The sequence below is a fragment of the Xenopus laevis genome, chromosome 1L (genome assembly GCF_017654675.1).
Source record: "Xenopus laevis strain J_2021 chromosome 1L, Xenopus_laevis_v10.1, whole genome shotgun sequence".
Classification (NCBI taxonomy): Eukaryota; Metazoa; Chordata; class Amphibia; order Anura; family Pipidae; genus Xenopus; species Xenopus laevis.
This window is the reverse complement of record NC_054371.1, coordinates 88766985-88911163: the sequence shown is the minus strand read 5'-3', so window position 1 is coordinate 88911163 and position 144179 is coordinate 88766985. Positions and strand designations below refer to the sequence as shown.

The window sequence follows — 144179 nt, the reverse complement described above, 5'->3', positions numbered from 1 at the left end:
AACTTATTGCAAGTTGTGCAGGAGGGCAAACAGGACAAGCTGTTTGGGTCATTTCAGTGCTATGAACAGTTCATGTAAGAATAAGCCTCTAAAGTGGCTTATAAATGAAAAGTGACTATCTCTAGTGGTCAGTGGTGGTCCAAATGGAATAGACCCAAGGGCCTCATACCTTCAGTGGTACAAAAAAAAAATGCCAACATGAAAAATACTATTTCTGAATTATATAGGACAAAATAAATTTTTAGACCAAAACTATACAGAAAAGATTCTAAATAAAACACAAAAATGTTAAGAAAATAAGAAATAAAAGTTAAAATATTTTCTTGGTATAAGCGTGTTCCTGGCAGGCCACTCTGCATGTCCATGGCAAAAAGTATGGCTATGTTTCAGAATCCACATATTACTCCCAGGGTAAAACTGGTTATTTCTATGTCCTCTCTTCCTTCTTTCCGCTGAATGGATGGAAACCATATTGAGCCTAATGGTTGCTTGCGGACAATTCCACAGATTTCGTTTCACCACTGTTGCCAACTGAAGTCATCATTATTTCCAAAGACTAAAAAGAATCCTAAAATAGTAGAAAAGATTACCATGTTTCCTGTAAGGACTAGAGCGCACGCTCCCCATTCTATCTGTGAACAGAAATAAAACAGTAAAACTCTCATATGAGCAGCATTAAATTAACTTGATTCTATTCATACTTTGTCTTAAGACTGGCATTAAAAGACAAATGTTGTTAGAAATATTGGTCATTACTTACTAGCCTAGTTCTGAATCAAAGATGCAGTAGTAAAAGGGGAACTAACCCTCACCCCTCCACTAAGGCCCATGCATAGGCCACCTGTACCCTTCACAACTACATCAGTGTGAATCCCAAAAAGGGCCCTTATTTCCCCCTACCTGCTAACAAAATTCAGAGCTTCACATGGGTTTTTGGTTGTCGTGTTTGGATACAACATGCACTGACAGAGATGCCGTGGAAGCCATTAGGTATGGGAGAGTCACTCTGATGTGGTTTGTTAGGGGGCAGGGAGCTATAGGCCTAGTGGTTAAAACAAAGTAAGTGGTCTTAGTTCCCCAGAATGTCAGCTAGCTTGGCTTGCTTAGTTAGTTACTGATGTTTGTAAAGTGAACTGCAAGTAGCAAATAACTACCACAAACCTACAGTCTATGCTCAAAAGGTAGATGGTAGGGTATATTCTAGTTATTTTTGATGCAGCAATCTGAAAAGCTGCCTTCGTAATAAAGATGAGACAAAAAGGCTACAAAACGGATAAAAATGATAGGTTTTGCAACTTAACGATTGATAAGGCTAGGTCAGAGGAACGAGAGACATACAAAATTTAAATTTTTAAAACAACTAAAAAAAAAACAACTTACCACTTGTACTCTGGCAAAGACAATGGGAAGTCCAAATGCAGAGACAACAATTCCAGTAGTGAGGAATATAGCAAGCTCCTTGCAAGCATTGCTTGCTGCGTCTGTATCATCCACCACTCTTCTTGCTATGCAGTATGGGATTGGCGCAAGAATATAGAAGAACAAGACAAAAAGTGGCCAGTACTTGCTAAACAGGAGAGAGAAAAAAATGAATACAGCGAATCTTACATATGATTTTATGAGGCACATTTATTAAAGGTCAAACTGAAAATTCGAATTCTCAATTTTTTTATGGTCAAAACTGTCAAAATCGACTAGGGAGTTATCCAAATTCGTTTCAAGCGTTTTTTTAAAAAAAATATAATTTGATTTTCGAGATTTATCATACTCTGGCCCTTCAAGAATTTAAATTTGATTATTCGACACCTAAAACCTGCCGAATTGCTGTATAAATCAATGGGAGAGGTCCAGGGATCAATTTGGAGACTTTTACTGCCTTCCTCACAGAGTTTGTTTCGGGGAAAAAACTCTAATCGAATTTGATTAGAATTTTTGGGTCATTTCAATTGTCCAAGTTGGAAAAATTAGATTTTAATAATAAATTTTGATTGTTCGAGTTTAGGGGAGTTTTAAAAACTCACATGAATTCGAAATTCGACCTTTGATAAATGTGCCTCTGAGTTTCCCTAATTTTACACTTTATTTTGTGCTTCCCACCAATATATAATGCATAATACATTTCCCTTATTTTACATTTTCTCGGATTCTACACCATTTTTTCTGGTCCCCTGAAAAACATAAAACGTAGATTCTACTGTATCTATCCTGAGCTGGTACAGCAATACCAGTGCACTCAAGATGCATTTTTTTGTAAAGAAATAATAGAAGAGGTTAGAAAGGTTTATGAAATGTAACCATCTGGTCCAATAATTCCTACATATTCTGGTACATCTTACAGTAATTACGCAACTTGTATCTTTTTAATAAATGCTATGAGTACTTCATTTAACCTAGGAAAGCCTGATACCCTATTCTGCTCTACCAACAAAAGAAATCTTTTTCCTAAATTGTTTAAGAGAAAAAAGTGCTTCATTGAAAAACAACATATATCATGTTTACTTTAAATTACAAATCACAACAAGCAATGACAATGTAAGTGAAAGTAGAATTTAAAAACATCTAAAACTAATAATTATCCTAAAGTGTAAAGCAAAATCATATTCTGTGTGTGTGTTATTCACAACATCAAGGGGCCCATTTACTTAGTTCGAGTGAAGGAATAGAGGAAAAAAAGTTTGCATTTCGAATGGTCGAATATGGCTACTTCGACCATCGAATGGGCTACTTCGACCTTCAACTAGGAATAGCGCAAAATCCTTCGACTTCGATATTCGAAGTTGAAGGATTTTACTTCGAAGGGCGAATATCGAGGGTTAATTAACCCTCGATATTCGACCCTAGGTAAATGTGCCCCCAAGTGTTTACTTAGGCTTCCCAAACTAGCCTTTTCACAAAGATAATTTTCTATGTTCATTATTTTAAACAACTAATATTTGCAGAGTACCATTGAAGATGCACATCTGTTTTATGCCCTTTAGTGCAGATGCACCTACCCAGATGCATATACTAGATAGATGATAGATAGGTAGATTAGTGCACAAGTGATCTATAGTGAATGAATGAATACAACACTTCAAATTAGACTTGAATATTATTATTTGAGAGTCTTACTTGTATTGTGGCAAGGCACACCCCAGCATTAGGAACATCAGTCCTATGGCTCCACCGAACGACAGGCTCACCAGAGCTAAGTTAAAAAAACAGTGATAGTTATTACAAAATGTTACATTAAATTGAAGTTCTGAGCAATGTGATTTCATTTTTCAAAACCGCTAAATCTTCCCATAATAAATCAACAGTTTACAATCACTGCCGTACATATATTATGTAAAATTATGTCTTTGAATTATGTCTTTGAAATATAACACAAGACCCCTGCTGGGCTTCTGTAGTCACTGCCACGAGATACCATTAGTTTTTATACTACTAAAAGACGCAATACTCCAAAGGGCTTTTTTGTTTTGTGTTTTCTAACTGAAGAAGGACATAGATACAATTAATTTAAAAACATTTACTGAGGGTGAGGAAAAGAATTCAGTGGGTTACAAACTGTGTAATTCAAAAGATATGTGTTTTTAAAGAGCAACACTCGGGTGTAAAAAGAAGATGCAGCAGCTGGAATGGTTTTCCTGTGCAAATTATTTGGTACAAACACTAATTAAAATAAAATCTATAATGAAGGACAAAGAAAATTAATGTAGTGCAATCACTTTATATACTTCATAAACTGCCCATGTGCTCAACTGTGTGCTGCACATTTTTCTTTTAAAACAAAACTAATATTACAAGGCAACAAATAAACATGATTTGTGCAAATTCTGTTATAAAGTCAATCTATATAAATCCTCTATTATTTGCAAAAGTTTCTTATTCCTATATTAATTTTTAAGAACACAATGTGCTGGAAAGGAAAGTTAATTAGCATAAAAACACCCCTTTAGAAATTGAAACGTGATTTATACAGCATTTAGTTCCAGTGCTTTTTTGGTGTGTTTTAACTATATCATTTATGGCCTGTATGCAGGGCCGCCATCAGGGTGGGACAGGGGGGAAGAGTTGTAGGGGGCCCTGAGGGTAAGGGGGGCCCGGCCACACCACACTTACTTGATTAGCCAGGCCCCCCCTGCTGTCTGAGAGCTGCCGACTTCGGGAAGGCAGGGCAGGAGCACAGGGGGAGTTATCTTCTGTCCATTACTTTCCCCTTATTGGTCACAGAGTTTAATTCCCAGTTGAGCTGCTCAGGGATTGGATAGCTGAGGTTTGAACTTCTCCTCCAGCTCATCCAATCACCATGCAGCTTTACCGGCACTTGAAATTCTGTGACCAATAAGGGAAGAAAATGCTGTCACTGGAAGAAGATGCAGCCACCTGTGCTCCCCTCCTCCCTTCTGTAGTTGGCAGCTCACTTACAGCAGGTGGGCCACACTAATGAAGTAAGTGTAACATGGCAGGGCCCCTAAAGTTAACCCTTTGTGGTCTCTGTTGTATGGTGGGGCCCTGGGCACCAATTTTTTTTTTTTTAACTTCTGGGGGTTTTTTTTTTACATGGACGTTTAAGGGGGGCCCTGGCCATCAATTTTCTTATAACGTGGGGGTGGGCTGGCCACCAATTTTTTCCGCATGTGGGGTCCTAGCCACCAATATTTTTTAATGGGGGGCCCTGACCACAAATGTTTTTATGGGGGGGGGCTTGACCACCAATATTTTTTTATTAACATGTGGGAACCCTAGCCACCGTTTTTTTTTAATGTGGTGGGGGGTGGACCTGTGGGGTGGGGAGGGCAGACCTGTAGGTGGGGCTTGTGGTGGGCACATGCCCAGGGGGCCCAAGAAATTTTGTCATATAGGGGCCCTGAGATTTCTGATGGCGGCCCTGCCTGTATGTAATGGACCTACACTGAATTACTGTAAATCATGCTAAATTTCCTGTGTTTAGAACCAACCTTCCAGTCCCATTTAGATGATATAGACTGTAATGTGGGCTATGCTGATTTATAAAAAAAGACGAGTGCAACTTATCAAGCCAACATATTGTTAGTGCAAAGGCATATTTTTGGGGGTGACAATTCCCTGCAGAGGGCACTCAACACAATTCTCAGTTTAGTAAAAAGTGTGCAAATATTTATAATCCTCTTCTGTTTCAATTGTGATTACTATTAGGGTGGCTATACTGTACAATTCAGCTATTCACAATTGTGACTTTGATTGTAAATAACTTTGGCTTCAAAAAAATGTACTTTGCACCATTATGCATTGGTAAAATAGCACCAAATCACTCCGTTTATAAGGAAAATATGTTGTTAAATGTCAGTGTCCACTGACCGTTCTTCCTCAAAAGGAATAACACTAGACATGCATCGGCCATTTAAAAAGCTGCCATTTAAGCAGCTTCCAAATGGGGCAAATTCACTAAGACGCGAAGCGCGGAACGCTAGCGTTACTTTCGCTAGCGTTTGGCATTTTCGTTACTGCGCAAATTCACTAACGAACGCTGGCGTAGTTTCGCTAGTGTTACTTCGCACCCTTACGCCTGGCGAAGTTTTGCTAGCGACGTAACTACGCAAATTCACTAACGCGCGCAGTGTACTGAACGCTACTTTTTACGCTAGACTTCCTTCGCCACCTCAGACCAGGCGAAGCGCAATAGAGTAGATAGGGATTGCTTCAAAAAAAAGTCCAAATAAGTCCCAAAAAACGCTGGCGTGTTTTCTACATTATGGGTGATAGGCTGAAAAAGATCGAAAAAAATTTGGGGGCTCCCCTCCTTCCCCCTACATTTCCTGACTCATGGCAACTTACCTAGTCAGTGGACACATGTGTAGGGCAAAATAAATTTTTTATTTTATGTTTTGAAGGTTTTCTAGGCATTTGTAGTGCTGATACGTATTCCTCCATTGAAATTTGAATTTGGCGCCGTATGCAAATTAACCATCGCTAGCGAAACTTCGCTTCACTTGGCGAATTAACGCTAGTGCAACTTCGCAAACTTACGCTACCCCTGTGCGCAACTTCGGATTTTAGTGAATTTGCGGAGCGCTGGCGAAACTACGCCTGGCGAAGTGCGGCGAAGTTGCGCCTGGCGCAACTAGGAATCTTAGTGAATTTGCCCCAATGGATCTAATGTATTCCCAATGCCTATGTTGCTTTGTAATGTTCATAGTTGATTCTCCTACTAGCATGCCAATGTTTTCACACCTAACCAACCAACAAATTAATGATTATAAATCATACTGCAAAAGTTGTCAAAGAAAACTGAACAAACTACAAAAATTCTTCATCTGTGATTTCGGAGACATACATGGGATCATGGTCTAAGGAATGTGAAAAATGTACTTCCCCTCAGCAGTTTGTCACCTGATGGTCTGATGACTTGAAATAATCTAAAAAAAGTCAGCTATTACCACAGGGCATCTAACATTAAGATGGCTTAATATTGCATAGTGGCGATATATGTAAGACAACTGGAAGGGCATATTTTGCAATTTTCTCATTTATTGTTACTATGTGGGGAACAAAATACCAGACATTTAAAAAGCTTTAAAGGGATTCTGTCCTGATTTTTACGGTGTCGTTTTTATTTCTTAATTACACTGTTTGCAAATAATTCATTCTACCATATAAAATCTCATTCCTGAACCAATACGTGTATTTTTTTTTTATTTGTAATATTGGTGTGTAGGCAGCCATCTCAGGTAATTTTGCCTGGTCACGTGCTTTCAAAAAGAGCCAGTGCTGCACTATGGATCTGCCAGGCTATTTTTTCTGTGTAACTTAACGTGTCACAGTGGGACCTGGATTTTTACTATTGAGTGCTGTTCTTAAATCTACCAGGGATCTGTTATCTTGTGTTAGGGAGCAGCTATCTGCTTACCTTCACATTGTTCTGTTGTTAGGCTGCTGGTGTGGGGGGGTGATACTCAAATTTGCAGTACAGCAGTAAATAATGACTGAAGTTTATCAGAGCAAAAGTCACGTGACTGAAAACTGAAATTATGTCTAGTCAGATTTTAAATATAAAAAATCAACTTGCTCTTTTGAAAAATGGATTTCAGTGCAGAAGTCTGCTGGAGCAGCACAATAAACTGATGCAGTTTGAAATAAACACGTTTTCCCATGACAGCATCCCTTAAACAATTTTTTGGCACACCTTTACTCTTTAGTAAAGGTGTGCCAAAAAATTGTTAAAGGGATGCTGTCATGGGAAAACGTGTTTATTATATAACATACATAACATACAAAAAATATCTCTGCGTTCCTGTGTCTCAGATGAAAGCTTGACCACTTCATTTAAAGGAAAACTATACCCCCCAAACAATGTAGGTCTCTATAAAAATATATTGCATAAAACAGCTCATATGTAAAACCCAGCTTCATGTAAATAAACCATTTTCATAATAATATACTTTTCTAGTAGTATGTGCCATTGGGTAATCATAAATAGAAAATTGCCATTTTAAAAAATAAGGGCCGCCCCCTGGGATCGTAGGATTCACTGTACTCTCAAACATACCAACAAACCATACATGTTAGGTCACATGAGCCAATTAACAGACAGAGTTGTGTCTTTTGCTTCCACACTTCTTCCTGTTACAGTTAGAGTTGTAGTATTTCTGGTCAGGTGATCTCTGAGACAGCACAGAGACCATCACGAAATGGTGGCTCAAGGCAAGAGATGTAAAAGGGCAATATTTACTTAAATATATATTCCATTTTGGTAAGATTCTTTAATATGCCACTTAATATGATATGAACTCTGTGTTGCTTAAGTGTTCATTTTGGGGGTATAGTTTTCCTTTAACAAGACTCTAAATGCAGCTGAGAGACACTTTACCAAATGGCTAGTGGGTATTTCTGTCGAGTGCCTCAAACCAGAAGTGAAAATGTGATGTGTCATAATACCTAGTGTGAGTTTAAGATCATCTCTGCAGTATTACTAAATGCCTATTGTAGTCATTCTTGTGACAGGGCCACTGCACAATGCCTCCTTACCCAGTGTCTCCCTAAAAGGATTTCCTCCAAAACCCTTTATTTTTTTGATTTTGCAAAATGTAATTCTAAACTAGAGTCCAATGTACAATAAATCATGTCAGCAGTTTGTTATGCAATATCTATTTAAATCAGCATTTGCTCATCACTTTCCTTTATCTGTTTCTGACACTTGGTACAATGGAACAGTCTCTGTCGGCTTTGCTACATTGTTTCAGTAGTGTAGAGCTAAGTAACAACTAATGTTTTCAATAGCAGTGACAGATTGGCACTGTTCAACATGAGTTCTGGTTTTCTGCCAGTTATTTTATACAAACGCTGCCTACAAAATATTTAACTACAGAAACCATCCAAATAACCCACCAACATGCATTCTTTTTCCAACTACCGAGTTCACTAATTACCAACATCTCGTTGTAGTGATGAAATTGCTGAAGGACTGTGCTACGTGTATATGCAATTAACACTGCTTTGATGTTCGCAACGCATCCATTTAATCTGCGGCTATTACCTTTTATGCCTGCCATGGAGCTGAGCACACAGTTATTGCAGCAGAAAACAATCAGGCAAATAATCTTCAATCGGGAACGATACAATTGCTGGTCCTGTTCAGAACGCACTCATATAAACCAGGGAAGAACCTTTCAGTTTAATCAACGGAGCGATTTTCATACAACACACTCTCTTCCCATCTATCTTTCCTAACCCCAACAACAGATGTTACCGCCACTTCCGCCGGACGTTCTTTTACTATTCATTGCTTCTAGGCTTCCCCACCCACCATTTGTTTCGACAAACTTTATTGACATGCCTTTAGAACATTGATATTGTGTTGCTGTTGGGTAAGCCCTGGTTTTCGAGGATGGCTGGGGATGAGGGACCAGTGAATTGATTGATGATGGCAGAAAAAACAGTGAATGGGAGGGGAGACGTTCTACGAGTGGGGCATGACGGATGAAGGAGGGGCGGGGGTCTAAGATCAAAACACATGATCAACGAAAAGGAAGAGGGTTCTAATTGCATAACGGTAGCGGCTAGCTAGTTCCTATCCTAGAAAAGCACCTGACTTCACGGTCATGTGATCCTACCATGTGACCGCTCCACTGCAGTTTACCTATTCGTGAGCTGCAAATTCAAACATGGGAAAGTGGTAATGGTTTCTAGTGGTGGGCTGCAGACTCTTGACAGGACCTGCAACTAAATTCCCAGGGTTGCCAACTTGTATTGTAGGTGTAATACAGGTTGCAACCTCTACTTTAGGTTTTGGGGCAGTTCATTGTGTCGCTGGATGTTTGTAGGGATTGAAGGGATCACTGGGCCTCTGAATTTCTGTGGGGTGAGGGGGGATCACAGTGAATTAATGTCAGGTAGACTGTATTCAATATTTAGACACCCAAGTGCAGCTACAATATTGTTGTTGGAGCTGGGTTTTTATTGTTACCATTACTCTGGCACAATTACGGTGCAACAATGGCAAGATAAAAATGAAAGACAAGACATACTGACACAGCTATAATAATATTATATTCATTAACCATAAACAGCTTTGCTTTTCTGCCATGTACTGAAAGTCTCCCCTAATGGAGAATAATGTAATGGACAGCTTGGGAACAATGAATTATATAGAAACTGTTGCCTTGTGTTTCATGAGCTGATGGAAAATGTGGAGCGCCCAGTCAAGTAATAGAACATGGGATAACGACCATGAGAGGGACATCTATAAGGAGAGGATCATTGCCCCTTAACCTTTTTAAAGGGCCAGTAACACCTTCTATATATTTAAAGGGCCAGTAACACCTTATATAACTTCTATATAAGTCAGGCTTACTCTCCCCTTTGGTTTTTTTTTTTTTTTTTTTTTTAATCTTGAGCTTCAATCAGACTTCCAAAGTGCTTCAAAACAGAATGTGAAACGTTAACGGCCGCTTGAATTCCTCTGTGTGCTGAACCAGAAGTCAGCTTCACATGGATGACCTAAAGCACCTAAGCTTTTTTTTTTTTTTGTTTAAGCATCTGCAGTTCAAATGTCTGTTTCTTTTCCTTCAGACAGCTTTGGGGGTAATATTGTGAGCATATATATTAAAGGAACAGTTCAGTGTCAAATTAAAACACTGTGCAAAATAAAAAAATGTTTTCAATATAGTTAGCCAAAAATGTAATGTATAAAGGCTGGAGTGATTGGATGTCGAACGGAATAGAACAGAACCCAACTTCCTGCTTTTCAGCTCTCCAACTCTGAGTTCAGGTGGCCAAACACGGCCAGATTAAAGCTGCTGATATGGGTCCTTTGGACCGATTCGGCATCTTATCTGCCAGTGTGTGGGGACTCCCAATGGGTCCCCCCAATCGATATCAGGTCAAAAATCGGGCAGATACAGATCGAGCAAGTTTGATTTTTTTCTTTCATCCAGGATCGTATCGGCTAGTTGATGCGGTCCTGTGACCCGTTGGCGCCCATTCACAGATTGTATTCTGATTGTTTGGCTCTGGGTCCGAATGTTCGGATTAACCAGATATTGCCCAGCCGTTAATGGGCATATCGGGTTAAGAGTCGCTCGTTTGGCGATCTCTAGTAGTGTATGGCCACCTTTAGTCCGCGACTCTCTCTGGACATGAGTAACTTAGTGCCACAGTGAGTGCTTCAGAACAGACCCCTGCAGCTTTCACTGTAAGCAGAAAAACCTCTGTACCTATGTGTACCATATGTAAGGGCACAGCCTGCCGCTAGACATGTAAAGTCAAAAGTGGTAATAACTAAGCTGGTATGCAAGAATATGATGTTTTTTCAGATACTGGAGCATACAACTACCAGCATCCTCCCTGCTAGTGCAGGAATATGTGGAAGTGCCACAACAGGATCAAACTTTTTGTTTTATATGTGACATTTGGCATTAAAGTTACACTTCCTATGCTAAATGCAGAACCCCCTGTACCCCCTCAGTGGGGGCCCCTGATACTGTCCCTGTGATAACTAGTAGCTGAGCTGTAGTTTAGTTACAGACAGAGTTCTAAGCAGGGCCATCATTAAATCGGGACAGGGGGGTCCAGTCAGGGGTCCCAGGAGATCTGATGGGGACCCTGGTTCTAAAGCTGCTATTTATAGTTTATTAGTGCTGTTTCAGATTGTGCAAATTTGATATGTATGCGATTGGCTGTCAGTTACTGGGATATCATGCCTTATCTCGGTGACATCACTCCCAGCTCAGCTCTGATTGGCTGAAAGCTTCAAGGAAGGTGATGTAACGGCTCAGGTACAGATGACCGTTATTTCATTTCTGGATTCAGAGGTAAGTGCAGCAGATCCATACACGGGGAACAGGGGGCCAAATTTAGATGATACAAAGGGCAATTTCAGGTGTTTTGTCACCCATCATTTATAGTAGCTTGGGTAGTGGGACGGTCGCTCCAAAAATTGCCCACTGCCTACCAATCTAATTGCTTGGGTTGCTGCTTGTCATGAAACTGTTCCAAATGGCATCTGTGTGACAAGCAGGAATGGGGGGGGGGGGGGTAATTATTGTATAAGATACATTGTGCTCTCTGGTTATTACTTTCTAAACATGTGAAATTTTTGCAATTGTACACGGGAACTGCAGCCTGTTGAGAGGCACTGAACATATATTCAAATGAACTCAGTATTAATTGGATACAGATACCTAAATATTACACTTATACAGGGTATCACCTGAAAATGGGTTTCTGATGGCAGCCCTGACCCCCAATCAACTAACACATGTGGGTGTCAAAGTGCCTAAAATCTCGCAATATGCCATCTCTAATAGGAGTGAGACCATAAAAACTTATAGTTCTAAGGCAATGGGTGTTTGGTTTACTTGTTGTTGCATTTGAAGCATTAGACAATTTTTTCTGCATCTGCTGTAAATCCCAACGGTCATTTTCCAACTGTCACACTCATCCTAGCAACAGTCAGTGGCCTCAGCACTAGAGTGGGTGACAGTTCAGAGAGGCTTATTTAGAAAGACAAGTAGCACAAATCAGAAGAATAAATGTCTACCCTTAGGATTCCTGGCATTATGAGTGATGGGGCACTGATCATAACACAGCTGGTTATGGGAAGCAGGCACAGTAGGTACATGCAGGGGGAAAGGGAAACCAATAGGAATATGGAGATGACCCCTGTATTAATAAAACCAAGGATTCATAGGGCATGATGAGATCTGTAGTGCTATTACAAGCCCACCCTGATCATGACATTATAAGCAATACAAATGCTACCTACCTCTTATGGTCAACCCTTATAGTGCATCATGGGAGATGATGAAGGCCCTTTCCACATGCCAGTGATAAAAGCCTACATCCTTATTGCCCAACATTTTTGTTACCTAAATAGTAAACGCAACAGCAGTCAGGCTCCCTCACTTCCATTTACAGCCTTATAGTGAGTGCATTTTGGGATCTGTAGTTGATGCATTGGCATACTATTTTTAATCACAGTTAGAAGGATAAAGAGCTGACTGCCATTTAGGGCATCTGGGGCTCTAGAAGTGTCAGGGTCCACAGCCCCCATTATACTCCTGCTCACAATCTCTTATTATTTCTCCCCAAAAAGTGAAATATTTCGAGCGATTTGCAAGAGACCGATTTGAGAGAGAAAGCGATTGTGAGAGAGACAGCAAAGAGAAGAAAGAAGACAAAGAAGAAAGAAGACCTTGAGTGACCCCCTGCCAGAGATTAATAACATCTTCTAATTTGGGATCCTCTGGACAAAGGTACTGGTCCTGTATTTCCCCCTCTATAATATGCGCTTGCAGCAGTAAGGTTATCTTATCCCTTGGCTGTAGGAGTTGCCATGCTGCTCATTATAGATGTAGCTATAGCTGTTCTTCTTCAGTCTCATCTTTGTGAGTTGGGGGATTTATCTTTAGTCTGTCCCTGGAGTCCCCCTTGGTTGGTCCCAACCCACTATTGTCCCTGAAATTCAATGTACAGTCCACACCCCAGCAATGTACTTTATCCCACTAGTATAAACTGGACTGTATGCTTTTCTATTCCAGGGCACCCGTAACATGGGACTCCAGGGTGGGGCAAATTATGTATTATGTAATTTAAGGCAGGTGGGCAGCCAATCGGAGCATTTGAATAGTTCCAGTTCAACAGGTTCAGTAGAAGCACAAAAAAGGGGCATAATATCATGGCAGATAAATCATATTAGTAAACCTGCTTGTTCCTATGTGCTGTCCCTATACATATGGCATCTCTCCACATTAACTCTAACCTTCCCAAATCTCTATTTTATATTGCAGGGGTGTCGGAGATGGGCTTGTGTTCAAGCAAGGACCGCCTTTACATAAAAGGCTATCGGCAGGTAAGGCTGCTCTCTTAAGTGGCTGTTGACAAAGGTACCCAAGGGGTTAAAGGGAATACTAACCCAATTATTAACATTGTGTATTTTTCATGTAAATGTCATTACATAGAAATATAACAGGGTTTAGTTTAGTGTTTGCCCTGAGCGTTACATTTCCCCTATTTAGAGTTAGAACTTACTAGTGAGAGTTGCCATGTTATTTGCTCTGTCTGTAGAGATCATAGTTACATAGTTAAATCTGGTTGAAAAAAGACAAACTCCATCAAGTTCAACCCCTCCAAATGAAAACCCAGCATCCATACACACACCCCTCCATACTTTCACATAAATTATATATACCCCTATCTATACTAACTATAGAGTTTAATATCACAATAGCCTTTCATATTATGTCTGTCCAAGACATCATCCAAGCCACTCTTAATGGCATTAACTGAATCAGCCATCAGATCACCCAGCAGTGCATTCCACAACCTCACTGTCCTGACTGTGAAGAACCACCTACGTTGCTTCAAATGAAAGTTCTTTTCTTCTAATATAAAGTGGTGGCCTCTGGTACGGTGATCCACTTTATGGGTAAAAAGGTCCCCTGCTATTTGTCTATTATGTCCTCTAATGTACTTGTAAAGTGTAATCATGTCCCCTCGCAAGTGCCTTTTTTCCAGAGAAAACAACCCCAACCTTGACAGTCTCATAATTTAATTTCTTCCGTCCCTCTAACAGATTTAGTTGCACATCTCTGCACTCTCTCCAGCTCATTTATATCCCTCTTAAGGACTGGAGTCCAAAACTGCACTGCATACTCCAGATGAGGCCTCACCAGGGACCTATAAAGAGGCTTAATTATGTTTTCATCCCTTGAGTAAATGCCCTTTTTTTATGCAAGACAGAACTTTATTTGCTTTAGTAGACACAGAATGTCACTGCCCAGAATTAGACAACTTGTTATCTACAAAAAACCCTAGATCCTTCTCATTTATAGAAACTCCCAACACACTGCCATTTAGTCTATAACTTGCATTTATATTATTTTGCATAACCTTGCAATTATTAACATTGAACCTCATTTTCCAGTTTGCTGCCCAGTTTCACAACTTAGACAAATCACTCTGCAAAGTGGCAGCATCCTGCATGGAACCTATAGTTCTGCAGAATTTAGTATCATCAAAAATAAAACAGTAAAGCAAGGGACCTACTACAGAGCCCTGTTGTACTCCACTAACAACACTGGTCCAATTAGAAAATGTTCCATTTACCACCACTCTTTCTAGTCTATCTTTTAGCAAGTTTTCTATCCAGGTACAAATACTATGTTCCAGGCCAACATTCCTTTATTTAACCAGTAACCTTTTGTGTGGTACTGTATCAAATGCTTTAGCAAAGCCTAACTAAATCATATCCACTGCCAACCCAGAATCGAGGTCCCTGCTTACCTTCTCATAAAAAGAAATTAAGTTAGTCTGGCAAGATCTATTATGCATAAAACCATGCTGGCACACACTCATAGTATTATGATTTGCTATAAAGGCCATCCTTTATATGATGTCAGTGGTAGCTTTCCTACCACTGACATCAGACTAAATGGCCTATAGTTTTGAGGCTGAGAACGGAATCCTTTTTTGAATAGAGGCATCACATTAGCAATTCGCCAGTCTCTCAGCACTATGCCAGACCTCAATGAAACCTGAAAAATTAAGTAAAGAGGTTTGGCAATCACAGAGCTAAGCTCGCTAAGTACCCTGGGATGAATACCATCTGGGCCCGGACCTTTGTTAATCTTAACATGTTTTAGTCTCTTTTGAATTTCCTCATGTGTGAACCATGCATCATTAGTTGTATTACTAAAATTGGGACTATTAAGAAGGAAACCTTCATTAACTGGTTCCTCATTTGTATAGACAGACGGAAAATATGAGTTCAGAATCTGTGCATTTATTTTGTTTTCATCAACCAGCTGACCACCCTCTGATACTAAAGGTCCCACTCCTTCGTGCTTCATTTTTTTACTATTAACATATTTAAAAAATAATTTTGGATTATTTTTAAAAATATTTTCCGTATCAATTTTAGTTTGCCTTAGCTTTTTTGCATGATTTATTGGCCTCCTTGTACCTTATAAATGATTTGGCTGTCCCAGCTAACTTGAAAGCCTTAAAAGCATGTATTTTCTTACCCACCTCAACACCAACACTACTATTGAACCAAAAAGCTTTTGCTTTGCAATGATGATCAATGTAACAGCTCCCCTAGTGGTTATAAATATGTATTGTTTTGCTTATTGTGCCTATGGGAAGAAATTGTCACTTTCATCATTACTGGGGATTAAACACAAACTGCTGGAAACCTTAATGTCTTCTTGTTTCTTACATTTCTCTAGAGCTCACAGTGGATCTACAGGAAGGAGGAGAGGATCTGTAAGATCACTGATTTGGAGAGCATGAGGAAGGACATCATTGGCGAAATAAAATGGACAAGCTATGATTATTGTATAGCTAGAGACAGTCTGGAATTAACGAGGTGGTGGAAAATCAGATTTATGGCTGAGGTCCTGCAGGACAAGATGAAGGCCAAAGCCCAACTGAAATCCCTCTACAAACAACTAGAGGAGATAAACTGGGCAATTTTCAGGAAGTACATGGATACATATCCAGGTACAGTATCTAATGAATGTATTTGTTCAATTATTACTATTTTGTAATAGGGCTGATGTATTGAAAGCCATTGCAATGCTGTGATTTTGTTAAAACAACCACAAAAAGAACATATAAATCCTGCGCAGCTGAAACCTATTGAGATGCCATAGAAACTAATAGGAAGTGTATCTTCATCATTTTGGCAAGGAATTGGGATTGGGATCAAATGGCTTGAAAATGCAGAGAGACCTGCGATTTCCAACTTGTCCCATAATCACAGAGGGAAATGGTACATTCGCATTTAGTAATGTTAATTTGCTTAACTGCCATATTTCTGATTAAAATCCCCCAAAATGTTATAGAATTTCTACAGAGATATTACTTGCTAAGGTAAAACCCTTGGGTACAAGTTTAACGTTATTTTGTTTGGTTTTGCAGAGAGACCACCCGCCACCAGCACCATCGCAGTTTACACGGTACCACGTATCGATCTACCTCTGTGTAGATGATCTTCATAACACAGAGGTGAGTGAGCCATTCTCATTTCCACCAGCAGTGCCTCCACTCCAATACACCATGATTCCACCAATGGTGCTCCCCCCCATACACCTAAAATATGGTTCCATAGACAGGAGCACCCTTAGGCCACTTGGTAGACCCTGCATTCCTTTTCAATCCATCCCTCAAACTGCAGAAGCCGGGTCTGCAGGCTGCCTGGGATCCAATGGAATGACGAGGCATGCAGGGTTCACTTTGTAGCTTAATGGTGCTCATGTAAATGCAGCCATATTCCCTTCTATTTTAGTTCCCTCCACCGCAATTCCAACCACAGTGTCCCTTATTTCCCCAATTATTTGTACCGTAATTCCACCAGCGGTTTACACGGTACCACATATCTATGCACCTCTGTGTAGGTGATCTTCAGGACACAGAGGTGAGTAAGCCATTCTCAATTCCACCAGCGGTGCCTCCACTGCAATACACCATGATTCCACCAGTGGTGCTCCCCCCTTACACCTAAAATATGGTTTCATAGACAAGAGCACCCTTAAACCACTCAGTAGACCCTGCATTCCTTTCCATTCCATCCCTCAGACTGCAGAAGCTGGGTCTACAGGCTGCCTGGGGTCCAATAGAATTTAATGTAGTGTTCACCTTGTAGTTTAAAGGCGCTCATGTGTATGCTGCCATATTCCCTTCTGTTTCCCTCACCCTGCTTCCCTTGATTTAATTTGGTGCATTGATTCTGGGAGCAAATCCGATCGCCATTAAGGGGTCAGGAAGGAATTTTTCCCTCTAGTAAACAGATTATCCCAAGCTTGCCAGAGTTTTTTTGCCTTCCTCTGGATCAAATAGCACAGTTTATCTAATTATTATCAATAAAACTGTGACTTACACAGATTTAACATCAAGTTGCTTTATGTGTGTCTTTATTCTGGGTATTGGTCACATTTGGGAGGGGTAACATATAGATGGGGTGGGTGGGGTGAGAATGGAACAAATAAGAAACACTAAAAAGTTAAAGAAGAATGAAAGTGAAATCTACTCATGTTCTTGTTTTATAAGAAACCCAATCAGTGGAAACCAAGTGAGCTTCAAAGCAGGAAGTAGTTTTCTGTTCTGTTAAACATGCAGTCACTCCAGTCTTTATACATTACATTTTTGGCTAACTAACCATATTAGAAGCATGTTTTTTTGCACAGCCTATCTATTTACCCAGTTTTTATTTTTATACTGAACAATTCCTTTCAGCTCAGCATAGCAGAGGAATTCAAGCGTCACCTTTCTGCTATGGAGCACTTTGGAAGTCAGATTCAAGCTCAAGATTAAAAAAAAAAAAAAAAAATTAGAGCAAACTTGACCTAGTACTATAACTATTTGAGGATAAATTAAGTGTTAAAAAATGTTGGTGTTACTGTTCCTTTAAATATAAGTTCTGTCATCCCAGTGTCTTTACTATAGAGACTTGACAGGGCTGGTAAACACTTGTAGGATGCAGCTACATTTATATGCAAAATGTATTTCAATAAGTGGGGAGAAGTTATTGTAGAAAGGGTTACTACACAGGACAGGATATGGTTAAAACTTAGCTGCACAAGGGAGATGAAGGCAAATTATAGACTAAGAAAACTGAAGGGAAAGGATAAAGTGAATGTATGTGTGCACTTTGTGGAGAATGTGAGATAACATGATATCTTTTCCCTCCTATAAGTGTAATGAAACACCAAAGGTTTTATTGAGCAAAATGTTTGTCAATTCATTCTTATGGGAACAGCTTGCAAGTGCTAGCTAATGCAATAATGTATTTACAGGCACAAGCAATTTCTATAGAAATGAATTGGGTGGGGGTGGCAATTTGGAGTGGTTTGGTGTATGTTCACAGCACTGAAAACACTCAAGCAGCAAAATGCTGGGTCCATAAAGAGGGCACACATCAATGACTGTTCCATTAAAAGAGGCCAGTATGTGTATAGGATATATTTCATTCTTAAGGCTAATCAAAAGGCTGAAGAATTTTTTGCAATTTCCCATTGACTTATATTGGAAGCTTGTGGTCTAGGGCACTACCAGATGTGTTCTTCGCACTGCTGCTACTTACCTAAGAGAGCTGCAAAAATTGGAAAGTGGCTCATCTTTTAGGCCAAACTGCTTGGCAACTTCCTGCATTAGAAACTGATTGGTGGTTAAATTCTTCCCATTCCAACTGAGTTTGAGGGCATGGGAGCTGTAGTATGAAGAGATGTTACAGAGGGTTTACTCAGAGTCATGAGCAATTAGTCCATGAAAACTATTCTCATGAAAGAAGGATACTACCTCCAGGTGATGGTCCTCCAAGCTCTGAAATACCTGGAATGCAGAAACGGAGTTTCAGTAAACATATTCAATACATGTAGAAAGTAGTCCCTGACCCTCTCCCCACTCAAGACATAAGCCTACATGCACATGATTGACACGTTTTCCAGAAAGCACCAGCGGCCCTGTACAAGTGGAGAATGTGGAGCTCGGGTGGCACCAAGGAACCAAGGAAAAGGCTGGTCAAGATAAGACATATGGAGCTTCACAAGAAAACATGGGCCTTTACTGCATTAGGGCTGCTGTGTATCTGAACTGGTAACATCACCCCTAGCACGAGAAACATTATTTCTATTCCAACACTTTTTTATCCATGATACATCATTTAAAACCTGCTTACCAGGTGCAAGATTTAAAATGTATCAATACTGAGATTAACTGGCCACTGCACAGATTACACTTCAAATTCAGATTGTAAAATCCTGCATAGTTCACACCTCTAATCCCCCCTGCACTGTTTACACTTGTAACCCCTTTATTGTTCACACCCCTAAAGCCCTTTACTGTTCACATCTCAGACTGAAAGTGCCCACACTGTTCACACCTAATGCAAACTGCTGGAGGGGCACCAGCATTGTGTCACTGTATGTAGCACAGTATGAACTGCCAGGGCTGAATTTATAATGCAGGTGCCCCTGGGTCTACTGCCGCTCATCACCCCCATCCCCTCCCCTTCCTTTGTGTACATGCAGAAATTTTCAGCATCGGGTCTGGAGTACTGGTGATTGGTGCACATGGCATTTTAAAAACTATTGTATCTCCTGCAAATTCCCAGTGGTTCCAAACCAATGCAGGTGTGGTTGGACGGCATGCCGTCCCTCTAAAATTCTGCCGCCCTAGCCCCAGGCCTTTCTGGCCTTTCCACAAATCCGGGCCTGTGAACTGCTCATATTAGAGTCGTCCTGATAGGTTTCCCTGTCTCCAGCTGTAGTCTGCCTTCCCTATGTTCCCTGTATGTGCCATACTCTGTCTGCCCTATGCCTCCTATGTGTGCAATTCTCTCCGTCCCTATGCTCCCTGTGTGTGCCATACACTGCCTGACCTATGCTCCCTGTATGTGCCATACTCTGCCTGCCCTATGCTCCTTGTGTGTGCCATTCTCTGCCTTCTGTATGCTCCCTGTGTGTGCCATACTCTGCCTGCTGTATGCCTTCTGTGTGTGCCATACTCTGCCTACCCTATGCGTGTCGGAGCTGGGTGTCATACTCTTCTTGTAATGTACCACCATAAAACCCAACTACAACTGCCACATATATGGAGAAATGTTTTGTGCAACAAAGTATGCCCTTGTATTTCAAAGTCTTGTAAGTCTAGTGATTGTGAATCCCACTTGGGGTTGTTCACCTTTAAGTTAACTTTTAGTATATTATAGAATGGCTTATTCTAAGCAACTTTTCAACTGGCCTTTATTTTTCATAGTTTTTGAATTATTTGCCTTCTTCTTTTGACCCTTTACAGCTTTCAAATTTGGTCACTGACCCCATGTAAGAACAATTGCTCTGCAAGACTGCACATTTATAGTTATTGCCGCTTTTTATTACTCATCTTTCTATTCAGGTCTCTCCTATGCATATTCCAGTCTCCTCTCTCCGGGACCTAGGGTTCTCCTGAAAATTGATCTTTCCGTAATTTGGATCTTCATACCCAATAGGCTGGTTTTGCTTCAAATAAGGATTCATTATATCTTTGTTTGGATCAAGTACAAGGTACTTTTTATTATTACAGAGAAAAAGGAAATTATATTTAAAAATTTAGATTATTTGGATAAAATGGAGCCTTTGGGAGAAAGTCATTCCGAAATTTGGAACTTTCAGAATAATGGGTTCCCGGATAACGGATCCAATACCTGTACAAGTTTCTGCTATATGTTGTTTGCCATCACCCAGTATATTTACATCCAATTAGTAGTTAGCCAATCACAGCCCTGCAATCACACAAGCAAAGACTGGCCTTAGTCCCCTGCCAGGTCAGCCCAGCTGCTGATCCCCCAGTATCTGTCTATATTGCACTTGAGTACTTGTAATGTACTCGTAAAGAAGAATTATATCCGCTCGCAAGTGTCTTTCCCCCCCAATATAAAACCGACCACCATAACAGTCTGCCCTCATAATTTACATCTTCCACCAGTTTAGTTACACATCTTTGCATTTTCTCCAATTATTTATATCCTTCTTAAAGAGGTGGTTCATCTTTAACTTAACTTTTGGTGTGTTATAGAATGGCTAATTCTAAGCAACTTCTCAATGAGTTTTTATTGTTTTTTTTTTTAACTTATTTGCCTTCTCACAGCTTTCAAATATGGGTCACTGACCGCATCTGCAATCAAATGCTCTGTAAGGCTACACATGTATTGTTATTGCTACTTTTTATTACGGGTATGGGATCCGTTATATGGAAACCTATCATCTAGAAAGCTCCAAATTACGGAAAGGTCATCTCCCATAGACTCCATTTTATACAAATAATCCAAATTTTTTAAATGATTTCCTTTTTCACTGTAATAATAAAACAGTTCCTTGTACTTGACCCCAACTAAGATATAATTAATCCTTATTGGAAACAAGACAGCCTATTGGGTTTATTTAATGTTTACACGATTTAGCCTTAAGGTTTGAAGATCTAAATTATGGAAAGATCAGTTATCCAGAAAACCCCGGCTGCCAGCATTCTGGATAACAGTTCCCATACCTATAGTTTCCTACTGTTAGCATTATTATGGTATATTGATTTACTCATTTTCTTACATTTTATTTTTGTTTAGATTACAACCATTTCCCCTTGCTAGCCCATTAGTTGGCATCAGAGATCAGAGAAAATCTCGAAATAAGCCAGCACAGAAAGTGGCTTCAAGCAAACCTTACGATATATTTAAAATTTCCATTATGCAGAGTGAAATGTATTCAGGTGTGGGATCCATTATCGGGAAACCCGTTATCCAGAAAGCTCTGATTTACAGCATGGGCATCTCCCATAGACTCCATTTTATTTAAATAATGCAAATTTTAAAAAAATAATTTGCTTTTCTTCTGTAGTAATAAAACAGTACCTTGTGCTTGATCCAAACTAAGATATAATTAATCCTTATTGGAAGCAAAACCAGCCTATTGGCTTTATTTAATGTTTACATGATTTTCTAGTAGACTTAAAGTGGACCTGTCACCCAGACACAAAAATCTGTATAATAAAAGTCCTTTTCAAATTAAACATGAAATCCAATTTCTATTTTTTATTAAAGCATTCATGGCCGTTGTAAGCTCATTTAAAAAACTCAGCTGTCAATCAAATATTGTCTGCCCCTCCTCTATGCCATGGGCATAGAGGCGGGACCGGCAATTACTTTCACTTTCCATTCAGCACTTCCTAGATGAAACTGCTCTCCCCACATTCCCCCGTTCTCTTTAACATTTAATTGTGTAGCCAGTGCATAGAAATGGACATCGGGTCCCCCATTCTGGTGCACAAACAAGATTTTGAGATGATGCAAGGCTTGTCTTAATAACAATGTCCACAAACTGGCTGCTGCCTGCTTGCTATCATTTTGAATTCCCAGACTGAAGGAAACAAGATTCAAATAATTTATACAGTGTAATTAAAGTTCATTTTGCTTGACTAATGTGAAAAAATAGGATTTTGAATAATTTTTTTGGGTGACGGGTCCCCTTTAAGATATGCAGATCCAAATTACGGAAAGATGTATTATCCAGTAAACCCCAGGTCCCGAGCATTTTGCATAACAGTTCCCATATCTGTTCTGGTTAATAGGTCCCAAGCATTCTGGATAACAGGTCCCATACCCGTACTGGATCACAGGTGGATAACAGGTCCCATACCTGTACTGGATAACAGGTCCCATACCTGTACATCATTTGCATCTTAATACCTACTAGAAAACCATGTAAACTTTAAATAAACCCAATAGGCTGGTATTGCTTCCAATAATGATTAATTATATCTTATTTGGATCAAGTACAAGGTACTGTTTTATTATTACAGAGAAAAGGGAATCCATTAAAAAAATCTGGATTATTTGTATAAAATGGAGTCTATGGGAAACGGCCTTTCCGTAATTCGAATCTTTCTGGATAATGGGTTTCCGGATAACGGATCCCATAACTGTACCATAATTATAGTAACTTACAATTCAATGGAGCACGTACATCTTACTTTTATCTGTAACTTGATATTGTATTTGCAGAAGCCCCCCCCCAAATGCAATTTGAAAACTCACGAATACCCAAGTATAAGCCAAAAGACCAGGCCTAAACCTACACAAACTAGAGACTGCGTTACTGTACAACACCAGACATATGTAGCAAATACATTCTGTTTCACTGTACAGGGATGTCTTTGCTTCATTCGTATTAAAGCATAAGCTTATGGGAACATCAGACATTTCTACTGCAGTTTTCATGGGGTTCCAGGTCATCTTGTGCAACAGCAAATTATAAACACTTTAAATCAGGATGTACAGATATGGGATACCTTATCCAGAAACCCATTATCCAGAAAGCTATGAATTACAGAAAGGCCGTCTCCCACAGACTCCATTTTATCCAAATCACCCAAAAACTATTTCCTTTTTCTCTGTAATAATAAAACAGTACAGGTATGGGATCCATTATCCGGAAACCCATTATCCAGAAAGCTCCAAATAACAGAGAGGCCATCTACCATAGACTCCATTTTATCCAAATAATCCACATTTTTAAAAGGGAGTTACTTTTTTTCTGTAATAATAAAACAGTAGCTTGTACTTGATCTCAACTAAGATACAATTAAGCCTTATTTGAAGCAAAGCCAGTCTATTGAGTTTATTTAATGTTTACATTATTTTCTTCCAGACCTAAGGTATGAAGATCCAAATTAAGAAAAGATCCATTATCCAGAAAATCAGGTCTTGACCATTCTGGATAACCGGTCCCATACCTGTACCTTGCACTAGATCCAAACTAAGATATAATTAATCCTTACTGGAAGCAACACCAGCCTACTGGGTTTATTTAATGTTTACCTGATTTTCTAGTAGACTTAAGGTACAAAAACCCAAATTAGGGAAAGATCCCTTATCCGGAATACCCCAGGTCCCGACCATTCTGAATAACAGGTCCCATATCTGTACCTTGCACTTGATCCAAACTGAGATATAATTAATCCTTATTGAAAGCAAAACCAGCCTACTCGGTTTATTTAATGTTTACGTGATTTTCTAGCAGACTTAAGGTACAAAGACCCAAATTAGGGAAAGATCCCTTATCCGGAAAACCCCAGGTCCTGAGCATTCTGGATAACAGGTCCCATACATATACTTTCCCTTTAGAACACCAACACAATGAATTGTGAAACACTAAATATTGTATGTAGGGGGAACCACTTTCTCTGCCGGTATTGTTTTTTTTTAAAAAAATATGCATAGGGTCAGCAGGAATACAGAGGGTTGTACCGGGTATTCTACTCGGGAGGCCATATTCATGGTTACAAGGGACAGCTGCTAGTGCCAGTCTGATAAGAGACTCATCAGAAAACTCATATGAAACAGAATATCTATGTTTTACCTTTAGCGCAAAGCAGCACTCAGGTGCAGGATTTTTGGTCATCTCTCACGCCTGAAACTGGCCCATAAAACATGTATTATTGCCTAAATCTATAAGCTGGTCACAATAATGTGTTTTAAGGGGCACATTTATCAAGGGTTGAATTTCGAAGTGTAAAATACTTCGAAATTCGTCCATCGAATTAAAATACTTTAAATATGAATATTGAAGTCGAAGTATTTTTCACCCAATTTGGACATCAAACGTTTTTTTTAAAGAGACAGTACTTCGATTATCGAATGGTCGAGTATTAGAACGATTTTTACTTTGAAACGAAGTCGAAGTAAATTCGAAGTCGTAGTATCCTATTCAATGGTCGAAGTATCCAAAAAATTACTTTGAATTTCGAATTTTTTTACTTAGAAAATTCCCTCGAATTCACTTTGACCCATGATAAATCTGCCCCTAATAGTTTTTTATATGACCCATGTAGGATAAGTCGAGCTGCAGGGTGCTGGCCTGGTTAGAAAAAGCACTCAGCAGTGATTATGAAATGAATAAAGGGGAATAAAATATAATATAAAATATGTGGAGCAGAGCACATTTCATTTCATTTGGGGGCTTATTGAAAAAATAAGTGTTAGCAAATAGATCCGCTACGCAAGCCAAGCACATACATAACAATGCCAAGTGCAGATTGGTCACTAAGAGGTTAAATTTAAAAAAAGTTATTAACCCTTCCCCAATCAACTCTTACGGAACTACAACTCAAAACTGAAGAGGGTTGCAGCAAGGCTGGCAGGCCCCAACTTTGAGTCTCTGCAGAGCATGAGGACAGCAACAATAGAATAAGAGGTTGCCGGATCAATTACAAGCAGACCTTACTAGCACCCAGTATGCCCTGCCGTGGTTATAAACGGTGCACAGAATTGATCTGGCAGCCCATTTCCGGCCCCAGCATTTAAAGGTGTTGTTCACCTTTAAATTAATTCTTAGTATGATGAAGAGAGATATCCTGAGACAATTTGCATTTGGTTTTTATTTTTTATGATTTATGGGTTGTTGTTTTTTAGTTATTTTGATTTTTCAATTTTGATTGAACAAAAAGATAGAGGCAAATAAATCAAAAACTATATAAAAGAATAAATGAAAGCCACATGAAAAGTTGCTTAGAATTAGCCATTCTATAATATACTAAAAGTTAATTTAAAGGTGAACCACCCCTTGGAAGACACCACTGTGCAGAAGTTGCTTGCTCCTTACAGATGATCATGTGAGATTTATCAGTACAACAGGGCCGGAACTAGGGGTAGGCAGAAGAGGCAGCTGCCTAGGGTGCAACGATTGGGGGCCCTGGGCAGCTACCTCTTCTGTCTACCCCTAGTCCAGAACTGTCACTAGACCTGCGCCTGAGAATTCTGCTTCGGTGTATATTTGTATGAAAGGTGTTACTGCGCATGCACACGTGAGCACTGATGCCGTGCATCCGCACACGAGCGCAGATACCGTTCATGCGCAAGTAAGCCCTGCTGCGGAGAGACAGAGATGGGAGGAAAGCTAGCAGGCTGGGCTGCCTAGGGCGCCCGGCCGGACAGGCCCGCCTCTGCAATACAATATGACAGCCAGGGCCTGGCATCAGTCAGTTTCATGACAGGGGGCAGAGCTAGGGATTTGTCCCATTCCCCTACAGACCTATTTCTTTCCCATGAGACCCTACATGTTACCCCGCACGGCCTCCCTCTATAATGAAGGGCTAATGAATCGTACTCTGGTAACATCCGTGGCTCATGGTTACCAGTAAAGGGACCTATGGGGAGGCTGGTGGTGGGTACTAGAGAGTGAGGGTCCTGTGTGAGGGTGGGTTTGGGGCCCTGTGTGAGGGCAGGTTTGGCGTCCTGTGTGAGTGGTGAGGCCACAAAGGCCCGGGCCTAGGGCAGCAGAATATTAGGGGCGGCATGGTGCCCAGCCGTTTACCGGGGAGCACAGCTCCCCAGTGCTCCAGGGGACTGGCATGTGCACTCGCACCGGAGGGGGGGTATGTTTTCGCTAGGACTGCATGGCCAGGCACCAGGACCGCCCGCCCACTAAATCCAGTGCTAGGGAACCCCTGGGCCCTGTGCTGTTGTCTGGCTACGGTCCTGGTTAGCTTCAACAAGTCCACGGGCACCACAGCCCCTGGGCAACACTTCTCCAGGAACTCCTGGAAGTCCTGCACCCCCATGATGCTGCTGTGCGGAACGGGGCTGAGGTGGTGGAGAGATGCACTGAGACAGCTTGGAGGGGGCCAAGAGGAAACCACTCCTCAAAGTATCCCGGGCTGTCAGATGCAGATAATGTACGGAAGAGGTGAGGTCCTGCTAAGGACTCGGGGATTCTTCCTCACAGTAGTCTGACCACGGGTGAGGGTCCCTGCACGTCATAGGCCACCATCTTAATCGCCTTCTTCTTCGGTAGTGGCTAGTTCCTATCCTCGGAAAGGACCTGACGTCATGGTCATGTGGTCCTACCATGTGACCGCTCCACTGCTGATTACCTATTAGTGAGCGGCAAGTTCAAACATGGGAAAGCGGTAATGGGGATCATTGTACCTCTGAATTTCTGTAGGGTGAGGGGGATCAGTTTGCTTCTGAATTTCTGTGGGGTGAGGGATGGGATCACTGTGGCTATGAATTTCTGTGGGGTGAAGGGGGAGTCACTGTGCCTCTAAATTTCTGTGGGGTGGGGGGTGGATCACTGTGCCTATGAATTTCTGTACATCGTGGGTGTTCAGTAACCAAGCCTTGGCAGAATAACTGCGCAAAGCAAAATTTTACCACTTTGACACCTTTCGGCACATGACACCAGGGGCGATCCTGATCCCTCTGGCCGCCTGAGGCAGCAGCAGTTACTGCTGCCCCCCCTTCCCCTGAAATTTGCTCTTAAAGTACCACGAGCAGCATTTTTGCCGCCCCTGGTAACTAGTGGGGCGCTGCCGCCTGAGGCGACAGCCTCAACTCGCCTCATTGGCACCCCTGCATGACACACGCTTTGGCAGGAAGGTTTTACAAGCCGCAGTGATCTCTTCCACACCCTATGTTGGGGACAGCTTTGGTATTCCCCACTGTTTCCTGTGTCACTGAAACAGACAATGGAGAAAAGGAGATTTTGTGGACTCACTGTCAAATCTCTTTCTCTTCAGTTGCTTGGGGGACAAAGGACTTCCCTCCCTGGTTGAAGGCCCACGGTTTTCATTAGACATGGTTTGGCATTAGCCAACAGGTTTGTTCATTAATTTTTACTTGGGTCACGTTTTTCGACTTTCTTTGGTACAAACTGATTAGGGCTCCGCCCACTGGAGGGGTATAGCCAGTGGAGGAGGAGCTACTTATTCTTTTGGTTGTGTCCTGCCTCCTAGTGATACAAGCTATACCCCACTGTTTCCTGTGTCCCCCAAGTGACTGAAGAAAAAGAGATTTAATGGTGAGTCCACAAAATCTCCTTATTTGGTATTTGCGCGTTCAGGAGACACAGAACTTTACAAATCTGCTGTGTTCTCATACATAAAATAAATTATGTTTCTGATATATGTGATTGTACTATGTGAAACATGATTTTTCATTTTATTAGACACTTAGAAGCCTATATCTTTTTACAGAAGTGGAATTAAACCAAAATTCTAGCATATTTTGAAAGCTCAGGTTGTCCTGAAAAACAATGTATTGTTTCCCTAGGTAAACTAAAAGACCCCCACAGGAAAGACCCTTAAAGTGAAAGAGTACAAATTGTCTAAAAACTGCTTGGCAGTAGATGTTTGCATTTAGGACAAATCGGCTGGCAGGGTTAAAAACTACAAGTCTGTTGGGACAAAAAGAATATAAAAACTATAATAAATGTTATAAAACAGCAATCCAGAAGGCATTGCGGCTGAGGCTAAGACTGACCCCAATTTTTTTTTTAAAATATATTAATAGTAAAAAGATGCAGGTTATTTGAAGGCTTGTTAAGGGATCATGTTCAAAATGTCCTAGTGAATGGCATTATTAGCAGCAATCAGCATGGCTTTATGAAGGAAAGGTCATGTAAGATAAATTTTATTGCTTTCTATGATGAGGTAAGTAAGATGCGGGACAGTGGGGGGACTATTTGTATTTTGCCAAAGCATTTTATACCGTGCCCCACAAACTACTGCTTTCTAAACTAAGGTCTGTTGGGCTTAATGAAGTCGTTTCCACATGGATAGGAAACTGGCTACAGGATAGGGTACAGAGGGTGGTTGTTAATGGTACATTCTCTACTTGGAGTAAAGTTCTCAGGGCTCGGTATTGGGTCCACTTTTATTTAACTTGTTCATTAATGACTTGGGGGAGGATATTGTAAGTAATGTATCAATGTTTGCACAAAACCATCCAGCCCAATTAATTCCATCCAGGATGTCATGCACCCGGGATGTAAAAATATCCACTTAAGAAAGAATTCTCCCCTCTATACGTACCTCTAATCAGATGGGTTTTCTCCAGAACAGGCACCCTGTACAAGCGATCAGGAAAGCTATAGCCATAATCTATCAATGTAACCTGGAAAAAAGAAGACAAGGTTTATTAATCAACTTAGATGCAGATAAAGCATTTGATAGGATCTCGCACACACATATACGACGACTTCTGAAATTCCAACACTTTGGGATACACATGCTTAATCTTTTCAAAGCCTTATATGACTCACCTCAAACCTTCCTGACAGTTAATGGGTATAACTCAGAAAAATGTAGAATTCAACAAGGAACCAGGCAGGGTTGCCCCCTCTCCCCTCTATTATTTAACATAGCGTTAGACCCTTTAATACAACATCTCCTTCTTAATAAAACCTTTCAAGGAATCCCTCTGGGACACTTAAAACAAGAAATAGCAGCTTTTGCAGATGATATCTTATTATTTATTCAACATCCCCAAACAGAATTGCCCGCAATTTTAGATACCATCCAACTCTTTAGTACATTTGAAGGTATCCTAATAAATCTCACTAAATCAGAAGCACTGGATATTGGTGTTGAAGGAACAAATAACATGAATGACTTTCCATTTATGTTAGCAAGATCACATATAACATATTTGGGTATTAAACTACCAAAAACACATACAGAATTATACTCTCTGAACATTCGCCATACTATAGATAATACACAACAAGAACTCAAAAAACGGGAGACGTTGAACATTTCTAGGTAGAATTCATTTAATAAAAATTATTGTTTTCCCCAAAATACTATATAAACTGCAGATGTTACCGTACAGCATAAAACCCTCAGATTATAAAAGATTACTCAAAACACTTTGCACCTTTATATGGAAACATAAAAGACCTAGGATAAGCCTGTTTAAGTTGCAACAAACTAAAGAGATGGGTGGGGGTAAATGTTTCCCAAACATACGTGAATACAATGAGGCATCACTCTTACGTTTCATAGGTGATTGGATCTACAATAGAAATGTATATACCTCAACAGAACTTGATCAAGTACTGACAGGAGGCCTGTCATATCTCGAGATATGCATGAAAATCCCCTATTTATAGACACATAAAAAACTTGGAATACAGTAAGGCACAGATTTAAACTCACATAAGGAAATCCATCTATCTCACATGGATGTGTAACCCAACATTTCCAATGGGGGAAAAATAATAGAATATTACTGAACTGGCAAAATCAAAACTTGAGATTGATCAAAGATGTTGCTACTGACAAATTCACCATAATTACCAAAAGAAACTTAGCTCAGAAATTCCCATTTCTATCTGAGGACTACCTACTCTCTATTCAAATTCTACATTTTTGTAATAAAGTCTTACCCTGGTGGTCTAGTGGGGGGACAGCAGGGACGCCTGCCGCCCCCTCGGCGGGGGCGCCCGCCATGTCGCGCTGTTCCTCTTCTGGCTCTTCCTTAGTGCGCGCGCGCATGCGCACTTCCGTATTTAAAGGCGCATGCGCGCTGGCGTAATGACGTCTGCGCGCAATGGCGCCAAATTCAAAAGTAGTAAAGGGGCATTCCCACTGTTTGTCATTGCCCGTGATAGGATTTGTTCCTGGTGCTATTAGCTGTTGCTATTCTGTTTGAATTTGATCCTGATTATCTGTTTTGACCCTTGCCTGCCTGTTTGACTATTCTGATCTCTGGAACCTGACCCTTGCCTGAAACCGACCTTGACCCTGCTTAACCCTCCTGTTTGACGTTCTGGTTTGACCTCTGCCTGTTATTTGACTCCGATTCTGCCTCAGCCCATCTGATTGATTACCCGGTTTGACCCTTGCCTGCCTGACGAGCTATCTGCCTGCCTCGATCCAGCCTGTCTGACCACGAATCTGTCTTACGTTATTGTACCACGACCTTCGGCCTAACTGACTTTAACAACAGTCGTGCCCCTTTGCTTGCCAGAACTCCTCGCCTTGCTCCTCTCGAAAAGTCCAGGTAGCATCTGAGTACGCTGAGGGCTCCTCCCGAAGCCAAAGGCCGTCACACTACTGGTGAAGCCGAGCCGAGACCAGGGAGCTTGGCATTAGTTCTGGTTTAGGGTGCCGACCGTGACACTATCACGGGCCATGGAAGACCAAGGTTGCGATGATTCTGCTGTTGCTGCTCCGCCCACTCCACCTGCTACCACTGAAGCGCTTCTCTCTGCCTTGTTACTGCGCTTGGAGGATCAGGAGCGAAAGCAGAACTATCTCCTGCAGGGTTTTCATAACTTAACCCGCCAGCTGGAAAATCCGCAAACTCCACAGCAGCTGCCTGTACCAGCTCCTCCTGTGGGTTCATCTGCCATGTGGGGTAATACCTTTAAGCCCCAAGAACCCAAAATTGCATTCCCTGAGAAATTCTCTGGGGACAGGTCTACATTTTTTGTCTTTAAAGAGGCGTGTATGTTTCCCACATTCTTTTCCTTCTGGTGAGGAAAAGATTTGTAATGACCCTGCTTCAGGGTGATCCCCAAATTTGGGCCCTCAGATTGCCCACCTCTGATCCTGCCCGTTACTCCCTAGATTCTTTCTTTCACACCATGGCAATCCTTTATGATGACCCGGATCGAGCATCATCTGCCGACTCCGCGATTCGTAAATTGTGCCAAGGGAGACGGGATGCGGAGGTGTACTGCACCGATTTCCGCTGGTGGGCAGTCGAAACTGGGTGGAATGATACGGCCCTGCGCAGCCAGTTCCGTATCGGGTTATCAGATTCTATTAAAGACAGCCTTGTTAATTACCCCTTGTCGTCCAGTTTGGATGATCTCATGTCACTAGCCATTCAGATTGATAGAAGACAAAGGGAAAGAAGGGGTGAAAGGGGTAATTGTAATTTTTCTGGGGTTACTAATGTGAAACCTAACTTAGTGACCAATGTTAAGTCTTCTGATTTTTCTGTGTCTTCACCTCAGGAGGAGCCTATGCAATTAGGCCTATCTCGTCTTTCCCCTGAGGAAAAGACACGCAGGCGTACCCTTGGGCTATGTATGTACTGTGGGAATAAGGGTCATTTTCTTAAACAATGTATTAAGAGGCCGGGAAACGCCCAAGCCTAAATGGAGAAGGGGAGCTCCATTTGGGTGCAGGCGTTTCCTCTCCCCAATCTGCCTCTAAGGTATTATTACCTGTTAAACTGACCTGGCCTACGGGCTATATTAATTTGTCTGCCTTTGTGGATTCTGGGGCTGAGGGTAACTTTTTGGATGCTGCTTTTGCAGCCAAACATGGCATTCTGCTAATTCCTTTAAGTACCCCTATGAAAATATTAGCAGTGGACAAAAGGCCTCTGGGGTCAGGTATTATTTCTAAGAAAACTGTGTTTTTATCCTTGTGTGTCAACAATCTTCATTGCGAGGAGATAGCCCTTTTTCTCTTTGAAGGCGCATCCTCTCCTCTTATTTTGGGATTACCTTGGCTCCAAGCCCATAATCCGTTTATTGATTGGGTTTCTGGGGAGATTACTCAGTGGGGTTCTAAATGTAAGGGGGTCTGTATTTCTCCGGTGGTGTGCGACTACCTCTTTAGAGGGTCTTCCTGTTATTTATGCAGAATACTCTGATGTTTTTTCCCAAAAAGCCGCAGAAACCTTACCTCCACACAGACAGTATGACTGTCCCATTGACCTCATCCCAGGTTCTACTCCCCCTCGAGGTAGAACATACCCTCTTTCCTTGCTGGAGGCCCAGGCAATGAAAGAGTATATAAAGGAAAACTTAGAAAGGGGTTTATCAGGCCTTCTAGTTCCCCTGCGGGGGCAGGGTTTTTCTTTGTTGGGAAAAAAGATGGTGGTTTGCGCCCCTGTATTGATTACAGGGGTCTCAATAAGATCACCATTAAAAACAGCTATCCTCTCCCTTTAATCTCTGAATTATTTGACCAGGTTAAAGGTGCTAAGGTTTATACCAAACTTGATCTTAGGGGGGCCTATAACCTGATACGGATCAGGGAGGGTGATGAGTGGAAAACTGCATTCAACACCAGGGATGGCCACTATGAGTACCTCGTAATGCCATTTGGTCTCTGTAACGCCCCTGCAGTGTTCCAAGAATTTGTCAGTGATATCTTTAGGGACCTGCTGGGGGTTTTTGTAGTGGTCTACCTTGATGATATCTCAATTTTTTCCTTCAACATGAATGAACACCAAAAGCATGTTTGTGAGGTCTTGAGAAGGCTAAGGGAAAATGGTCTTTATGCAAAACTAGAAAAGTGTACATTTGGGGTTTCTTCTGTCCAGTTTTTGGGGTTTAACATCTCCAACAAGGGTCTAGAAATGGATCCAGGCAAGGTGAGAGCTGTCCTGGATTGGACCCAACCCCTTTTGTTACGTGCAATCCAGAGATTTCTAGGTTAAGCTAATTATTACCGTCAATTTATTAAGAATTTTTCCGTTATTGTGGCTCCCATCACTGATTTAACTAAGAAAGGCGCTGACCCCAGCATTTGGTCTCCTGAAGCTGTGCAAGCTTTTGAATTCCTTAAGAAGGAATTCAGTTCTGCCCCTATCCTTAGACACCCCGACTCTGCGCTCCCATTCATTGTGGAGGTAGATGCCTCTGAGGTAGGAGCTGGGGCAGTCCTTTCTCAGAGGCACCCGACAACCAACAAAATGCATCCTTGTGCCTTTTTCTCTAGGAAATTTTCTCCTGCAGAGATAAATTATGATATTGGTAACAGGGAGTTGTTGGCTGTCAAATGGGCCTTTGAAGAATGGCGAAATCTTCTAGAGGGTGCTAAACATTTGGTGACGGTCTACACTGACCATAAAAACCTGCTTTACATTGAGTCGGCTAAACATCTAAATCCAAGGCAAGCTAGATGGGCTCTATTTTTTACAAGATTTAATTTTACTCTAACATTCAGACCTGGATCCAAAAACACCAAGGCGGATGCACTCTCTAGGAGTTTCGAATCCATTTCTTCTGACTCTAGTGAGTGTATTCCTATCATTCCCAGAGAATTAATCTTAGCGACTCTGGAATCTGACCTCACTTCTTTATTATTCCCTTTACAAACTTCGGCTCCTAGTGATACTCCCCCCGGGAGGTGGTTTGTACCTAAGGAGTTAAGGGAACAAGTGTTGAAGGAGGTTCACGATTCTAAGATGGCAGGGCATTCGGGCATTGCTAAGACTGTATCTCTGCTATCCCGCTACGTTTGGTGGCCTTCTGTCAAACAGGATGCTAAGGCCTTTGTTAATTCTTGTCCGATATGCCTAAGGTCTAAATCATCTCATCAGCTGTCCCAGGGTCTGTTAAATCCCTTACCCATCCCAGAGAAACCTTGGTCCCATATTTCCATGGATTTTATTGTTGAGTTGCCCCCTTCTCAGGGTAAGACTGTGATTTGGGTGGTGGTCGATAGGTTCAGTAAAATGGCTCATTTTATTCCTCTTCCACATCTCCCTTCTGCTAAGACCCTGGCTGACTTATTCATTTCTCATGTTTTTAAGTTTCACGGTTTTCCTGAAAATATTGTTTCTGACAGGGGGGTTCAGTTTGTTTCAAAATTTTGGCGTGCTTTCTGTTCTCTGGTTGGAACTGAATTGTCTTTTTCCTCTGCCAATCACCCCCAAACGAATGGTCAAACCGAAAGGGTAAACCAGTCCCTGGAACAATATCTTAGGTGCTATGTGTCTGATAATCAGTCTACTTGGTCTGAATTGTTACCATGGGCAGAATTTGCGTATAATAATGCTACCCACTCCTCCTAAGGAGAATCTCCTTTCTTTTTTTTTTGAAAGCATATGTTTTTATTGATTTCCAAAAAAGGGGGAGGTGAAGGGGTACAAAATAAAAAGGGGGAAAGGGAAGGGATGATCAAAAAAACAATTAAATCACATTAAACATACATATTACTGTCTGTTGCATAAATCAGCGTCATGTATCATACCGCAAATACACTACAGGTAACCATCAAGAGCATTTAAGTGTGTAAAAGACACAACTACTGTATCTCTCCTTTTCAGGGATCCTGTTCTGGGTGCGAGTCTAACCAGGGGGACCATATTTTCTCAAATTTAGAAGGACATCCTCTCACTTCATATGTCAATTTGATGTTTACCAGTGACTTTCCTACTAGCGAGAGCCATTGCTGTACTGTGGGAGATTGGGGGGCCATCCATTTCAATACTAGAGCCTTTTTAGCATAGAATAGTGCAGTTTTGATAAGTATTCTGGACCTGATTAGGGGGAGAAGGTCTTCCACAACCCCTAGTAGGCAAATTTCAGGTGTACAGGTTCCAGGAAAGTCCAAGTACCCATGTAAGTGATTCATTACATCAGCCCAGTACTTAGAGATTTGTGGGCACTCCCATATGAGGTGGGCGAATGAGGCGTCAGGTAATTTACATTTGGCGTGCTTCGTTGGCTCTCCCAAACTTCTGAAGCTTAACAGGAGTAAGACAAAGCTGGTGTATGAGTATAAATTGAATAAGACGATCTTTGACAGATATTAAAAACCCATATAGGTCGTCTGTGACCTCATCCCATGTGTCCGAGTCTAGGGAGGGAATCATGTTCTGCCATTTCTGCTGAGCTTTGAGGAAAGGGGCCGATAAGCAAGCGATTAATGATTGGTAGAGCCTAGAAATCAGTTTACCAGCTTTGGGGTCCCATAATATCTCTTCAAATTTCGGGCCATTGTATACAATCTGGAGTATAAGGAATTGAGCTCTGAAGGCCTCCCTAAGCTGCAGGTATCGAAACCAGTGTATTGCTGGCTGAGCAGTTAATTGTTTAAGTTGGTCCATAGTAGGGAACGTAAAGTCTACCAGTAGGTCGCCTAGGGTCCTAATGTGATGTCGGGGCCAGTAAGAGAAGTCCTGTAAACCTCGCAGATGTGGCAGATTCTAATTTCCCCATAGTGGTAAGTGTGGAGATCGTAGGGGGGTAGATGTTTTAAAAAGTTTACACGCCATTGTCCATACCGTACAGGGGGTAGAGATGGTTGTAGGGAGCGAGTCATAATCACCTATCCTCCTATAGGGGGCACTGCGAAGTGCCTCGAGTGAGCCCACTAGGGCTCCCAGTACTGAGCTGCTAGGGTTGTCTTCAGTGGGATGGAACCATGCGTGAATGTGATATAGCTGCCCTGCTAAGTAGTACAGTTGCAGGTGGGGGAGACCAAGGCCACCCCTATCAGTGGGGGCTGTTAAAGATTCCCACGAGATTCTAGGCGCTTTGTTAGCCCATAAGAACGGGAGCAATACTGACATGACACTTCTGAAGAATGAAAGTGGGATATACACTGGAGAGTTCAATAGAGCATATAAGAATTTCGGTAAGTATATCATTTTGTACACATTTATCCGTCCCCACATGGTTACAGGAAGTTTGGCCCATGTGTTGAGGGATTGCTTGAACCGGTTGAGTATGGGGTCGAGGTGATTTTCGGCAAAGTCAGTAACTTTCCCAGTAATATGAATGCCCAGGTACTTGAACCGGGTCACACACCGCAACCCTTTTATGGTGTCAGAATGAGCTGGGAGAGGGTCAAGAGGTAGGAGCACTGATTTTTCCCTATTTATAGCTAGACCGGAATATCCCCGAAATTCTTCCAAAAATGTGAAGTGTTGTCTCTAACGACTCGTCACTATCTCCTAGGAACAACAACAGGTCGTCGGCATAAAGAGCCAGTTTCTCCTCTCGAAGACCTAACCGGAAGCCCTGTATGCTGGGAGATTGGCGAACTCTTAACGCTAGGGGTTCTATAGCTAGAGCAAATAGGAGAGGCGAAAGAGGACACCCTTGCCGTGTGCCTCTAGATAAGGGAAAGGGTTTCGAGTTAAGGTTGTTGACTCTGACCTGGGCCGAGGGGGTTTTATACAACATTTGAACCCATTTAATGAAGTTAGGGCCAAAGCCAAATTTGGACATCGTTGCCCACAAATATTGCCACTCCAGAGAGTCAAACGCTTTGGCTGAATCGATTGACACCACCACCCTAGACCCTTTATTGTCATGGTCAATTTGAAGGTGTGTATGTAGCCTTCTAAGGTTTATTGCAGCGGATTTTTGGGGCATAAAGCCAGATTGGTCTGGGTGTATTATCGATGTGATCACCTTAGCCAATCTCTTAGCCAGGATCTTTGCTATTACTTTCATGTCCGTATTAATGAGGGAGATAGGACGGTAAGAGTCCCACTTTTCAGGGTCTTTCCCCTCTTTTAGTATAAGTGTTATTAAGGCTGAGTAAAAGGATTGAGGTAGTGCGCCTGTCTCCATTGCATCCGCAAATGTACTACATAAATTATTGAGCAGTGTGTCACCCTGCGCTTTGTACCAAGCGGGGGGAAGCCCATCAGGACCCGGAGTCTTCCCAGAGGGGAGACCCGCTATTGCTTCCTGTACCTCCTATCGAGTGACTGGACCATCTAAGTAAGCAGCCTCTTGGGTTGATAGAGTGGGGAACTCCAGAGACGCTAGGTATTGATTTATTTGTTGGGGGGTGGCATTGTTGTGGGAGGTATATAGGTTGGAGTAGAAATCTCCAATGGCATTGGCAATATCGGAGGGATCAGTTATGATTTCGCCCCTGGGACCCTGCAACCTAGGAATTGTCGTAGGGGAACGGTGTGGATGGGACAGATATGCTAGGAGTTTGCCAGCTCTATCGGCTTGTTCAAATATTCTCTGGTTAGAATACAGAAGTCTCTTTTGAGTTAGCTTAGTTTGGACTAGTTCCAGAGATTGCTGGCTCTGCGTGAGCCCGACATAATTGACATTGGTTGGATCGGATGCATATACTGCCTCCGCTTGGGAAAATTTGGTAGCCGCCTCTTCCACCCCTCTTTTTTAGCCCTTTTTCTAGCCGAGGATATGGCATTAATCAGGGTACCTCGAGCCACTGCTTTGGAGGCATCCCAAAGAACATTTGTGGAGGCCGAACCAGTATTACTAACCCAGTAATTGGCATATTCTGACTGACTTTGTTCCAACACCTCTGGGTTTGAGAGCCAGAGCGGACTAAGGCGCCAGCATCTATGTGTTTTCCCCATGCCCTCCCGTAGGGTGAGTTCGAGAGGTGAGTGATCCGAAAAAGCTCTTTGTAAGTACTCCACCTGTTGGACAAATTGTGTGAAATCGGGGCTGCACACTGCCATATCTATCCTGGAAAGTGTTTTGTGGGTGGCTGAGTGGCAAGAGTACTGTAATGTGGTGGGGTGTTTCCATCTCCATAACTCTAGCAGTCCCATATTATTTACCCAATCATTCAGTAAAGGAGAGTGGGTAGAGGAAAGTCCCAGTCTATTGTTATGGGCATCCAGAGTAGCATTGAAATCACCTAGTAGGCATACAGGGACAGAAGGAAAACTAGCCAGGACAGTGAAGATATGTTCCATCAGAGTTAGAGAGAATGGGGGTGGTGCATACAGATTTACCAATATCATTTCTTGATAAAAAAAATTACAGTGCATAATAATGTATCTACCGTAATGGTCCGTCCGTATGGACAGTAACTCAAATGGCATATTTTTCCGTACCAATATAGACACACCTCTAGAGTAACATGAGTACGTGGCATGGTAAGCGTGAGCAACCTAACGTTTTTTGAGAGCTAGAGTTTTCTGTCCCATTAAATGTGTCTCTTGGAGAAGTAAAACTGAGGGGTTAAATCGCCTGACGTAGTCAAAGAGTGCTGCACGCTTAAATTTAGAGTTCAAGCCCCTAGTGTTCCAAGATATGATTGTAGGGGAACTCATGGTGGAGGTGTGTCTATATGAGTGACAGGAACAGGAATAGTGGAGTCGAGCCGAAGTGGAGGTTGCATAAGGAAAGTAAGCATCTTAAACGTAGTCGCAGTGCATTGCATAGTCAGGTTTAACAACAGACATGTATCATGAACAGTATAACTAGCAGTCACCAGCTGGAGAGCCGGTTTCTGCATACCCTGTCTACCCCCCAAACTCGGGTAGACCTGTACCCTAAACATAGAAAGCAAACCGTTAAACTTTTAGCAGGAGGAGTAAGGAGTTCAGCGATCTGGTGTAGTTCCTGTGCCGCCCATAAGAGGGGGCTCCCTGCTGCTGTGTGAAGGCAACCATATTTCAGTCATATGGGAGGGTAGGGCAGCCATGTTCCCAGAAGCTGCCTTAGTAAACCAACAGGCCATAGGAACCTCCGGAAAAATAAAGAAATAATAGAGGACAAAAAAACAGGAAAAGAAAAAGTAGTCACAGGATAAGCAGTTGAAGTTCCAAATGGGGTCAATTTACATAGAACTGCAGCGGCTGAGAAGTTAGGCCTGACCGCCTGGAAGTAGAGTAACTGTAGAGTGCCTACAGACTATTGGGTTGGAGAGTCGCGGCCGTCGCCAAACCATGGTCTACGGAGCATTCCCTCCAGCAGGATTATTGGGGGGGGGTGCCCCGTCCGCCTCTGCCATCCAGCCACTTATCCGCTTCAGCTGAGGTAGTAAAGAAATGCGTGGAGTCGCCTGCCACTATTCGCAACTTCGCAGGGAACAACATGGAGTATACTAGCCCTGCTGATCGGAGACGCCTCTTTACCCCCAGGAATGACGCCCATTGCCTTTGCACCGCGATGGAGTAGTCAGGGTAAAGCGATAGTGTGGCACTATGGTACTGTCTATGGATTGCACCCCAAAGCATTTTCCTTTTCTGGCTCTAATTCCCCTGTACCCTCTGCCAATTCCTCTGTTGTTAAATTTTCTGAAATTTGGTCTCGGGTGCACAATTCTTTGTCCGCATCTTCCCTAGCTCAGAAAAGGGCTGCTGACAAATCCCGTAGGGAAGCACCCCAGTACAAGGTGGGGGACTTAGTATGGTTATCTACAAAGAATATTAAACTGAGGGTTCCCTCTTCCAAACTTGGTCCCAGGTTCATTGGTCCATATCCCATCATTGCCATAATCAATCCTTCCTCTGTTCGTCTAAAATTACCTTCTAATTTCAAAATTTCTAATTCCTTTCATGTTTCCCTTTTAAAACCTGCAACTAATGTTCGTCACTTATCTGTTCCTCCCCCAGTGTTGGTTGAAGGTCAGCCTGAATATGAGATCCAAGAGTTTCTCGACTCCCGTTTTGTGCGTGGTAAGCTACAATACCTTACTAGGTGGAAGGGCTTTGGTCCTGAGGAGAACTCTTGGGTCTCAGTTGAAGACATCAAGGCTGACCGCCTCAGGAAACAATTCCACTCCAAATTTCCTGGTAAACCTGGGGGTCCAGCGGCCCCCCCCTAGAGAGGGGGGTAATGTAATAAAGTCTTACCCTGGTGGTCTAGTGGGGGGACAGCAGGGACGCCTGCCGCCCCCTCGGCGGGGACGCCCGCCACGTCGCGCTGTTCCTCTTCTGGCCCTTCCTTAGTGCGCGCGCGCATGCGCACTTCCGTATTTAAAGGCGCATGCACGCTGGTGTAGTAACGTCAGCGCGCAATGGTGCCAAATTCAAAAGTATTAAAGGGGCATTCCCACTTGTCATTGTCTGTGATAGGATTTGTTCCTGGTGCTATTAGCTGTTGCTATTCTGTTTGAATCTGATCCTGATTATCTGTTTTGACCCTTGCCTGCCTGTTTGACTATTCTGATCTCTGGAACCTGACCCTTGCCTGAAACCGACCTTGACCCTGCTTAACCCTCCTGTTTGACGTTCTGGTTTGACCTCTGCCTGTTATTTGACTCCGATTCTGCCTCAGCCCATCTGATTGATTACCCGGTTTGACCCTTGCCTGTCTGACGACTCTAGCTATCTGCCTGCCTCGATCCAGCCTGTCTGACCACGAATCTGTCTTACGTTATTGTACCAGGACCTTCGGCCTAACTGACTTTAACAACAGTCGTGCCCCTTTGCTTGCCAGAACTCCTCGCCTTGCTCCTCTCGAAAAGTCCAGGTAGCATCTGAGTACGCTGAGGGCTCCTCCCGAAGCCAAAGGCGGTCACACTACTGGTGAAGCCGAGCCGAGACCAGGGAGCTTGGCATTAGTTCTGGTTTAAGGTGCCGACCGTGACAATTTTGCTACAAAAGTTCTACAACATCTTTCTCAGATCGATAAAAATAACCCAATAAATACATTATGACCCAGAGGCATTACAGTTAAGACTACATCTCAAATCTATCGTACAATTAGGACCACATTATTAATTGAAACTCCAAATAATTTTATAAGCAAATGGACCTCAGTAATTCTGCTAAGATACTCCAATTTCACACAAAGACTATGCAAACGCTGTCTACTAGTAAATATCAGGAAATGTCTCTACAGATACTACATCAATAGTATCTGACACCACTTCGGAGAAATCATATTGGTACTACAAATACAGACAAATGCCTGAGATGCCAACAACCTAGAGCTGACCTCGTACACTGTCTATGGCTTTGCCCTGTATCCAAAAATTATGGGGAGAAGTTCCCCATAGTTCCCCACAACTGCACCCTTAACATGGGCAATTTTTGGAATACCCCCCCACACAATCAAAACTTACTCGTTCAGAGAGACTCTTAGCAGAATGATTAACTGCTGCAACTAGGAAAACTATTTTACATCACTGGCTTTCTTCATCTGCCCCCCCCCCCCCGCTCTCATTAGTCAAACAAAAACTCCATCACATTTTTCATATGGATTGGCTGGAATCTATGACAAATAAAGAACAATCCTTTAAAAATCATAGGAACGTGTCAGTATCAGGTGCTGCACCCGCAATAGTTCCCCTCAAAGCCACCGCCAGCCCCGCGAACCTGCGTTGTCCCGACCCTTTGACACTGCTAAGAGATCGGCACAATCCTTCCATAGGCTAATTACAAATGAAAACAGAACTTCCACCTATGGAAGGATCACTCCGCCCCCAGCACAGCATCACAGAAGCAAGGCAGAGGATCCATTAGTAGTGTCAGAGGGTCGTCTGCTTTGAGGGGAACTATTCCGGGTGCAGCAACTACTTGATACTGACACATTCCTATGATTTTTATAGGAACTTGTTTTTTTTTACAGTGAGAGCTGTGAAGATGTGGAATTCTCTCCCTTAATCAGCTGTACAGGCTGATAGATTAGATAGTTTTAAGAAGGGGTTGGATGGCTTTTTAGCAAGTGAGTGAATACAGCGTTATGGAAGATAGCTCATAGTACAAGTTGATCCAGGTACTAGTCCGATTGCCATTTTGGAGTCAGGAAGGAATTTTTTTCCCCTCTGAGGCAAATTGAAAGGCTTCGATCATAAGGGTTTTTCGCCTTCCTCTGGATCAACTGGCAGTTAGGCAGGTTATATATAGACTTAAAAGGTTGAACTTGATGGACGTGTGTCTTTTTTCAGCCTAATTTACCATACATATACTTACTATATATATTATACCATGCTACTGTGTCAAAGATTTGTTGTCTGATCCTGCTACATGTTTATTTTTTAATAAAATTACCTTTTTCAGTTAATTTTTTGAAGTTTAAAGGTAACTTTACCTACTTGGCTTGAAATAGATCCTGCACAATGTTACACTTGTCAAAGTCAGCCTTAGTTGATAGTACAGGTATGGGACCTGATATCCAGAATGCTTGGGACCTGGGATTTTCCGGATAATGGATCTTTCTGTAATTTGGATCTTCATACCTTAAGTCTACTAGAAAATTATGTAAAAATTAAATAGCCTGACTAATGGCTTCCACTGATCACCTTTGGCCAGATAAGGTACAGGGGAAACAGGCCATACCTACATGCAAATTCAGGGATAGCAATATAATGGTGGCCATACACGGGCAGATAAAGCTGCCGATATCGGTCGTTTGGACCGATTTGACAGCTTATCTGCCCGTGTATGGGGGCTTCCGACCGGTCTTCCCGATCGATATCCGCCACGATATCGATCGGGATGGTTTGATTTTAAAATGACAAACCCTAAAGCCCCTTGGCGCATCGTAATTCGATTGTTCGGCCATACGGCCGAACGTTCGGATTACCCCCGATATAGCCATGCCGTTAGTGGCATATCGGGGAAAGATCCGCTTGTTTGGCGATGTCGCCAAACGAGCGGATCTTTGAGTCTATGGCCACCTTAAGTGAACCAGTACCATAGCTGTCTACTCATTTAGAGTAGTGTTTATGGAAACAACATAAAAACACCAGATTATAGGCAGGATGTTATGTTACCCCCAAATGGCTGCCTCTATTGTTGGTTTTATTGGAGCAACTTAAAGAAATGTGAATCACAGTATTCATCCATTGGCAGCTCTAAACAAACCTTGACAGACTTAGAATTTCAAGGATTTTGTATGGACCAATAAACTTAGGTCATAACTAGGGATGCACCGAATCCACTATTTTGAATTCGGCCAAACCCCGGAATCCTTCGAGAAAGATTCAGCCGAATACTGAACCGAATCCAAACCCTAATTTACATATGCAGATTAGGGGTGGGAAGGGGAAAAAAATGTACGTCCTTGTTTTCTGACAAAAAGTCATGTGATTTCCCTCCCGCCCCTAATTTGCATATGCAAATTAGGGTTCGAATTCCGTTAGGCCTGGCAGAAGGATTCGGCCGAATCCTACTGAAAAAAAGCGAATCCCGAACCGAATCCTAGATTCGGTGCATCCCTAGTCATAACTGGGCAGAGGGAACCTGGAATTGGATATTTTTAGTAGACTGCTAAACCCTGGTACCTAGGAGCAGTCCTATGATATATGGCTCTGTTAGAGACGGTCCTTAGACAGGATAGGAATTACCTAGAATTACCCTAGTTTCTATCCCTTTGCTAGACCTGTCAGGTATTTGCCTAATACAAATGGTTCCTGTACTGTTAGAGAAGGTCCTTAGATAGGATTAGCTTGTTCTTAGCTGAACTGACTAGTTTCTATCCCTTTACTGGACCTGTCAGGTATTTACCCAATACAGATGGTTCCTGTACTGTTAGAAAAGGTCCTTAGACAGTATAGGAATTAGCTTGTACTTATATGAACTGTCTAGTTTCCACTGGCATAACTACCGGGGGAGCAAAGGGTGCAATTGCACCAGGGACCACTCCTCCTTGGGGCCCGCTAGAGATTGCGCTGCAGTGTGGTAGTCCCGCCAAAAATCGCGGTGGTAAGTAATCTGCACATCTAGAGGGGTGGGGGAGGGGCCCGGGTGCACATCCTGCGCCCTGGCTTGGAAGACTCTAGTTACGTTACTGCTAGTTTCTATCGCTTTACTGGACCTGTCAGGTTTTTGCCTAATACAGATGGTCCCTGTACTGTTAGAGAAGGTCCTTAGGCAGGATGGGAATTAGCTTGTTCTTATATGAACTGACTGGTTTCTATCCCTTTACTGGACCTGTCAGGTATTTGCCTAATACAGATGGTCCCTGTACTGTTATAGAAGGTCCATAGACAGGATGGGAATTAGTTTGTATGAACTAACTAGTTTCTATCCCTTTACTGGACCTCATATGAAATAGCAGTAAAACAGTCTAACACAGATGATGGATTTCACACATCTTTTATATGAATAACTAAGTACTATCTCTTAAAATGGCAGAAATATGTCCTTTAATGAGTTGCAAATAGTTTTTTTTATCTATTTAACATACCATAAGGTTAATATATTGTGAGGGCCTTTATAAGGATGAGAAATAGCTAGCTCTATTAGAACAGACTAGAGTCTATCCTTATTTGGGACCTTACTTTGAAGGTCCTTGTACTGGATGGCATTTAGCTTTGTCATTATAGACTGGTCTAATTCCTATACTTTCCTGGTACCTCACCACTAGAGGCATTAGGTCCTTTCTAGGGATAGAAACTAGCTCACTGCCATATGAATCAACTATTTCCTTTCCACTAGAGGGACGGTCCTTTCCAGGGATAGGAACTAGTCGCTACCATTGCATAACTGGGTCACTTACAATGGGAGTACCAAGATGGATTAATTGCAACATCTGGTACAGAATTAAGCAGTACAATGCTTATATGTGTTAGCCAAATCCAAATGTGGCTTCCATAAGCATTTTCCTGTTAATGTGAATTTCTACTGTGCTGTCTATAATCTTTACAAGGACAACTTATAGATATACGGCAGCACTTGGCACAGGGTTAATAATTACATACTGTGGTAGGATGGAGGAAAGGGGAAAATGAGAAATTGTCCCTAATGTGCTAACAGGCATAGCAAACATTGGCAAGTAATTTATTTTAGAGGAATTATTTTCTATAGAGAGAAAAAATATATAGTACCCCACAATAACTAATTATCAATCAAAAGGTCACTCCAAAATCGTTAATTATTTCAAACCAACTACATTTTCTAATTAGCACGATTGGTATTGGTCACTGAGAAAAAGTTGCCTGCGCTTGCAAAGTAATAAAGCAGATACATTTGAGATTGACTCAGGTTCCTGTACTGAAACACCTATAAAGTTAAGACAAATAATACTTGTGGCAGTTTGGAACAGGTTCTAAATGGCTATGGGCAGCACACATTAGTAATATTTTTTTTTCTGCATGGGATCACAATAATTCAGAGATAAGCAACTAAGGAATAAACTTGTTTCACTTGGAAAGATAATCCAGGAGGAGTATTTTGCATATACATAACTACACAGGGTCCTGTAAGGGTCTTGATTCTTGTACCGGGAAGGGACCTGTTATCCAGAATGCTCAGGACCTGGGTTTTTCCAGATAACGGATCTTTCTGTAATTTGGATCTTCATAACTTAAGTCTACTATAAAATCATGTAAACATTAAATAAGCCCAATAGGCTGGTTTTGCTTCCAACAAGGATTAATTATATCTTAGTTTGGATCAAGTACAAGGTACTGCTTTATTACGACAGAGAAATGGGAAATCAGATGAAAAAATTTGAATTATTTGGATAAAATGGAGTCTATGGGAGACGGCCTTTCCATAATTCAGAGCTTTCTGTATAACGGGTTTCCGAATAGCGGATCCCAAACCTGTACATTTTAAATCATTTGTTTGCAAAAAAATATTATTATCTCCAAGGTTTAGGTTATGGTGTGGTCACTGGGGGAGCACAACAAGCTTTGACTGTGGGGCTTAATACTTCCTAGCTGTGCAAATGGTACCCATTATAATAGTGTACTGGTATGGAACCTGTTATTCATAATGTTCGGGATCTGGGGTTTTCTGGATAAGGTATATTTCTGTTATTTGGATCTTTATACCTTAGGTCTACCAGAAAATCAAGTAAACATTAAATAAACCCAATAGGCTGTTTTTTTCCAATAACGATTAATTTTATCTCAGTTTGGATAAAGTACAAAGTACTGTTGTGTTATTACAGAGAAAAAGGAAATCATTTTTAAAAATTCATGTTATTTGGATAAAATGATGTCAACGAGAAACAGCCTTTTCGTAATTAGAAGCTTTATGGACAAGCGGTTTCATACCTGTACATGTATTTTCTCCTTTATACCGGTTTTTGAAACATGAATCATTTTTTGCTATATAGAGCCACAAATTCGTAATTTCCCTTGTGTCCATGCTTAAATGGATATGTTGAAAAGCATAGGTACTTGTAACTAAATCACATATCTATATGTGTTTCTTTATTTTAAAAATCCTTATTTTATTTCACAGTACATTTATTTTCTTTTTGAAATCTGCTGGGCATTACTATTTCACCCCAGGTTAAACACGTCACTGTTTATGCATTACAGTTGTATTTTCCAGGAATCCTCAAGCAGCATCTGGAACACATTGTGCTTTCTTGTAACAAAATGAGACATCCCATCTGTCTGGCTAAAAAGGGAAGCACGGGGTTAAGCCAGGAGAAGGTTGTGGGAGAGGGTGGAGCTATTGGGGGAAATGAGACCAGAGGAAGTGAAATATCTTAGTGTTCGTGGATCAAAGCAGGTGGGAACATAGCATTCATGCATGCACAGCACAATTAATGTTTGTTTCAATAGCCTGAATGTCTCTGTAGACAAACTTATGCAGACAGCGGATGATTCTGCATGCAGATTCTGGATGCACAGGGGAGCTTTGTCTTCTCAGCAGCATGGTAACCTGCTAGAGAAAGAGAACTTAATGATTATGGATTTACTAACATTTGGCATGTGTTGATTTCTATAAAATGCCTTTAAGTATGACTGATTGAGAGTCTTGTGATTGCTCCATTGTTAGCTAAACAGCAGGCTGCTTTCCAAGGCATCTTGCAGTCCCTTGGAATCTAAAGGAATGTGTTTTTTTCAGACAGCCAGAATATAGCATCATTGTAGCAATATCAAGCAGAAACAAATGGGCCTTCTGTGTTAGCGTAACTCATGCTTTTTTATCTATCTAAAAAAAAAAAAATATATATACTATAGTGTCAGTACAGACAGGCATCAGAAGTCATTTATTTCAAGTTATACCATGAGAAAAGGGTTGTAATGTTTCCAAAGCTGCTGTAAATGTCTGCAAGTAACGACAATTAGAAAGTCTCATATCACTGCCAATGTGTAATGGTTTTATACAGGCAGCTTGAAAGCTTATAGTTTCTTGGAAGATACAGTTCAGGTATATTTTTCCTTTTATAAGAAGCTTACATTTTGAGATTGCTGTTGATCCTTCAATTTGTTAATCTTTATAATGATAACATTCATTTATAACATACATTTTATTGTCTGAACAGAACATTGATTTTCTGTACATTTGTAGCTATATAACGATGTGGGGGTTGACATATTGCTTTTATTTGGCAGGTAGATTCCAAAGACTGCTGTTATAGAAACAAAGAATGCTTTTGCCCTTTTTCTTTAGAGAATGCCTCCACTATGTTAAAACAAGAAAAACATTTACTCCAGTTCATATCTGTACATATAGGATATGATTGTTTTGTGTAGACAATACAGTGTTCTTCAGGGTTACGTTGGATAAACAATGAAGAAAAGTTCCAGTATACAACATTTAAAAAACAAGATATTGTGGTGCTCCCTGGATGCTCAGAAAAACATCAAACAAAAGAAGTTTAGTCACACCCTTGCTACATTTTGGCTTGTAACACAGATCAAAACACTAGATCAAAACACTGGTAGCGAGGGCCACTTATTGCTGACTGCCCATAGTAAATAAATTCACATGGTAGATTATTTTGGGCAGACCCTCAGCCGTTTCCGATGTGCTGATTATCTTTCATGAGCCATGTGACGCAGGCCACACTTTTTGCTACTGGACACTAAAGAAGAAGAAGAAGATCATTTTTGAAGTTAAAATGATGTTCCTATGTAACAGAATCTAAAACAAGTCAGTAAATGAAAGAATGCAAAGTTAGCAGCTGTTTGGGTGCATCATGGGATCAATCACAGCACCACTTCAAATATTTTGAACATTACAAGTTTAAAGGGGTTGTTGAACTTTTAATTAACTTTTATTTAAGTGTAGAGAGTGCTATTCTGAGACAATTTGGGTCCAAATTACCCTAGCAACCATGCACTGATTTTAACAAGAGACTGGAATATGAATAGGAGAGGGCCTAAATAGAAAGATGAGCAATAAAAAGTAGCAATAACAAAACTTGTAGCCTTAGGGTCATGCCACACTGGGCGTTTTGGGGAGATTTGGTCGCCTGGAGACAAATCGCCTCGTTTTGGCGCTGGCGAAAATGAAAAAAACGCCGGCACTAATCACACGCGGCGATTCGTTTACCAAAGTCGCCAAAGTTTCCTTGTGTGGCAACTTCGGGCGTCTTCGGAAAACGAATCGCCACGTGTGATTTTTCGCGCGTTTTTTCATTTTAGCCGGCGCAGAGTGAGGGAAGGCGTTTGGGGAGATTGGTCGCCGCAAAAATTAGCTGATTAGTCGCCAGGCGACCAAATCTCCCCAAAACGCCCAGTGTGGCCTGATCTTTACAGTGACCCCTTCTAAAAAGTCAGAAGAAGAAGGCAAGTAATTCAAAAACTACAAAGAAAAAATGACGGCCAATTGAAAAGTTGCTTAGAATTAGCTATTCTATAACATACTAAAAATTAATCTAAAGGTTGCATTAAAGGACCAGTCACATCAAAAAATGAAAATGTTTTAAAGTAATAAAAATATAATGCAGTGTTGCCCTGTACTAGTAAAACTGCTGTTTGCTTCATAAACACTACTATTGTTTATATAAATAAGCTGCTGTGTAGCCATGGGGGCAGCTATTCAAAGGAGAAAAGGCTGAAGTTACACAGTAGCTAGCAGATAAGCTCTGTAGAACATAATGTTATCTGTTAACCACTAATTATCCTGTGCCATGTAGCCTTTTTTCAATTTCCGCCATTGCTACTCAGCAGCTAGTTTATATGAACTATAGTAGTGTTTCTGAAGCAAACAGATCCGTTTTACCAGTGCAGGGCAACACTACATTATATTCTCATTACTTTAAAACACTTTCATTTTTTGGTGCTACTGTTCCTTTAAGAATGCCATTAATAACAAGGCAATGAAACCAACCAGTGTGTTTTATATAGTGAATAAAGTAACCCCTCTTGTAAAATATTAAGATATTATAAGTTACTGAGGAGTTTCATGACCATATAAAAACACTAGGCCGAAGGCAGAGTGTTTTTATACAGGTCATGGAACTCCGAGATAACTTCTAATATCCTCATATTTTGCAACAGAGGTACTTTATTTATTATAATACATAAGTTTCAGTGAGTCATGTGACAGAAATGACATTGGGGGCACATTTACTAATGGTCAAATATCGAGGGTTAATTAACCCTCGATATTCGACCGTTGAAGTAAAATCCTTCGACTTCGAATATCGAAGTCGAAGGATTTACCGCAAATACTTCGACCGAACGATTAAAGCCTTCGAATTGAACGATTCAAAGACGATTCGAAGGATTTTAATCCAATCGCTCGAATGATTTTCCTTCGATCAGAAAATTGTTAGAAAGCCTATGGGGACCTTCCCCATAGGCTAACATTGATGTTCGGTAGGTTTTAGTTGGCAAAGTAGGGGGTCGAAGTTTTTTTTAAAGAGACAGTACTTCGACTATCGAATGGTCGAATAGTCGAACGATTTTTAGTTTGAATCATTCGATTCGAAGTCGAAGGTCGAAGTAGCCAATTCGATGGTCGAAGTAGCCAAAAAACCGTTCGAAATTCTAAGTATTTTTTCTTCTATTCCTTCACTCGACCGAAGTAAATGTGCCCCTAGAACTCACCATTTATAACTGATGATATCAGAACTCACCGTTTATAAGGATATAATTTACAAGATATTCATGGCTTTTGTGTATTATAAGGATATAATTTACAGGATATTCATGACTCTTGTATGTTATAAGACTTTTTGTAGGGTCTATTGACACTCTGTGTGTATATAGATTTACTATGCACTGCTGGCAAATGTTTACTTTCTGTTATTTGTAAGAATAGCAGGAAACCTTGGTCAAACAGTACTGCAGGGACACCTTGAAGACTTTATAATCACTATAATGAAGGGTATGTGGAGGCATCATTGCTGTGCATGTTGGGCTGAGGATTTTGGGTTAATGGTATGAACAGTAGTGTGTAGTGTAAGCTCTAGCTTGCTCCCTCGACCATGTTTTAGTTGTGAAAAAAATGTCTTCTCTGTATAAATTTGATTTACTTCAGTTTTAGATCAAATCTCAAGAATGTTAAATGTCTCAGCTTCAGCCTTATGCTTTCAATTACGTGTTATCGAATGCAAACCCTTCACATGTGATTTCTTTGTGCTGGAGAGCTGAGGACATTTTGAGTGTCCAAATTTGCTTTCTTAGAAATGAACGTGGGCTACCATACTAATTAAGTGAATGCAAGGAAAATGACATACAGGATATAGAGTCAAAGTTGGTAGTATTTCTGTTTGTTACTAACTGATAAAGAAATACAGCAGAACCCACTTTCACATAGAAATAGAAATTTAACATTAGATGACTAAAGGTAAGGTATGGAGCAAAACACAAATGTTTTTTGACCACACATACGATTTGCTTGTAAGGCACAAAGAAGTTGGCATACTTTTTTGTGGCTACTGCTGGCAGGCGCATTTTCTACATCGGTATGGGGCACAAGTGTGCATTTTGCTCTTGAATCTATCCCCCATGTGCCCATTTGTGTACAAATTAAAGGGATACTGTCATGGGAAAAACATTTTTTTTCAAAATGAATCAGTTAATAGTGCTGCTCCAGCAGAATTCTGCACTGAAATCCATTTCTTAAAAGAGCAAACAGATTTTTTTATATTCAATTTTGAAATCTGACATGGGGCTAGACATATTGTCAATTTCCCAGCTGCCCCAAGTCATGTGACTTGTGCTCTGATAAACTTCAATCACTCTTTGCTGCTGTACTGCAAGTTGGAGTGATATCACCCCCCTCCCTTTTTCCCCCCAGCAGCCAAACAAAAGATCAATGGGAAGGTAACCAGATAACAGCTCCCTAACACAAGATAACAGCTGCCTGGTAGATCTAAGAACAGCACTCAATAGTAAAAACCCATGTCTAACTGAGACACATTCAGTTACATTGAGAAGGAAAAACAGCAGCCTGCCAAAAAGCGTTTCTCTCCTAAAGTGCAGGCACAAGTCACATGACCTGGGGCAGCTGGGAAATTGACAAAATGTCTAGCCCCATGCCAGATTTCAAAATTGAATATAAAAAAATCTGTTTGCTCTTTTGAGAAATGGATTTCAGTACAGAATTCTGCTGGAGCAGCACTATTAACTGATTCATTTTAGTGGAAAGTAAACCCAAAATAGCATATTTTACTTTTTAAGACACCCAGTTCATTTGCTTTACCTGTTTAACATTGCTTTACATTGCTTCTAGTTTCGAGTCCGGTAATGGACCTGCATGCCATGATTCACATACACGAACAAGGATCACAGCAAGAAATTTTACAGGAAGATCCCAATGCAAATCAGAGGCACAGAGAACGTATCTTTAGACCAAGAGTATCCCTGTTTGGTTTAAACGAGGAAGAAGTTCGATCTAGGTACCGCTTCAGCACTGAAGTTATTCTGGAGCTTTTTGAACAAATCCAGCAAGATATAGAGCCTAACTGTGAGCGAAACCATGCTGTTCCTGGAATGGTGAAATTACTAAGTGCCCTTCATTATTTTGCCTCAGCATCATTTCAAGGTACAGTGTCTGCACTTTCTGGGATATCCCAGCCCAGTTTCAGCAGGCATCTAACTCAGGTGTTAAAGGCAATAAACAAACTTACTCCACAATATATTGTATTTCCATCAGACAAAGCTGCATTACAAACAATAAAAGATGGCTTCCAAAAAATCTCATTTTTTCCCAATGTTATGGGGATAATTGACTGCACTCACGTTGCTCTGTCCCCTCCTACAGAAGACATTTACAGAAACAGTAAAAATTTTCACTCTTTAAATGTCCAGATGGTGTGTGCAGCCGATATGCGGATTCTTAACTTGGTAGCTGGTTATCCTGGATCAACCCACGATTCCTATATTTTAAAGCATTCGAGCTTGCACTCAATTTTGACATCTGGCAATTTACCAGAAGGTTGGATACTGGGTAAGCAAAATACATTTAAAATTAAAAAATGTCATTATGTAAAACATTATATAAAATAATTGATTAACATACAGCATGGATCCTAGCTGGTGCCATACACACAAATCACTCTCAATTTGTAAATTTGTCCTGTGTGCCCAAAATTGCTGGGGCTGGGAACCACTTGTTTTCGGCAGTGATACCATTTTAAATAAATGTTATAATGGTATGGGATCCGTTATCCGGAAACCCATTATCCAGAAAGTTCCAAATTACAGAAAGGCTGTCTCCCATAGACTCCATTATAATCAAATAATCCAAATTTTTAAACATGATTTCCTTTTTTTCTGTAATAATAAAACAGTACCTTTTACTTGATCTCAGCTAAGCTATAATTAATCCATACTGGAAGCAAAACCAGCCTATTGCGGTTATTTAATGTTTACATGATTTTCTAGTAGACTTAAGGTATGAAGATCCAACTTATGGAAAGACCCGTTATCCAGAAAAGCCCTGGTCCCAAGCATTTTGGATAATAAGTCCCATACCTGTATATCCTGAGGTTACTTTGAATAATAATACATTTATGTGAGGGAAAATGTTTCCCAAAAAAGTAAATTTCAAATGAAATAATCATGTTTTCCAGGTGATGATGCATATCCGGTGACTGAATACTTACTAACACCTGTCAAGGATGCAAAAACAAAGGCAGAAAAACAATATAACGCTGCACACACGTTAGCTCACTCCATCATTGAGCGTACATTTGGATCTATTAAAAGTCGCTTCCGTTGTCTGGATCGATCAGGCGGTGTACTGCAGTATTCTCCAGAAAAGGGAGCTCAGATCATCCTGGCCTGCTGCATTTTGCATAACTTGGCAGTCAGTCGCAATTTGCATATTGACATTCTTGATGATCTTGAGGCTCCACCCCCAGTTCCACCAGTTTCTGAAGAGGAGAACACACAAGCTGGAAAAAGAACCAGAATTCGAGTTATCAACCAACATTTCTCATGTAAGTTCATATTATGCCATTTCTCAACCTGTCCTCAGGATCTAACAACAATGCACTATTTCTAGGCAGGGTTTCAGCTATTTGCCTGTGAATATACTTGTATTGTGCTTGTATTTCATCTTTGCTGATGAATTCACTTAGAGATTGTTGTGCTTGTGTGTATTCCTCACATGATCATTAAAATGCTTACTTTTTCTACCGTAGACGCCAAAGGGGTTTATTTATTAAAGTTCAAGTTGTGTTTTCCACAAAAAATCGAGTTTCAAGATGATTTTTTTGATCAAAACTCACATTTTCGGGTTAAAAAAAAGTTTTTTTTTAAAAAAAAAAAAATACCCACGACCATGGAAATAGCTTGAATCCGAAAATATACCATCTAAAACCTGTCAAGGTCATGTAGGAGTCAATGGCAGAGGTCCCTTGAACCATTTGAAGATGTTAATAGCTTTCATGATGTTCAAGTTTTTTGGAGGGTTTTGCCTGAAAATTTGAGCAGTTCAAGTTTTTTTTTCACCAAAAACATGATCAATTAGAGTTTTCCGGTTTCGCAACCCAAACTCGCTGAATCAAGTTTTTTCCATTCTAGTTTTTTTCTTAAATAAGAAACCATTTCAGGGTTATTTACAAAAATCTGAATTTATCTCATTATTTGAATTTAAAAAAAACACATTACTATGGCACACATTTACAACTCGCTGGGTGCAGGTTGCAAAGTGCACTTTGTAAGTGCTTTGTAAATGGGCAAATAAGGGCCGCAATTATGCACCCCTTAGTGCTCTAGAACTTGCAGCCAGATATTAAATGAGTACATTAGCTCTCTACAATTTTGATCTTCCTTATTTGTGGTTGTGTATTTAAGCATAAGAATATGCTCCATGGTATTGCATTTGACTATAAGTGAAGAAAAGACCAGTATATGAACCTCAATAAAACTAGATTCTAGAGGAGAGTCTATCACTAAACATTATTTTGTATATTATTTATTGGGATGAAAATATATAAATGAATAAAAGTACTGTACCTCTAAAACGTATTAAATCAAGAAAAAAACAGTTGCTATTGGCTCTATTAAAATGTGTAGGAGGGTGAAAATTTTTATAAAAAATCCTTATAACCCATGGGTGTTTTTTTCCAACAGGAGATTTCTCAGCTTGGAATGGAATACACCTGCTTCCTATGGATGTAGATGGCTACATCTCCACCTCTACATGAAAAATGACAGAATCACCTATCTGCTTTAGTGCTACATAGTAGTCCATAGTTAACAATGTATTCATTTTACATACTGCCAGCATTCCTCAAAATGAAATTATTAACAGAAAGATTTACCTATCTATATATGTGTGTCCATAAGAGGTTTTGTAGAGATCACTGGACAGTGTTTTTCTTCCCCTTGAGCTCTCGGCAGAGCATTGTGGATTGGGTGAGCTACTACAGTTCACAGGTGGTGTGATTTGATTGTGAATGAGCAGTATGTTGTACAGATTGTCAAATGTCTTCAGTTATCTAAGCAGATATAGATGTCTATATAAATATAGCTAACAAAATACAGTATGATCCTTTTGTTAATTCAAAGGCCATTCTTTAGTGTTAATTCTGTTTATTTGCTCTACTTACACACTAAACAAAACACTATTTTTTAAGTAAATTACTTGCTTCAATACTTTTATTTAGCGCCCAAATAATCTTTTTGTGAAAATACAGTACAACCATTAACTGAATATGGTTTGTGGTATTTTTTCCATGAATTGATGTGAAGTGCTGTCTATTATGTGCACTGAATTTTCCCTATTTGCATGTTTGTTAAAAAAAAAAAAATATGAAAGCTAGGCAGATGGTTGTGTTTCAGCCTCAACAACTATATATATATATTTAACCAGAACTTCCACAATGCTTGCTTCTGTTTTATTGCTTCCTGTGGAGAATGACTTAAAGCAAGCTGAATGGCAACTCCCTGAAATATGTATAAAGCAAATACTGAAATGTTTTGTGCACATAATTATATCAGTCTTTCTTGATGAAAATTTTCCATGTTTCTGACTATATTTAATGCCCAAATTAAATAATGCCCAAATTTTTACCACTGTAATGAGGGTTTGGTACATTTATCCTGTAGTATTACTATATACACAAGTCAGTGTGTATATTAGTTGCTAACTCTACTCCAGACAGAGAGGGCAATTTATTGGCCCTTGTATCAGCAAAATAATGGATAGGTATCTAGCTGGAAATTGGATGGATATCCTATCTGACAGGTTTAATGATCTCATTGGCCCATTGATTTAGTTCTTGTTTGGCAGGTCAGTATAGCCCCATTAACAATCCACCAAATTTTTCAGAGAAAAAAAATTACAAAAATCTGTAAAAGTCTTCTAACTTTCCAGCTGTTATTCAACTTCAGCTGCAATCTCTTGGAGGCTCATTTATCAAAGGTTGAATTTCGAATTCATGTGAATTTTTTTGATTTCGAATATAATTCAATTGGGAGTTTATTTAAGAGAAAATTTGAATGCTAATATTCGATCAAATGGTTCCGACCCAAAAATTCAAATCATATTAGATTCGTACTAATCAAATTTTGAATGTCAGGAAGGCTATTAACATCTCCAAATGGCTCGTCTGTCCTCTGCTATTGACTTGTAAATGAACTCGGCAGGTTTTAGGTGGCGAATAATCCATGGTCATGGTGGGATAAATCTCACATTCAAATTTACATTCTAATAGGGGGATTAAAATTTGAATGTGTGAATTTTGAAACTTGAAAATTCGAAATTTACTATTCGACCCCTGATAAATCTACCCCTTACTGTCAGAGACTTCTGAGATTTCATCAACACCAAACAGCAAAATGTAGGCTGGGTACCTCTCAAATATACTGGGTGCGTCTCGGATATATATTATAATATGTGAATTGTAATATGTACCGGTAGTTTTAGCAATATGTTTTTTTTTTCAATGGGTCTCTCTGAAACTGACCGCACAAACTACCCGAAAACTAGTTTTAGAACTTGTTTTATATTGTTTCCATGGAATTGTATGCTTCCAAATTTGTTGCAAGCTTTGTAGAACTCTGTTCTTGTCAAGTGTACTTAACCTTTATTTAGCCACAATTTAATGTGAACTAAAGTGAGGATATAGTGTTTGCATCGTAAAGGACAAGCAAAGTGAAAACCACTGGGAGGTGATAATTTGTTAGGCATTCCCCAGTGATTGTAATTGCTAAACTTGGATGGACATGGAAAGAAGTACCAGCCCAGTCCGAGGCTGGCAATCATGGTACCTAACCAGGGTGGTACCTAACAAATTGCCACCCTCTAGTGTTTTACACTTTCCTTAAGTTTTACACTTTTCTAAGTTCATTGCATCTGGAAGTATTTCTTTGTCACTTAAACATTTTCCTGAATTGTATGCTGTTGCACTGGTCCCAAAAAGGATGTTGTTTGTTACTCCACCTGGAATACTGTTTTGTGTGCTGAGCTGGTAGTAGTGGAATACAGGTGTCCCTGAGTTCATGTTAAATTCAGTGTAAATTTGTACCTAATGCATACTTGTCTTGTCATTTGTACATAAAGGTTTGTCAGCAAATCTTGTTGTCATTATTTCATTTTTACGGAATGAAAAACTTACAGCATTTTCACTGACAGATCAAACAAAATTCAGTGCTTCTAGCATATAACAAAACAATGAACATAGCTGAAGATTGCCATATGTTGGTTATGCATTCCTTAAGGGCAGAGACACACGCTGCAATTCAGGAAGATTATTTGCCCAGCGAAAAATCTCCTCTTCTTCGGGGCGACTAATCTCCCCAAACTGCCTTCCCGCCTGCTAGAATGAAAATCACTGGCGGGATTTCACTTGGAGCTCATCATTTTCCGAAGAGGCCCGAAATTGCCTCACGAGGAAACTTCGGCCAACTTCGGGAAATGAAGTGCTCCGAAGGCAGGGGAGGCAGTTCGGGGAGATTAGTCGCCCTGAAGAAGAGGAGCTTTGTCGCCGGGCGACTAATCTCCCCGAATTGCAGCGTGTGTCTCTGCCCTAATTAGGCAGCTTGGCCAGTGTTTACCCTACTGCTTGACCTTGTAGAGCTGTATGATATCTTTAAGGACTACTTGAACAGAGCATTCTGCAATCTTGTTTGCTCTAAATGGTCTGTACAAGCTGAAACTTAAAACAGGAATTCCATCAAAAATGTATTATATGCATGATTAAATAAAATAGAAGTTTTTTGTAAAGGACTAGGAAAATTGCTTGTTATCTGTCCATTTGGACCATGGCAATTAAGGTAATATTCAGTATGAAAATACCTATTGATGTACTTTATATTTCCATATTTTTCTAATAAGGTTAATGGCACGTGTCCCATCTGGTGTACATTAGCCAGAGGAGATATGCCAAATATTCGCCATGCCTGCTGTGTTTGGCATGAATGGAAACTGTGGAACTGTGGCAGCTGGTTTTTCATTCATGTCAGTGCAGGGATGGATAGGTTGGCGGGTATGGTGTATTCGGAAACTCTACATGTTCCATAAGGGATACAATTACCTATTAAGAGGGGTTTATTATACATTTACTTTATCTTATGTGGCCATAAACATCAACATGTGGGAATGTAAAGTTATCCCAAAGATATAAGGGATTATATTATATTTTCTAGAAATAAAAAAAAATCCACTTTTCAGTATACATTATTTTTTCCTTAAGATTATAAAGACAAATGATCCAGTAAATTCCACTGCCTCAGGTCTGGTCTCAAACCAATTCAAACTTAAACCCAGTACACAATGTTCAATATATCCAATTTGTCTTCATTTGCACTGGAGTAGGAGGCAATTGGAAACGACTATACGTGGCCTGTAATATGACAATTTTTTTAGGCACAATGTAATATTATTATCATTTATTTATATACAGTGAAACCTCAATTTTACAGATATTAAGCTTTCCCACATTTTACACCATGTTTTTGTGGTCCTACCAATTTATAATGCATTTCAATCAGGGCTTGTGTAAATCACATTTACACACAGTAGGGCCAATTTTATTAGTAAAACCTGCTAGGACCCCAGTGCTACAGAGCAACTTGCAACTGGCATCCTCTGAACCAAAAAAAAAATTGTTGCATTGATTTCTTGAGTATTGAGGACTGGCCTGTGGGGGGCTCACTCACACCAGGCCTTTTATCTTTAAAATTGGAAGAAAATAAATAATTGATGTATGGATTACTTTACATTCCCTTGAGATGTCATATTTAGATTTTTCTCTAGTTTCAAAGAAGGTATTGCCATCGTGGTCGATATGACCTCATCTACTGGGAAAATTAGATACCGGTATTTACCTTCATCCTTTGACTGCAGCTTCGCAATGTACGAGTACCATTTTTTTTTATTTACGAAGAAACAAATTATTATACAGGGTCATGAGTGCACAGTTTAAATTAAAGTAGTAAGCATATAAATAAGGCTGTTATTATGGAAGAACAGTTGCCTTTTGGTATAATAACCAAATAATGTTGTTTAAATATTATGAATATGGGGGAGGGGTTAAATGCTCCTAAGAGAGAATTTTCTTTTGTTTAAACTGTGATGGCTGCTTCTCAGTTATTAAGGGCAGATTTGGTACACATCTTGTACCAGGTACTAAGATTTACAATAACACAAATGGCACCAGTAATACAGAATATTTGATGTGTTTACTCAGTTTATGTGGGTCAAGTTAAGAACTGGTGAACAGATCAGCCAGTTCAGTGGAATGTCCTGTTAGATGCACTGTGCCAGTTTATCACATTGTCACTTTCTACTGATATCAGTGGGAATTGGTGCAAGATGGCTTACACTGGTATTTATCAACAAGCAATGCTACGGCTAGCTATCCCTCAAGTAGGAATGCTCCAAATCCACTATTTAGGATTTGGCCGAACCCCCGAATCCTTTGCGAAAGATTTGGTTGAATACCGAACCGAATCCTATTTTGCATATGCATGCAAAGTATCTAACAAAATATTGGTTGGCTTTAACAAGAATTGTTCTCATTCATTAAATATGAATTCTTACAGACAAAACATTAGACATGAACCAAATGTTGCCATGCTGCACCACTGCATTAAAAGAATGCTTATGAATTGTGTGTAAATAACAGTGAATGGTGACACTACTTCCCTCAGATATTTATCTACATTACATTTTCACATCTTGATTTAATTTAATACTGCTTCATTAAAAATCTTTGTTCAGCAAACACCACAGTACTCAGATGTTCCTGGGAAATGAAAGACATACCACTGTTGTCTTTTTTGCTGAAAGTGGAGTAAATTATTATGCGGGCTGAGAGGGGTTCCCAAACTTTTTCATAAGACTGTAGGTGATTAAACATAAATCATACTTAGTAATTCCCTCAATTGGTTTATTTAGTAGAGCTTCCCATATTGCTTCAAAATATTCTTCACTAAGTCAAAATGTTTGCACACTCAAAACAAAAAACAATTGGACATAAGGGTGGTTTGAAAAAAAAATTACTATTATTCAAGAAAACATTTTACATAGATAATGCCATATAATACATGGCGCAATTTATACAATGTTAAAAAGTAGCATAGAAAATCAATCACCCATTAGTCTCATGTAGCAAGCAAGAAATCAGCAAGGGAGCGGATACACCTACCAGAAAAATGAGAATGGCCCCAACGTTTCGGCACCAAGGCCTTTGTCAAGGGGATTCTCAGAATCCCCGTGCCGAAACGTTGGGGCCATTCTCATTTTTCTGGTAGGTGTATCCGCTCCCTTGCTGATTTCTTGCTTGCTACATGAGACTAATGGGTGATTGATTTTCTATGCTACTTTTTAACATTGTATAAATTGCGCCATGTATTATATGGCATTATCTATGTAAAATGTTTTCTTGAATAATAGTAAAAATTATTTTTTCAAACCACCCTTATGTCCAATTGTTTTTTGTTTTGAGTGTGCAAACATTTTGACTTAGTATTGACATTGGTTACCTTTGGTAGGGGTAACATTTGTTTTTGCACCTCTTGCTAATTTTTGAACGTTTTTGGTGTGCCCTCCATCCATTATTAACTGTATTCAAAATATTCTTCCCCACTTATTAGGAGAAGAAAAGCTACCAAAGCAGTTTATTGCTAATAGATTAGCCACAATAGTGCAAGCTAAAACACTATATTTATTCTGCAGAATGCTTTACTATACTTGAGTAAACAGCTCTAGAAGCTCTCTCTGTTTGTTTAGGATAGCAACTGCTGATTAGCTTGGTGTGAGATCAATTCCTGCTTTTGTCTCTCCCTGCTCACTCATAGCTCTGGGCTCAGATTACAGCAGGGAGGGGAGAGTGAGAAGCAAACCAAGCATGCTCAAGCCCTAGCCCTGGAGGTTTATGTTGAAAACAGGAAGTCTGATACAGAAGTCCATGTATACACAATAGAAGAAAAGCTGTGTTTCTTTTGACAGAGGACTCAGAGCAGCATTACGTTGAGGGTTTACTTGAGGGTGTATTTATATAGACCTTTCTGATAAAGCTGACTTAATTTTAGCCTTTCCTTCTCCTTTAAAATCTGCTTTAAGGTCAAGGTTTGCTGACAAAGTTTAAGTCAAATGTGTAGGGATTGGATAGGCTGGAGGGACATTTTAAATTCACCCACCTGCATCAATGCTGTCCAACTTCTTGGTGAGGGAGTGTAGTGTGTTTTAATTTTTTTGGTTTGGGAGGAAATACCAAAGAGTTGATAAAGTTGGGGAGTGCTAAACCGCTGAAAAGTATATGACTGTAAGTTTTTCTCATGACACTCTAGGGGATTTCTTATTCCGTATGGATAGGAGAACAATTTTCATGATCTGATCATAGAATCCCCTAGAAATGGGAGTTGGGAATTAAAACAGAAATGTTATGTGTGAACAAATCTTAAGCACTTTTTTGAAATAGAAACTGTTTATTTGTTAAATTTTGTTAAGGAACACATTACAACAAATATATGTTAACCAATTGTAATTAATACATAATGGCTATTCACATAAACCATAAGACAAATCCATGGGAAAAAAATCAAATGCATTTTCTTTCATTTGGCTACATCTAAAATTGTGTAATTGTTAAGTGATCATCATTCAACCATGGTGTAAAGAAACAAGTAAAAATGCGAAATTGCTATATAAATAATAGCCGAGTTAACAACTTTGTCTATCAGTGCTTGTGCTTTGGAAAGGATAAGTACATTTTTAACGGAGTGTGACTAGCTCCTCGGAGGAAGTCGGATGAATAGCCACTGTGTTGTCAAAGTCTTTCTTTGTGGCTCCCATTTTAATAGCTACTGCAAATCCTTGAAGCATCTCATCACAACCCAGTCCTTGCATATGCAATCCCACCACCTGCAAATATAATTTTCTTTGTTAAAAGTATTATAAAATTTTAAATTGCAATTAGCTGAAGACTCTGACTCAAAAGCTGAGTGTCAACAATTGCTGCCCTTACTGATATCTGATTGGGTCTTGTTCAAACATACATCAAGAATGCTATAGAATTCTGTCGGGAAAAGACTGTATCCATAGCCCAAAGTGGTCTGACTAATCTGCATGGCCAGTGGTCTGACTTATCTGCAAGGTTCCCCCATGTTCTATCTTTTGGCCCAAGGGCTGAACCACTGAATCAACGCAATCTTGCCCCAAAATATCCATTAAGATCCACTTATATGCAGGGCCGTATTTACTATAAAGGAACTTGAGTTACATTTTGTGAACAAAAAAAAAAACTCTGCCTTCACCAGATTGCGGGGTAAATCTGGCAATGGAGGTTGGGGGTACCTGAACATCATGATCAGTGCGTCTGCAGGATATAACTTCCTTCTGTGCATGCGCTCATTGAGTACTGGGGAGATGTGCTTAGTTCTATCAATGAACTGCCAATTTTACAGCATAAGTGTTTCCCTTCTCACCTTCTCCTCTTTGCCAACACAGACCAGTTTCATGACACATTTGGTTTTCCTCCTGGTTACTACATGATACATTGGTGAAAAAGAGGTTGTATAAACCTTCACATTTTCCCTTCCCTTTGCAGTCACTGCTTCTTCTGTAAAATGGAAAAGAGAAAAAAAAAGTCAGTAAAAATGGGTGCTGACTAATTATTAGAACACATACAGTGATAATGAGAGATTTTATTTACTTATAAAGGGATTTCGACACATTCATATGAAAATCCATAGGTTAATATCTGTCTGCTGTGCGAGGAGCAGCCTAGAGTTACCTGCTCTTCACAAAGTGGACAGAGAGAGCAGAGGAAGCTGCGCTGTTTTCCTTGCGAGGGGACATGATTACACTTTACAAGTACATTAGAGGACATTATAGACAAATGGCAGGGGACCTTTTTACCCATAAAGTGGATCACCGTACCAGAGGCCACCCCTTTAGACTAGAAGAAAAGAACTTTCATTTGAAGCAACGTAGAGGGTTCTTCACAGTCAGGACAGTGAGGTTGTGGAATGCACTGCCGGGTGATGTTGTGATGGCTGATTCAGTTAATGCCTTTAAGAATGGCTTGGATGATTTTTTGGACAGACATAATATTAAAGGCTATTGTGATACTAAACTCTATAGTTAATATAGGTATGGGTATATAGAATTTTAATTAAAAGTAGGGAGGGGTGTGTGTATGGATGCTGGGTTTTCATTTGGAGGGGTTGAACTTGATGGACTTTGTCTTTTTTCAACCCAATTTAACTATGTAACTATGTAACTATGTTGGGGTGGGAGCAGCATGATCCTTTCATTGGCTAATGGAAGGATTGCGCCTCCTCCAACCCAGCATGACTGACACAACTGCAGAGGATCCTTTGCTATTCAGGTTATTTCCGCTGGGCTAGGGACGGCTTTGCGGGATTTTAGGCTTCCTACATTTTTGTGACACGTTGCTATGGATTTACACAGGAACGTGTCAGTATTCTTTTCAAGATGTTATCATTACCAGAGAAATTTAGAGAATAAATCTATTGAGGAGAAAGTGCATTAAAGGTTAGCAGAAAGATTTTTTAAGATGTTCTTTGCTTAACATTCAGCCATAATAAATAGATTGACAGGGGAAGAACAGGTTCATTCATAGGAAACAACAGAACAATTCTAGCAGCAAAGCAAGGAGAAGGCTTTATATTCTTGAATGATACTACTTTGATACTGGTGATACAAGATACTGGTGTAGAATGTATGCAATACCTTCTGTGAGTCCCACAGTTCCTATGGGTGGATGACTGAACACCACAGTTGGAATGTTATTATAGTCAAGTTTGGAATCCTCCTGACCTTCAAACAATCGATGAGACAATTTTCTTCCAGCTGCAATTGCCACTAGAAAGCAACATATTGATCATAATTATAACAATGCAAAAGAGGGCACGTCATACAAAATTATTCACATTCTACACACCACAGTGGAAGAAAAGGTAAGGTGTACTATTACAGTTATTGTAGTACTACAACTTCCAGAATCATTTCACCAACTTAGCTAGCAGATGGATTAAGTGCATTTTGTTAAAATTGTATTTATTTAACAAATAATCATTTCACAACAGAAGTGAAGTACCTGGTGTTAAAAGTGCTCGGCCACACACATCACCAACAGCATAAACACCTTTTCTGCTGGTGTTTTGGAATTCATCAACCACTATGTGACCCTTTTCATCGAGCTCAAGGCCCTGGAATAAGTTGCAAATAAACAAATGCGATGAATGTTGAGTTAATAATACAGGGATGCGAATAATACAGGTATGTGATCCCTTATCTGGAAAACTGTCATCCAGAAAGTTCTCCCATACAGTCAATTTTAAGCAAATAATTCTAATTATTTTTAATGATTTCCTTTTTTCTCTGTAATAATACAACAAACAAATTTAAAAAAAAAAAAATTAGTTTTGCCCCAAAAAGCCGACCAGATAAATTTGGAGTTTAATAAATAACCCTCTAAATGTATAAATGTTTAAAGTATGGACATCCAAATTACAGAAAAATTCGAAAATGTTCACCCCAAGCATTCCGGATAATAGATCCCATACAATTATAGTAACTACATTCCACTGTACAAGATATGCCTCAGTTGTCTCCCTTCATCAAAATGTATTCATGTGTTCAAATTGGCAGCCTGCATATTCCAAGAATTTGGAAAATTAAAGAAAAGGGAAAGTCTCAATCACTGGGGGTGCCAAATATTAGAAGCCCCTCCACCTCAGTGATTGTAATTACTTACCGGATACCCCAGGTTGTTGCTCCTGTTATCAGAAAACTGCACCAGCCTGAATAACTTTTCAGTAAGGGTCACAGATTGATCCTCTTTTTTCAGTGCCCCAGAATGCTGCATGCGCAGTATAAAAAAAAAATAGATTTTTGTACTTACCGTTAAATCCTTTTCTCATATCCTACATTGGGGACACAGGCACCATGGGCTGTGGGCTTCATCCCCTGCCTACTTCCTCAGTCTCCAGTTTTCTTTTAGTATCCTCAGAAGGAGGACAGACACGGACTGGCAGAAGCAGTGGTACTCTTAAAGTACCAAAGCCACAGGTCTGAGTTTTTATTCCTGTACCGCTCCAGCCAGTTTTTTTCTTCCCCCTCCCAAGTGCCATTTAGCCTTTCCGCTCTACGGTATGCAGGCTCCTTCTGAGGACACTAAAAGAAAACTGAAGACTGAGGAAGTAGGCAGGGGACAAAGCCCAGAGCCCATGGTGCCTGTGTCCCCCAATCTAGGCAAGAGAAAGACAGCCTTTTTGTTAAAATTTGGCTTTCCACTTTACTGCATATGAATGCCCACACAAAAAGAGAAGCATGAAGAGGATTGATTAGTGTTGCTCACTGAAAAGTATCCTAGACAGGTGCAGTTTTCTGCTAACAGGAACACTGCCCCAGGGTATCAGGAAAGTGATTACAATCACTAGGGGAAGCCTAGAATTTGGCATTCCCAAGTAATTCTTGTTCTGTTTCCTACTCTTTTTAACAGAACAAAAACCAACCACCCTCACCATGACATACTTCTGTTGAAGTATGTTATATACAGTTAGGTCCATAAATATTTGGACAACTTTTTTTTCTAATTTTGGTTCTGTACATTGCCACAATGAAGTTTAAATGAAACAACTCAGATGCAGTTGAACTGCAGACTTTCAGCTTTAATTCAGTGGGTTGAATAAAAAGATTGCATAAAAATGTGAGGAACTAAAGCCTTTTTAGATCAATTGTGTTTAGATCAGTCACCTGATCTAAACACAATTGAGCATGCGTTTCACTTGTTTATGACTATACTTCGGACAGAAAGGCCCACAAACAAACTGCAACTGAAAGCCTCTGCAGTAAAGGCCTGGCAGAGCATTAAAAAGGAGGAAACCCAGAATCTGGTGATGTCCATAAGTTCAAGACTGAATTAAAGCTGAAAGTCTGCAGTTCAACTGCATCTGAGTTGTTTTAGTTAAAATTCATAGTGCTAATGTACAGAACCAAAATTAGAAAAAAAAGTTGTCTGTCTTAATATTTATGGACCTAACTTTATATATACTCACTGTCTGAATATACATTCACTGCCTGAAAACCAACCACCCTCACCATAACCTAAGGAAAACTTGTTGTTGGCTCTGCCTCCTCAATTCTGAGAATGCTATTCTTTTGCATGCAGAATACAAACTAAGAGTTTAAAGGAATTTATGGGATTGGTGTTTAAATAAAACATAAGTTGCATTTACCAGAACACAGCAAGAATATCAAAATTCGGAACAACATCAAGATATGGTCTTTCTTCTTACCAGATTTTCCAGGCCCAGATACTCAGTATTAGGGTCCCTTCCTATGGCCCACAGTAAGCAATCAACATCCTGAATTGTCCTCACTGTTGGCTTGCGCCCAGGCATGGAGCACTGGACATTGATCTCTAGACCTGTTGTAGACTTCTTGACTGATTTTACCTATATAGTTGCATATAAAAATATAAAAACTTTCAAAGCTGAACATTATAGTTTTACTTTACAAATTCAGACAGCTGAATAGTATAAGAAATTTTAAAAGCAAGGTTTCATTAGCAAATACTAACAATACCATTGAGACTCCTACTTTCTTAGCTAACTTGAAACCTGCTGATTGGCTGCTGCTAGAAGCTGCCCGGTGCAATAAGTAGATTGCTCTTTTATGTTCCAATTCTTAACTATTATTTTGGAAGAATTTAATAAAAGTGATTTGTGTAAAGCTGATGCTGACAGAATCTAATTTTTCACCTGTAACAGTCCAGTGTCACTGATGGATGCATGTACAGGAGCAAAAAAATATCCATGGTATTATTAGTTCACAGCACTTGAAATACTGACACTTTTAACATAATTCTTTCTCTATTACATAGGCTATTATTGCATAGGGTGTAAGCTAAGACAGGTGGATGCATTTGTCAAAGATGAGCACAGATCAGATTATGTGCAAAAGAGGAGCACCATACAGTACAGAAAGCACTTTTTCTTATTAAATGAATACTGTGAGATTAGGGATATTTTTATGTCAGTATTTCCTTGAAACTATTAATAAAGAAGTGCTGGTAATAATTCAATAGGGCATTAAAGTTTACCTGTGCATACTTCCAAACTTCCACCCCTGCGTTTTCTAGCTCTTCTGTGCAATTTGAGCTAATAATGGAATCAAATGTTCTTAGTACCTGCAAAATATATAGGAAAGATAACAGGATTTTTTGATACTCACCGTTAAATCTGTTTCTCTGTAGTCATAAGGGGGACACAGGGACCGATGGGGTTAAGCTCCACCCTCCAGGAGGCAGGACACTTGGTAACAATTAATTAAGGGGCGTGCCGTGCTTGGCTTAACCCCGCACACAGTGCTCAACACTCAGTTTGTTCCAAAAAAATTTTAACCATTATAACTGAACTATAACTTATGACAGAATGAAAGTCAGGGATTATCCTGGACACGACCATCAGGTCAACGGCTCGTCCTAGGGCGGGAAGCCCTGTGTCCCCCTTATGACTACAGAGAAACAGATTTAACGGTGAGTATCAAAAAATCCTGTTTTCTCTGTCGTCTTAGGGGGACACAGGGACCGATGGGGACTTAACAAAGCAGTCCCAAAAACAGCAGGGTGGGACGAGCCAAATTTAACTGATTTAGTGGAAGATAGACTGCAACACCTTGCGACCGAGGGAGGCCTCAGCCGACGAAGTTTTGTCGAGTCTGTAGAATTTAGTAAATGTATGAACAGAGGACCAGGTAGCTGCTTTGCAGATCTGATCCAATGAGGCAGCATTGCGCCATGCCGATGAGGCTCCCATTGCTCTTGTGGAATGAGCCTTGACACCTTGTGGTGGTGTTCTACCTTTTGACAGGTAGGCTTGGCAGATGGTTTGTTTGATCCATCTGGCGATGGTAGTCTTTGATGCTGGTAGACCTTTACGAGGTCCGGAAGGAATAACAAATAGAGTTTGAGATTTCCGAAAGGGCTTTGACCGTTCAAGGTACCACCGGAGTGCTCTGACTACGTCTAGATTGTGAAGACGTCGTTCCTTGTCATTATTTGGATCTGGACATAATGATGGAACTATGATTTCCTGATTAATGTGGAAGGAAGACACAACTTTGGGTAGAAACGAAGGAACTGTCCGCAAAACTGCCTTGTCCTTGTGGAACACCAGAAAGGACGGATCACAGGATAGTGCACTCAGTTCAGACACCCTTCTGGTTGACGAGATTGCCACTAGAAACACAGTCTTGTAAATGAGCCATGTGTCGGAAATAGAACTCATGGGTTCGAATGGAGGGTCAAGTAAGGCCTCGAGTACGAGATTAAGATCCCAACCCGCGACGGGCGGTTGAAATGGAGGAATTACGTGAGCCACTCCTTGCAGAAAAGTCCGTATGGTGTCCTCTGTTGCAAGTCGATGTTGAAAAAGGACAGACAACGCAGATACTTGTACTTTTAGTGAACTGAGTTTTAGACCCAACTGCAGACCACGCTGTAAATAGGACAACACTCTAGGCATGCTGAGTTCTAGAGGGGGCAGGTTGAGCTCTTCACACCAACTGTAATAGGAACGCCACACTCTGTGATAAGATTTGGAAGACGTGGGTTTACGTGCTTTTAGCATAGTTGAAATAACTTCTTCTGCTATCCCTTTTCTTCGCCAGATGGATGCTTCAATAGCCATCCCGTCAAAGCGAACAGTCCGGGATTTGGATGTGTCACTGGACCCTGGCTGAGCAGATCTGGTCTGTGTTGTAGACGGATCGGTTGTTCTATGGACATCTCTTGCAGATCGGAGAACCATGTTCTTCGAGGCCAATAGGGAGCTACCACAATTACCGTGATGGTAGATCTCCTGATCTTCTTGAGGACTCGAGGTAACATCGGAAGAGGAGGAAAGACGTATGCCAGGTCGAACGACCAAGGCTGTGTCATGGCGTCCACTCCTTCCGCTATTGTGTCTCGGGAACGAGCAAAGAACCTTTGAACCTTGCGATTGGTTCTGGATGCCATGAGGTCGATCTGTGGGTAGCCCCAGAGATTTACTAGCTCCATGAATGCCTCCGGATGAAGTTCCCATTCGCCCGGATGTACGTGATTTCGGCTGAGGAAGTCTGCTTTTATGTTCGCCACTCCTGGGATGTGAATGGCCGACAATTGTACTTGGTTGGTTTCTGCCCAACCCAGTATTGCTTGTGCTTCCTTTAGTGCAGCTTTGCTGCGTGTTCCTCCCTGCCGATTTATGTACGCCACTGTTGTGACGTTGTCGCTTTGGATGCGAACTGGTTTTTGGTGCAGGCGATGTGACCAATGGAATAAGGCTAGTCTTACTGCTCGCAATTCTAGTACGTTGATGTGAAGTTTGGACTCCTCGGGAGACCATTGACCTTGTGCAGATAGGTTGTTCCACGTGGCCCCCCAGCCCTTGAGGCTCGCATCCGTGGAAATTACACTCCAATCTGGGCTCGCCCATGATTGACCCATGGCCAGGTTGTCCATCCTCAACCACCACAGAAGAGTCTCCCTTGTCGTGTGGGAGAGGTTGATCACTCGCGACAGAGGACCTCCTTTCCAGGATGACAAAATGTTTGCTTGTAAGTCCCGTAGGTGAATTTGAGCAAAGGGAACTGCCTCGATGGTTGACACCATGAGTCCCAGTACTGTCATTGCCATGTGGACAGTTGGTCTCTGGTGAGATAGGAGTGACTGTACTTGATCTCTGATCTTGTGCTGTTTGTCTCGTGGAAGACAAACCATCTGTGTCATTGTGTTGAATTCCAGGCCCAAGAATATCATCTGGTGGCTGGGCTGTAGGTTGGACTTTGACCAGTTGATGGTCCAGCCGAATCTCTGCAATAGTCGAGTCGTCTTGCATAAGTCCTCCTTTGCCTTTTCTTCTGATCTGGCCTTCAGGAGAAGATCGTCCAAATATGGAGTCACTGAAATGCCTTGTAGTCGTAACGTTGCTGCCGTTACCGCCATAAGCTTGGTGAACACCCGTGGTGCTGACGAGAGTCCGAACGGAAGTGCCACAAATTGAAAGTGTTGATTCGCGAATGCAAATCGGAGGTATTTTTGGTGGTGGATCCAAATTGGTACATGAAGATATGCGTCCTTGATGTCTAAGGACATCATGAGCTGTTCGTGCTCCATGCCTCGTATCACTGATCGGAGTGTTTCCATCTTGAAACGAATGGACCTGATAAACTTGTTGAGCAGTTTGAGATCTAAAATTGGTCGGAAGGATCCGTCCTTCTTTGGCACTATGAACAGATTGGAGTAGAACCCTGAGAATCTCTCCGGCTGTGGTACTGGTACAATTACTCCAGTATGTTCCAGTTTGGAAATGCATTGTAAGAATGCTCGTGCTTTTTGGGGGTGTGATGGAACCCTGGACATAAGGAATTTTCGAGGGGGTAGATTTGTGAAGTCGAGATGATAACCTTCCGTGACTATCTCGTTGACCCAAGCATCTGAAGAGTGATGGATCCATACCTCCCGGAATCGTAGTAACTTGCCCCCTATTTGTTCTAGCGATTCCGGAGGGGGTGCCCCGTCAGGCTGAGGTAGACTTATCTCCTGCGGGCTTCGTGAAGGTTTTGTTGGACTTCCATGGGGTGCGAGTTTTATCGTTGGTCTTGTTACGAAAGTGGGAGCGTCGTGGTGGACTGTACTTGCGTGTGTAACGTCCGCTTTGGCCACGAAAAAACTTTCCGCGTCTGGCTGTCCCCATGGACCTGCTCTTTGCCTGAGGAAGGAAGGTGCTTTTTCCCCCTGTTGCTTGTGAAATGATTTTCTCAAGTTCTTCACCAAATAATCGTTGACCTTTAAAGGGCAGTGAGGTTAAGGATTTCTTAGAACTTAGGTCAGCTGACCAGTTTTTAAGCCATAAGGTCCTCCGTGCCGCTATGGATAGAGCTGATGTTCGGGCTGTAATTTGTGAAATATCCAGGGTAGTATCACAGAGGTAAGCGGACGCCTCCGCAATTGTTTGCGCAGAGGACAGTAGGTCAGTTCTGGGCACTCCTTCTTGAATGTCTGTGACTAAAGATTCTGCCCATGCTTGAATAGCTCTGGACACCCAGGCTGAAGCGAGACAGGGTCTCAGGGTCGATCCAGAAGACGTGTAAATAGCTCTTAGGAACCCCTCTAACCGTCTATCCGACGGATCTTTAAAGGCCGCTGCGTCAGTTACCGGCAATGTGGTAGATTTTGATAATCTGGACACGGGAGCATCCACCATTGGAGGATTGGTCCACTTATCCACAAGCTCCTTGGGAAAGGGGTAGGATTTTGAAAATTTCCGTGTAGCTTGGAATTTTCGTTCTGGATTGTTCCATTCATCTTGTATCATGTCCGTCAGCTGGTCATGCGATGGAAAAACTGTTGTGGACTTCTGTTGTCTCTTGAACAACCTAGATGTTTCAGCTTGTTTTTGTGCTTGAGAAATATTAAGTACTTCGAGCACCTTTTTAATGATGCCATCCACATCATGTTGGGAATCACGATCTCTCTCACCCTCATGATCTTCCTCTTCTTCCCCCGAGGACTCGTCTGAAGGTGGTATTTCGCCTTCTGATTGAGAGGAATTTTGTTCTGCCGACAACTCGTCGGAAGATACATGTGCTAAGGAATCGGCCTTAGAGTCATGAGAACGTTTGCGTTTGCCGCTTGGTCTGTGACTAAACTTAGCCAAGGCTTTTCCTAGGGTATTAGCAATGGCTGGTAATCCTTGTAAGGATGCTAAGGACTGAGACAGTTGAATAGCCCAGGAAGGAGCCGGTAGATCTTGCACCCGGCTGGGCCCCGGCTGTAGAGAAGGGCTTTCTGACCCAGGATTTTCTGTCTGTGTCTCTGTAGGAACAGGGTTGTTGGAAGAAGCATTTTGTGCCCCCTGCCCCATTGAACAAGATCTGCACAGTGGCTCGTTCTGACCCCCTGGAATCTTAGATTGACACTTTGTACAGGCAAAGTAAGTCACCATTGCTGTTGTGGGTACTCTCCCCCCCGCCCTAGTGAATAATCCCACTGGCCTACCTTCTGCCATTGGATATCACCTGAGTGGAAAGTAGTGTGCGAGAGCTGAGTCAAGTTCCAGCTGTTGCAACTGTATTTATGGAGCGTGGATAATTTCCAACTACTCCGCTTTTGCCACCAACTGAGCTCTAAACTAGGAGTATGCCTTGTGGAGCTGTGTTGGTCTCTCCCCTGTGCGTTCCGGCGCAGCCAGCCAGTCCTCTCTGTAGAATGAGCGGGGACAAAATGGCCGCTGGAACGCATATGCGTTCCAGCGCGAGCGCGATCCAAAATGGCGACGCGCGCCAAACGGAACAGGGCTCTGCAGGCGCCGGACTCCCCGCCCCTCCTCCTAGTGCGTGCGGATCAGTTCACTCTCCCTCTCCCTGCCGTCTGGCCTCTCGGTTCTACACAATGCGCAGTGTGCGCATTACAAGTAGGGAAGCCAGCGTGTCAGTGCCTGTACTCGGCTGCAGGGAGAGGATGATGCAATGTCTTTTCCCCACTCCGGTTCCCTCACTGAAGGTACCGGGGGGCACGGGGGCACAGAGCACGGGTGGTGAGAAGAGGAGGAGGGAGGTATGAGGGGGGGGCGGAGGGGGTTAACAGCTGGTGCCACCGTAGCAGGGAGGTTACAGGCAGGTGCCAGCGTACTTACCCAATGGTAGGTTCACAACGGCCAGACCCTCTGTCAACCGAATGGAAGCCAGGCACTGTCTGGATGGTCGGTATAGCCCTCAGGCTAGGTAATGACCCCGGTGAATATTACATGGTGGGGGCTAACCAAAGGATACAGGCAGCCCTGTTCCTGGTATCACCCCAGGTGCCAGCCTCAGCTAGCCGAAGAAATCTTTCCCCACAGGGAAAATCCAACCTCCTGGTAGCAGGACACTTGAAAAACTGAGTGTTGAGCACTGTGTGCGGGGTTAAGCCAAGCACGGCACGCCCCTTAATTAATTGTTACCAAGTGTCCTGCCTCCTGGAGGGTGGAGCTTAACCCCATCGGTCCCTGTGTCCCCCTAAGACGACAGAGAAATTGCAATAAAGATCAGTGTGAATACATTTAATATATTTGGTAATATGAAAGTGTTAAACAACATAGTTAACATAGTTTGTTTTCTGCTTAACATTAAAGACTATTTTGTGTACATTACCAACATAAAAATTCCACTTCTATTTATTTTGAGGTTGTAACACAACAAAATTTGAAACATTTCAAAGAGCTGAATACCCCATCTGTTGGTTAAGTATTAATTTTAAAGATGTAGCACTAGCTGGCCTGAGGTGTGCCAGCATCAGAAAATTGGGTGGTTTGTACCATAGGAAATAAATTACCTTGTCTTGACGGATCAGCAATGAAGCCTTGGATCCCAGAGCAGACAAAATTCCTGCAATTTCAACAGCTATGTAACCAGCACCAACAACAATGCTGCGCCTGAAACATGCAATCATATGTCAGATTACAGCTTACAACATTTTGCCTATTTTTTTATTAAAAGATATGGCTCACTGTGTTATATTAGACTGCATAAACAAAGAGTTGTAATTAACAGGTAAAAATATTTTTTAATGCAACAATAATGCGTTGTGCACTTGCCAAAACGTTCATCTAATGTTCACTATGCACCTTTGAGTGAACATTTAATATGATCAGTGAAATTTGGAGACAATTGGTCTTTGTTTTTTATGATTTGTCTTTTTTTTTCAATTATTTTTAATTTTGGTCAGCAGCTTGCCAGTTATGAATTTTAGGAGCAATCTGGTTGCTATGGTCCAATTTACTTTAGCAACCTGCAGTGTTTTCAATTAGAAACAGGAATATGCATAGCAGAGAGCTTAAACAGACAGGATAACTAAAATTGGGAAGATTAAATATAAAATTGTAGCCACACAGAGTTTTGGCTGGCAGAGTCTGTGACGCCCCCCCATTTGAAAAAAAAGAAAAGTAGGTACCGTAAATAAAAATTTAAAAAAAATATATAGAATAAAAAAAACTAAAAAGCTGCAAAAAAAGCTTTTTTGTGACAAAAGTTCACCAAATGACAATGAGTGATTTAGAAGATCATTGGGCTGTATTTATTTTATGATGTTTACATAGAGGTGTTAGAGATCAGATCTAATAAAGGTGAAGAAATGCCTCCTCAAAAATGTTAACATGCATTAAGTGGTTGTTTAAGCAATTTCAATTTTGATCTCCCCTAATTTTTGTAGGGTCAGTAGCTCAGGGGGTTTATTCCATATGCAAAAGGCTTTTCCAATAAAAATCTTTTCTGCTGTCAAGTCATTATCCTGGGCTTTGGAGAATGAAGCAGAATTCCCAAACCTAGAAGAGTGCTATAATAGTCAGTATGCCCTGTAATTGAAGTAGAGCAATACTAATAATAAGCAATGAGTTGTGAGCATTTTGTCCTTGTAAATTCACTGACAGTACATGGTACCATAGGTAATTTGTTAAAACCTGGGGTAGATGTGCAAAAGTATGCCCCCTTTTGCCTTGGGTATTGTTGTGCTCTACATCCTGGGGCGGGTACAAAAATCAAGTGCATAGTGCATAGTTTGTGGTTGCAGGATAGCCCTGCCTATGCAGATGGTAAGTGTAGGGCTCTGTTGTAGTTTGCATCAGTTGCTGCTCCCGAAACAGAGCAAAAAGACCTGCAGCAGAGTGCAAAAAAATGGCACATTGTGGATTAAGAGCTGCCAGCTACCAAGAGCAGTTAGACAAAAGAGCCCTTTCATTATCATTTACCCACACATAGACATGTTTTGATGGGAGTTTACAAGAGAACATGTACCTTGGCAAGTCTGTAAGTTCAAAAAACCCATCACTAGTGATGCCTAAACTTGCACCTGAAAAGAAAAGAAATATATGTCAGCACACATCCTTCACCAAAACACCAGAACACAGGCACCATAGCTGTTATAATTTTGCCCTAAAAATCAAATGGGATAATGCAAAAAAAAAAAAAAAAGGGTAAAGTTTGCCTAGCTCTAATAACCCATAGCAACCAATCTGACGTATGCTTTCAAGCAGGTAATCAGTAAATGAAACCTTCCTGATTTGTTGCTATGGGTTTCTAAACCTGAAACAAACCTAGCAATGTTTATTAACATAACCAATTAGAGAGAAATGCAGCAATTTTCAGTATCATAGCTTTGCTTTTCTATTTTTTTTTTATTCTCTTGTGACAGACTGGAAACAAATCCCACCAACAATATTCCAATATCTAGTGAAAAACTTTCCCAGCAGAGTAGAGACTGTTATATCAGCAACAAACATACACTTTTATGTTAATATCCTCAGCTTCCTAATAATATGTTAAATTAGCAGGTGTCCAGACACTTGCATTTTCTTACTATGCAAATAGAACACTTTATATCAACATAAAAAACTGATTTTGTGGCTAATTTACTAACATAGATGCTAAGAAGTATCTGCTTGGTTACTTGTAGCACCTGTAGGTTACCTTGTTTTGGTTAACAAGTTAGAAAATTTAAATCAAAGATCTGATTGTTTTTGGATTGATTACTATGGTAAATATACTGGTGCAATTTAGCACCTATTCTGGTACATTGCCTTTATGTAGAGGGTATCTGAGAAGCAACCTTACTAGCATATTATATTTGAGATGTATGCATGGGTTCCATGATCCATCACCAAAAAACTCATCCATACAGCATTCTTAAAAGAGAACTAAACCCTAAAAATGAATATGGCTAAAAATTAAATTTTTCCATATAATAACCTTATTGCACCAGCCTAAATTTTCAGCTTCTCAAAAGCAGCAATAATCCAGTATTTCAAACCTGTCACAGGGGGTCACCTTCTTGGGAACGATCTGCAACACTCACATGCTCAGTGGGCTCTGAGCAGCTGTCGAGAAGCTAAGTTCAGAGGTCGTAGCAAATTATCAAGCAGAAAATTAAGTTTGTATGTAATAACAGGGTTGGACTGGGGGGCCTGGGGCCCACCGGGACTGCTGTCCAGGGCCCCCCAGCCCCCACGTCCCCTTGCTGCGGCGCCAGCGCCGCGCTCCCCTTTGGCGTTGTCCCACGCCGGCGCGCATGCGCAGACGGCACCCGTGCCGAGGAGAATGCGCAGACAGCGCATCGCGCCGGCTACGTTTTATTTTTTAACTACTACGATTGGGGGTCTGGCCCAGCGGGGCCCCTTGAAGGTCGGGGCCCACCGGGTATTTTCCCGGTGTCCCGCCGGGCCAGTCCGACACTGCGTAATAAAAGCTGATTCTACAGGGCAGATAATTCAATTATGATGCTAGTTGCACTGGTTTCTGTTCTGCCATGTAGTAGTTATATGTATTAATTACTAATCAGCTTTATATTACTACATTTTTATTCTATGTGTACTGTATATTTTGAGTTGGTCCCTAAGCTCAGTAAGTAAACAGCACAGAGCATGTGCAGTGAATCAGCAGAATAGAACATGGGGAGCTACTGGGGCATATTTGGAGGCACAGATCTTTACTGCTAAAGGGCTGTGGTTGCCTTGGGCTGGTACACAAGCCCAAAACATAATGGACAACATTTCAAGCCTACATGTATGTCTACAGTTAAGCTTTTGTTCTCCTTTAAATGGATGCCAAAGTATTAACCTTAGTACATGTAGAGGTGCATCACTTAGCCCTGTATGATTAATAGTAACAAATATTATTTGCAATTATCACTTACCAGGCAATTCTGCATCTGATGGCATTGAAGGCTTCCCTCCAGTAGCTATTAAAATATGTGGGGCACTGTACTTCTGGCCATTGACTTCCACCGTTGGTTCTGGATCAGATGTGAAATTAGCATTCCCACGAATAATTTCTATCTGAGCCTGAAACACAACAGCTTCAACTGTAAGGAATGTAATCAGGAAATGGAAGGTCACAGGCACAAATGCTGTAAAACCCAGGTCTGACAGGTCAAGAAAAATATAGGAGCAGCATATTTTGAGGATTGTGAGAATGGTTAGACAACCCAAAGATCACCTCCAAAAACATCTTGCTGCAGATGGTGTATCTGTACATCGTTCTACAATTCAGCTCAATTTGCACAAAGAACATCTGTATGGCAGGGTAATGAGAAAGAAGCCCTTTCTGCACTTACGCCATAAACAGTCACTTTTTGTATGCAAAAGCTCATTTAGACAAGCCGCAGTCATTTTGTAACAAAGTGCTTTGGACTTATGAGGCAAAATATTTAGTATATATATATATATATATATATATATATATATATATATATATATATATATATATATAAATAAAGTGAAAATTTATTCTTTCAAAATGCGAGTTTTTTAAAACTCCCCTAAACTCCCATGAATTTGAAATTCGACCAATCAAATTTGTTAATAAAATCAAATTTTTTAAAGTTGGACAAATTGAAACAACCTGAAAACTCGAATCAAATTCAAATCGAATTCGGTCAAATTCGAATTTTCAAATCGACCCTTGATAAATCTGCCCCTTAGTATTCTGACCATATTTCAATATTTAACAGCTTTTTTTGTGGGTGGACCCTTTGCTTCTCTCCAGTTATGCCAAACTATATGCCTAGGTTATGATTACATTCAAATGTAAAACCAATTAATTAAACAAAAATTTAAAAACATTTTCATTATAATTTTTGCTAGGATACAGTACATGCCTTTTTTTTGTTTGGATTCCTTCTATTTTTGTTGTACGGAACACTATACATAAACACTCTATTGCAGAAAAACCCTTTTCAAAATAAACATCTACCATAGTATGAAACATTCAGCTAAGGACATTTCGAGAGCACACTCTGCAAGGAGCATCTATGTTCTCCTCTTATCTATGTGAGTTTCCTGCCATACTCCAGGAATGTACAGACAGGTTGATTGGCTCCTGATGCAATTAGCCGTAGTGTGCTTTAATAAGGACCTTAGACTGTAATAAGCTCTACTATAAAAGATACAATCGCTGCAAAGCACTATGAAAAATTGGGTTTTTATTTAAGATATAATCTAATGCTTTTTACTGCTCTTATACAGCTCACTTTCTTGTGCAGGTACTTATTGTTCACTATATTCTGCATCTGATAAAATAAAAGTCTTGCCCTCAATAGGTACTTATTTCATCTTATTTACCTTCTGAAGATTATTTTGGTAGATATCATTGAGACGACTCACATATGCATCTCGTTTTTCTTTAATAACTCTACAAAAATGAAAAGAGGGGAAAACTCATAAAAATTTACTTGCATAAAAAAAAAACAACCAAAAACCTCATCACACAGGACTGCAGTGTGGTATAAGAGCTGATAAATCAGATAACTGTGGAAAAAAAGAAATGCAACAACATCCAGACTGTCTGATCTCCTACTATAAGCAGGAATGGGAAGGTCATTAGCCAACTCTCTCATAGGGGTAGGTAGAAGAGGCACAAGCCTAGTGCTTAAATGTGCGTGTGTGTGTGGGGGGGCATTAGGCACACATCCCTTCTGTCTGCAAACACCTAGTCCAAACCCTAACTCCCAACCCCCTTGCTGATCATCACCTTGCACTCCCTTCTTAATTAGCATGCATGCTGGAAGGGCAAGGTGCAAACAAAGTTGCCTTGGGTGTTTTCTGAATTTATACCTTAAAACAATTCTATCTTAACTATATATGAATTAAACATTCATTACAGTTGTGTTTTAGTGTTGCAACAGTAATTCATTTTTAATGCATTGAAGATATCTTAAGGGCTAGAATATGAATATTGTGGGGTTTGAGGAACATTTCGCCCACTTTATCAATAGTTTGTGCCTAAATTTTCTACTTACTTCCAGGTAAACTTTACATCTGGAATCTCAAATCCATAATCTGCATGGTCATGGATATACTCTGAATGCATAGCAGCATTCCACATAATCTGATGGGGAAGATAACAAATACTTTATGATATATTAAATACAGCTTCATTACACACACATCAGATTATGTCATACATAATCATGTACTAATCAATGTTTTATGTTTAAAAAGGTGGAATTAGATCAGGAGTGTTTATGCAAGGGTAAAAATAAAAGCTCTATTTGGTTCACCAGAAGGAAATTTCACACCTTTCTTTACTTGTAGATGATTTTTATGTAGGGCTTATTGATAGGATGTCAGTTTTGTGTGAACAGTCCATGGGGCCTATATATCTCTATATATAACTGTATTGTTAACTTTACTTTATATGAAAATCATTAGGCAGCTGTCTGGTACATTCTACAAAAGCAATCCTTTTTCTAGAAGCATAAAGCATACCTTTTTTGGTACACATCCAACATTCACCTAGGGGAAAAAAAGTGGACATGATTATATTTTATGTCATAATTTCCATAGACTCCCTATTTGTTCCAAATGAAAAACAGGCAAAATCAACTGTATTTCAAATACATTGCTTGTGAGCTAATATTATTCTAAGGGAAACAGAATAAGCTGATTCAAACAACCCTATCAAAAGTACTAGAAAAAACTGATTAAACAATAGGCCAGCTTGTAATCAAAGGATTACTGAGCACTGTACATGCCAAAATGTGCTTAGATCTATTCCAGCCTTGGAGGGAAAAAAACATTGTGTGCGTTATTCTCCGATGTTCATATTCCTGGTAAAAATTTTTATTCTAAACACAGGACACTAAATGGACTTAAACTATATTGCCACGATAATATGGGCACCCCTCTGATTAGTGGAATAGGCATACCAAATGCTTACACAGATGCATATTTAAGCAGAAGAATATGTTGCTATGAAATGCTCAGTTATTTTCTGTGTTCCACCTTTAAAAAAAGCATTTATAGTAATAAATGTACCATGGTACATATTTTCTAGTATGGCCACAGTTAAACTACAATGGGCAAAAGCTCACATTCACTTTGCTGTCCAGCATCCTATACTTATACATATGGGGGGTTATTTGCTAAACCTTGAATTTATCTGGTTGGCTATTTGTGGAGATTTGAGGAGATTTATTATACCCAGGTGCTGCAAAAAAGACTGTATCCAAAAATCGCCATATCAGACCTGTCGGGGTCCTGTAAAAGTCACTGGGATAGGCACCTATCCCAATTTGAAGTTAATGTGGTCTGTGCTGGGTTTAGCCCGAAAATCCAACCTTTTTGGGGTGTTAGGCAACAACTCGAAAAAATCAAGCAATTCGAGAAAAAAGCCCGAAAAATTTGTATGATTTGGGTTTTTGCTCAATGTTTTTCCAAGAGATGATTAAATAGAGTTTTTTATTAATAAATAAGCTAAAATTGGGCATGGGAGTTTGGTTGAGCTGTTTTTATTCGCAAGTGAAATCCCACTGGTATAATCACCCTTTGAAAAGTTCTTTAGGTATCTTTAACCCCTGCTTCCTTCCAAAGCATAATCAGTGTATACACTTGAAAAAGAGCTATTAGCTCGAAACATGTCGTGTGATGGTGAATAAAGGCACCTGTGCAGCAATACATTGCGCCTAATGGTATTCTTTCCCCATACTCTTTGATTATTGAGCTATTTTTATTGATATTATGAGATAAATTCAGATTTTAGTAAATAACCCCCATTATGTTGGTCTTCCCTTCAGTGTTCCCTCTAATTCCTGGGTACAGAGTTTTCCTCTAATTTAGTATTGCTACCTGCCATGATGTTTATTATTCTTAAATGAACTGGCCTTAGCTATATGCAATCACACTTTTGACTCCCTAGGATTACTCTTGATTCTCCTTTTGCTGTGAGTTCTCTAAGTAATACCAAATGTTTCCATACCATAAGAGGGTGCAATCTGCTGAAAAAAAAGCAGTAAATCTATATGAATAGAGTGCTAAGCACAATTTGTAGTTTATCTTAAACTTAGTTTTTTTTTACTTATTTGTTTTTTGTCTACAAATGTGTAATTCATAATGCTATCTGGTTGCTATGGTAACTGGCCTTAACTAATAGAGATTAATGTGGCGTGACTGGAAGAATATATATTATAATTTAATTATAATAATTACAGTGTAAATCAACTTATACTAAAAATCAAGTTTAATGTGAACTCAAGTTTAATGTGAACTCTTTAATTGAATGGGGAAGTCATCTATAAAAGTGGATCTATGTAGAAAAATCTGTAGTGAATTTATAACCAGCATTTTTATACTTGTTAATACCTATTTACAAGTGTACCGATGAATAATAGCCACTGGCATAAAACCTGCAAAAACTAAGAAAAGCTGCAGTCAATTAAAATGTAAAGGGGGTACAGGTAAAAAAAAAAAATCTGTTTTTGTCTCTAACATTTGGATTGATTCATGAACAGTATGCACACAACACAAGGATTACATTCATAAAACTGTTAAAGGGGTGGTTCACCTTCAAGTTTTCTGAAATTGCAAACTGGAAAGCTACTAAATAGAATAAAACTCAAAAAAAAAAAAACCTCAAAAACCACAAATAATAAGAAATGAAAACCAATTACAAATTGTCCCAGAATACGTATCACACTCTACATCATACTAAAAGTTAATTTGGTGAACAAACATTTTAAACCTAAGGAGCCTTTTCAGTAAGCTACCTCATGATTTATGCTTCAGTGATTTCTAATGTATCCACCACAAGCAAACAGAAATTACACTTTCTGACCATACATACTTGAAAGCCTGCCTGTACGGAACACATTTTAGGACATCCTGCAGCGAAATACATCTCCTTCCTGCGATGTCCTATGCCTTCGGAATGGCGCATTGGTTGGTTTTACCGTCACTCATCGTCCAAATCTGCAATCACACCTCTGTCCTCTACCCTCCCTTCTCAGCCGTCAGCCATACAAACTCCGCCCTAAGCCTTCCGTCCTCAGTCTTCTGCTGTCAGCCCTCCATCCTCCTCCCTCAGTCATCTGCCTTCTGCGCTCATTCCTCTGCCTTCCGCCCTCAGTCCTCTGCCTTCCGCCCTAGCTCACCACTTTAGCAACTTATGGATAAGACTGTCGGCTGAAAAGAGAGATCTGAGGGGGGGAGTGCTCAGCAGCGAGGGAAGAGGGCTGAAGGAAGATGACTTAAAGGAAGAGGACTGAGGACAGAAGGCAGAGGATGGAGGCCTGAGGGCAGAAGGCTAAGGGCGGAGTTCGTAAGACTGACGGCTGAGAAGGGAGGGTAGAGGACAGAGGTGTGATTGCAGATTTGGACGATGAGTGACGGTTAAAGCAACTGATGAGCCATGGCGAAGGCATAGGACATCGCAGGAAGGAGATGTATTTTGCTGCAGGATGTCCTAAAATGCATTCCGTATGCCTGTCCAATAACTTAATAACATTAAGCTGGTCCTCCCTTTGTTGCTATAACAGCCTCTCCTCTTCTGGGAAGGCTTTATGCCAGATGTAACATTGTTGCTGGAATTTTTTTTCCAAATGCAGGCATGTCAAGTGTTGGCAAGTGAAGTTCCTCCACTCCCACCTAATCAAACCCATTCTGTACAGATATTGCTTTCTAAATAGGGCATTATCAGCACTGGTTTAGCCATGAGGCAAAGTGTGAGCTTTGCATATGGCAAAACATAATCAGGGGCAGCAAAATTCCAGCTATGTCAAAGCAGCTCTTTTCTGTGTCCTGACACAAACATGCCATAGCCAACTGTGCCTAATGGTCTCAGACACTGACTGCACTGCAGGAGAAAATTATTTGTGTGACATAGCCATAAGAGGAGATTGTCCAATTTTTATTCTGAATATTTGGTTATTTCATAGCAGAGCATGCAATTGCTTTGGGGTTTGTTTGTTTTTTTGCATTACTAATCTTCCTCTTGCCCCACTCTGATAACTTGAATTAAAGAGATACTGACACCAGAAATTAAAAAACTCTTTTTTTTACATCTATCATAATATTGCATTTGAAAGCAACTTATAAATTTGCCATAAAGTATTTGCACAATGCTTTTACATGTCTGATGCCCCATGTTCCGGTATGAGGGGGCTGCCATATTTGTGCAGCAGGAGTCCATTAGCATTAGAAACTTAAACTGACAGGCTGAGATGGGACAGTCAGGTTTAGAAACTTCAACTAACAATTGCTTACAAAAACAAACCTCTAAGCAAAAAACAATCAACATGACCTATAAGTAACTTTTAATGTACATCCATATTTTAAAAAGTATTTTTTTTTTGTGTCAGTATCACTTTAAGCACTGGGGTTAACCGGGGGGGTTGGCAGATCTAAATGCACCTCTGGGCATTATGGTGCTAAAACTGGAAAGGTGATTTTCCAAACTGTCGCCATAAAGTAGGAAACATAGAATTATCAGTCCCAGTGCAATCTATCTATGTTTGCAGGGCCAAGCAGGCAGCTCCCCTTTGTTTTCCTGGCAAATTGTTTTTTTAAGTTGATGGTAAATTCATACGATCGTTCCGAGAAGATCGTGGTCTCACGATCAGGATCTGATCTTTTAAAAATCTCAACATCTATGGCCAGCTTAATGTTAAGGATTGCTTTCACTGATACTAGGGGTCCTAGCCCTTACCATGATTAGTCATCCTCTACCAAATATTACCGTTAGTGTCCTGCAGGCATCAGCCAAATCCACACTTGTCTGTCAGGGATGTCCGGATACTTTAGTCAAAAAATATTTCCAGATCCTTAACCCAAACAATGTATTTCTCACACACCATAAGAACCGCACAAGCAGTTTTTTCAGAACTACAGCTTCAGCTTGCATTCCTAGATAACTATGGGTACTGGTGGGGTACAGGATATGTAGGTCAACAGCCAGTAGGATTTCATAAGTCGCTGGCTTTCTGACATTTTTCAGTTTAAATCCCTTTTCAGGTCCAGCAAGGCACCACAGCCTCCTTATCTTATGATAAGGTTTCAGACCCATAAAAATGTTGATATTATGATTCTAAGCTTAACAATGTCAGCAAACAAGTGTTAACCATTTACAGTAGAACCCTGATTTTATATGCCTGGATTTCATATATTCATGATTTTGTCACAGCCCCATTTTCTTTCCTGGATTTAACAATTTCCTGGAATTATGCCACTTTGATGTGGTTGGCTGGGAAGCATAAAATTGGGGTTCTTCTGTATCTCACCCTAACAGACCTTTAGTGTACCTTGAAGGGTGCACATAGTAATTCTCCACTACGGTCAGTCTCTGTTATAATTGGTGAGAATTAGTGATGTGCAGCTCAGGAAAAATACGTACCCAATCCTAACCTGCAAAACCTTAACCCACAAAATGTTGGAATTGTAGAACCCGCACCCGACCCATACCCATATTGTTTCACCCTGTATGCTACTTCTGTGCGTGTCTTTAGGAGCAGTGAAGGAATATACTTTGCCAGTCTGACCTGCTCCCAACCCTAAACCGCAATAGTTGGCCAAATTTCTACCCAAACCTGCCCAACCTGTGGTCAGTCCGGGGATCACCAGTGGTTTCGGGTCAACCTGCACATCGCTAGTGAAAATGACCCAAAGTATTCTGTTAGCTGTTGTGCCCATCACTAGTTTATGGAAAGCAACTTTTCTTGCTGAAAGGTTTTTGGGGGAAAAAACATTTATTGCGAAACTGCTCTCTTCTCAGCCCATGAGATATATGAGTCTCCTATAATCCAGACGATCTTCAATTCCGGATCTGTGTAAACAGAAATTAATTAGGCACTGTATTAATGAAAGAAGGCCTGACATATGACCAAAACGGTGCAATTGCCATCGACCCAGCTTTTTTATTCTCTTTTCGCTAAAACCCAGTAAGGTTGCTTGGGTCACTGCACCGATTCAAAATGAATGGGAGCTGTAGTGATGCAGCTCCTGTTCTCCAGCAAGTACAGCCCGCCCTACCTGCTCAGGCTCGTCGCTGGAAAGGGGGTAAGCCCGCTAATGCTTTTAACCCCTCGGCTGCTGCGCCACCACTGAACCACCAATGATTATCTTCCCTGAGTGGCGACGCAGGCAGCCAGCCCATTGGAGGGGGGGGGCGCACCGGACCCGACCCGCTCACACCAACCCCATGGGATCGCAGGGGGTATTAACTCCCTGCTCCCTACTGAAACTGTAAATTCATAACATACAAGTATATACAAACTAGCAAACAGTAAAAAAAACTGTTACCAAGTATACCTAAAGTCATTCAAAGTTGTGACAGTAGGGCTTTAGATGGCAAATGCAAAACGGGTTTGTCTCTGTTATACTCACACAAGTGCCCCCGAGTTTGCTGCTCTCCACCACCGCTGTTCTGGCTCCCAGTTCCGCTGCCCTGCGAGCACTTGCCAGCCCACCCGAGCCTCCCCCGACCACCAGGTAATCGTAGTAGCGCGGAAGGTGCCCATTGCCAGAAGGAGAGTCGGACGCAGGTTTGTGCATGGTGGGGCTGGTGTGGTAAGCCCTCGGAAGGGGGCAGTGCGGAGAGAAGAAAGAAGCGTTTCTACTAATTATGGTTGTCTGGGAGGAGGCCGGCAGGGAGCAGTGGCTTCTGTCGAACAGTGACTGAGTTCTGTAGGGTACAGGTACGGATCCTGGGTATGGAAAATACCTAGGTCTGGCTGTAGGCGTATGCTTGCAACATGCAGAGCGTTGAAGGACTGAGGAATAAGTGACAGCCGTCGGCCTGAGAAAGACTGTAATTCTGACTCCAGGTCCGCCCCAGGCTTGTTGGTAGAGCAGCTGAGCGTATGCAAGGAGGCCCCTGGCCCGCAGTGTCAATGCCATAACACGGAAGTCTACAGCTACAAGTATACTGGGAGGGGAGGGAGGCAGCACCTAACGCCACTGCTTAGTCACTGTGAGTTGCACAGCTCTTGGGAGGGGGTAAGTGGACAGAACTTGGTACACACTTATGTGTAATACATGCAGGGGGCAGGCAAAATGTGGGTGTAATTAAAGCCTTTGTCCTTAGTGACTTGCAAAATATTGCTCACCTACAACTCCCAGAACTCTCCTCAGATACTTGGACGAAGCTTTTGGGAACCCAGAATGAATGGCATTAGTATGTCTGCCCTGCCACATGCTGTGTAACAGATGGCTTAACTTCACAAGCTTTAGAGGTCCCTGGGGCTGTTTATAAAACATCAGTCAGTTCCACAGAGTCTGCATTAGAACTTCCCTAGAGCTAGGTGGAGACATTGCAGGCCATTGCTAAGTATTTTCAGACCGTGTAGCACTTTCTGAGGATATTTTCCTTTTCTTTGCTTTTTCAATTGCTTCTGTTGCTTTAAGTGCCCTGACTGAACGTCTAACAACAGTTACTTTCTTTTTTCCCTGTCCCTTGCTAGCTGCTGGGACTGCCGCCTCCTCTGAAGGCGTGTCTGAAACCTGAGCTATCAGTGAGGAAAGCTCTCTCAGTTCGTCCTGACCCGCCTCCTGCTGCAGCCAGTCTCTCACTTCATTTATGCAAAGTCTTTACCCTGCCATTCTGTGATGCAGCTCCTGTTCTCCAGCAAGTACAGCCCGTCCTACCTGCTCAGGCTGTTGTTGGAAAGGGGGGGTAAGCCCGTTCCTGCTCCTGCTTTTAACCCCTCGGCTGCCGCACCGCCACTGAACCACCAATGATTATCTTCCCTGAGTGGCGACGCAGGCAGCCAGCATTGGAGGGGGACGCACCGGTCCCTGGGACTGTTTATAAAACATAAGTCACTCCAGCCATAGTTAGTGAGGGCAATACTATTCTGCCAGTATACCAACATAGTGTCCCTGTTCTCATATCTTTTCACCCAAGCCTGAAGTTAATCAGAGTAAAATGTCAATTAACCAAGTGCCATTAGGGTGATAATGATCCATTTGCATGCCTGTACATTATTTCATGTTAGAAGTAAGAATGATTGCAAGTGGGGGTTATGCTCACTCCCAGTGCAATTCTTAACATACAATATATAAAAGTACACACAGGGAGGACAAGACACATAATAAATATAACTAACTGTACACTGCGCTTATGTAAGGACACAGCATAAGTGCTATGTGGTAAGAGACACAGTAAAAAGGAAGTCCCTGCCCTGTAAATCTTACAATCTAAGTGTGTTGTATGGTGATACATATGTATAGGTATACTATGATGTCTTGACTTTTTGTCCCTTAACTCTGTAATGTACTGCAGGGAACCATGGCTCTATATAATAAAATTAATAGTATGTTCTGAATAGATCTGTAGAATGCACAAAGTCACAAATAATCTCATAATCTCAGTTTACTGTTTTAGACCATGGGAAGGAAAAGTATGCCTAGAGGAACACCATGTAAGCACAGCGGGAACTTGTAGACAGTCTGCGGGTCCAAATCAAAGAAAAACCCTGGTGGTCGCTGACCGTTGAGTCAATCACGCTGTCCAGTGTTGCATGTACTAGTTATATGCAGGTAGAGAAAACCCTGATGGAGGCAGCACCTAACACCACTGCTTAGTCACTGTGAGTTGCCCAGTTCTTGGGAGGGGGTAAGTGGACAGAAGCTGGTACACACTTATGTGTAATACATGCAGGGGGGCAGGCTTGCAAAATATTGCTCACCTACAACTCCCAGAACTCTCCTCAGATACTTGGACAAAGCTTTTGGGAACCCAGAAAGAATGACATTAGTATGTCTGCCCTGCCATATGCAGTGTAACATGGTTTAACTTCACGAGCTTTAGAGGTCCTACATTGGTCCCTGGGGCTGTTTATAAAACATAAGTCACTCCAGCCATAGTTAGTGAGGGCAATATTATTCTGCCAGTATACCAACATAGTGTCCCTGTTCTCATATCTTTTCACCCAAGCCTGAAGTTAGTCAGAGTAAAATGTCAATTAACCAAGTGCGATTAGGGTGATATTGATCCATTTGCATGCCTGTTCATTATTTTATGTTAGAAGAAAGAATGATTGCAATTGGGGTTATGCTCATTTCCAGTGCAATTCATAAACATACAATATATAAAAGTACACACAGGGAGGACAAGACACATAATAAATATGATAAATGTACACTGAGCTTATGTAAGGACACATATTAAGTGCTATGTGGTAAGAGACACAGTAGAAAGGAAGTCCCTGCCCTGTAGAGCTTACAATCTAAGTGGCAACAGGATGCTTTTGCCAACACTCCATTGACATTGATTGGAGATGGCCAGTGTGAAGAAGCAGGACACAATACTAAATACTTACACAATCAATGGAGGCTGCAACAAATTGTAGATTTTCAAATTGAACCAATATCTGAATCCAATTCATCCTCAGTAGAAAAAATGCATTCAGAATTTGACAGATTTCTAAGTAATGATTTTAAAGTGAAAACCATTGCCACTGGACAGAGTTCTGTCATAAAAAAAATAATGCATAAAAAAGACAGGCATTTGAAACATGAATATGATGAATGGCATTATGCCAAAAGTGTGAAAAGGCACTTAACAAGAGCTAGCAAAAGGAAAAACTTGGTCAAGCTCTTCGATTGGCTACCAGCTATTTCTAGCCATCTATGGTGGGCATGCATCACCAGTCAAAGAAACACAGGAAAGATGGCAATCCCTGCTTCATCATTTAACAAATCAGCATCAGTGGAAGGATGCAGAAATGTATCATAGTTGTTTTCATGGTAAGTTAAATTTCAATCAACACAGACACTGCTCATGGCTGAAAAAAAGGGACTCCAGCATTCCATACTGGAATGTTGAGAGATGTTGTAATGAACCCTCAAATAACAAAGGATATGTCCAGTATGTCTCCCGTTTTGCTGCACAGGAGAAATGGATGTTTACAAGAGCTTTGTTAATAAATATCAAACAAATAGGATTCATTTCAATATTAATGCCATGGAAGCAAGAACAAAGCTGGCTGCTCTTGCTCACAATGCAAATGCACACAGGTACCCAGTACACACAAAATACATGGGAAGAGGGATCACTGTTAGAGTGAGTCAGAAGTACATGTTTTCAAAATGCAAAAAAACACATGTAGCTAGATTTGTATATACAGAGACATTTACAGAACATACTCTGCTTTTGATGGCCGATGTGCTAAAGATCTACACAGGCAGACTAGCTGGATTCCCAGATGTGTCAATCTGCCCACAAACATCAGTTCAGAACCTCTACCTGTGCAATTATGGACTGTTGCACCACCCTCCTCTTATTTTCCAGTTTTGATTTAAAATACTTTTGAGTCAATCCTCTTAAACCCACTAAAGAAGAACTAAATCACACAAAACTGTTTGCGCTGTACATATACAAAGGAAAGATCTATATTTTTGTATACCTGAAATAATGTTTTGTTTTGACTTCTAAAATGTTTATATTATTGTGGTTTCTTAAAATGTTCATTGTCTTGTACAAGATCATAAGATAGCCAATGCCCAACTTCTTGTGTTTTATGTAATCCTTGTCCTAAAAGAAACGTGCTATTGTTTTCAGTGAAAGTGTGATGTAAACAGGCAAACCACATAATCATGCTACCATATTGGCAGTATTGGTAACCAATAGAATATTTACCGTATGGATTACTTATTGATTTAGGACATTGTCATTTTCATGCTGAAGCACAAGCTAATTTATACCATGATTTATTCAGTTAACTGCCTGCAAAAGACACTCTAAATACTTAGATTAGAATCTAGGCCTCTTTTTTTATAATAATACATTTCAATATTTTTTCACAGAATAAAATTTGGCAGTTGTTACCCAGTATTCCAAAGTGAACACAGTCAAACTGTCATATATATTTCATAGGGGAAGCAAGTATTGCTTTGGTAGATTGGCTTTCTGCTTACCTGTTGTTGGACAACAGGAAAGTGCCACACTATATGGCCAAAAACATCCAGAAACCTGTCTCTTCAACATTAAGTATAAAAACTATGGCTATTAAAACAAAGTTGTTCCTCCCTTTGCTGCTATAACAGCCTCTGCACTTTTGATCTTTGGTGGTGAATAGTGATGTGTGAATCTGACCCGTTTCACTTTGGCGAAAATTCAACAAAACGCATTTAAGTGTACGGGTGACATTTTTTGAGGCATGACAACTTTTTTGAGGCGTGACAATTTTTTTCACCCATTGGAGTCTATGGGGCTAATTTTGACAGCAAAAAATGTTTTGCTTATCACTAGTGTGAGATGTGCTTTACCCACAACAGCATTTGTAAGGATGGGCAGTCAGGTCTGGTCAGTGTTTCAGTTCATCTCGCCATTGTTCTGTTAGGTTGAAGTCAGGTCAAACCACTCAAGTTCTTCCACTCCTATATTTGCAACAAAATATGTTTGTTCATATGGCATTATTGTGCTTTAAAGGGCCATCCCCAAACTGTTGGCACAATGTAGGAAGCATGTATTCATTAAAATTGTCATTGTAGCTACACCCATGTGGATTTTTAAAAGATCTAAAGATTTTAGTCCACTAATAATTAGGGGTGTCCAGGCATCTTTTTAGCCATGTAATTACTTTCCAGTTAAGCCTATAGGGATATGTAAACCTTAAAAAAATTCATATAAAATTGCTCAGGGTGCTTTTTTGAGCACTTTTGCAATATACATTACATAAAGTATTAAAGCTATTAAGCTGTTTATAAACTGGTAATATAATACATTTTGTAACTGTGCCACCTGTGAACCTGGCAGTTCTTTCAACCCCAAGAAGGATATGTTTAGAAGGAAAACTGAGAATCTTCTTATGTTGCTCTGCTTAGGAAAGATAGATGTTAGATGACCTGTCACCTTTCATATGTCTTTCCAAAGCAGAAAGACTTCAGAAAAGTTCTGTTTTCCTTATGAAAATAAAAAAAAAACTGAGCAGCAGGTGGTTACAAAAATCATTGTATTAGCAGTTTATACAGCTTAATGGCTTTGAAATATTGATGGGTGCATAAATTTGCCTGGCACGAATTTGCTGCGAATTCCAGCGTTTCGCTGCCAGCAAATAAATTCGCAAATCTCCTGCGAAAATTCGCAGGCCTCAATTTCCGATTTTCATGATTTTTTCATGAAAACGTTCCAATTGCTTGATTTTTTCGTGAAAATGTTCGAATTGCTCCATTTTTTTGGGGAAAACGTTTGAATTGCTCTATTTTAGTGAAAACGTTAGAATTGCTTGATTTTATCATGAAAACGCTCAAATTGCTTGAATTTTTGGTGAAAATGTTAGAATTGCTCGATTTTTGTGTGAAAACATTCGAATTTCACTATTTTTTTGTGCACTTTTCGATTTCACATTTTTTCGCAAATTTTTTGCTGTTTAGCGAATTTCCCGCAAAATTCGCTAAACATCGAATAATTTGTGAAAAAACTTTTTTTTCGGCTAAATGAAATGGGAGAAATTCGCCCATCACTACTTTGAAACAAAAAAATTTAAATGGCAAAAGCTTTTAGAAGAGCCCCCTTAGCAATCTTACTTTTTTAAAGTGGTCGTTCACCTTTAATTTAACTTTTAGTATGTTATAGAATTGGTAATTCTAAGCAACTTTTTTTTAATTATTTGCCTTCTTCTGACACTTTTTAGCTTTCAACTAACCCCATCTAAAAAACAAATGCACTGTAAGGCTACAAATATATTGTTATTGCTACTTTGCATTACTCATCTTTCTATTCAGGCCCTCTCCTATTCATATTCCAGTCTTTTATTCAAATCAATGCACGATTGCTAGGGTAATTTGGACCCTAGTAACCAACTTGCAAACTGCAGAGCTGCTGAAAAAAAAGCTGAATAACTCAAAAACTACAAATAATAAAAAAGAAAACCTATTGCAAACTGTCAGAATATCACTCTCTACGTCATACTAAAAGTTAATATAAAGGTAAATAACCCATTTAAAACAAATTAGGGATGCGCCGAATCCAGGATTCGGTTCAGGATTCGGCCTTTTTCAGCAGGATTCGGATTCAGCCGAATCCTTCTGTCCAGCCAAACCGAATCCCAATGCTAATTTGCATATGCAAATTAGGGTCGGAGAGGGAAATCGCTTGACTTTTTGTCACAAAACAAGGAAGTAAAAAAAGTTTTCCACTTCTCTCCCCTAATTTGCATATGGAAATTTGGATTCAGTTCAGTATTCGGCCTAATCCTTCATGAAAGATTCGGGGGTTCGGCCGAATCCAAATTAGTGGATTTGGTGCATCAATAAAACAAATACAAGGACCTGTCATATTATTTTAGATAAAAAACAAATCTGTATATTTGACATGTTCAAGAGAAATGCCATTGTTTACAATTATACGAAGATTCTTCCTTAAAACAAAAGAATGTCCAAAGTCTGCATTCTATTAGCTGCATGAGCAATAGTGGTTTATCAGTACTTAATCTGAGGAGTTGGTGAGAATTTCATCAAAACAATGCATATGCTGTGGTTAATTTTTAACCCTTTAAGTGTCAGAAGAATTTCGCATTTCATTTGTACTCAGTGCCAGACAATTTTACCCAGAAAGCTCTGAATTACAGGATTGCAATTTCCCAATTATTAAACTTGTTTAAAATTATTTCCTCTTTCTCTGTAATAATATTAAAACAGTACCTTGCACTTACTCCCAACTAAGATAAACTTATTTTATCTGCCTACTTATTGTAGGCAAAAGAATCCTGTTGGATTTAATTAATGTTTAAATTATTTTTTAGTAGACTTAGGGTCAGATTTATTAACGGTAGAGTTGTATTTAACCTGAATTCTATAGATCAGAAACTCCCAGCAGTAAATTACCGAATTTTCAAAGCACTATAGCAAAAGGAACAGTGGGTTTACAGCTAATAAACAGCTACCGGTATTGGGCGCTTATGCTATATGCACGAACGCAGCTACCGGCTTGCAGCTGTCAAAGACATGCGTCACGCACGGACTGGAGAAAGCTGAGCGGGTTGCCTAGGCGACGGTGACAGTGCTCTGCTAACTGAACCTGTATGGCACTTCCGGGTTCCCCTCTACGAGACTCAGGACGGGTTACATCTAAGTTTCCTAGGCAAATACACTAAATTCCCAGACCCACACACTGCAAATGACCAAAAGTTGAGGAGGCTTTATACACCATATGTGTGGATATATCACGGTAATGGTTTGCACAGTTTTACTTTTCACGGGTTGCTAGGCGCCCTAGCAACATGTCTTGGCGCCATTATTTGTATTTAAATACCTCTCTGTGTACTGGCACATATTTCTCCCTGAAGAAGATTCCTGTACGGACTGGAAACGTTGGTTCACCAATAAACCTCCATTGATTGGACTTTTTGCCTCAAGCCGATTTATTGTGGAGTGCCGTCATCGGTGGGACTATTTGAAACTTTACAGACTGGCACCCAATCTATTTTCCATTTTATGGTTGTGTGTTCCTATTCGTGGGAAATATATAGACTGGCACCCAATCTATTTTCCATTTTATGGTTGTGCGTTCCTATTCGTGGGATATATATATATAAATATATATATATATATATTTATATACCAGCATTCTCACAAAAATGTAGTTACTTGCCTGGGTGCAGAGCCACATTTGCTAAATATTGTCACTTTGGAAACTACTAATATATGCATAGTTCTGTGTCTTGCATTACAGAACTAGAGATCGCTATTGTAATAATAATATGGTAATTATTATATGTAATGGTACCTTGAGAAAGGATAGATTGCTGGCCAAAACTTTAGTCTCCCAGTAATAAATTGAAATACATTTTTTGTTCTTTAAGAACCGAGTGTGCAGACTTCTTTTCGAATATATATATATATATATATAAGAGAAAATTAATTAATACTTACCGAGATTTTCTTTTCCTGGCCATACCCCCTGGCAGCATAACAATTTGGGTTTTATCCCTGTACTGGTCGGACACAGAAGGGTTAACAAGCAACCTTACAAATACCCACCCCCTTCCCGCCCTCACCAGTCTTTACCTGATGTTCTGGACGGACAATGAAAAGGGTGGGCATGCTGCCAGGGGGTATGGCCAGGAAAAGAAAATCTCGGTAAGTATTAATTAATTTTCTCTTTTCCTGGCCATCCCCTGGCAGCATAACAATTTGGGTTAGTACCCTAGCAATTAAATGGGAGGGCAACTGAATGATGCTTGATAACAGAATTTAATTAGGTTACAGCTGCGGCCTGCAGTACTGAACGTCCAAACTGCGCCAAAGACGCAGATCTAATATCTAATTTGTAATGTTTAATAAATGTGTTTGGAGTAGCCCATGTTGCAGCCCTGCAAATTGACTCAGGTTGTGCTCCTGCTTCTGCTGCCCATGACGATGCAACGGCCCTTGTGGAATGTGCTTTGGTCCCCTCAGGCACCGGCTTACCCTGTTCTTTATAGGCTTTCTGTATTGCCATCACTATCCATCTCCTCAATGTTGCAGTTTTGGCTGCCTCTCCCTTCCTAGCCCCTGCTGGGACTATAAACAGCCTATCAGTCTTCCTGATGCCCTCAGTCCTTTGGAGGTACATCCGTAGACAGGCATGCACATCTAGAGCTCTCCATCTCGATTCCTCTTGTGTCCCAACCTCCGGAATGAAGGCTGGTAAAACAATCGGCTCATTCATGTGCAGAGAAGAGACTACCTTAGGCAGGAATTGTAATATTGGTCTAAGGACCACTGAATCCGCTTTGAAGATAGTATAAGGAGGCTTAGATGATAAAGCTTGTAGCTCACATGCTCTCCTGGCTGATGTCAGAGCTACTAATAGGTTCAAAAGGGCTATCCACAAGAGCATTCAGGACTAAAGGCAAGTCCCAAACTGGAGTGAGTGGTTTAAGTGGTGGAACAATCCTGATTGCTGCTTGAAAGAATCTGGAAACCAAGGGTTCCACTATCCATCTTCTTCCCAGAATCGCGGATAATGCTGACAATTGTACTCTGAGTGTACTCAGGCTCAGACCCTTCTCTAGGCCTGACTGTAGGAACTGAAGAATGTTTGGCACTGATGGGTTCCACAAATCCACAAAATTCTCACTTGCCCATGCCTGAAACACTTCCCAGATCATGTAATACCGGTGAGACGTATTTGCCTTCCTTGACCTCAACAATGTGTTAATCACAGCCTCAGAACAGCCTTGTTGTCTTAACCTTCCCCTCTCAGCTTCCAAGCCATCAGGTTCAACCTGGCAGGGTTCGGATACCACAGAGACCCCTGAGACAGAAGATCCTCCCTGTCTGGTAGGCGAAAAGGATTGTCTGCCGCCATCCTCCTCAACAATGGATACCACGGGCGACGTGGCCAGTCTGGAAGTACCACCACTGCTTCCATCCTGGTGAAAAAGATCTTCTGTAGAACTCTGAATATCAATGGAAAGGGGGAAAGACATATGCACATAGACCTGTCCAATCCTGGACTAGCACATCCACCGCTGTCTACTGGGGACAAGGGAACCTGGAGAAGAAGTTCCTCACTTTCCGGTTCAAGGCTGTAGCCATCAGGTCTAACTTCGGGCATCCCCACCTGGTTATGATCATAGTGAATACTTCTGGGTGAAGACTCCACTCTCCACCGTCGATCCGCCTCCTGCTGAAGAGATCTGCCTGTACATTCATTACTCCCGGTATATGAAGAGCAGTGATGTGTAGTAAATGATTTTGAGCAAACTCCATGATCGGAAGTAATTCTGTCATCATACTGAGGCTCCCTGTGCCTCCCTGTCTCTTTATATATGTGACTGCTGCCACATTGTCCGAGCGGACTCTGACAGAGTGACCGTGTAGCTCTTTCCTGAAAGCCTGAAGTGCACATGCCACTGCCCTCAGCTCGAGGATATTTGATGGAAGATAGGACAGCTCCCTGGCCCAAGTCCCTTGGACTGACAGATCTGCTATGTGGGCTCCCCATCCTTGACCTGACGCATCGGTGAACAGCTCTACATATTCCGGCTCCTGCAGAGGCATTGCTCTCCTTAGGTTGAACAGAGTTGCCCACCACTGCAGATGATGCTTCAGCTTCCAAGGCAACCATATTGTCTGATTCCAGTTCAACTCTTGATGCTTCCATTGGTCCAAGAATACACGCTGGATTGGGCGCATCTGCCATCTTGCCCATTTGACCAGTCCTATTGTTGATGTCAGGGAGCTCAAATATTTCATTAATTGTCTGGCAGATAGATAGTCTAGTTCCAGCATGGTCAAAGTCATCTCCCTGACCTTGGAGATTCTTGCCTGAGGAAGAGATATCATTCCTAAGACTGTGTCTATAGAAGCTCCTAAGTATGTTAATCTTTGGACTGGACTCAACTGACTTTTGGCCTCGTTGAGAATCCATCTGAACTCTTGGAGAGTTGCTTTGACCTTGTCTCTGTGCTGTATTAAGATGTCTTTTTGTCTTGCCACTAATAAGAGGTCGTCTAGATAGTGATATAATTCTAGACCCTCTTCTCGAAGCTTTGCAATAACCAGCACCAACACCTTGGTAAATGTTCTGGGAGATGTGGCCAGCCCGAAGGGCAGGCAAGTGAACTGTAGATGATGACAACCTATTGCAAAACGAAGAAACCTTTGATGTTCTAAGGCCACCGGCACATGCAAATAGGCGTCCTTCAAATCGATTGTACAAAGCCAGTGTATGGCTGCCTTTATAGTCTGAATCGTCTCCATTTTGAAGCTTTGGATCTTTAGTCCCTTGTTCAGCTTCCTTAAATCCAAAATGGGCCTCATCTCGCCTGAAGCCTTCTCTACCAGAAACAGAGGGGAATAAAATCCTCTTCCCCTCTCTTCTAACGGAACCTCTACTGCTGCCCCCTTGAGAAGTAAGTCGGAAATGTATTGCTTCATAATTTCCCTGCTCGCCACAGATCGTGGCCAAGGGAACAACAAAATTATGAGGGATTGGCTTTTGTATGAATTCCAGCCGGTAACCCCTTCTCACAATGGACAGAACCCAGGAGTCCTGAAAATGTCTCGCCCAGACTTCCTGAAATTGAAGAAGCCTTGCTCCTACTCTTGGAAGCTGGACAGGCCTCCCGTCATTGTGACTTCTGCTGGGACTTGGGAGATCTTGGGGCCTTGGCCTTTCCACCTCGAAAAAAAAAACAGACTGCCCTGTCTTCCAAGATGATGACCTAAAAGTCTCCCTACCAGGCCTATAAGCTTTAAAGTTGTCCTTCTTCCTTGAAAAATACCTGTCTGATTGACGTTTTGGGGGATCTTTAAATCTCCTTGGAGTCTGTGGAAGGAATGTGCTCTTTCCTCCAGATGATTTGGATATTATATCCTCCAAAGCTTTGCCAAATAACATCTTGCCCTCAAATGGTAGCCTGCATAATGCATTCTTTGAGGCAGTGTCTGCAAACCAGTACTTACGCCAAAGGGCTCTACGAGCCACTACTGATGAGGCCATAGATCTCGCAGACAATCTTGTTAAATCGCCAACGGCCCCCAGGCAAAAAGATGTTGCAAGTCTCAGATCCTCCAGAGCTGCCAAAATCTTCTCACGAGGCTCCCCTTCTCTGGTCCTCTGCACTAAATCCTCTATCCACATCGACAGGGCCTTGACCACTGAAACTAATGATACTGCCGGTCTCAACATGGCTCCAGTCATCATGTATAACTTTTTTAATTCTGTTTCCATCCTTCTCTCCATTGGCTGTTTCAGGGCAGAAACATCGTCTATTGGTAGTGCAGTCTTTCTGGACAATCTAGCTACTGGAGCATCAACTGTTGGAGGATTGCTCCAAATTTCCTGAGATTCTGGAGGAAAGGGATATAGCTTCTCCATCTTTGCCTCTACCGGAACTTTTCTAGACATCCTTTGCCATTCTGCAGAAATGACATCTTGCACCTCCTTATGCACTGGGAAGACATGTTTTCTCTTCCTGGCAAAAAACACACCTGTGTCTGTCTGGTCCTGGTCCTCAAGGACTAATGTGTGTCTCACTGCCTTAATAAGGTCTGGAACAAATTTCATATCAAAAAATGAATTCTCTTCCTCCTCATCTGAAGAAGAAGAGTCTGAGTTAATCACCTCAATCTGATTAGAATGCGTGTCAGCAGGTAACTGACTTTCAGCACCCTTTGCCTCTTGAATTCCTGAGGCTACTGCCTGTTTAATCCAGGCTAATAAATCTGACTGAGAAGCATCCTTAGAAGTTGAAGGAATCTCTTGAGCAGGTATACGCTTCTGAGCAGGTGGAATATCAGCGTCACCTTCTAAAATCTCTGCAATACAGTCACCACATAATCTCTTGCCCGGTAATGTAGGCTTTTTGCAGGCTTTACAGGCTCTAATGTCCTTATCCTGAGATCTTTGCCTTTTCCTGGCAGTATCTTCAACAGGTGAAGTAAGCCTAGAGTGACAAACACCCAATTAGTAATGCACTTTTTTCGACGCAAAAACACTCAGTAGCTCTAAACCCACCGTGAAGCCTTCGAGGTAGCAGCTTTCTCGGCAGCCGGATCCATCACAGATGCGTCAATGCGGGTGCAAAGGCAAAACTGCACCCGTTCAGAGGCAAAATAAGGCGCCATTTGATGACGTATATGCTTCCTTGCGCCATTACGGACGCAACCTCCCCCCGGCTGTATAGGGACCCACTCCTGAGAAGGCGCTATGGCGATCACAACGGAGGGGCTTCAGGCGGAGAAAGTGCATGAAAAACTGCGCCTGGAATCTGGTCCCGAAGAACCAAGTGGGTAGAGCATACAAATCCCCGGTCCGGCCAGGACAGAAGGAAAAAAGACTGGTGAGGGCGGGAAGGGGGTGGGTATTTGTAAGGTTGCTTGTTAACCCTTCTGTGTCCGACCAGTACAGGGATAAAACCCAAATTGTTATGCTGCCAGGGGATGGCCAGGAAATATATATATATATATATATATATATATATATATATATATATATATATATATATATATATATATTGTATTCCTTTTTATTATTCACTAGAGAAACAACATGTAAACTGCGGCCTCGCATGTCATCATTTGATATTCCCATATATCATGTCACATGATTCGGTTAATATTGTTTAGTCACTTCTGTGACATCATGGAGGATTATAGTGCAGCTGTGCCGCATTCGAACATGTGAGAAGGGGTGGGAAAGAGAGGGGGTAAGGGGGATAAAAATTTTAATTCTTAATACCATATCTTGTTGTTAGTGTCAAATTAATTGTTACTCTTTGCATCTGTGTGAAGTTTAGAATCCATTTTTACCACATGGAAGCTAGGGAAGCGTAAAATCGTGAAATGGACAATCTGCTGTAAGGGATGAACCTTTAGGGCTCAGACTAATGGACAGCCCTACAGATTTTGTTAAAAAACAGCTGAGTGTTGGACATAGTCTATCAACATCTAGGGGCTGCAGATTTCCCATGCCTGGTATAGTATATTGATGTTATATTATTTATTCATAAAATCTCCAAAAATTCAATTCATAAATGATTTTTGTATCTGGAAATTAAGATCCTGCACTGCACCTGTCATTGCAGATCACATGACCACACACAAACACATTAACATTGGTCACCAAAGCTTTATATTTATTCATAAGATTTGCAATCAACAGTTTTCACAACTTAAGGCACACGGATTTAATATATTATTTTCCAAAAAAAGTCATAGTGATACAACATTAAATGCATTTAAGTGCAACTAGAGAAGGTTCTAGAAGCAGAAAAACATTTTGATTGTGCTCTTTCTTAGGGGGATTTCACGAAGTAGAATTATGAAATATTTAGTTAATTCCCCCTTAGTCACAAAGTGCAGTTACTTTTATCACTTCAAAGTTTTAACAGTTAAGTTAATTAATACATTTAAAACAAACAATACATTTCCATAACTTAGCTAATATGCCTTGTCTCTTAAAATATACAATTTTCTAAATGATTCACTTTACCGACCTTAATAATTTAAAGTGAAATTTTCTAGCCTCTACTAACAACATATCACAGTTATAAGAAAATCCAGAAATCTAAATGCAGAGCCATTTTTTGTTGGCATTAAGACTTGTAATTTTTAAGAGACATTGGGGTTCATTTATCAAAACCGGGCATGTTACCTATAGCAACCAATCAGTGATTTGCTTTTTGAAGCCAGCTGTAAGTAGAACAATGAATGCAGCAATCTGATTGGTTGCCATGGGTTACCGCCCATGGGCAATTTTGCCCAGTGTTAATGAATGACCCCCTTTGGGTGTGGGGGTTCTCTTCATTCAACCATACATTGTTGTCAGTGCTCCTTTTTTTACATTTTGGAATATAGTGTATAATATACTAAAAGTCACTCAAAGGGACCATACAGACTGTATTAAACCAAGTAATAGATAATTGCAACTTGCTGCTAGATTTATCATAGTATGAAGTTAGAGCTCACCACAGAAAAAAAAACTAACTAACTTACTAAATAACTAAGACTAACCTAATGCACAAGATAAAGGGATACTGAGACGTGCAGGGAAAATTTGGGGAAAAAGACTTTATTTCCCTACAGAGATAAAGCTCTCAGTGTCTAAGGGGCCAATTCATTAACGTCGAGTGAAGGAATAGAAGAAGAAAAACTCGAATTTCGAAGTGTTTTTTTGGCTACTTCGACCATCGAATGGGCTACTTCGACTACAACTTCGAATCGAATGATTCGAACTAAAAATTGTTCGACCATTCGATAGTCGAAGTACTGTCTCTTTAAGAAAAAACTTCGACCCCCTGGTTCGCCACCTAAGCTACCGAACCCAATGTTAGCCTATGAGGAAGGTCCCCATAGGCTTGGCTAAGTTTTTTTGGTCGAAGGATAATCGTTCGATTCGAAGGATTTAATCATTCGATCGAAGGATTTAATCATTCGATCGAACGATTATTCATTCGATCGCAGTATTTGCGCAAAATCCTTCTACTTCGATTTTCGAAGTCAAAGGATTTTCATTCCCAGTCGAATATCGAGGGTTAATTAATCCTCGATATTCGACCCTTGATGAATTTGCCCCTAAGTGAAAGCAATAATTTAAAGGGGAACTATAATGAAAACAGAAATGCAATATTCTCTCATGGTAATAAAAAGTTTCTAGGACAATTTAACATTTCTTAAAAGTTTCTGAATTAGTTAAATATATAAATATATAAAACAAATTAGCATTACAATTTTATTTTGCCTGTGTTGAAGGATTGGTGTCCCGATATCAAAGCCAATTAACTGGGCCTTCTTAATTTATGTAAAAAATAAGACTGCTTTTAAAGGAATGTCAGCCATTATTGTCACGGATTGTCAAATTGTTTGTTTCCCTTTCTGCCCACGCTCTTTACAAACACCAAAGGGATTGATACTTCTCACTGTCTTGCTTCTTCATGATGCAACTTTTGCATCCTGGACAATTCTGATGATTCTTTGGTTTTAATAAACACAAGTACATTTTCTGTGTCTTTCAAATTAGTTACTACTAAGTGCCATCTGTAATTGATCCAAAGAGGTAAAATATTTCCATCAGCCTGCCTGCAAATGCTAGTACCTCTTTTAGGTGTGCTGAAATAAATTGAAGTTTTTATACTTATGTAATTACATGATTCTTTTTAATTCCATATTTGAATTGGTTTGGTGTGAATATCAGAATGCACATATACCTTAACATATTTATTAGATCTACATGCTAACTATAAATTGGACTGGAAATTTGATTTAATGAATTAATTAATGAAATGTACAACCTGTAACTTTAATTTTAATGTGTTAAAAACAAAGATAATATTTTGTATGATTATCTATGGATGTATGATGGACTGCTGATGGATAAATGGTCAGTTCAGGGATCAAACAGGTTTCAAAAGTTCATCTGCTGATGCACCATATCATCCAGTGCATGGTGCATCAGCAGTTTAGGAATCAAACGGACAACGGTCTCCTGGCCAATTAAGTCATAGAGCATATAATAGATCGACCAGTGTATGGCTGCCTTTAATTTGTACATTGCAGTTTTACTAGGACAATTTTTAAGATAAGGCCTAACACAATCACAATATTAGACAAATGGCTAGCATATAAAAAATATAACTGTTTGAGTATAGTGCTAATTTAAGGGATTCACCAATACCCGGAAAATGCTTTTTCAAGTTGTAGATAGGACTGCTGTAAAGAGAAAGCGGAACAGCAGCTTCTTGGCACAGAGTTTTGAAGACTGGAAAGGTGACACACTTTATGGCCCACAGCTTTAACCTAAAAACAAATATGGCTTGAAATGCCATATTTTATATCTTTAACTTACTGCACTGGTCTAAAGGTTTGGCAGCTCTGTATTTTCAGGCCTTTAAATTTGTCACTGGAGCTAACCATCTTGAATTTTGTAGAGTTGGAGAAGAAAATATAGAGTAGGTGATTCCTTTGAATTGGCTAAGTAACTACTAGATTATAACATGCATGCTTTTTTTACTTAGGTACCTGTTTCAGAGGTATAGAGGTTTTAGGGTTTTTTTTACAGGTAGTTTAAATAAACCTTTAGTATGTTATAGACACTGATATTCTGAGATAAATTGCAATTTTTTGTAGTTTCTCAGTTCTTTAGGTTTTTGTTCAGCAACCCAAGTTAGGAAAATGATTAGGAAAACTTAAAACATTTAGGGGAAACAACTACACAATTGTTATTAAAATATGTTGTTTTATGTACACTTAGGGGCATATTTATTAACACTGGAGACAAGCATCACCGGTGATGTTGCCCATAGCAACCAATCAGGTCTTTGCTTTTGTTTTCTAATTTGTAGGTGACAAATCTAAATGCTGATTGGTTGATATGGGCAACATCACTGATGATGTCTCAAATGTTAATAAATATGCCCTTTAGTAAGAGGAAACTGCCCAGCGCTAATTAGAAAAGCATACAAATTAAATCAAACTATACACAAAAAGTCCACCCAGGGTGCATTTATTTGCACTTTAAATGTTCTATCTTCTTTTGGTTCCTCCAAAGCCTGTAGGTAGAAATACAATAATGAGTAAACAGTATGCACTATCATACAAAACAATAGACAGAGAATGCAGGGACCACATTGTACAAATGCCAAAATACATCTTTAGTGCAGCTGTGAGTGATAAGGCTCATTTTTATACTTGCATTAATGGGGGACATGACCGAGGTCTGGAAGTTTGGATTATAGGCAAAAATTGCACAGAAGTGCAGTAAGTACTCCCATTTATCCCGTTTCTACTAAGAATGTTATACCAGTTGCTTTAGATTATTATTTTAATATACACATAACTACACTACATCTGCATAATTAATAAATCAAAAATAAAAGAAATCTTACCTGAAGCTGTTCTGACACCTGAACTCTGTGGTGGCCTGTAATTTTGATGCATTGAGTCTGAACAGGAAGGACCAGTTGAAGTGTTGAAATATGGTGCCTGGTATGGCTGAGCTCTAAAAAGGTGTATGTATGTAAGTATTATTTGATAAACAAATAGGAAAATGAAGACAATAAAAACGTAGCCCTGAAATATTCTGACACAACCAAACAGTTTTATGAACGGTACTCCATTTAAAAGCTGTTTGACATTGCCATCTTGTGGATTTTTAAAACTGTGCTTAAATATAGCATAAAACAAAAAAGACCGCTCAAGCTCCCCACAGTACCTCACTCCAGGTGCTCAGTCCTCAGTGTCCCCACTGTGTGAATATAATAAACCTGAAGAATTGGACGGCACGTCTGGAAAGGCTTTATTGAAGCAGTAAGCTGATAATACCTAACGCGTTACGGGATAGACTCCCTTAATCATAGGCATAAGTTTATAATGTGCTTAAATATACAATCCTAAAAAGAAATCCAGTAAAACACTTATGTATTTTGTTATCAGTATTGCTCATTAGTGTTGTGTGGGTTTACCGCCAGTTGGGCGGGTTTGGGTTGAAATTTGGGGGACTCTCACCTCATCTGAAGATTCCCTGTCATGAACACAAAGGCGTGAACAAAAGTAGCATACTGTACAAAACAGGAAGACGCAGGTATGGGTTGGGAGCAGTCCAACAATAGCAACATTTCCTGACTCACGTATCACTATTGCTCATCTATATACATGGCTACAGTGCTCCACCTATTGGCCACACATTGAAAAGACTTGTTAAAAAAAAAAAACACAAACAAAGCAAAAGTTTTTTGTGAAATAACACCTCCTGTTCTCTCTCAATCACTTTGTATGGGCAGTGGGGATGAACCCCAAATGCAACAAGAACCCTTCCTGATGTAATATATGAGGAGATCTAGACTTTATTGAACAGGGGGTCCCATGGTTTTTTCTTCATGCTGTTACGCAATAATAAATTGCAATGCTAAATCAGATTACATACCTTCGATTACCAAACAAGTATCCCAATACACCTCCTGTTCCAAGGCCTGTCCAAAACCCAGGTCCCTGTTTCATATGGCTGGTACCATAACCTGATGAAAAGCCTAAATAAAAAAATGAAAAAAGTCATCATATAAAATTTTAGTTTGAAAAAACTATGCAGTATTATAGCCAACCCAAAGAAAAGATGCTTGTCTCTACATACCCATATCCTAATACAATAATGTGCTGTACCTTAAATCACAGAAAGCACAAATATGAACCATGCATCTTGGTTGCAGCTTCACTTGCGCCAATTATTTTGCATAAGTGTGTGTGTGGTTGGGGGGGGGGTCGTGAAATATAAAAGAAGGTAAGTGAAATGCCTGCTACCAGCTAGACCTACAAACTGGCCAATAAGCCATCTAAAAGCAATGGTCACTTGTGGGAATTCATATATTCATGAATTAGATTCTGTTTTAGATTCTGTTCCTTGAACCAACGGAAAATTAAAAAAAAAAAATTTGTAAACTCTCACAACTAAAGGAACTGATGGGAAAATTATATTACCTGTGTAGTCTGACTTGAAACCAGGTGGAGGAGGAGCACTAGCATGAGTCTGGCTCTGATGATCATATCCATATTCATCTGGACGACCTTGTTGCTGCATTGATGGGCCACTCAGGAAGAGCTTGTACACTCCATATGCTAGTATGACTAGAACTATGAGAACAATTACACTGCTGCCATCTGTTTTGGAATCCCAGCTCTTCGAATTGCTTTGGAAATAGCCTGAGCCAAAGCCACCACTTCTGTAGCCATCTTGTGATCTTTTTTTGCCTTCCTCTGTGAGCTCAAGAGTGTACTCTAACCCACATGAGCCACGAAGTACATAGGGATCTTCTGGGTAGTCAAAACCTTCACAGCTTACTTCCACTTTACCAAATCTATACGAATTGTCTATGTCCACTTTGCATTCCCACTGGACATTAGAGAAAGAAAAAAAAAAAACAACAATGAAAAACAAATATTTTTGTTAACAAGATCGTTACAGCAATAAAGCATCTGAAACTGTCTCCATTTATATTTATATGGGAAGCATATTGTAAAGAGGACTCTCATCCCTCTTTGTGTCTGTAATTTTGTTTTGATTATAAAGTGCAATCTTACAGCTGTGAGACATGTTGTAAACACATACATGAAAATGTTTCCAGATTTTAAAACACACCTAAAAATGTCTTCTTTTTTTTTTTAAATATTTTTATTTGCACCACAAAACAATACATAAACGACAAAGCAAACATGTTATTGCAATTATAAATAAAACTATCTTCCTTCGAAATTTTTGCTGCAACACCAAATATTGCCCATGTGGGAGTAGGTGCTATATTAATTTGTAAACTTGTTTTACAATAATGAGTAACTTTGTCCCAACACCTGCGTATTGGTAAACAAGTCCACAAACAGTGATAAATATCTGCTTCAGAAGCTGAACATTTTAGGCAAAACCTGAGTCTGACCAACACACTTTCTTCCTCAGTTCTAGGGAGAAATACCCCCTATGCATTTTAAATAACATTTCATGGAACTGACTTGAATGGAGAATTAATAACGATTTGACATGTAAAGACACCAATTTATCTTTTGTCAGTTCTGGAATTTGGTGCACCCACCTTCCCCTTCCCCTCTCAAATTCTCTCTCTGATAATGTTATACTCATTACTTTATATAAGAGGGAGATGGAGGGTTATACTATAATGGAACAAAAAATATGGTCTATTGGGTTATCCATATCTCATGTAGAAATTGTTTGGATTACCTTCTGAGTATAATGTCTGGCTTGCATATATGAAAAGGTATCCCATGGCACTCCAGTATATTTTTCCTTTACATCTGAGAATGAGTAAAAAGTGTCTGGAGTGTGCATGTCTTTTTTTCAAGGTCTTCACTTAGTACCAAATGCTAACTGAGATGCTACTGGTTCCTATGGCAAAACAAATCTGCAAAAATAGGCATTGATACTCTCAAAAATGCACTATTTTCAAGAGATAAAAAGGCATAAGATGGACCATACAGCTCTCTGTGCCATTAGCCTTACAGTTTTTTTTTGGTTCCTGGCTAAATAAATCATGTTGCCATGATGGGGTTAGAAAGGCTACAGTACTTACATACCCTTCAGTCAAGAGGAATGAGGAATGCATGAGTACAGTAGTTATATTTACTTGCATTAATATACTGTCATCTTCCACAATGCATAACAAGATGTAGGAGCAATGAGGGTAAGCATTTAACTATGTGGCACAGTAACTGCTACCCCCCAAAGCATCACTAATCATGTCCCTGCAAACTATGCAAGTTTATGTTTGCTAAACATAGGACTGAGACTAATCACAGTTTAAGAATACATGAGGTACTTCAGTGTTGATCAGAAGAAGGCTATATGCCAGACAAGAACAACAAATAGTTTAATAGCTGCATGAAAAGTGTTCTACGTGGCTCTAGTATATCTGTGACATGTAAAGACCAAAGAAACAATAGATTAACATATAATTAACATATAATGAACGTTACATTTTTGAAAACTGCTTCTAACTGGTGGCTACCTGTAATAAAATAGAATATATTACATCAAACACAACACATTATGGAACTGATAGTAGAAGAAAAAATCTAGTAAAATGAATTTTAATCATGTTACCTGAACATCAAAGCCATCCCATCCTCGGTTGTGACACTGTACTACCTGTGGCACCACTGTATGACAGCCTGCGTTACCACCAATACACTTCAATTGTGGAATAGGAGCTGAGCGGCGAGCATTGGTATAGCGGTCGGCATACAGAGTGATTGCCTGAATATCTCTCAAAAGTACTCTATCTAAAGTAAAAAAACAAAACAAAAAATTAAATAAAGCAATCATCCTGCCCAGCATAGGGCTATATAAAACACATATACCATATTGGAGGAACTTATTGCCATGGATAAAAAAACAGCTTATAATAGCTCTCTGTGTGCTGCTGAATTAAATTTGAAGTTCATTCAAAGCTTGTTTCTTTAAAGGAGAAACTTAAAATGAATATGGCTAAAAATGCCATATTGTATATACAGAACTTATTGCACCAGCCTAAACATTCAGCTTCTTAAAGCAGCAATTATCCAGGACTTCAAACTCAAATGTGACACTCACATGCTCAGTGAGCTCTGAGCAGCTGTTGAGAAGCTATGCTTAGGGGTTGTCACAAATTATCAAGCAGAAAATGAGGTTGGCTTGTAATATAAGCTGATGCTACAAATTATCAAGCAGAAAATTAAGTTTGTATGTAATAAAAGCTGATTCTACAGGGCAGATTATTAAATTCTGATGCTAGTTGCACTGGTTTCTGTGCTGCCATGTAGTAATTATATGTATTAATTAAGAATCAGCCTTATATTGTGACATTTATATTCTATGTGTACTGTATATTTTGAGTCAGTCCCTAAGCTCAGTAAGTGACAGCAGCACAAAGCATGTGCAGTGAATCAGCAGAAAAGAAGATGGGGCGCTACTGGGACATCTTTGGAGGTATAGATCTTTACTGCTAAAGGGTTGTGGTAGTCTTGGGCTAGTACAGAAGCTTAAAGCATAATGTTCAACATTTCTAGCATACTTCTTCAGTTAGCCTTTATTTCTTCTTCTAGGCCCACTCTTTCTATGATTTTCTGGTCGGGGCATGTGCAATTAAAACACTTCAAGTGTTTATGCTCAGTGTTGGTGATCACAAAGAAGAGGACCTGAAAAAGATGGTGCTTCCCAATTCTGCTGCACTACTATGAGTGAAAAACAGCATTTAGGGGAATCCTCAGTTGTGCTCAGGTTATGATTTAAAATGATGGGAAGCCCTCAGGATTCCACAGTCCAAATCTTAATAAATCTACCCTAAGTTTTCATATGATGTAAGTAGAATTGACATTCTAAGGCAATCTGCAATTGGTCTTAATTTTTGAATTTATTTTTTTACATTTGCCTTTCTAGTCTCAATCCTTTAAAATGCTTTTTTTGTTTTTAACACACATGAATATCATGTGAAATAAATCCTTTAAATTGGGACTAAGTGATGTTCAATTACATACTGAAAAGTGAGTAGGAAATCATCTGTATACAGGAAATAATGAACCCCATATTGTATTTATTTAATATTAGAGGTCACTAAGGCAGACTATTGAAATGTTACCTTGATGGTTCCAACCCCAAGCACAAGGGACCTGAAGCATGGCGACAAAAGGCAACAGAAGAAACGACCACATGTTTGCCATTATAGTATAAAAAAAAAAGAAGCTTCACACAACGCCTGTGGTCGAATACTTGGCCAAGACCTCAAACACCGTCTATCCAGCGATTCTCAAAAACATACCAATTTGTACAACCAGTTACATCACTCTACTACAGTAACAGCTACTTCCTACTTTCAGTATTGCTACTACGTAACCACACCCACTAGAATGCGTTGACGTAATGGTTTCTATGGCTGGAAAAAGAGGGCGAGGGCAGTGCCCGCCCTTCATACAAAACTTTACTGAGTGTGTAACAATGTAAATCTCATGCTAGGCAGAAGAAAGACGGTTTTTGTGGGAACTGACATCACGTTGACGACTACATTGTCATTGGTAGCTGTATTTGGTTGTTTTGTTGCGGATAGTACGCCTGTACCGGGCCCGGGGCTAAAGGGGGGCCTGGCTGTGCTGAAGACCCGAAGTCGTGCCGAAAATTGCATGTGGAGGAGAAGTGCAAAGTTAGGGATTATCTGCAAGTTCCACGATCAGTAAACTCAATTTCAAGCTGTGACACAATGCACAACTGGAGTTTTCATTAGCAGTATAAAATTGGCAGACGATCCCTAACTCTGCAATCTGGCCCTGCCCCAGTTCTTTTCAGCCAATGACATCTTCTCCCTTCCTTACATCCCGCCCCTGTAAGCATAGTTCCTGTTTGAGATTGAGAGACAAAGCAGTGCTTTGTATGTTGTGTATGTTATTTGCCTAGCTATGACTCTTTGTAGTGTGATTTATTTAGCTACCACAGAGCCTGTGTACAGAGTTTGCCTAGTGCTGGTATCAGTAGAAACCTGGATCTTGTTATATACATTGTGTGCAATGCCCACTTATACAATGATTTTTTTTGTAGGGGGCCCCTGGCACCTATAGTTTTTTTTTAACTTATAGGGGCCCCTGACCACCAATGATTTTTTTTAACTTATAGGGGGGCCCTGAAAAAACATTTATGGGGCCCCTGGTGCCAATAGTTTTTTTTTAACTTATGCGGGGGGTGGGCTGACCACCAATGCCTTTTTAAAAACATTTATGGGGCCCCTGGTGCCAATAGTTTTTTTTTTAACTTATAGGGGGGGGCCTGACCACTAATGTTATTTTTAAAAAACATTTATGGGGCCCCTGGTGCCAATAGTTTTTTTTTAACTTATAGGGGGGGCCTAACCACCAATGTTTTTTTAAAAAAAAAACCATTTATGGGGCCCCTGGTGCCAATAGTTTGTTTTTTAACTTATAGGGGGGCCCTGACCACTAAAGTTTTTTTAAAAACTTTTATGTGGGACCCCTGCCGCCAATTTTTTTGTTTTTTAAATTATAAGGGGGCCCTGACCACCAATGGCTTTTTATAACTTGTGAGTGAGGGGGTTTACCGTTTTAAGCAGTTGTGTCTTTGTGGACATTTTATTGTGGTGTGGGTGGGATCTTGGGTGGGGCTTGGGGGTGGGCGGGGACCAGGGGGCTCAGAAAATTTTGCTGTATGGGACCCCATGATTTCTGATGGCGACCCTACGTGGAACTGTAAGTTTTGTCTCTTTAGCGACGACATTACGTGTCTATAGGGAGAGGTTGTGACGTCAAAAGCAATGTTATCAAACGCTTAATCACAGAGTGCTGCTGTTCACTGGCAGAACAACAGGGGATCCTTACACACAGGTGGTGAGGAGAAGGGAATAGATATGTGGCATCTGCAGTGCTCTTGCTTATTCTCTATGCTTTCATTTTACGTTTTGTAGCCAAACAAGATCACAGACCAGTTATACATTGTTGTTTCCCAAGCGCCAATAAAATTGACCCGCTGGTATTTCTAGAAAAACCTTTGTATTGCCATTGGCATGCGTGTAACTGATAGACTGGTGTCTGTGTATGTTTTTGCAGCAAAAATCTGATAACAGGGGTTCTAATGCTTAGTTTGTTTACTGTTGGTTGGGGACGCATAAAGCAAAAGCCAAAACCTATATCAAATAATATAATGGCATGTGATCAGAGACAGCTTAGGTCCATGAGGGATCTGCAGTTACCCATAGCAACCCATTGGCTATATTTAGCAGTTTGAGGAAGAATAATGCTAGCAAAAACGTTTTTGTTGCAAGCGATCGCTACAGCAAATTTGCACTTTTGTTGTTTTTTTCTTGTTAGTAAATGAGTCCTATTGAAATAATTGGCCATACATTTGTTAAAAAAAAAATCTTCCGGACAAACAAATACACTACACTGTTGCATATGCACCAGCCCCAGATTAAGCCATTATAAATACATAATATTTGTGAAGTGAAGTTTTTATACTTATGTATTTACATGATTTTTTTTAATTCCATATTTGAATTGGTTTGGTGTGAATATCAGAATGCACATATACCTAAACATATTTATTAGATCTACATGCTAACTATAAATTGTACTGGAAATTTGATTTAATGAATCCATTAATGAATTGTACAACCTGTCACTTTAATTTCAATGTGTTTAAAACAAAGATAACATTTTGTATGATTATCTGTGGATGTATGGTGGACTGCTGATGGATAAATGGTCAATTCACGGATCAAACAGGTTTTAAAAAGTTCATCTGCTGATGCACCATATCATCCAGTGCATTGTGCATCAGCAGTTTAGGAATCAAAAGGACAAGAGTCTCCTGGCCAATTAAGTCACAGAGCATATAATAGATCGACCAGTGTATGGCTGCCTTTAAAGGAATAGTTCATTGTGAAAATAAAAACTGGGTAAATAGGCTGTGCAAAATAAAAAATGTTTCTAATATAGTTAGTTAGCCAAAAATGTAATATATAAAGGCTGGAGTGAACAGATGTCTAGTAAAACAGCCAGAATCCAACTTCCTGCTTTTCATCTCTATAACTCTGAGTTAGTCAGCGACTTGAAGGGGGGCCACATGGTACATTTTGTCAAAAGCAACAGATATAACCCATGTGCCCCCCCCCTCAGGTCTCTGATTGGTTACTGCCTGGTAATCAGGGTAACCAGTCAGTGTAAACCAAGAGAGCTGAAAAGCAGGAAGTAGTGTTGTAGCTGTTATATTACACATCCAGTCACTCCAGCCTTTATACATTACATTTTTGGCTAACTAACTATATCAGAAACATTTTTTATTTTGCACAGCCTATTTATTTACCCAGTCTTTATTTTTACACTGAACAATTCCTTTAATTTGTACATTGCAGTTTTACTAGGACAATTTTTAAGATAAGGCCTAACTGTATATGAACACAAACACAATATTAGACAAATGGCTAGCATATAAAGAATATAACTGTTTGAGTATAGGCTAATTTAAGGGATTCACCAATACCCGGAAAGAGCTTTTGCAAGTTGTAGATAGGACTGCTGTAAAGAGAAAGTGGAACAGCAGCTTCCTATAGAGAAGGTGATTCATTTTAATTGGCTAAGTAACTAGATTATAAAATGCAGGCTTTTTTTATTTATTTTTTTACTTATGTACCTGTTTCAGAGGTATAGAGGTTTTAGGGGTTTTTTTTTTTTTTTACAGGTACTTTACCTTTAAATAAACCTTTAGTATGCTATAGACACTGATATTCTGAGATAAATTGCAATTTGTATTTTTTTTTGTAGTTTCCCAGTTCTTTAGGTTTTTGTTCAGCAACCCTCCAGTTTGGTGTTTCAGCAGCTATCTGGTTGCTTATTTACCCTGGCAAGCAGGCACTTGCTTGAATAAGAGACTTTAGTTTGAATAAAAGAGGGTCAAAATATAAGGATAAGTAATAAAAAGTAACAATAAATTTGTAACCTCACAGATCAATAGTTTTTTTAGCTGCTGGGGTCAGTATCCACTATTTGAAATCTGAAAAGAAGCAGGAAAAAAATTACACCATACTAAAAGTTCACTTAAAATGTGAACTACCACTTTAAAGTCCTTGAGACCAGACCTTTTCCAAAACAAATGTATCACAGTTAGGGGCACATTTACTATTGGTCGAATATCGAGGGTTAATTTAGCGCAATTAAAGGAGAAGGAAAGGTAATTTGCAATACTCAACTATAATTGTTGCTTGTGTGACCCCTCCTGAACCGCATTATTTTCAATGCCCAAATCGGTCTGGAGCTCTCATACCGTTACGTCGAAGTTTTCAAACATTCTATTCTTTGCGGCCGCCATTTTGGCCGTGTCAACGTCATGTCCTCTCTCTCCGAATTTGAAATGCCCATGCGCTAAATTAAGCCCTCCCCTTGACCTCGCGCGTCACACACAGCTAGCTAGCTCAAGAAGGCGTGTCTGCTGCTTCTTTCCCTGCTGCTGCTCAATATGCGCATGCTCAGCAGTACTACAGAGAGGAACTGCGCATGATCCAGGTCGTGAGTCGCAATGGGAAGATAGGCATGCTGGGAAAAAGGCTTCTCCTACTCTACACTATCAGAGGAAATGGATCAACAGAGCTGCTACAAGAAAGCACACAGAGGTACATGTAACACACCAGCAGACTTTTAGTAACACAGCTGCTTTTTTAAAGATAATTCATGTTTGGGCTTTACAGGTCCTTTAAATCCTTCGAATCGAACGATTCAAAGGATTTTAATCCATCGATCAAATGAATTTCCTTCGATCTCAAATTGCGTAGAAAGCCTATGGGGACCTTCCCCATAGGCTAACATTGAAGCTCGGTGGGTTTTAGGTGGCCAAGTAGGTGGCCAAGACTGGTCGAATAGTCAAACGATTTTTAGTTCGAATCGTTCGATTTGAAGTAGCCAATTCGATGGTCGAAGTAGCCAAAAAAATACTTCGAAATTCAAAGTATTTTTTATTCTAATCCTTCACTCGAGCTAAGTAAATGTGCCCCTTACAAAAAGATGCCAGTACTCGAGGCAATTCAAACAAAAGAAACCCCTTGTACATTTATTATGTCACACCGTTTCGGGGGCGTTCTCCCTTCGTCAGGTTATACCAACACATAAGTGTACAAGCTTTAAATAACCACAAGCCCACCCCCTCATGAATAATAAAGAGCCAATAGTCCAATGTACAATCCATCCGGATATTTTTTAATCAAAGTTCAAAAGAAAGATCTTTGCTTTTGGCAGATCCTCCCCAGTATTGACGCTATGTGCGCCGTGACGTCAGAGCTAGCGCGTCGTGACGTCAGCGCGCGCGCCGTCACAGTGACCATCCGGCGGCGGCGGCGGCGCAACTAGGGGGGACCGGAACTGGAAGTTTTCAGAGGTAATTTTTTTCCGGGCCGGCTAGGCTGGCGCTAGCGTGTAATCCGGACCTGGCTACTGTTAATACATTAGTTGTTAACATTCTTCAGATGCTGCTGAGAAATATGTCAACCAGTGCAGCAAATTGATACCTGGCTTGCTTAGGGAGCTTCTAGTTAAGGATTTGTTGTATTTGTAATACAAGAGTGCTGTGACTGTATTTGCGTTTATATGCACTTATGCAAACATTTGCATTCAAAACACCTGTATGATCCATGTGTACGAACCCTAAGCATCAATTCCAACACATGAGTAGTTTCTATAACTGTGTTAGGGAGCAATAATAGCCTTCATTTTTTGTCTATGTACCAGCGTTGCACAAAGTTAGTAAGTGATATTGGCCCATTCTTCCAGGCATATTTGCTTTATCTTGTTCAGGTTTGTTGGATGATACTGTTCGCCCCACAGTGTGAAAACCACTGCTTTAAAGTGATACACTAAAAGAAAATTCTCTACAAAATATTAAATACTGTCATGGGAAAAAAAAATTTTTTCAAAATGAATCAGTTAATAGTGCTGCTCCAGCAGAATTCTGCGCTGAAATCCATTTCTCAAAAGAGCAAACAGATTTTTTTTTTAAATTCAATTTTAAAATCTGACATGGGTAGGGTTGCCACCTTTAATGAAAAAAATAACCGTCCGGTGAGGGGCGGGTACAAAAAGGAGGTGGGCCATGAAGCAAAAAGGGGCGGGGCTATGCAGCGCCCCGCAAAAAGGGTCGGGGCAATATCGCACCGATGCAAAGAAGACTACAAAAAAGGTAAGTTCTGCGCAAATGGGGGCAGGCAGAGGGCTCTTTTTTAAAGGATATTACAAATTACCGGCAACTGCATTGCCGGTAAATTTGTAATATCGGCCCCGGCCTTGGCAGGTGTTTTACTGGCTAGGCCAGTAAAATACCGGCCGGGTGGCAACCCTAGACATGGGGCTAGACCAGGGGTAGGCAACCCACAGCTCCGGAGCCTCATGTGGCTCTTCATCCTGCTTGTTGCGGCTCGGTCTTGCGTCTTTGCCTGTCATGCCGTCTATACAACCCTTGCACCTGCTGGCGGCTTCTTGAGTGTGCGACCGCTGTAAGCTAACGGTTAGCTTACCGCGGTTGCACATTCAGGAAGCCGCCAGCAGGTGCAAGGGCTGTATAGACATCCCAGAAGTGACAGGCAAGACCTAGCCGCAGCAAGATGATTCATCATGGTCCTTACTGTGGTCACACACTCAAGACGAGAGAAGCCTCCAGAGTCCAGCTGCTACAGGTGCAAGGGCTGTAGACGTGGATGTGACGCATATTTTAATGACGTCTATAGTCATCGCCTATAAACAGATGAGAACACTAGCATTTAATAGGGCTATTCAGTGTTTAATTTATTTCAAAGTAGGCCTACACATGCACACTGCACTTCTGTTTGTTGTATTCTGTTGTTGTAACAGTTAAAATTAAAAAAAGGTTAAAACTTTTAAAAGTTTATAAGCGGTGTTATGTATTGCGGCTCCAGACTATTTTTCTTTAGTGGAAGAGGGGGCAAAATGGCTCTTTTAATTTCCCAGCTGCCCCGTCATGTGACTTTCTGGCAGACTGCTGTTTTTCCTTCTCAATGTAACTGAATGTGTCTCAGTAGGACATGGGTTTTTTACTATTGAGTGTTGTTCTTAGATCTACCAGGGAGCTGTTATCTTGTGTTAGGGAGCTGCTATCTGGTTACCTTCCCATTGTTATTTTTGTTTGGCTGCTGGGGGGGTGATATCACTCTAACTTGCAGTACAGCCGTAAAGAGTGATTGAAGTTTATCAGAGCACAAGTCACATGACTTGGGTCAGCTGGTAAATTGACAATAGGTCTAGCCCCATGTCAGATTTCAAATTTGAATATAAAAAAAATCTGTTTGCTCTTTTGAGAAATGGATTTCAGTGCAGAATTCTGCCGGAGCAGCACTATTAACTGATTCATTTTGAAAAAAATTTTTTTTCCCATGACAGTATCCCTTTAATGTACCTGAAAATTACCTTTAGTTCATGTTGTAAGTTATTGTTACTTGAACTTCCTAAACCTGACCGTTTTGCCACCCTGATTCTCCCTTCTCAACCTGTCATTTAAGATGGCCATAGACGCACAGATAATCTAAGACGAAACAAATTTTTGTATGATATTCGGTGCGTCTATGGTGGGAAAAGAGGTGACCGATACCGGCAGAAGATTTGAATATCGGTCGGCTCGTTGATCAGGCTGGATGGCAAATTTTGATTGGGTGCCTTTGAAGGCACCCAAACATCAGTCATTGTTAGTGCTGAATCATTAGATACAGGTAGCATTCTATTGTTTCTACCTGTATATCTGTATCTGACGATTCAGCTCTACACGTGTGTATTGAAATGAACGACCTTTCATGGTAAGATCTTTTCCAAGAAAGATTGTAATTGTTACATCTATGGCCACCTTTAGAGTTTCTAATGCAAACGGACTACTGCTGCATAAATGTAGTAGCCCCTTTAAAGGAACATGGTGGATTAGATAACTAATGTAAAATCATCTGGAAAATACCTTATGGCAAAATTAAAAATATCATGCAAACACAATATTATTATATAATTAATTTCTGGTGTCTTTATTGCTTTAAGGAATACTGCCAAACCCTTTAATTTTCATTGCTTTGTACCAGAGGCAGACATTACACTGCATAGTCAGGTACCCAAAATAGCTTCTGTTGTTGAAATACATATCTGTGGATCACTGTACACTTATATTCCACAACAGTGACCCATTAATACTCAAAACAGTTTATGTTAACCATACCTTCCAACTGTCCCATTTTCAGCGGAACAGTCTAGTTTTTGACAGCTCAACCCGCTTGTTTTTTTGACAGCTCCTGCGTTTGTACTGAAAGTCTCGACTTTCTCTGCAGTGAACAGCCAGAAAAAGAAACAGCGTTTCAAACTTAATTGGCTTTTGGCAGAGAACCCAGAACAGCCACCAGGTGCAACTAAGGTACTTTGTAACAATTTTGAGATAAGCAAATAAGTAATTGTAACAATTTAGATAAGGAGGTTCCTTGGGAAAAATTAGACTCACAGCTTAAAGGGAAATTCACCTTCATTATCAAAACTGTAATAACTGAAAAAAGAAATACAAATATGTTCAAGCTTTCATAACCACATTTTTTAAAATTAACATGGTAATTAGGGGGTGTGGCAACAAAAATGGGTGCAGCAAATGTTTTTGTTCCTCTTATTTCCAAAATGTTGGGAGGTATGTGTTAACCAATTGTGCTGTTGTATACTCAACTTATAACTAGGTAAAGTATTAAAAAGTAACAAATTGGCAAATCCTGAATCAAATACTGGATTCTGTACTAATCTAAAATTAGATTCTGTAATAAGGCGTATATAATAATATTTTTAAAAGATATGATTATCATCCTTTTTGAGTGCTGCATTATTTTTTTCAACACTGTATTACACATACACGGGCACCCATAGGCCAGCTAAAGTTTGTCGCCCCCGTCCCCGCCCTTTAATGCACACAAATTTTCATCATCGGGACAGGAGCAATGGGGATTGGCACACAGGAAATGTAAGAAAAACTTTTGTATCTCCTGCGCATCCCCAGTGATACTGAACCAATGTTGGTGTGGTTGGTCAGCATGCTGCCCCCGATATCTTGCTGTCCCAGGCCCGGGCCTTGGTGGCCTTTCCACAAATTCAGGCCTGACAAGGTTAATTACTCTCTTATTGTTTTATTTACAGTACCATGGATCCAGCCCTACTAAGAGACAGGGAGCTCTTTAAAAAGCGAGCTCTGACCACTCCAGCTGTGGAAAAACGTCCAAGTGCTTCTTCTGAATCTTCAAAGAAAAAGAGAGCTAAACTTGAACTTAGTAGCACTTCTGGATCCAAGCCAAGCTCAGGTCAGTTACCCCAATGAATCATTTCTTATGAAATAATGGTTTGCAGGGAATGTTGGTTCTAGGAAGAGATTATTTCAGGCCAGGACTAGAGAATGTTTAGTAATCTCGATTCTCTACTACCCTGCTGCGCCTCTTGTCTTTCAACTACATGCGGATTTCTGCACTAAATGCAAAATGTCAAATTTCTGTGCCAAAATCTGCCGCATCTGCCTGCACCTGAGCGTAAACAATGCTTCCAGGTACAGACAGACCAGGAGCGTAAGAGCAGCGGGCAGTGAATTCTCGTCCTGCAGTGAAACGCAGGTCGAAATCCGTCATCATCTAGCCCTGGCCTAAAGGAGAAGGAAAGCCAGTAATGCATTTATTTGGCAATAGATTAGCCACACTGGGGCAAGCTAGAACACTGTATATATTCTGCAGAATGCTCTACCATCCCTGAGTAAACAGCCGTAGAAGTTCTCTCTGTTTTCTTAAAGGAATTGTTCAGTGTAAAAATAAAAACTGGATAAATAGATAGGCTGTGCAAAATAAAAAATGTTTCTAAAATAGTTAGTTAGCCAAATATGTAATGTATAAAGGCTGGAGTGACTGGATGTCTAACATAACAGAACATAACCCAACTTCCTGCTTTTCAGCTCTCTTGGTTTACACTGAATGGTTACCCTGGTTACCAGGCAGTAACCAATCAGAGACTTGAGGGGAGGCCCCATGGGTCATATCTGTTGCTTTTGAATCTGAACTGAATGCTGAAGATCAATTGCAAACTCACTGAACAGATATGTACCATGTGGCCCCCGTTCAAGTCGCTGACTAGCTCAGAGTTATAGAACTGGAAAGCAGGAAGTGGTATTCTGGCTATTTTATTATACATCCAGTCACTCCAGGTTTTATACATTACATCTTTGGCTAACTAACTATATTAGAAACATTTTTTATTTTGCACTGCCTATCTATTTACACAGTTTTTATTTTCACACTGAACTATTCCTTTAAGATTGCAATCGCCATATCAGTTCTGTGTGACAACTTCCCTGCCTGCTTCTACTGATGGCACCACTCTAGGCACCACTCTAGGCTCAGATTAGAGTAGGGGGAGTGAGGGAGTAGGGACAGGGCAGTGAGGAACTGCAGGCACGGCTGCCAGCAGCAGAGGGTTCGAGCAATGAGAAGGAAATCTGACACCAAGCCCATATGTAAAGAATAAGGGGAAAGAAATGTGGTGGCTCTTTTGCAGAGGACTCAGAGCAGTAATATTGTGAGTTTTTGTGGTTGTATTTACCTAGACCTTTCTGTTCCTAGAATTTGTTTCCACATTTTACTAATCTGCAGAACAATTTTCCCTTTGCACAACATCAGTTCCACTGTACTTGTGTGTTGGCCAAGGAAGAGAAATGGTTCTGTAGGGTAGTCAAAGTACTGCACATTATTATTAAAAGGGGGGAAGATACTTTGCTAATTAAAGGTCTTAATCTTGCTTATTGGCAGTAGGATTAGAGCACCCAGTGTTGATTCAGAGTATTGGGATTTTTTCGTAGATTATAAATAAAAAAGCAGCAGCTCTGATTTACTGTTATAAGTATGACAACAATATTGTAACCAAAAACGTGTTTAATCTTAAATGTAACTATTGCATTAATAGAAATCATGTTTTTGACTTATTCATTTATATGATTTAAAGGGGTAGTTCACTTAAAAAATAACTTTTACTATGTAATTGGTTAATTCTAAGCAGCCTTTCAATTGATCTTCATTATTTATTTGTCATAGTTTTTTAATTCTTTGCCTTCATCTTCTGACTCTTTGCAGCTTTCTAATGGGGGTCACTGACCCGATCTAAAAATGCTTTGTAAGGCTACAAATTTATTGTTATTAGTACATTTTATTACGACATTTTATCATGTCTCTTATTCAAATTTGCAGAAATAACAAAATAATAAATTGTGTGGCAGTTCCCACTATGAATGGGTTCTGTTGACCTTGGATACTTTTCTTTGTCAATTATGTTGCAATTTTTTTGCTACAACGGACATGTTTTGCGACACAACGGATTCTTTGCTACAATGGTTTTTATTCTTTGATTTTTTTTGAGACTTTTGTTTATTCTATTCACTTTTTGTTTAAAGACACTTTTTGAACTGATCACTGCTTCACAACCGGATTTCATACTGGATGAGACTTAATGTTTATGTATATAATAATGCTGATGTCACGGAAAGGGGGCTGGACATGTAGTCACACCCCCTTCCTCACTTTAAAAGAGCATTGTATGGTGTAACACAGGGCTTGAGAAAGGGCCTAGTAGGCTCGAAACGTTGCCTTTTTGCATATGGGCTTAATAAAATAATTCTTTTTGAACACAACTGCAACCTGACTCAGTGTGCTACTGGCTTTCTTTTGGATATCGATTTGACCCAGTGACAGGGGTGGGTCTCACAGTACAGCACCTGGCACTACAAAAAGTGTGTATTTGGGAGGTGAGCGCTCCACTTGATTGGACTTACGTTTTCTTATTCAAATTAATGCATGGTTGCTAGGGTAATTTGTACCATAGCAACAAGATTGCTGAAATTGCAAACTGAGGAGCTGCTTAATAAAAAGCTAAATAACTCAAAAACCACAAATAAAAAATGAAAACGAATTGCAAATTGTCTCAGAATATCACTCCCTTCATCATAATAAAATTAATTTTTCACATTTGTTACATGTATTACCAGACAATTTTTGACAAGTATCCTGGTGGGAACTTTATTATAGTAAAATAATATTGTGCTAAATTCAAAACATCATTCTACTCCAAACTACAAAGCTATGCTAAGGGCAGTGTTTTAATACATTTCTGAAAATGTGATTGCTTTAAAATACTGCACATTGCTGAATTTATGTTGCATATTTTCTTGCAAAGAACAGGTGCTGCTGCGTCAGTATGCATTGATTTACCAAAGTATTTCGACTGGAGGGAGCTTTAAATAAAAATAGTACATATGAATTTGTGTGGGTAATTTAACTTCTGCAAACCAAACACATTGACTACATATTATGTGTTGTAAGCCCCACACTCCACCCTATGAAATGTTTTGTAAAGTACGCACTCTGACTAATTCCAAATGGTTAAAGACCTCTATCTACTATAAACTGAAAAGCTATGCTTTGCATAAAATACGTTAAATAACAAAACAATCAGTCCAACATCATGATTAGTGGTCAGGATACCTAATGCAATGAATAGTCATGGTGCAAAAGAAACAGTTGAGCATACAATTTTTGCAAAAAAAAAAAAACAATTGATAAAATGTGTGCTTTTTGTGTGTATAGAAACATGTCCCTTACCTTTTTTGAGCAGGAGGGCTCCCTTTTGAAGGGGCACCAATCTGCAGATTCTCTTGCAGCAGGGTGTTTTCTGCTGTTCTGAAGTGGTTGTTCCTGTGACAATAGCATCACAGGACTGACATAACATCTGCCTTGGCTCAAGGAGGTGTCACCTCCTCTGTAGTTCTACACAGAGAAGTGTCCATTTAAGAAAGGTCCAATAATGTATGTTCCTGCCTTTATTGTGCTGCTTTTCTTTTTTTGAAATGTGCTGTAAATTTCAGACGTGACACCTTGCTGACAGAACCTGCCATGCCAGCTTGTGAGAAGAATGTGTTTGTTATTTTCACTTGCTGGGGTAGCAAAGCCCATTTGGTTGGATCAAGGAAAAAAATATTAGGTTGATGGAGTGCATTAGCGACACATTATATGACTTAAAGGCATAGACTAAGAAACTTGCAAATAAAATAGTTTAGTGGTTTCTTTTATTGTAAACAGTTTTCCATTTGCTTCTTTTAAACTGCATCATTGATATTTGCCACAAATTAACTGTACCGAATGATAACAAAAATATAATTCTTTGAAAGCCATTCAGTCTCATTTCATCTGAAGAAGGATTTATTAGAACATGTTTGATCACTTAAGAACAGAAGTGATTATTAAAAGTAGCAGGTCATAATCTTATATACCCTCTAGACCACAAAATCAGCTAGACAGCTGATGTTACTCTGTAATAAGTAGTTCATATTAATAGTTCCATTAATGAATGTACTAAAAAATCTGTCAGTTCAGTGGGGGTCAGTCAAGTTTGCCCTACGTTTAACCATACTTGCCTTCCTGCCCCTGTCACACTGCTCTGTGCCTTCATTGCTTGATATGTATATTATGTAACCTTCTATGAAATGATTGTGCATTTTTGCAAAAGTTATACAAATTGCGTAGGTTAAGGGGGCCCAATGATCTTGTTGTGGTGCCCAATAACTGCTGAAAAGTTCATGTAAGAGCTAATATCATTCAGTAAATGGATCCCAAAATATACACTGTTGATGTTACACTATATAAGAAGATTATATTTACTTGCATCCCAAGATCAAAGCTAATCTCCACAATAAAGAACTACATTTATGTCCGGTGAGAGTATGGTTTTCTACTATAACTAAAGCTTAAAAATTACTGTATCAGCTCAATGCCACCACAGCTCTTTAGATAAGGTTTATTCCTCTCAAGATTCTCACATGTGTATCAGTTGAATAGACCCCATTTAAAGAGCTGTGGTGGCATTGGGATGGTATAGCATTGCAACAATAACTTCATTGTTGGGGCTAAGATATTAGCTAGCACCGTAGGCTTTATCAAAGGCTTTGATATGTTTTATGGATATGGATTTGCCTAAATTTTTTTCTCCATTGTTCCTTTAAAAATTGCACAGAAGATCCACTTTTTTGATGAGGTTGGCGAACAAGCAGATCTTTCCTCATTATTCCCACATGTCTAAAATACTAGGAAGGTCGTCTGGGCGAGAACTGCATCAACATACCGATGTGGTGCTTGGACTTTTTCAATATCTGGGCAATTTTCGGCAAGATATTGGTCAGGCAGACCCCATACAGAGGACAGTAGGCTGTCAACTTGTTACATAAAGCCACCTAAACTTAACTTTAGGTGCCCATACACTGAGAGATCCGCTCATTTGGCAATGTCGTCAAACGAGCGGATCTCTCTCCGATATGCCCACCTTGAGGTGGGCAATATCGGGCTGATCCGATCGTGGGCCCTAGGGACCAACGATCAGATCCTAACGAATAGCAATGGGCAATGTATTGGAATGACTGGGGGATTGGCAGCTGTGCTCTCAATCTCAGCAGGCACCCCCGCTCCAGGTGTAGGAAATGAAGTCAATTAATAAGAGAGCTGAGAGAAAAGCAAACGAAGAGGCAGAACTTGCTGCTAGGTGCTCTTTATTGCACACAACATGTTTCGGGCCGAGAGCCCTTTATCACACTTGATAAAGGGCTCTTGCCCGAAACATGTTGTGTGCAATAAAGAGCACCTAGCAGCAGGTTCTGCCTCTTCGTTTGCTTTTCTCTCAGCTCTCTTGTTAATTGAATAGCAATGGGCGGTCGGATCGCGGGACCGCATCAACAAATAGATGCGGCCGCGATCCGACAGGATTTTTTGTCTCATCCGATCGAGATCTGGCCGAATTTCGGCCAGATCTCGATCGGTAAAGCCCGTCGGGGGGGCCCCATACACGGGCCAATAAGCTGCCGACACGGTCTGTCGGCAGCTTTTATCGGCCCGTGTATGGCCACCTTTTGTCAGACATCTGTTGTCAGACTTAAACTCACACATGCAACGTAAAGCTAAATTTTGGGTTTTGAGTCTGCATGCACAAGTCTTAAACCTGGAAAAGTTAAGTACAATGGACATTGTACTTTTTCCCCAGACTTGTGTATTTTTTCATAAAAAGAGCACTTCAAAAACATTTCAATTCAGTGGGGGGTACCTAACATTGTCAACAATATGCATTTGTCCTTGTCTTTTAATAATCACTCATGTAGCATCAGTTATGACTAATATAAACTCACTTTCTGCTTATATTTTCATGGTTGTAGAGTGCCACTGCTTTTAAACATAGGTCTTTCATTTTATCGGGCTAGTACAGTAAATTGAGCATATAAGTGTGAATCTTTCCCTTTTAAGAAAGCCCAGACATCTAAATGCAAGACTGATTCAACCTTCTAAAACAACAAATCTACACAAAGTAATGTATTTTGGGTTCTGTAAACACAACTGTTGGTAAGACTCATTATGAATAGTAAATACATTAATGACAAATAGCTGGAGCTTGATTATACACAGGGCTCCCTAGCCTTTTTGCCCCATCAGTTTTATTGGGTGCCACCATTCCTATAAAGACACAGACACTGCAATAAAACACAATCACATCAGCTTTAAAAGAAATGTGAAGGATACAGATTTGGCATGTTCCTGCATTGATAGTCATACAGCAACATGGGAAAAACACATGTTGTAATTATGGAAAAATGGAGTCTTGAATAACTACCCTGCCTAGGGCACTGTTTCATCTTAATCAACCTGTACAAACAGCACTACATAAAAATAGGTGCCGTTAAAATATTTTTATGTAGTACCACACATTTCACCTTCAAGATTATGTACTTCAATGTTTTCCTTAACAGAGGATGCTTTTCTTATACTATGTATCTTTAAACAAACCTAGAATGGAATAACAGAGTAGCCAATGAGGATGCAGGAAAATTATATTGGCCTTGTGAAGGAGGATACGTGCCAGTTGTTTGCAAATTGTCCTCTTATTTGCGCAAGCACATCTATTTCTCCTTCCAGTATTCTTATACGCTTCTTACACTACTTCAGTCTTTCGTTTCTTCATGCTCATTAAGGCCCTTATAGGATTTGGCTCATTCTCCAGATCTTTTACTGTCTTGTGCTTGGCACAGCAACAACAGTCCAGCATTTCATATAGAAAGGCAAGCAGTACGAGTGAGAGTACTGTAAGAATAAACAGAACCAGGATCACAAAGCAAGCAGTGTTCCAGCCATCATGGAAAGGATAGATCTTTTGTACTTGAAAGCCAATTTGCTGCTGAATCAAGGCTGTTTCATTCTTCCAGGAGCCAAGAGATGCCATCTTGATAGGAATGACTGCAAGAAATTAGAAGTTTATTGATAGATCTGTTTCTTTATAATATGTGTACAACAAAATAATTTCAAAGTAATATGCAAGATACCCAAATTGTCCTAAAACAGTTCGTCTGAAGTAGTTGCTGGGAGGCCAGGCCTGAAGGCCAGTTAGAGTGAGATTGCATTGCAGGATACTTCTGAAATCCTATTCTAAAATTGATTTAGCATGAGATTTAGGCATGCTTCAAGCTATGGCTAAACACAACAGTGTTTACATATATCTGTAACCCTGTTATACAGATTGGGATTTGCTAGTATTTGGGACATATTGGGAATATGAGGATTTCAGAAGTCACCTTGGAGCTCCATGACCTGTATAAAAGCACAAGGCCAAAGGCCTTGGTGACTTAAAACATCCTTACATTTTACAATAGGGGGTACTTTTTTCGCTATATAAACAGTGTTTGATGATGTCATGTGGCTTACTGAAACGGTTATAAAATATGAGGATATTAGAATTTACTTTGGAGTGCTATAACCTGTATATACCCTGTATAAAAGCCTTTGGCCTTTTCATTGAGCTAGTTCAGAGTAGCGATGGAATTAGAGTCAGTGTTATATAGTATGGGTTGTAAGGTTTTGTGGAGAAAGTAAAGAATTATATAATTATCTGTATTTTTTTGGGCCATCCTCAACAGGTACTGTTAACAGTGCCTCAAACATGCAGCCTTTGCCTACGGAGCACTGGTGCAAACTGCAAAGTGTGATTAAAAATTACAGTAATGTATTGTATGAGCTTTATGTAATGACATTTTTGGCAGTTGATTCTATTATGGTAGAAGAAAATGCAGCATCACTTTATAAAAACAATATGTGCTTTATTCTACAAAATGCGGTCTAGTTATGGTTCGATAATCCTTATCTGTCCATTTTTATTTTCAATGCCTAGTCACCATAGATATTATTAGCAGGCCTAAGGGTGAATTGGCAGTCTGACTGCACTTTTCAGCTCACAATATATTGTCTCAAAATTGCATCCCAGATTTAATTCTCAATTTTAACATTGCAGAACTACACAGGGCAATGATTGTCTCTAGGGTATACAGCTGTAGGTTTAGATGGATGTCAGTAATTTACTTGGAAGTGAAAAAGCTACACATCACTCTACATGTAAAGTGGCCAAAACTCTAATGGCCTCCAGAAACCCATCATGTCATATTACTCATCAATTCAGCATATTGCTTTTAGGCTTGTAGATCAGGAAAATGATGCTGAACCTGTCAAAGAAGTGCACTGAGCATGCCATTCAGATTATCAAGTTTTCAGTAAGAGACCTTAAACCCCATATCTGTGCATTGTGTGACGTATAAACAGGAAGTAAATGTTATTTTGGAAGGTAGCAAAAGACGATCAGCCATGTGGGGAATACATTTTTCAAAATTAGTGTCTGCCTGTAAGAGTTTTGTTTATATTATGCACAAAATAGTGTAGTGTCTGCAGGGAAGATAGTTATTTGATTACTATGGGCATTTCCACTGTCTGCTTGAGAAAGGCTGCTATGAGAGCTGGCTTGTACAGCTTGCCTAGATTCACAGTTGTGTATGTATTTTCAGGTATGGCACCCATATGTAATAAATATGTACCAAATTAATAATCAGGAATGCTAAATAATATTTAGCTTTAATCTGATCTAAACATTGATGTTGTTACATGCAAACAGCACATTCTACAGATTGGCTTTGAAACAAATAACTGCTATTGTTTATGTGATTGTGTAGTTTCCTAGTTTATATAAAGCATATTCTACTGGCATATTTCTAAAGTCATTGACAATAAATGGGCTTTTCAGCACACGCAGAATCTACAGTATGTTGAAGTACAAAATAAGGACTGTTATTTGAGTTTACATAATATAAACAGAATTAAATGGGCTAAGCACTTGACAGATGTTGGTAGAATTGCATTTTTATCATCTGCTATCAGGTATGCCTCTAAACCCAGCTCCCATTTATCTACACCTTAAAATTCAAACTATAAAATGGCTCCAGTCTGGTTGCTGGTGGTGTGGTGAAAAATAACTCATTTATTTTGTATTGTGCAATTGCCTAGACTTTGGCAGAAGCACACCGAACCTTCAGTCTGGAAATGGCTGGTTAATTTGATAAGACAGAAGTATTTATAGCATACGCCAGGTTAATGAGGAAATTTAAAATGTTAACATTAAAAACATTCCTATTTTTCCATTAGTCATCTGTCTAATGTAACCAGAATACTTGTCCTAGTTGTGCTAGCCCATAGAAACCTGCAAACATATAGTATTTCTCTACATGTCTAAATGGGCGTGAGCCATGCCAACCAAACGAGAGATCATTATCTGCCGTGATCCTATTATTCTGTATCTGTAGTCATCTCTTTGTTGCATTTCCTCATCACTTGGCACAGACTAAGGATGATTGAACCCCTGTGTATTCTCTCTCCCTTCTGTTAAAAATAGAAAACAAAGATGTGTTGATTAACCTACCTCCTTCCTGCACAAGATGCTGCTGGGGTCTGTTTTGTAGCTGAGTCTGTACTGACTGGCATAATGCTGCTCCCACTGAGCTCTGCTACTATTGGACAGAGCACAATGCAGCCAGCTAGCTGCTCACTGTTACATTAGCATCCCAGACCTCCACCCAAAAGACTGATCAATTGGCAAGGGAGTCTGTATTTTCCCCCTCCCCCTCTGTTAGATTTCAATGCGTTAATTATTTACAGTCAATTTGCTAATTATCAGAGTGTGTGTGTGTTTTTATCTGTGTCTATGTGAATGTGTGTGTGTGTATATGTATGTATATATATATATGTATGTGTGTGTATATATATATATATATATATATATATATATATGTGTGTGTGTGTATATGTATGTATATATATATATATATGTATATATATATATATATATATATATATATATATATATATATATATACTCCCATTTGTAATTAATCAAACAAAATATTTATTCAGTACTTAAATCCGACATTTCGGCCCATATTAGGGCCTTTTTCAAGGATAATTCATGTACAATGATACTGTGTTTTTATTATATATATATAAAGCAAAAATACGGCTTGTGTTTGTAAGCCGAAACGTTGAAATAAATCTACCAGCTTTTTTTCCACTTATCAAGACCTATGTGTGCGGAAGTTTTTCTGCTTTCTAGATATTAATTTTTGTTCCAGCACCTAGGCATCACCATGGCTATCTGAGTGCACCTATCTAGTTATATGTCTATATATATATATATATATAGATATAGATATATATATATACACACATATACATACATCCATACACACACACACATTTTGTAGGTTGACTTTTTAGTCACACATGTCAACCGAATATAACTTTGAAATATGGTATAATTATGTTTTGCTATTGCTCTTTGTTTGCAATTGGTCTTTTAATTTTTGTGTGTGGTTTTTGTGAAACGATTTTGATTTTTGTTCAGGAGCTCTACAGTTTGGAATTTCAGCAGTGATCTAGTGGCAAGGGTCTAATATTTCCAGTTAGTAGTTGAGAGACTAGAGTATGAATGGCAGAGGTTCTAAACAGAAAGATAATGAAAAGTAAATAAAATTGCAGCATTACAAGAGCAATAGTTTCTAACTGCCATGGCCAATCACTGACTACATTTTCTCTTGGATTTCAGATGGCAGCAATGGGTCATTTAATCTCAAGAGCCTTTCTGGGAGTTCTGGATACAAGTTTGGTGTCCTCGCTAAGATCGTTAACTATATGAAGGTACTCTTCATTTCAACGGGGCTTATATAAACTGTTTATAAGTAGGGATTTATTTATGTACGACCAGCATATGACTGGGGCCTACTTTATGTCCCGGGTGAGTGTTCCTCTAGGTGAGTACTGCCAGTTTAACTTCTTCTTGAGGGATCCAAGTAGCTTCAAACATTATACTATACTGTACATGCTCAACCCAATGCAAGGTACAAGAAAAAGAAACAACCCTGGGCTGGTTAATTTTTTTCCAAAGAGGATTGCTGGCCTGGGGAACAATTTAGCAACTTTATTCACTGGGTGGCGGACAACAAATTGGAATTGTAAAATTTTCCTCACCTCTAAGTTATTAAACATGTAAATGAAGCTTATCCATTTAGGATATGGAAATTTTTTTCTAAAAGTACATCTAAGAGTCCTTATATCATTTTGTCCTAAATGTGATGAGACTAATGTGTCACTTTTCCATTATTTATGGTCCTGTCCAAAAATTAACCTATTTTGGATCGAAGTCACCAATTTTTTGAATTCTAGACTGAAGATAAAAATTAAACTATATCCGTGTTTTGCTTTACTGCATCTAGAAATTAATATGCTTTCTGCAATTCCTAAGTCAAATATTATCTCCCATGAGAGTAAGTTATTGACTTCCTTTTTTTCTAGCTGCTTCTAGGAAAGCTTTATTTAATTTCTGGCTACAAAAGGAACCCCCCTCATTATCGGACATCATATCTTATATGAACCAGCTTCGTTGGCAAGAAGCCTTAATAACTAAAACTAAAGGAAGTTATTTCCAAAGATTCTTTTAGGCCGATTTGGTCACCTTATTTTGAAATCTGTAACTCCAATACTGGCGATCAAATAATGCGGTTTCTTCAATTGTAAGAAGACCTATTTGACAAGATGATGAATGGGCTTTTTCTTTCTTTCTTTCTTTCTTTCTTTCTTTCTTTCTTTCTTTCTTTCTTTCTTTCTTTTATTACATGTACATCCACTGGCTTAGTTGATTTTAGTTAGTTTTTGTTAGTTTTCTTGAATGGTATACAGTTTTGATAATATCATGCCATTGTCTCATATGCAACCTATTTTCTTAATCTGCGTAACATTTGTTCTCATTCTGATATCATTTGTTTAATATGAAAATCAAATAAAATATTTAAAACACAGAAGCCCAGAAAGTGGCAAGGATTTTATTTTGAACTGGGTATTTTGTTATATTCTGTTTAAAAAATAAACTGCCTGAAAGATAAACATGTAAATGTTTTTCTTCTTGCAGACTCGGCACCAGCGAGGAGACACATATCCACTCACATTAGAGGAAATCCTGGATGAAACACAACATCTTGACATCGGTATCAAACAGAAGCAATGGCTAATGTCAGAGGTAACAAGTAATACATTACATTGAGGGCCTTTTTTCCTGCTATGTAAAAAAAAAATGGTGACCAAATACACCACATATCGCCAAACAGAGTAAGAAATGTTGTACTTATCAAGCTGTGTATTCATTTTCAGAGATGGTGTACTTCTGGCTTACTTGAAAATGGTATGTGAAAATATGTAGTGGTGTAAAATAACACCAATGTCAGCAATTGGCCTGCTTAAATTAAAACAGGTCTTTTTATAAATTTGTCATTTATTTTTTAAAGTTTTTACACAGCTTTTCTGGTGTTAATTGTTTTACATAGTATGATAAATCAGCTGCTGCTGTGCATATACCTTTATAATAATTCAGGCCTTCCCTTTAGAGGGAATGAGTGTGATAATATTTTGCACTTCGCAGCATTATTGCTGTAAAATGCTAGTATTTAGCATTCCAGCATACTCATTTTGATGAAGTGTGGCATCTTGGCTATAGCAGTGTCCTTTTCTTCATCTACGAGGGAGAGTATATTAGGGTTAGAGTTGATTACAAATGTATAATTTCTATGTATTTTGTCCAGTACTAGTTCTTTATATTTTAGAATTTGCAGGTTCTAAGAAATCTATAATGCAGGAGTAGTATTTTTTTATTTTGTTGCAACTGAGGGACATACTCCCTCTCTACATGGAACATATGAAAAATGAACTGTATAAAGGTATAAATAGATTGCACAATTCTGTTGATGGCTACAGAAAATGCTGAGATAAGCAATATGGCTACACTCTGTTACTAAATCATTTATTATACAAAACTAGCAATAATATATCAGGGGAGTCCAAACTCCTTTTAGCATATTTGGAGGGGTATTTTTTCTAATATACATTAAAAATTAAATGGCCTTTGAACTCTGCTTATAATTAAGATATATTTTCCATTTAATATATAGTAGTTTTGTTCAGCACTAGGCAATACATGCAGAGATATTATCGTTAGCCAACAGAAATCTTCTAACTAGCCCGATTGACTAAACGACCGATCACCATGGTACGGAAAATGTTGGGACAATCTACACATGGTCTGAAAATCGTACGCAACAAATTTTCATGCAGCTTTATCTTTGTGTCTATGGCTACTTTAAGGTGTTCAGTTGCTGGAGCATACAGCTGATTATGTATTTGTTGCCAACACCCTGTCAGGATGCTATTAGTAATGAAATAGAACAGAAACGAATACTTATGTATTAAACATTATTGTTTTTATCTGTCTTTTTACCTTTTTTTTTATTTCTGCTAGGCTTTGGTGAATAATCCAAAAATTGAGATTATTGATGGTAAATATGCCTTTAAGCCAAAGTACAATTTAAAAGACAAGAAAGCTCTCCTGAGGCTACTAGACAAACATGATCAACGAGGCCTTGGTGGGATTCTGCTTGAAGATATAGAGGAAGGACTTCCCAATGCACAGAAAGCCATAAAGGTACCCACTTCCTTCATAGATATATGACCCCAAAATGTGGTTTGGATATAGTTCATCCAGACTGTCTGTTGACTGTCTGTATCTGCATCACATGGGGCATAGCTTCAGCCTTGTCGGATAAAGTGACTAGATGTTGAGACCATATATATATATATATATATATATATATATATATATATAATCATGTGTAACCTTCTGTGAAGGCCGTTAATCATGCTGGAAACTTGCTTGTCTTCCTATAGACAAAACACTTACTCACCGGAATAGAGGTTTATTAAATAGTGACACCCCTTGTCATTCAATAATTCCAGGCTCGAACTGGGCCCTGCCGGCCCAGACCCACTACCTTCACTGCTGCTTACCTCCCTCCCTGATAAATTGCCATGGATTGTAGAAAGGAGAGCACTCTACAAAGCAGGTTACTGCTGAAGTGGGGTTTTATTTCAGATTTAAAGCTGGCCATAGACGCAAAGATCCAATCGTGCGAATCGGGGATCCGGTCGATCGGCAGGTTAGAAAATTTCTGTCGGCTGCCGATAATATCTCTGCGTGTATTGCCGATCATACAATTTTCAGAGGGAGACTGTCACCAGCTTTGTCTGTCGTACGATTGCTGTCAGGGGCAGAACATCGGCTGATCTGTTCTTTTACTACTTTATTTGATCGGAATGGTAAGACTTTGATCTGAATGGTTAGTGGCAGGTCGGGGGATAGGAAAGTCCGATCGAAAGTCTGATCGGATCTTTGTGTCTGTGGCCAGCTTTACTGACATCCCTCCCTGATACCAGTTCTCTTCCGATGCACAGGAAACTGCGCGCACAGACGTGCAGGGGGAGGGTGCTGAAGGGGGTCCTGGAGGGGGTTTATGACTTGGGGGCCCAGGGGATGGTGTGGGGCTCCTGAGGCTGCAGGCCCATTAGTCCGACACTGAATAATCCATACCCATTTTCTTTGTGCACTATTAAATACATATTTAATCAAAATATACATGTTTATGGGGTTTTTCTCTTTCCAATTCTTCTGTCCAAACCTTACTCTCCATTTCATCCTATACAGCTACTGTTTCTCCAGCTAGTGAGAGAAATATGCATGGCAAATCTTCACTAGCTTGTATGTATGTGGCTTTACTGTGTTTTTACTACATTTTGCAATATATGGTCTGGTATATGGATCAGTTTGTCATGCTCGTCATAGTTTTGTACAGAATCATTAGTTAAAATATAGAGAATTGATTTGCATGAAACATCAATGCCAAAAGAGGACAGACAATTGGAGCTATATGTTTTTGTACTGGGTTTTAAGATTAAATCTAAAAGAATTCCCAGTAGTTCGTTCTGTTTTTTCATTTATCAAAGCTTTTCTGACTGTCAGGAAATTCTCAACGAACTGACACATTTGTCAGCTGATCAAGGCAATAAATCATCAGAATGTGTGCCTATGGGGTATTATTCCCATCCATGATTTGAAACTGAAAGTAAAAATATGGTAAATTCATTCCTATATGAATGAATAAGAAATTAATATAACATGTTGTTTTGATCAATAAACTGTGCAGAGTAAAAGGCCTTGGTAGATCATGCTTTATTTGCTGTTTCAAGATGAATATACGCTAAATGACTAATAAAATAATACTTTGTTTTTTTCTGTCACCCTCACAATTCTTATGGTACTTGTTAGACCATTAGTCTCTCTTTCCAGCCACCTCTTTTCAGCACCACAAAGTCCAGTAGATAATGCATTAATGCACAACCTTGCTCTATTTGTATTTAAGTGGTTGTGTACCATGCGGCTGCCATAACTTTTAAAGCAAGTTCAGACTGGAAAGATGGAAACTGGTCCCTGAGTTTACCATCTCCTTATGTTAGTTTGCTTCCAGTACTGTTAAAAGGGCAGTATACATATTCATTCACACACACACACACACAAAATATGGCCTATTTTTAAATATTAAACAGTACACATAGAATAAAAGCTTACAGTAAGATAGGAGTAGAGTGGTATTAGCGCCATTACATAGTATACTGTAGCAGACAGCAGTGGCATCACAAAAGAAAGTGATGTGTACATTGTGCTTTTTTTTTGCCCTGGAAAATGATGCAAAATCATTCACCCTTGCCTTCAAGTCTGAGTATCAAGATCAGAGTTAAAATTCAGTTCAGTTCTCTTCCAAATCTTTAAGGATTTGAATTTGGGCAAATCTGAATATTTTTATTTGGTTCATGCTTACGATCATCTGAAAATTTTTTGCACCGATTACACCTGAATAAAATTTAAAATTTGATTCTGATACCAGCCACCGGGGATACTATAACCTTATGGGGCAGATCTACTAAGGGTGGAAGTGAATTAAAAAACTCGAAGTACTGTCTCTTTAAAAAACTTCGACTTCAATACTTCGCCATCTTAAGCCTGCCGAAGTGCTATGTTAGCCTATGGGGACCTTCTACAACATTTTTCTAAGTCTTTAGAAGTCGAAGTAAAATCGTTTGATTCGAAGGATTTCATTGTTCGAACAATTTTACTTCGACCACAGAATAGCCAAATTTGATGCAAAAAACTTCGACTTCCATATTCGAAGTCGAAGAAAAACCATTCGATGGTCAAATTTCAAAGTATTTTACACTTCGAAATTTGACCCTTGATAAATCTGCCCCTATGTGTTTGTTAGTTTGTTTTTATCTTCTACACTTTTAATGTATACATACATTTTCAGACTGTTGTTACTACAGATATTTATACCTTTTTGGGGTTGGGCTGTAAGACTGAACTGGAAAACTGTAGATGAGCCCATTTATACAGGGAAACATGCAAACATGAGTACTGGTTGGAAGTTTTTAACGATTAAAAAAATTTGCTTCTCTAAACATTGCACATTGACTTTAGAAAAAGCAAACCCTTTTATTTTGTTGAGCGTATCTCTTCAAAATAGTAATTTCTTCTAGAATGATTTTTTAGTAAGAATGAAGTTGTACCGTGTGCAGTTGTCTCCTTGTAACTGCTCACAAAATCAGTGGTGGCTGTGGCCTGTGGTAGAACCCATCATGAAACTCACTGTTCATTGTACCCTTACTTGTTATATCAGTCTATTGCACTGAAACTGTACGAATGTATTTTATTTGCATTGCATTTTTTCAGTTTTTTGGTTCTCTCAGTTTGCTCCATTTTACTATACTATAAAAAATATTTTTCTTTCATTGGAATGTAAGTATAGAATCTGCCAGATTAAAGGTTAAACAGTTTTATCAAGTGTTTTTGGGCACTTGTGCTTATTTAAAACTTCTTGATGATTTTTTTATTTCTTAATCTGTTTGACATCAGGCACTTGGCGATCAGATTGTATTTGTAACACGACCGGACAAAAAGAAAATCCTTTTCTACAATGACAAAAGCTGCCAGTTTACAGTAGATGAAGGTAATATTCCATGTTCATGAATCTTGACATTCTAGGCTTCACTTTAGATTGTATTTGCTGTGTTATGCTATATTTTTCTGTATGTAGTTCGTTACAAACTATAGGAAATGACAGTATTTTAGAAGGTCCACAGTCCAGATGCTAAATCCTACTAAATCTCATGTGTGAAACTACAAACAGGTAATGCTGCAATGCAATACAGCTGTGCTGGACTTCATGTAGTTAATTGAACTTATTTTTTTTAAAGTCTTTACTTTTTGGTTTTAAGGAAAAGGGTATGGGGAACATGTGACAAAATAAAAAAAAAAAGACAACAATGAATAAACCACAAAATAAAATAAGACAAACTTGGGTCACAGTTGTAAGTAAGTATTAACATATGATGTCTCCAGTGATCCCTCCGAGAGTATACACCAAAGTGGGTTCGCAGTTAGGCCAATTTGTGCTACAGTTTACGTACATACAATCATATGTGTCGTACTATCCCATTGCGTTCATCAGTTAAGCACAGCTCTATTCAGGGAGCTCTATTAAATTAACATCGAGCCGTGGGCCCCATATCCTTTCAAACTTGTCTGGACATTCCCAGGCCAGGTATGTGAGCCTGATAGAGGGAAGAGCTTTGTTAGTTAGGTTTACCCATTGAGTACTTGTTGGGCAGTTTGTACTCATCCATTTCATTATAACCATTTTTTCCCCCATAGTACAGTGTTGTCCGCATAAGTGATCTAGCTTTGTTCAGAGGACAGGTCTCTGGAGAGCACACGTTAGGTAGGGCCAGGTTGTCTGCTATATAGGTTATCACCTCCAACCTGAAACTCTGCCCCTGGCAAGACACCATTTACTTTAATGCGAGCCATAGGCTTGAGATACAGCAGTTGGACCCATTTGAGGAGCCCTGGGCCAAAACCAAATCTCCTCACTACCTCCCAGAGGCACCACCTTGTTCCTGTCCAATGACGCCAAAACCCTAGAGCCGGCATTTGTGTGATAAGTTTGGAGATGTGTAAATACTCTACTTAGATTAGAAGCGGTAGATTTAGTAGCATGAAGCTGGTTTGATCCATGTGTAAAAACTCTGCTTAGATTAGAAGCGGTAGATTTAGTAGGCTTGAAGCCGGTTTGATCCATTTGTATAATTGAGGGGACAATTTTAGCTAGTTTAGTGGCTAGGATCTTAGCCTGCGTTTGCTATCAGTACTATGGCCACCTCATAAAACAAGGCTGGTAGAGAACCCTGTTCAAAAGCATACAAATAGGTCTTATGAAGCTGTTTCATTAGGGTATTTCCCTGCATTGGGTACCAAGCGGCTGGGAAACCATCTTGGCCTGGTGTTTTATTTGAGGGTAGGGCAGAGACTGCCTCTGCTACATCTGTTTCCGTTATGGGACGATTTAGGTAGCTGACTCCTCTTGCATTAAAAGGCGGAAAGGCGATTATATCTAGAAATTGGCAGAGTTGGTCTAGAGCAGGGGTCCCCAACCTTTTTAACCCGTGAGCCACATTCAAATGTAAAAAGAATTGGGGAGCAACAAAAGCATGAAAAAAGTCCCTTGGGTGCCAAACAAGGGCTGTGATTGGCAATTTGGTAGCCCCTATGTGGACTGGCAGCCTACAAGAAGCTCTACTTGGGACTGTAATTAGTTTTTATGCAATTAAAACTTAATTTCAAGCTTGAAATTCAAAAATAAGCCCCTTCTTTGAGGACCCTGAGAGCAACCTACAATGGGTCGGAGAGCAACATTTTGCTCACGAGCTACTTGTTGGGGATCACTGGTCTAGAGAATAGGTAGCTCTAGTCTGATAGTAAAAGTTCTTAAAAACTTTGTCATTCTGGGTCATTGACAGGGTTCCCTACTGGATCCCTGATTTGCACTATTCAGGTTTGTGAGTACCCAGTAGAGGCTAACCATGCCAGTCAATAAGCATTAGGTATTGCACAGATTAAAACAACTCTAGCCACAGCTGCCTCTAGCCTCTGTGCGGATGGAGGTGGCCAGGTTATCAACCCACCTTTGCAAACTCTGATTACAATCACTAGTTTAACCTAGCCTGTCTAGGAGGGGGTCAAGGGTAGCATTATAGTCACTCAGCATATAAATATGTGTATTAGGAAAAGAAGGAAAGCACTGTATATGCCTGTTCTAGTAATGCTTTCGAGAATGGTGGAGGACAGTAGTAGATATTAACCAGTGTGAGAAATTGGTTAGCAAGCTTACAATGTAAAGCTATGTACCTTGCGTATAAGTCAATGCGGATCCCAATGCATTCAAAAAGTATGCCCTTTCTGATAAGTATTGAGACTCCTCTCGCATTGGGTGGAAAAGGGGGCGTGATAAGCATGGGCCACCCAGTGGCGCTTGAGGGAGAGGAGTTTTTGGCCCATTAAAGGAGAAGGAAAGGTTAAAACTAAGTAAGCCTTATCAGAAAGGTCTCTATAAATACACCAGTAAACCCCAAATGAATGTTGCTCTGAGTCCCCTGTCAAAAGAAACACTGCATTTCTTTCCTTATATTGTGTTCACATCTGCTTCTGTATCAGACTTCCTGCCTTCAGCTTAAACCTCATTGCCCTGGGCAAGAGCATGCTCAGTTTGCTCCTCTTTCCCCCCACCCCTCCCTTCTCTACTGTAATCTGAGCCCAGGGCAGGGAGAGACTCAGGCAGGAAGTGATGTCACACCACATTAATACTGCAGCTCCTATTCTAAACAAACAGAGAGTTTCTAGAGCTGTTTACTCGGGTATGGTAAAACATTCTACAGAATAAATATAGTATTCTAGCTTGCACTATTGCAGCTAATCTATTGGCAATAAAATGCCTCAGTATCTTTCCTTCTCCTTTAAGTGAGTCTCTTGTAGACACAAGACTGCTGGTTTGTGTCTTTTAATATAGTCAAATAGGTGGGCCCTCTTGTATTTACAGTTCAGTCCCCTGGTGTTCCAGGAGATGATAGTTAAGGTCTGCATATTGACAATATCAGGGGGATAGAGGAAGCTGTGCTGCTGCGCGGGCCAGGGGTGCGATGTTTCCCCATATTGTTACCCGGAGCGGTTCTTGGGCCCTTCAGGTGAGGTTTGTGCTGCCTTCCCAGGTGTTTGCAAGCAGCAGTGGCAGGGTGATCTCTGGGTTTTACAAGCATGGGTGCAGAGCAGCAGAGTTACGTGTCCGTCCTGTTCGGCTGCAGCCATGCCCCATTGAACTTCTTTTCGATTTTTGCTTTATGTTGTCCTTGTCTTTTGCCTTCTCCCCTTGTTATGCACCATTTGAGAGGACTATAGCACACACACTCCTGTGTTACTGGCACACCCACATATACTCTATGGAAGACACAAACATTATTAAAGCAACAGTATACTTAAAGTGACAAATTGCTCTTACAAAGTGCTTGAGGTGAACCCTTTCTTACACAGTTAGAAAACAGTTAATCTGCCACCCAAATAGTTTTTTTTGCCAAAGTTAGGTTTAAACAACTGGCGTAAATTGTTTTTTCTTAGACACTTCTTAAAGGAGAACTACAGCTTAACCTACAGCTTAACTAAAGAAGTAGGCCAGAAATGTTGTACATAATGTTTTGGGCTTCTGTACCAGCCCAAGACAACCACATCCCTTCAGCAGTAAAGATCTGTGTCTCCAAAGATGCCCCAGTAGCGCCCCATCTTCTTTTCTGCTGATTCACTGCACATGCTCTGTGCTGCTGTCACTTACTGAGCTGAGGGACCAACTCAAAATATACAGTACACATAGAATATAAATGTCACAATATAAGTTAAATAGTAATTAATACAGATAATTACTACATGGCAGCACAGAAACCAGTGCAACTAGCATCAGAATTTTAAAATCAGCCATGTAGCATTAGCTTACATAACAGCCCAATCACATTTTCTGCAAGTTAATTTGGAACAACCCCTAAGCTTAGCTTCTCAAAAGCTGTTCAGAGCCCACTGAGCATGTGAGTATCACAGTCACAGTCCAAGATGGTGACCCCCTGTGACAAGTTTGAAGTCCCGGATTTTATGCTATTGAGAAGCTGAAACTTCCATGACCAAAACATCCATGTGTGCCATACAAAGCTTATTGAACCACAATGATAAAATCAACCTTGTCAGCTGCCAACCACATTCCTTTCATTTAACTGGGTAAACTGCTGTATATGACAGTTGCTCATGCAGTTCATTTGTCATTAACATAAATGAGAAGCAATAACTGACAAGCAAGGGCATTTTGATTGCTGCAGTTTTAACTGTGAGGTGCAATCAAATTTGCATGTGCGTTAACAGTATTAAATGATATGGGGTTTTAAAATCAGTTTGCATGTTAACAAAATAACTTGAAGCAAGCCTACTTTAAATGGGGCCTACTTTAAATGGGGCAAACCGTTCATTTAAAAAGTTATTTTTGAAAGCTACTTTACCCTGTCATTAACAACATTAAGCAAAAATATTATTATATGTTTAATATTACATCTAATCAATATGAAATAGACAGCTTCTGCAAAATTATTTTTACAACAAACATTTTTAAATTTCTTCTTGTCAATTCTGACTAGTGTATAATAATACTGGAATTGTCCACTTGGCGGCAGCAAAAACATTTATTCTCTTTCTGAAAGCACCATTGGTGATTATTTTCCAATCACTTTGTTCATAAATATGGATATACGTAGCATAAACATCTTGTATCAGTACTGCATGGTGGGATTTAAGTTAAAAGTCTTGGCATAGCTCAGTGCTGGCTGTAGAGCCCGCAAGCTTCCGTATGTGTTGCTGAGCTACAGGGTTTTCCTATTGTTGTAGATTCTGTGACCTATGGCACTTAAATGGTTATTTTTTTCTTAGAAATCAGATTTCTTAAGTCAAAATATTAAAGATAAATGAAAAGTCGTGACATTTCAGTACAAATCTGGGACTGCTGGTTGAGCTGTCAAAATTGGGACTGTCCAACGAAAAATGGGACAGTTGGGAGATATGCAGTATTCATAGTCAACTGCTTAGCCCCGATTACTCACAAATGGATTTTATTTTAATGTTAGGGTAAGGCGATTCGGGGAGATTTTGTCGCCTGTCGACTAATCGCCTCGCCTTTTGAGCGACTATCTCCCTGAACTGCCTCATTGTTTTTCCCCATAGGCTACAATGAAAAGTCGCCTGAGCTAATGCACACGCGGCGATGCGTTTTCTATAGTCGCCCGAAGTTGCCTCACTGAGGCAACTTTGGGCGACTATTGAAAACGCATCGCCGCGTTTGCATTAATGCAGGCGACTTTTCATTGTAGCCTATGGGGAAAAACGGTGAGGCAGTTCGGGGAGATTAGTCGCCAGGCAACAAAATCTCCCCGAATCTCCTCATGTGGACTAGCCCTTAAAGGAAAAACTTCACCAGTGATATCAGAGAAGCTTCTTTTTTGCTCCTACCTCAGACACACTGGCTCCAGAATTTCTGCTTCCTTCAGTTTGTGGCTAATATTTGCAATTTGAACAAATAGCTTCTAGTTCTTAATTTGTTCATGTATTCCTAGTGAGTTGGCAAAATGCAAAACTGCGAAACAAACTTTTTAATTTTTTTTTGCAATTTTACCACCAATATGCTTTCAGAAATGCTGATGCTGAACAATTATCTGAAAGTATTTGACTGTTTCATAAAGGTAATTCGCAGATTTTGCAAAACTAGCAACGTTTTATTATACATTTATATATGCTAGTGGTGTCTGCGTGTTTGAGGGGGGGATTACAGCTTCTGTAGCAGTAATCACCAGAATACATTTTAACTGTTGTTCTGACATACTTCTTCAAGCACCCAAATATATAAAATATATATAACCTTCCCCTCCCTCGCCCCCACTAAATGCAGCAATTGTAAAATGAACAGGGGTACATTTATAAAAATTCTTTAAGTGCAGACACGTTTCAGGGGCTGCTGCCGCTTGAGGCAGCAGCCCCAATGCCGCCCCTCCTCCTGCTCCGCTCTTCTAACTACCAGCGTCGGAGCGGGTGGAGGAGGGGCCGGATCGCTAGTGCAGTGAGCGCAATTGCGCTCGCTGCGCTAGAAGAGCCGAATTTCCGTTTTAAAAAACGGAAATTCGGCTCTTAAAGTTACCAGAGGCGGCTTTTTGCCGCCCCTGGTAACTGGCCGCTCCGTGCCGCCTGAGGCAAGATTCTCACCTTGCCTCATGGCCGGAGCGGCCCTGTTTAAGTGATATGCTGCAGTAGAAATTAATGCAAAGGTAAGCAAGCATATTCCAGTCTCTCATTCATATCTATGCATGTTTGCTAATGTAATTTGAACCAGAAATTGGAGAGCTGCTAAATAATGCTAAAACCATAAAAAATAAAAACCAATTACCAATTCTTTCAGAATATCACTTAAAAGGTGAAAAACCCTTTTCAAGCATCTGAATGTCCCCTTCATAAAGACAAACAGTTGTACTGGTATTAATTTTAAAGCTACAACGTTTAGTCAGCATACTATATGAACATTTTTAGATAAAATCTACGTGGGTTTTACGGTGTGTACTGTAGGAGCTATACCTTTAGAAGCTAAAGAACACTGCTTTTTTTCATTGATAATTGATACTTTGTGGTCCCATGGTTATATCAGATCAACCCTTTTACGTGGGTGCAAATAATGGGCTTTAATTATGTAAACACCTTTTTGAGATGTGCTCAAAAACACCTGTGGATTCCTATTTTAAATGTCCTACATAGGTTTTTTTTTTTTTTTTTTTTCTAGAATTCCAGAAGTTATGGAGGAGTGTCCCAGTAGATTCCATGGATGATGAGAAGATTGAAGAATACCTTAAGAGGCAGGGAATTTCTTCAATGCAAGAATCTGGACCAAAGAAAATTGTAAGGGCTACTTATATTCTCGGCACAATAGTCTTCAATTTGTCAGTGAGCTTTCATTACAGTAGGAGTATTGTCCTTAAGCCACACATTCATTATGCTTACATCCATATGCATTTTTTACATCACTAAGCACAGGTTATAATTGTGTAATTTGCAGTATACTCATAACACTTATGTATTTATAAATATATGAGAGTAATAAGAAGGCAAATAACTTAAAAACCTATGCTTAATAAATAATGAAGACCAACTGCTTAGTTGCTTAGAACTGGCCATTTTATAAAATACTAGAAGTTAACTTAAAGGTGAACCACCCCTTTAAGTTAAAACTGGGGTTTAGGGTCCACATTTAGGATAATAGCATATTTTTTAAAATATTAAAAGTTAACTTAAAAGTGAATCACCCTTTTAAGTTAAAACTCGTTTTTAAGGTCCACATTTAGGGTAATGGCACATAGGATGTTTTATCATACAAAAATATATCCTTGGGAAGGTTTGTGCGACTCAGTGATTTTATAGCAGCCATTTAGTTGTCCACACAATTGTCTCCAGCAGTGACTAACCATCCCTTTTGTAGATGTAGAAGACAAGGTATCGTTAACCAGGGAGACAAACTGGGGATAAATGCAAATGGCCCTGCACAGAACTATAAAATAAAAACATCTCTCATAAAAAAGCTTGAATAGAAATAGTTTATTTGTAGGTGCTGGATGAACAGATACAAACTTCAAATGCAAAAAAAAAAAATTCTTAATGATGTTATTGGTACCTTAATCCTATATAGTGCAATGGTTACTCTGGAGTTTTAAATACAATGTAATTTCTCCTACCGCACACCTGTAGTTCACCAATCCTGCAACTGGTAGTGCGTTTCTTCGTATGCAACGTAGAAGTGTAATTTAATTTTTTTAAAGGGTTTACACCCTTACTGAGCACTTCTGTTTTATTGGTTCCAGTAGTTTTTATACTTGTCTTCATGATCCATGCGCCTTGTTCAGCTATTTTCAGTGTTAATGCAATTTATTAATGTGCTTTTCAGATTCCAGTGCAGAAGAGAAAGAAGGCCACCTCACAGAGAAGGAGGTTTAAGACTCATAACGACCACTTGGCAGGAGTGCTGAAAGATTATACAGATGTTGCTTCAGGCAAACCATAAGAGCATCAGTTGAACTAAGGACGTTTACAGAGTATCTTCAGGATATCCTTAGCTGCTCATCAACTCCAACCCTTAATGGTTACTTTATATTTCCCTTCACAGACTCAGAAATCCAGTGTCGCGTCCTCTTGGTGCCAGAGAGACCATTTATTTACGTCTTAGGAGCCAAGTATTAAAGAACTGAATGTCGATAAATTAGCTAAATAATATCCCAGAGCTGGCACATCTCTGGCAGAAAGAAGAAATCACCGGCACAACAGGCTATTTCTAGCAGGGAAACTTTGCTCGTTTATTTGCGGATGCAACGTTTCGGGGCGTAACGCCCCGAAACGTTGCATCCGCAAATAAACGAGCAAGGGTTTCCCTGCTAGAAATAGCCTGTTGTGCCGGTGATTTCTTCTTTCTCGATTGCTGTGGAGGTTGCCAATACCTCCTTCATCGAGCACCAGGTGTCACGGGATTTGGACGGCCAGGGTGTGCGAGGTGACTACTCTCTTCTTCCTACATCTCTGGCAGACACAGACTGACTGGCAGTGGCTACATCAGTTTGTTAAAGCCAAACATTGTGTTGGTTTTGCTCTGCCTAATTCTGTTCATTGTCTGATCCCCTTGCTCCTCATATGAAGATATCTCCAGCATCTGAGCTAAGTTTTGCGTTTATTGTATATAAAGGGCAAGTTTGCTATTTCAAAAGCAAAAATAACTTTCTTTTGTTAGTCAACATTAAAAAAAGTGTGCAAATGGTTTAACCAATTTTTTCATTTGTTTTAATGTAATAAAAATTGTTTTCTCTTGAACTTTCTTTAGACTTGTCCTTGTCTGAATTGTTAAAATTGGCTAAGTGTATCAGAGTAAAAGGTGAGCAGCAGAGATATTTTAAAGTGGTTTAAATTTGATTTAGCAGAATCCTGATTTATAAATATTTTAACCTGAAATCATACCACCATAATTTATACTTAATCATTTATATTTAAGCCATACCCAACAGTGAAAAGGGAAATTGATTCTGTAAGAGAGAGCCTGGATAATGGGTTCCCAGTTAAGGAAAATAAGGGAGATGGTATACAAAAATAGGAAAAGATTGTAATGTAACCCATTAGCAAGACATAAGTATAACCTCCCACAACCGATAAAACGCTCAAATTTTGGCCTCTACAATAGCCAAACATGGGAGGATTGGGACTGATACTGTCTAGCTGTGAGTCCACTTTTATAATTTTCCAGTGATCGAACCACCTGGCAAATAGAAGGAGACAAATCATAAAACCGAGTAGACAGAATTAAAGGGCAAGTATCTCTCTCTTTGGTTTGTGACGATAACATTTTCTGTCTTGCTGAACTGAGAGTTCTGTCTAAATCTAGGCTATTATAGCCACCTTCTTCAAGAAATGGTCCATCATATGTGTCAATTGTGTCTCACAATTGGACAAATTTGAATTGTTTCTCAACACTGCAAAATTGTGATAACGGCAATGAGCGTTTCAAAGCTGGTGCATGACAGCTCGAGACATGCAATAGAGCGGTGCAATCAGTCTTTTTACAAAACAATGTATAGTCCAATACAGACCCATGTAATGTCAGATGCAAATCCAAAAATTCCAATTCCTTACCACATTTAGATGTAAATTTAATGGAATCTGAGCTGAGATTAAGTTCTGTTAACATACAGCCAAAACTCTCTTCACTGCCTTTCCAAATTAACACAGTCATCAAAGAAATGTTTATTCATGACAATTTTCTGATGAAATTTGAAAAAGATATGGATACGCTCAAATTGATCAAAATGTGCATATTATTCTACAATGGCTACAACCCAAGCCCACATCAATTAGCTACTTGCTAAAAATAGTCAATCATATACTCCCGCTGATCAAACTGACTTATGAAGCACATGGCCTACCAGACAAAT

At 40.0% G+C, this 144179-nt stretch overlaps 5 protein-coding genes across 10 annotated transcripts in view; 2 read left to right on the top strand and 3 right to left on the bottom strand.

Moving 5' to 3' along the window:
* Nucleotides 1-8696, bottom strand: part of leprotl1.S (leptin receptor overlapping transcript like 1 S homeolog) — a 10914-nt gene extending 2218 nt beyond the window's left edge. Inside the window, 4 exon segments of the mRNA NM_001086049.1 lie at nucleotides 1-632; nucleotides 1381-1567; nucleotides 3112-3187; nucleotides 8498-8696. The exon segment at nucleotides 1-632 is cut by the window's left edge and continues 2218 nt beyond it. Coding sequence (NP_001079518.1) covers nucleotides 516-632; nucleotides 1381-1567; nucleotides 3112-3187; nucleotides 8498-8513 — 396 coding nt within the window. The 5' untranslated portion in view covers nucleotides 8514-8696 and the 3' untranslated portion in view covers nucleotides 1-515.
* A 37826-nt stretch (nucleotides 8697-46522) lies between these two features.
* Nucleotides 46523-56813, top strand: LOC108711333 (putative nuclease HARBI1). Of its 2 annotated transcripts, none has more exons than XM_018252976.2 (4): nucleotides 46523-46612; nucleotides 51518-52234; nucleotides 52860-53228; nucleotides 54367-56813. In XM_018252976.2, coding segments are annotated over exons 2-4 (1074 nt in total). In that variant the 5' UTR covers nucleotides 46523-46612; nucleotides 51518-51531; the 3' UTR covers nucleotides 54369-56813. The 2 variants fall into 2 exon arrangements, with proteins under 2 accessions (XP_018108465.1, XP_018108457.1); XM_018252968.2 differs by lacking the exon at nucleotides 46523-46612 and adding an exon at nucleotides 46619-46760.
* A 4337-nt stretch (nucleotides 56814-61150) lies between these two features.
* gsr.L (glutathione reductase L homeolog) lies at nucleotides 61151-85478 on the bottom strand (the record flags this gene model as incomplete). The annotated part of the gene is given in 13 exon segments (NM_001095853.1): nucleotides 61151-61606; nucleotides 62170-62303; nucleotides 63440-63571; nucleotides 63807-63918; nucleotides 66010-66168; nucleotides 66816-66902; nucleotides 73071-73170; nucleotides 74528-74582; nucleotides 76422-76569; nucleotides 77848-77917; nucleotides 78525-78613; nucleotides 78994-79020; nucleotides 84880-85478. Coding segments are annotated over 13 exon segments (1776 nt in total). The 3' UTR covers nucleotides 61151-61456.
* A 16777-nt stretch (nucleotides 85479-102255) lies between these two features.
* On the bottom strand, nucleotides 102256-112354 carry saraf.L (store-operated calcium entry-associated regulatory factor L homeolog). 2 transcript variants are annotated; one of them, XM_018252955.2, is made up of 6 exons: nucleotides 112146-112354; nucleotides 106526-106704; nucleotides 104398-104809; nucleotides 103850-103952; nucleotides 102813-102925; nucleotides 102256-102476 (listed from the first exon to the last, which is right to left on the bottom strand). In XM_018252955.2, exons 1-6 carry the CDS (start codon nucleotides 112180-112182, stop codon nucleotides 102451-102453), a joined length of 870 nt encoding a protein of 289 aa, XP_018108444.1. In that variant the 5' UTR covers nucleotides 112183-112354; the 3' UTR covers nucleotides 102256-102450. The 2 variants fall into 2 exon arrangements, with proteins under 2 accessions (XP_018108444.1, XP_018108435.1); XM_018252946.2 differs by lacking the exon at nucleotides 112146-112354 and adding an exon at nucleotides 108039-108611 and having other exon boundaries at nucleotides 102257-102476.
* A 108-nt stretch (nucleotides 112355-112462) lies between these two features.
* gtf2e2.L (general transcription factor IIE subunit 2 L homeolog) lies at nucleotides 112463-143067 on the top strand. Of its 4 annotated transcripts, none has more exons than XM_041591096.1 (9): nucleotides 112463-112565; nucleotides 116220-116341; nucleotides 117100-117260; nucleotides 127933-128024; nucleotides 129292-129399; nucleotides 130672-130854; nucleotides 134173-134266; nucleotides 140999-141114; nucleotides 142154-143067. In XM_041591096.1, exons 3-9 carry the CDS (start codon nucleotides 117104-117106, stop codon nucleotides 142268-142270), a joined length of 867 nt encoding a protein of 288 aa, XP_041447030.1. In that variant the 5' UTR covers nucleotides 112463-112565; nucleotides 116220-116341; nucleotides 117100-117103; the 3' UTR covers nucleotides 142271-143067. The 4 variants fall into 4 exon arrangements, with proteins under 4 accessions (XP_041447030.1, XP_041447025.1, XP_041447026.1 ...); XM_041591091.1 differs by lacking the exon at nucleotides 112463-112565 and adding an exon at nucleotides 113167-113323; XM_041591098.1 differs by lacking the exon at nucleotides 112463-112565 and adding an exon at nucleotides 113352-113739.
* Nucleotides 143068-144179: the final 1112 nt, after the last annotated feature.

Excerpts from the sequence above, each read along its gene's own strand:
- saraf.L (XM_018252946.2), bottom strand. The coding sequence starts at position 108,120 with ATGGCAAACATGTGGTCGTTTCTTCTGTTGCCTTTTGTCGCCATGCTT. Across the intron at positions 106,705-108,038 it reads TTGGGGTTGGAACCATCAAG|ATAGAGTACTTTTGAGAGAT; the intron begins GTAACATTTCAA and ends TTTTTACTTTAG. Across the intron at positions 104,810-106,525 it reads GGGATGGCTTTGATGTTCAG|TGGGAATGCAAAGTGGACAT; the intron begins GTAACATGATTA and ends TCTAATGTCCAG.
- gtf2e2.L (XM_041591096.1), top strand. The coding sequence starts at position 117,104 with ATGGATCCAGCCCTACTAAGAGACAGGGAGCTCTTTAAAAAGCGAGCT. Across the intron at positions 129,400-130,671 it reads AGCAATGGCTAATGTCAGAG|GCTTTGGTGAATAATCCAAA; the intron begins GTAACAAGTAAT and ends TATTTCTGCTAG. Across the intron at positions 141,115-142,153 it reads AATCTGGACCAAAGAAAATT|ATTCCAGTGCAGAAGAGAAA; the intron begins GTAAGGGCTACT and ends TGTGCTTTTCAG.
- LOC108711333 (XM_018252968.2), top strand. The coding sequence starts at position 46,634 with ATGCACAGCACAATTAATGTTTGTTTCAATAGCCTGAATGTCTCTGTA. Across the intron at positions 46,761-51,517 it reads TTTGTCTTCTCAGCAGCATG|TTTCGAGTCCGGTAATGGAC; the intron begins GTAACCTGCTAG and ends CATTGCTTCTAG. Across the intron at positions 52,235-52,859 it reads ACCAGAAGGTTGGATACTGG|GTGATGATGCATATCCGGTG; the intron begins GTAAGCAAAATA and ends CATGTTTTCCAG.